Source organism: Loxodonta africana, chromosome 18, assembly GCF_030014295.1.
Source record: "Loxodonta africana isolate mLoxAfr1 chromosome 18, mLoxAfr1.hap2, whole genome shotgun sequence".
In the NCBI taxonomy this organism is placed as follows: Eukaryota; Metazoa; Chordata; class Mammalia; order Proboscidea; family Elephantidae; genus Loxodonta; species Loxodonta africana.
The window spans coordinates 76,922,442-77,066,620 of NC_087359.1; the positions used below are offsets into that span (position 1 = coordinate 76,922,442).

At 44.9% G+C, this 144,179-nt stretch overlaps 1 protein-coding gene and 2 pseudogenes across 1 annotated transcript; all 3 read left to right on the plus strand.

Moving 5' to 3' along the window:
* The first annotated feature begins 270 nt into the window (after window positions 1-270).
* On the plus strand, window positions 271-29,589 carry LOC111752523 (rho GTPase-activating protein 27-like; annotated as a pseudogene).
* A 4,721-nt stretch (window positions 29,590-34,310) lies between these two features.
* Window positions 34,311-86,914, plus strand: LOC111747840 (titin-like). Its single transcript, XM_064270364.1, has 14 exons — window positions 34,311-34,746; window positions 35,017-37,737; window positions 38,464-41,214; window positions 41,383-42,713; window positions 42,867-42,890; window positions 43,101-43,318; window positions 45,843-45,914; window positions 59,261-59,332; window positions 62,502-62,573; window positions 63,343-63,423; window positions 73,541-73,612; window positions 74,194-74,268; window positions 77,040-77,158; window positions 84,535-86,914. Exons 1-14 carry the CDS (start codon window positions 34,311-34,313, stop codon window positions 86,319-86,321), a joined length of 9,831 nt encoding a protein of 3,276 aa, XP_064126434.1. The 3' UTR covers window positions 86,322-86,914.
* Window positions 86,915-128,274: 41,360 nt separating this feature from the next.
* Window positions 128,275-135,589, plus strand: LOC135228029 (rho GTPase-activating protein 27-like; annotated as a pseudogene).
* Window positions 135,590-144,179: the final 8,590 nt, after the last annotated feature.

A 144,179-nucleotide genomic window follows, 5' to 3' on the forward strand; every position in this document is an offset into this window, starting at 1 on the left:
AGCGGGCAGCCCGCGGCTGTGGGAGGCAAAGTGATGGCTCCAAGGTGACACAGGTGGTGCCGAGGCCCAGCGAGCTCAGCAGCCCCGAAGCCACGCTCTGCGCAGACCCTGTGGGAGGCAGGGGCCCGGCGCCAGCCCTCGGGTCCCCAACAGCCACACTGGCCTTCTACTCGGCTGTCGGTAACTGTCAGCACGAGGGAGAGGCTGGCCCCGCCCCGCGCCCCTGCCGGGCTCCACGATTGGCTCTGCGTGCCGGAGGCGGGGCCGGGGCACCGAGCCAACGTGATGGCGTCAGTCCTCGCCGGAGCCGCTTCCTGTTGCCAGTGGCTGGGAGGCCGCAGCTTCCGGTGAGAGGCTGAGGGGCCGCGGCGGCCGTGAGCGAGCCTTCCGCTTAGAGGCTGAGGGGCCGCGGCGGCCGTGAGCGACCCTTCCGCTTAGAGGCTGAGGGGCCGCGGCGGCCGTGAGCGACCCTTCCGCTTAGAGGCTGAGGGGCCGCGGCGGCCGTGAGCGACCCTTCCGCTTAGAGGCTGAGGGGCCGCGGCGGCCGTGAGCGACCCTTCCGCTTAGAGGCTGAGGGGCCGCGGCGGCCGTGAGCGACCCTTCCGCTTAGAGGCTGAGGGGCGCCCGCGGCCGTGAGCGACCTTTCGGTTAGAGGCTGAGGGGCCGCGGCGGCCGTGAGCGACCCTTCCGCTTAGAGGCTGAGGGGCCGCAGCCGCTGTGAGTGACCCCCGCCCCGCCTCGCTCCCTTTCGGGGTCAGGGGTCAGGGGGTGAGGAGGGCAGCTTAGGGGCGGCGGGGCGGAGACGCGAGCGGGGTAGGGCGTCCCGCCCCCTCTGTGATCCCAAACCCTGGCTGCTCTGCGACTGTCTGACCTCAGAGCCCCCTACCTTTCCCAGCCCGCGCCCGGCGCCCCGCCCGGCTCCCTGTGCGCCCCACTCCGACCCCAGCCTCCGCCTGCTCTGCCACTGCAGCGCCGCCCCTCCATCTTCTCCCAGCCGTGGTCTGACCCCAGCTCTTCCCCCGACCCCTCACCATCTGCCTTGCAGGAATGCAGCCTCACCCGGGCCCCATTCTAGCGCAGTGCCGACCGCAGTCTCAGCCGCATTGCTCTGCCTCCCCGTAGCACATCTCCTGAGCCCTGAAGCCCTCTGGCCGTCCTCATTCACTAGGCGAACCTCCCCCAGCTCACTGTTCGGATTCTCCCTCTTTTGTGTCCAACTTTCTTATCCCAGTCTCTCACACACCCCTGCTCCGCTCCCTGAGGTCTGCTTTCATTGACGACCCACCACCAATGTAGGCGCCCTCTTGAGCTCACCCCTTTCTTCTGGATTACTCCGATCAATCATAGTCATATTCCGGGTTATATATCTTGTCCTCACAGACTTGGTCTCTAACTCCTTTGTTCACCATACACTTCTCCACTTGACAACTCCAGTCATTTTTCCGCCTCCTACCATCCTGCCTGGGTGAACCCCGGTGGCATAGTGGTTAAGGGCTACAGCTACTAACCAAAGGGTCAGCAGTTTGAATCCGCCAGGCACTCCTTGGAAACTCTGTGGGGCGGTTCTACCCTGTCCTATAGGGTCGCTATGACTCGGAATCCACTGGACGGCACTGGGTTTGGTTGGTTTTTGGTTACCATCCTGGGGCCACTCCATTCACTAATTCTTTGCCGAACTGCCCCCAACTCTCACTGCCCCAATTCCTGCTAACCCTCATCCAGTCTTCTCAACAACCAAGCCTCTATGTCCTTTCACCTCTGCTGTCCTCACCCCCGTACTTCATGTCCATTCTTCTCTGGACCCAGCCCCCATTCAGCTGCATCCCCTGCCAACCTCAGCAGCTGCCCCTTGGCAGCTGAATCTAGGTGTTTACTTAGAGCCAGGCAATTACAGACTGAACAGCTGGAATAGGTGTGTGCAGGGCCTCAGGTGGTAGACCTCTCTGGAGTCCACGTTTTCCCCAGTGCCTAATCCCCTGTACCTCTTCCCAGGGACATTGTTTCTAGCGTTCATATGAAATTACTGATGCTGACTGCTGGAGTAGTAGGCATCATCCAAATACTTGGAAGGTGAGGGACAGTTACTCATCCAGCTCATTAGGCCTGGAGCAACAGAAGCCATCACTTCCTTTCGGCTGGTATTCTGGCCTTGAGAACCTCGGAGTGTCACTGAGTGAGGTTGGCCATAGTCACAGAACCCGGTGTTTCTACCTCCCAGGGCTGGTCGTAAGTCAGTCCCAACACTGAACACAGGGACATGATAGGTACCAGGGGTGATGTTGCATGTTGTAAAGAGTATAAATGAGTGGGTCCAGGGGAGGCTGAGCCAGCACGGCTCCTTGTGTGGTCCGTGGAGATTGGTTTAGGTGTGAACATGCTGCTGCTTCTGGTCTGTCCAAGTTACTATGGTGGGGCTGGGCCAGCCAGCAACCGCCTCAGGCTCAGGCTCCCCCAACCACCCTGGGCGAGGAAGCCAGCTGCCCCGAGGTATTGCTTATCCTTGGTGGAGCTGGCCAGGAGCTGGGATCTGGCTCCCTATTGCTCTGCAAATGGGGCCTGACCCACCTCTTGCTTAAGCGACACTTGAGGGTTTCAACAACAGAAAAGAGAAAATCATTGTTTTTTAATTATACTTAAGGTGAAGGTTTACAGAACAAACCAGCTTCTCATTAAACAATTAGTACACACATTGTTTTGTGACATTGGTTACCAACCCCAGGACATGGCAACACTCTCCCCTTCTCAACCCTGGGTTCCCTATTACCAGCTTTTATGTCCTCTCCTGCTTTCTAGTCCTTGCCCCTGGGCTGGTGTGCCTTTTTAGTCTCATTTTGTTTTATGGGCCTGTCTAATCTTTGGGTAAAGGATGAACCTCAGGAGTGACTTCATTGCTGAGGTAAAACAGTGTCCGGGGGCCATACTCTCGGGACTTCTCCAGTCTCTGTCAGGTCAGTAGTTCTGGTCTTTCTTTGCAAATTAAAATTTCGTGCTATATCTTCTCCAGCTCTATTGTGATCCTTGTCAGAGCAGTCAGCTGTGGTAGCCGGTCACCATCTAGTTGTGCTAGATTCATTCTGGTGGAGGCTGTGGTAGTTGTGGTCCATTTAGTCATTTGGACTAATCTTTCCCTTGTGTCTTTGGTTTTCTTCATTCTCCCTTCCTCCAGACGGGATAAGACCAGTGGAATATCTTAGATGGCCTGTTTACAAGCTTTTAAGACCCCAGACGCTACTCACCAAAGTAGAATGTAGAACTTTATAAACTATGTTCTGCCAGTTGAGCTAGATGTGTCCAGAGACCATGGTCCCCACAGCCCTCAGCCCAATAATTGCATCCCTCAGGACATTTGGATGTGTCTATGGAGCTTCCGTGACCTTGCCTTGGACAAGTTGTGCCGGCTTCTCCAGTATTGTGTACTGTCTTACCCTTCACCAAAGTTACCACTTATCCATTGTCTGTTTAGTGTTTTTCCATCCCCACCCCTCATAACCATCAAAGTTTGTTTTTTTTGTGTGTGTAAACCTTTTCATGAGTTTTTGTCAAAGTGGTCTCATGCAGTATTTGTCCTTTTGTGATTGACTTATTTTACTCAGCATAATGCCCTCCAGATTGATCCATATTGTGAGATGCTTCATGGATTCATCATTGTTCTTTACCGTCTTGTAATACTCCATTGAGTGTATGTACCACAGTTCGTTGGCATATCCATTCAGCTGTTGATGGGCGTCTAGGTTGTTTCCATCTTATTGCTATTGTGAACAATACTGCAGCAAACATGGGTACGCATATGTCTATTCATGTGGGGGCTCTTATTACTCTAGGATATATTCCTAGGAGTGAGACTGCTGGATCATATGGTACTTCTATTTCTAGTTTACTGAGGAAGCACCGTATCATTTTCCAAAAGGTTGTATCATTTTTCCATTCCCACCAGTGGCGCGGAAGAGTTCCAATCTCCCCGCAGCTCCTCCAACATTTGTTATTTTCTGTTTTTTTTTGATTCGTGCCAGCAGCACCGGAGTGAGATGGCATCTCATTGTGGTTTTGATTTGTATTTCTCTAATGGCTAGTGATCGAGAGCATTCCCTCATGTGTCTGTTAGCCACTTAAATGTCTTTTTTGGTGAAGTGTCTGTTCATTTCCTTTGCCTATTTTTTAATTGGATTATTTGTCTTTTTGTTGTAGAGGTGTTGGATTTTCCTGTAGATTTTAGAGATTAGACCTTTGTTGGATTTGTCATAGCCAAATTCTTTTTCCCAGTCTGTAGGTTCTCTTTTTACTCCTTTGACGAAGTCTTTTGATGAGCGTGTTTAATTTTTAGAAGATCCCAGTTATCTAGCTTATCTTCTGGAGTTTGTGTAATGTTAGTTATGGATTGTATCTTCTTAATACCACGTATTAGGGCCTCTAGTGTTGATCCTATTTTTTCTTCTCTAATCTTTATGGTGTTTTGTTTTATATTTAGGTCTTTGATCCGTTTGGAATTAGTTTTTGAGTATGGTGTGAGGCATGGGTTCTGTTTCATTTTTTCTGTAGATGGACATCCGGTTTTGCCAGTACCACTTGTTAAAAACACTGTCTTTTCCCCATTTGATGGACTTTGGGCCCTTGTCGAAGATCAGGTGACCATATGTGGATGGATTTATATCTGGGTTCTCAATTCTGTTCCATTGGTCAATGTGTCTGTTGTTGTACCAGTAACAGGCTGTTTTGGCTACTGTAGCTGTATAGTAGGTTCTGAGGTCAGATAGTGCCAGTCCTCCTACTTTATTCTTCTTCAGTAGTGCTTTACTTATCTGGGTCCTCTTCCCTTTCCATGTAAAATTAATGATTAGTTTAAGAGAAAAAACTTTTCCATTAAAAAGGAGATTTCACTGTGTACTGACTTCAACTATCAACTATTTGTGCACATTTGTTTAGATACCATTTATATTGAGCACCTGGTATATATCAAGACCTGTGCTAAGCATTTTACACACCTTCCTAATCTCCATCAGAGGGGTCTGATACCCTCCCCAGGTATGCCCGGCTGGCTAGAGGCAAAACTGAGATTAGAACCCTTGTTGGCCCCGTTTAGACGTGTCCCAGTGCTGCTGAAGCCAGACCCTCATAGCCCAAAGGAAACGCAGAAGTGTAGCAGACATGTCCTCCCCTTTTGAAGCCATTTCAGTTATAATTTTTAGTGCTGAGCTGCAGTTACGGGCGTGGGGCAGGAGTCGGGGCAGCTGCAGGGCTCTGAATAAATTCTAAGCCCCAGCATCCTGGTCCCAGGGAGCACTTCCTGCTGCAGCATCCTCCTTGTACCCTCATCTTTATATCTAAATCAGCCTGTCATTCTCTGCCCTCCCCCCAAAAAAAACGCATGAACACTGGCACTTTGCCAGTGTTTGGTGTAAAGAGCCCTCGCTGCCCATTCCCTGGGGCAGATCGACGTGTGGCACACAGGGCTCTTCACCTCCTGAGGTCCGAGCCCTCTGACTTTTTTCCTTCCTTGTTTCCTTCCATAGAATTCACTCTCTGATTTTTATTTTTGTACTGAAAAGGCCCTTCAGTTGCAGTTTGAGTAAGATTCATTGACCTCTGGCTGCCTGCTGGGGACTCTGGCTGGGAAAGGGAGTGACTTGGGAGCTTGCTTATCTGGCCCTCATCTTCCCCTGCAGGTGTCTGTGATTCTCTGTGGAAGCTGCTGCACAAGTGGAAATGCTGTCAGTGGTGGGGAATGGACTGGACCCCCGGGCTGCCATCCCGGTAGGCGAGCCAGGGAGGGTCAGGGTGGGAAAGGAGAGACTGTATTTCATCAGCTTTTCTTACTTTCAAATGAATGGGCAGTATCCAGAATGAGGTCTCGGATTGAGAAAAGTTATAGTAGAAGCAGGGTCTGAGGAGATCCCACCCTTTCTTGATCATCTTATTGGTGATAAAATGGGAGTTTACAAAGAATGGATTTAAGATAGGTTGCCTGTGTGGCTGCATATGTATTTGCCAATAGGCAAAGAGTCCCATCCCCTGGAATGTTTCTCTAAAGGCCTGTGTTACGTTTGGCACTGCCTAGGTCATCAAGAAGAAGCTGGTGGGATCAGTGAAGGCGTTGCAGAAACAGTACGTGTCCTCAGACACAGTGTCATCAGTGAAGACAGAGATGCCAATAGCTTGTGCAGTGCCCTGGAGGCCGTGTTTCTCCATGGCCTGCACACCAAGCACATCCAAGCTGAGGCTGGAGGAAAGAGGAAGAAAAGCCCCCACCAGAAGGCTCTGTGTCAGTCTGTCTTCTGGCCCCTCCTGAACGGCATTCCCACAAGTGAGCTCAGCCTAGAGAGGCTTTGCTTTGGGGAGGAGTTTCTGAGTGTGGGACACGTGGCTCTTCCTCTCAAGCTGTGAAGAAAACTTAAAGCGCCTCTCTGTGTTCTAGTGTAGAGATAGTGGATGGAGACCATTGAAGGGTTTCTCCTTAGACCAAGCATCCCAGCCACTGTGCCATTAGGTTTTGAACCCCCCAGCCCTCAAAGGATGGTCTGGGACTCCTTTGCAGCCCAGGGCTGGCCTCCTGTAGCAGGAACAGTGTCTTCTGTTTACTTGAGGGTGCCAAACAAACATTATGCATGTTTGTCACAATCTGAAACCTTAGAGAAACGTTGCATTAGACGAGGGTTGGCAGGCTAAGGCTCATATGTCAAATCTGGTCCACCACCTATTTTTGTAAAAAAGTTTTACTGGAACACAGCCACACCCATTCCTGTACATACTGTCTATGATTGTTTTTCCCCGACCGTGGCAGTGTTGAGTAGTTCAACAGAGGCTGTATGGCCCACAAACCCTAAAATATTTACCATCTGGCCCTTTATAAAAAAAGTTTGCCAACCCTGCCTTAGAATGTTTGAATATCTATGTGCTAAATGTTATACATGTAACTAAGGGTAGGATTTTTGGAGGAGTAGAATCCAGGTAGAATATCTGAATATTCACCCAGGAGACATTTGTCTTTTTGGCCCTGCCCAGAAAATATCTGGCACTGTGCCTGTAATCAGAAACCAAACCCGTTGCTATTGAGTCAATTTCAAATCATTGCGACCCAGTAGGACAGAGCAGAACTGCCCCGTAGGGTTTCCAAGAAGCATCTGGTGGCTTCAAACTGCTGACCTTTTGGTTACCAGCCGAGCTGTTAACTACTGCACCGCCAGGGCTTCCCACTGCGCCACAGGGCTGCGCTGTGCCTCTGAGGGCTGTTAAATGCCACCTTCAGGATCGAAGTGCCTTTTCAGTCTCTGATCTTCTTTTTCATGCCTTACTACCATTGTCCTGTCTCAGGTTCTTATCTTACTCCTGGCTGACCGTTGGCTTTCTAATTGTCCCTCTTATCTCATTCTGTCTTCCATTGGGTCAGTCAGCAGGCCAAAAGTTACTGAGCTTAAGCAACTGGGGGCTCAGTTATTGAGCCCAGTAGAGTGTGGTCGGCCCCCAGTACAGAGTGGCCTCCCTGCCCACAGGGGAGACATGCACAGAGGGCTAGGGTAGCTCACAGGAGGGGCATTTACTTCAAACCTAGGGATTCAGACACTGAGTTTGGTAGACTTGGGGGTCTTATCTTTCTATTCAGAGAAGTCCACCCTGAAATCTGCATAGTTATGGCCAAGTCAAACCTGCCTGCACAAAAACCTGTAGCCCATAGGCTCCCAAATGCCATCCTGGGGATGCTGTCAGTCCCCTGGATTTCTGATTCACTAGGCTGGGGCCTTAGAATCTGTGACCTGATCAAGTTCCCTAGGTGACTCTGATGCACAGCCTGTCATGGGAACCATTGCCCCACTTTGCCTCATCACTTTGATACTCAAGTCCCTTTACTACCTGGCTTTGCAACTGAATTCCCTCCACGTGTTGTCATCGGAGTGCTCACCACTCCTGTTATATGTCTGTTGCTTCCCTATCCTTCTATGCCTTTTTTTCTGTCAGCCGCTTGTGCCTAGAGGATTCTCCTTCCATCTTTGTCTCTTGAAATCTCTCAGGGCTGCCTTTTCTATGGTATTTTACTCACTCTAACCCTGAAATGATACCAAAAATAGGGCTTGACTCACATGTGCCCTTGAAAGGCAGTTCGTTGCCGAAGGCAGAGACCATGTCTTTACCCTGTATCTTCACAGCTCCAAGGAGCTTGCACTTAGGGCCTCAACAAACACGTCTTAGATGAGTAGATCGCTGCCAGGGGCCCAAGGGGCAGTTGTAATAAACACAGAAATTCATGACAGCAACCTGGAAACTTTGGCGGTTATAGATTAGATATTTCTGAGTTCCCCTTGAAACACTATTATCCAGAATTTGTCATGCCTGTGTATATTTACAATCATTATGATTGATTTTTGCTACCTCATGGATAAAATGACGTCTCAGTGATTTGCGGTAGTTACTTAAAGCAAGTCTGTTTTCCCCCTTCTCAGACACGTCATTTCAGAATTAGAGCACCTGGTCTTCATCAACACGGATGTGGGCCGCTGCTGGGCATAGCTCCGACTGACCCTCAATGATGGACTGAGGGAGTGTTACCTGAAATTGCTCCTCCAGGAGCAGGCCCGGCTGTGTGAGTACTATCAGGCCACGGCCTTGCTTGGAGATACCGAGGAAGGCGAGTTTCTCCTTAGCTTCCTGCAGGGACTAACGTCTTTGTCCTTTGAACTCTCCTACAAATCTGCCATCTTAAACGAGTGGACACTCACCCCATTGGCCCTCTCTGGGCTTTGCCCATTCTCCGAGCTCGACCCTCTCACTACCTCGGGTGCGGAACTACAGCAGAAGGAGTCCCTGGATTCAGTTTCCCATTCCTCGGCCACAGAGTTACATCGAAGTCCAGCAATCAAGCCATAAGATCCAGCGTAAGAGGAAGCTCACTGCCTCCTCCCTCAGCCTGGACACGGCCAGTTCATCCCAGCTGTCCTGCAGCCTGAACTCTGATAGCTTCCTTCTCCATGAAAATGTCTCCAAGAGTCCAGACTGCTCTGAGGAGCCCATGTCCTACGACTCAGACCTGGGGACGCCAAATGCTGATGGTTCATATCAGTCTCCGCAAGAGTGAGTACCTGCCTCCCTCCCTCTCTCTTTCCTTCCTTCTTTCTCTTTCCCTCCTTCCTTGCTTTCCCGTGGGATTTGTGATTGTCTGTCACTGAACACTGAACTCTATTAGGGTATAAAGCCAGACAACGGAGACATCATTCCTCTTCTTCAGGGACTGGAGAAGCTGGGAGCTGTAACTTGAAACAACATGGAAGCAGTGGAAAGAAGGGACGTAGGACTCAGAGCAGATTCGAGGTCCAGCTCTGACCCTGAATAGCAAGTTACTTTGTCTTACTTAGTCTCTCTGAGGCTGAGTGTGAAATATTTCAGTGTAAAAAATTTTCATCTAGAAGGGAAGAAGCTAACAGTTCAGTCTGATATCTACAACCTCCAAAAAATCCAGTGAAGCATAATGCCTAAGAGTGTGATGTAGTGACACAGAAGATATGGAGAACATGAAGTTGAGTGGCCCGTGGAGGAGGTGGTAGACAACTGGGGAGAAGCAAGTGTGTGGAGGAGTGTATGGTGCAGACTAACTAGAGGGGGAGAGCCTCGGAAGGAGCCTTCCTCATACAGCCTTTGTTTTTAATTAATTTTTTGAATAGATAATCTATTTTTATGGTTAAAAAAAAAAAAATAGCCCTGGTGGAGCAGTGGTTAAGTGTTTGGTTAACTGAAAGGTCGGGAATCTGAACCCATCAGCCACTCCACAGGATAAAGTTGTGGCACTCTGCTTCCGGAAAGATTTACAGCCTTGGAAACCCTATGGGGCAGTTCTACTCTGTCCTGTCGGGTTGCTATGAGTTGGAACCAACTTGACGGCAACAGGTTTGGCTTTGGTTTTTTGTCCACTCCTGCCGCGCCTACCTTGGTTCAGGTCCTTACAAGTTCCCACCTGGTGTGAGTATAATGCTGGATTGGACTTGATTTCAATCCCTGTCCCACCATGTACAGGCTAGTAATATCAGGCAAATTGCAGATTCTGAGGTTCTGTATCTTCTTCTGTAAAATGGAGATGCCTTCATAGGGCTGTTTGAGAATCAACTCAGATGACTGTTAATGAGCTGAATATATGGGAATGTCTCATAGGTCCCATAAAGGACCTACAAAGCACTGGTGTGTTGGAATGCGGTTGCCATATGTGACTTGGGGGAATTTAGATCTGACATACTGGGGAGGAGCGTCTCTTTCTCCAGAAATGGCCGGACCCATGGCGTGACTTAGGCCGTCTTACCTGTTTAGCCCTTTGTGTGTCTCTGCCTCCTCCCACAGACCACCCAGCCTACTCTTGGCCATGTGCCTTGCCTTTATCTTTCATGAGTCTTGTGACTGGAAAATTACAGCTTAAGGTCGTTGAAGCGGTAACCATCCACCCTGTGTGGGAAATGTTGTCCTGGCTACTATGGGGAAACTTAGGGAAAGAATGTCAGGATATATAGATGAACACTGGACGGTGGTGGAGGAACCGGCAAACACTAAACACCCAGGTGCATAGACGCACATCCAGCACCGTCCTTCTTCTTCTTCTTATTTTTTTTTTTGACTTTAACAAAGAGAAATTTATTCCCTCCCAGTCTAGGAGGCTAGATGTCTGAATTCAGGGTGCCAGCTCCAGGGGAAGGCTTGCTTTCTGTGTTGGCTCTGGGGGAAGATCTTTGTCATCAATCTTCCCCTGGTCTAGGAGCTTCTCTGCACAAGAACCCCAGGTCCAATGGATGGCTCTGCTCCTGGCACAGCTTTCCTGGTAGTGTGAAGTCCTCATGTCTATCTGCTGGCTTCTTTTATATTTCAAAAGAGATTGAATTAAAACATAACCTAATCCTGTAGATTGAGTCCTGCCTCATTAACATAACTTCCTCTAATCCTGCCTCATTAACATCATGGAATCCGTATTTAGAACATATAGGAAAATCATACCAGATGACAAAATGGTGGACAATCACACAATAGTGGGAATCATGGCCTAGTCAAGTTGACACACATTTTTGGGGGATACAGTTCAATCCATAGCACACCCCGTGGGTGTCCAGCTGCAAAGCCCATTCTCTGTCCATTTCTTATTCTTTAGTTCTCAGCTGAGTGGTCACTATCCCAGGAAACTCCACTGGCTCTCTGGCTGGGTCAAGTACCCATTACGGGCTGTTGTGCAGCCTGCCTCTCTCCCTTGAACACACAGTGCAATGGCTTTGAGCAGTGTCCTAGTTACCTAGTACTGCTGTAACCAAAAATACCACAATAGGTGACTTTAAAGAACAGAAATTATTTTTTACAGTTCAGGAGGCTAGAAGTTCAAATTCAGGGCCTGACCCTAGGGGAGGGCCTTCCTTGTCGGTATTCCCTGGAGTTCCTTGGCGTACCTTGGTGTTCCTCGGCATTTGTCTGCCCCCGTGTGTGTCTCTGTGTCTATTCTGTTCTTTTTATAACTCAGAAGTGCTTAGGTTAGACCCACCGTAATCTTTTCCAAGTTATTCTACCACCATTAACAGAAACTCAGTGCCCCCTAAGCAATGATCCCTCCTTACCCCTGCCTCTCACCCCCTGATAATAAGCCTTGGTCTCTAAACATTTGCTTATTTCCCCAGGTCAGCGTGGTGTGTGCTGTGAGGGAGGACACCCGACCAGCCTGAACAGGGCCCAGGGGCCAACGAAGCTCCCAGAGCAGACGGCATCTGAGCTGAGGGTTTGCAGAGTCGTTTTTAAAAAAAGATTTTTCTTGTTTTCAAAGACGGTCCATGGTGGATGATGTCAGAATATTCAAACAGTACTTTTTTTTTTTTAATAACATAGAAAAAGGTAAATTCCAATCACCCCTTCTCAAATCCTACCACTATCATTATCGACAGAGCATTCTTTCAGACCTCATTCTGTCTATTCACACATGAGAACAGGTGCCTCTACACAAATGGCATCGTGTATATATGGAACTGGCATTCAGAAAAATAAATACAGAGAGAAAGGGGAGAAGAGGGCCAGGCTCTCCAAGGGAACCTGTAATGTGGAGGTGGGAGGGAACATGGCCCACAGGGACCTGCCAGGGGCCCAGGGCAGCTGGGCTGTGGTGCATGGGCCAGGCGTCCTCAGGAGCCAGACTTGAAAGTCCTGTGTGCCACACTGATGGCATTTGGGTTTTATTCTTCAGGCAGTGGGGAGCCACTGAGCAGTTTTGAGCAAGGGACTGTCATGTTCTATCAGGGCTTTAGAAAAGACTACTTTGGCTGCAGTGGGGTGCAGGGGCTTGGGGGGATGGGAGCTGGGCAGGTGACTGGTGTAGTAATTCATTAATCCAGGGAGATGAGAGGGCCTGGACCCAGTCGGCCAGAGTGGAAATGGAGAGGAAGAGGTGGATTGAAAAGGAGACTGAGCAGGTCTGGGGTGCAGGTGGTGAAGTCAGGGTGGTGTTCCCCTCCACTAGTAGCAGCACCCTGACTGGGTGCTCTGAGACAAAGGGGCAGGCCTGGGGCACGGACACATCTCCAAGAGGTAGGGAAGTCCAGGAGAACATCCTCTCAGGCCTTTGCGAAGCAGCCGTCACAGAAGTGCCCCACGGGGGAGCTTCCCCACCAGGCCTCAAGTGCTTCTCCCAAGAGCCTAGGGAAGAGTGGGCGGAAAAGGAACCCAGGGCTCAGAGGAGACAGGTAATACCCACGTCACCCACCACATCCCACCCCATCACTTTCTGGGTTGGGGGAGTTAAGATACAGCCATCTCCTCTCATCTTCTGCTTTCTTCCAGGGAGCCCAAAAGATTTCTCCTGTCCCTTCCCCAGGGAGTCGGCCTCAGGCCAGAGAACAACAAAGGAAGTCTCCTCATTGTATTGGGGAGAAACTAAGGCCTGAGTAGGCCTGGTGTGTGGGCATGCATGCAGATTTCTCTACCAGAGGTCAGGATGAGAGGTGTCCTCTTACCCCGGGCCAGTGCTCTCCCCCTGGCCTCAGCCGAGTCTTGTGGAGAGAAACCGGCTGCAAGGCCTTGGTGTTGCTGAGAATGTGACAGGCCAGGGTGTGGCGGCTCACAGGGAAGCCCTGGGCCTAGCTGGCACCTAGGGCTTCCAGGACAGTGACAGAGGGCAGATAACAAAAATAACTCTCCCTCCAGTCAGCCCTTCCCTTCCAGCCAGCTGAAGGCCAGCCTGTGTTCTCCCCCACCCCCGCATTTTCCTGGTGATAAATGGCAGCTTCCTATTCCCAGAAAGCTGGAAGTTGACTGGGGAAATCAGCATGGTGAACCCAGTGGCCTGTCGGCAGCATCCCCACCCCTTGTGGCACAGCGTGGCCCACTTGGCTACTCAGTGGGACCCACTGTCTCTGCCCCAGATTGGGCCCTCCCTGGATCGCAACTGAAGCCATGGGGTGGGGCACAGCTAAGCCCCCATTCCAGATGCCCCACAGCTCTGACACCATCCAGATTCCCCGTGTGAACCTCCATGTGCTAGGGCAGGCTCCCAAGCTTCCTCTGACTCAGAGCATTCTGTCCCCATCCCCAATACCCATAAAAACATACACACACAGCAAGGCTAGCCAGGTTTTTGTATCGGGAATTTCTGCAGGTGTTTCCTCTCCATCCTTCAGGATGTCACCCACAGGATCTCTCCCACTGGTGTGGTGGAATGGAGAGCCAGGCAGGCGGTGAGCCCTTGTCCTCCACACCCCTTCTCTGCTTCTGAAACGAGATCTGTAGAGCTTAGGGCATGTCTGGCTCCTCTCACATAGACTGAAACCAGGTGTTTGAATGTCTGTCCCTCCCTAGACTAGGGCTGCAGGAGGCCAGAGGGAACATCCTGTGCATTTCTGTCCTCAGCACTGTGCCTGCCACGTAGTGGCAGCAACGATTACCACAGCCAGCATCTGTAGGCACTCAGCAGGGCCGATAAGGGCACAGGCTCTGGAGCCCGACTCCTACATTCAAAGTCCAGCTTTGCCACTTACTAGCTATGCGACCTCAGACAGATTAATTAAACCTCTGTGCCTCTGTTTCCTCTTCTTTAAGATGAGAATTGGAAACCCTGGTGGTATAGTGGTTAAATGCTATCTATGGCTGCTAACCAAAAGGTTGGCAGTTCGAATCTACCTGGCGCTCCTTGGAAATCCTATGGGGCACTTGTACTCTGTCCTATAGGGTCACTATGAGTTGGAATCGACTCAATGGCAACAGGTTTGGGTTTTGGGTTTGATGCCTCTGTTTCCCCTTCTCTGAGATGAGGATTACATAGTACCAACCTCACAGGACTATGAGCCTAGAATGATACGTGAAGCTCTTAGCTCAGTACCGGCACCAAGCATTAGCTTTCATCTTCCTCATCCTCATCCGTCACTATGTGCTAGGTACTGCACCAGATTCCTTCAGTGAAGGATTTTCTCCTCAGAACAGCTCCATTTCTCACTTGAGGAAACCTGAGTCTCAGAGAGGCTGAGGAGCTTGACCAAGGTCAACAGCTAGTTACCTGGAAGACCAGGTCCCGAGCCTAGGCAGCTTATCGCTGCTCCTAACCACAACCCAGTATGAGGCAGGAGAGGGTTTAAGCTTGGAATGAAAACAAATAGAACACAGGTTGGCCCAGGTCTTGTTTTCTTTGAAGGCTCAACCACAGGGATTATCTCTTGGAGTTTCCCCACAAGTACAGCTTCGCCGACCTCCGACAGGTAAGACGAGGTACCCTCTCTCTACTCCCCAGCCTCTCTAGAAGGAGCTCGTTCCTGGAAGAAATCAGAAAGGGAAATAGCAAGGGGGTGCAGTCTTCAGCTTTTCCGTCCCCAGCATGGGTCTCCCTGTTGTCTGCCCCAAGCTTCCTGGGGCAGTGGTGAGGCCCCCAGGGCCCTGGAATAAGCAGGTCCTCAGCAAACCCCAGGACCACAGGGCTCTTCAGCCCTTTCCCTGCATCTGGACTCCTCCCCCGACCTGGAGGCTTAGGGGTGGAAGGGCCACAAGAATGACACTTTTTGACACTCCTTCCACAAGGGGGAGGGTACTGTGTATTTGGGTCTCATCTGTAAATCCCGGGTGCCTGCTCAACCCAATTTAGGGAAGTTTGTTGCCCAAGGGGGACCTTGGGATTGACGTTCTCCATGCAGGTTGCCGTGCGCAGCAGCAGGCCCTGTTTTGCAGACAGTGTCAGCACTGCAGCCTAAAAGGCCCGGTGGCCTGCGCTCACCCTCCACAGATCGCAGAGGGCGTTTAGGAAGGATTCCTCAAGGCCTGGTTGAGTTTGCCTCCCAGCACGTCTACCACCGCCCTTTGTGCACACAGCGCGGCTTCATTGGTCAGATCTGCCACCATCATGACGTCATCTTCCCGTTTGGGTTTGACACCACAGTCAGGTATGTGGGGCACCCCAACACAGCCAGAGCCTGGCGCAAGTGTCCCAGGGTGGCCTGCCTAGTTCCATTTTGCGGGAACATATTGAACGTTCACTCTGTCGGTGCTGAAGGGTGGTGGAGGTTGTCCAGAGCAGTCCACGCCCCTACATGGTTGGCTCTGGTCAAGCTCAGGGGACAAGATGAGCCCTCACAGGACTCTACTGAGCCATCCATTTGCTTACTCAGAGGTGGCCCCCACAGACCCTCTGAGAGGGGGCCTCCCTGGGCCTCAGTTTTGTCATCTCTGAATGGATTCAGGAAACATTAAGTGAGTTACTGCCCTGGAGTGTTGGCAGAGGCCTGGCACCTAGTGGGCACCTGGTGGATGGTACCTGCTGCTGCCTCTGCTGCTGTCATTATCATCTTGTCCACAGTTACTGCTCATGTATCTCAATGCTTTTAACAGCATAGCTCAGAAGGCTCTAAGTGGAAAAATTCATCCACCAAACCTTCATCCCAATCCAAGTGGGACTGGAAAACTGGAGTAGTGGAGCGTGGGTTCATTTTCAGTAGGCGTCCTCTGGCCAGGTGGATGGGCCTAAGGCTGAATTTTTTAAGCGGCAGAGTGTTTTAAGCATAGGCAAGAAATCAGTTTAATGAGTCTCAAACAGAAGTTTAAAAAGATGAACTAGGAAAGAGAATATCAGAATGCTCGCATCATTTGCAGGTAAACATTTTAAGATCTCTTGTTCTGGAGTGGAGGTGCTGCCTGCATGCACTGGCTTGCAGAGTGGAACACAGCCTTCCTGTGGGTACTGTGGGCAGCACTGGCCAGCCCCAGGCCACAGGGGAGGCCTCTGGCCCATTTGGCACAAGCAGCATTTGCTGCTCTCTCCCCCAGTGTGCCAAGTGCAAGACGGTCTTCCATCAGAGCTGCCAGGCCATGGTGAAGTAGGCCTGGCCCCACTGTGCCCTCCAGCACAAGTACCAAGAACAGAACATTCTCACCTAATCCCAGCCTCCTGTCCCCACCCTGAAGGCCACAGGGGCGAGGGTGCAGCTCAGCCATCCCAGCTGCGTATGCCATCAGTCAGGGCCACTCTGTCTCAAGGTGTTAGGGACCCCTCTCCTAGTCAGGGAGACTGTCAGATGTGACTGGAGCACAAGCCTCTCGGAGAAAGCCACAGAACTTCCAGTGGTGCCCTCTGCCTCCCTATCAGATGCGCCTTTCCTCGGGACCCTCTGCGCTCACCAGGCCCCGGCTTTCCTCTCTATCCCTGGCACCTCCATCCGGGCTGTGGAAACAAAACATAGGGAACATTTTCAATTTCACATTCTTGATGAAAATTTCTAGTTTTTGAAGGTGGGTTTCTCCCCGCGCCTTCGTATTTCAACAGAAAATATATATACTTTTTATTCTTGACTCTACACAAGTCACCAAGAAATCCAGGCCTTCTCATCCTGAGCGAGATGTGCAGTTACTGCTCAGGCCCTCCGTGATGGCTGGTGGGAAGCTGGCATGGGGGCCACTACTGGGACAGAGACTGTTGGTAGGACCCAGTGCCTTTCCTGTGCTCCTGCCGGGCACTGATAGCCAGCTAGAGTGCAAGGTGCCTAAGCGCCCATAGGGCAGGGTGGGTCAGCCCCATTGACCAGCCTCTTCCTCTATCTCTCTCTCCTTCCCCTGCCCCAGCCTTCTCACTGGAAAAGCCCCTCCCCTTTCTGTGTTGCACCTCCCCCGCCCCCACCAGCCTGGGGTCTTGGTCCCAGCAGGAGAACTGCCTCAAAACCAGCACTGTCAGCACTTTGAGCCTTCCTTGTTCCACGGAAGGGGCCTCATCTTGCCCACTCCTCACCCCCATGCCCTCCTCATCCCACCACACACAGACAGCCAGAGGGTGGGTGCTACTGCAGATGCTCCAGGCCCACCTCAGGTGGGCTCCTGGTACCCACCCCACCTGCCCGAATGCTGCCAGGGCAGGAGATGGGCTGGGCCCACAGAGAGGGCAGGGAACCCAGGCCAGGGGCTCACCTTGGGCACAGTGACCGCAGGGTTCTGCACTGTGAAGTGACCCTGTCGCTCTGTGAAGAGTGCCAGCCCCACTGCCAAGATGTGCAGTGACCTGCGGGAGAAGCTATGCTTGTGGAAGGACCCTTAGCTTTAGTTTTCTAAGCCATTATTCACAATGCTTCGCTGGACTTGCTCAGTAGGGGGTGCTGCCAGAGACTGGAAACTTTCCTGGCAAGACATTGCCTTGGAGGAAGTCTTGGGGTTAGGACAAGGCCTGAAATTGTTTTCAAAGCGGTGTTTGCACCCCTGGGGCTGCGAGGACATCTGAGTGTGATTTCTTTGCTGCCTTCCCCCACCTTTCCTGGACCCAGTGGGCCTCTCTCAGCCTTCGGGTCCTCTAACCATCTAACCTGCATTCAGCTTGGAATTGGAGGCCTGAGGTGGAGATCCCATGTGTCACTGTCAAAGGATGACCTTAACTCCACCTCTCCCTTGGGGTGATCCAGCCGCTGAGTCTCCTGTCCCTGGAGCCCTGTGGAGCTGGATACATTGTACAATAGGATAGAGCAGGTGTGGAGCAGGGAGGCTGCCACACAGCTTCTCCCTCTGTCATAGAAGATGGTGCACACCTGTGCCCAGCACACCACCTCCTCTAGAGCAGAAAGTGGGCCCTAACCCCAGCCCCTGTAGGCAGCATTCATGCCCCACCATAGGCACCACTTGGTCAGAGCCATAGCTGCTCCAGAAGCCTGAGTGGGCAGGAGCCCAGCCCGGGATAGGCAGTGCCGCCTGCCCCTGGCCCTGTTTTCTCAGGCCTTGTGAGTCTATCCCAGCAGGTGCCCTCAGGCAGCAGGAGTGAGACACTGGCAGAGCTCACCTTGGTTAGTGGGGCCTTCTACCACCCTGGGAATTACTAGCATTAGGGCTCACCCCCTCTCCATTAGCAGAAAGCTGCTAATGCTAATGACCTTTACGCAGTGGCCTCCAGTGGAAAGCTGGCGTGAACTTCAGTAGTGCCCACACTCTTTTAAAAGATGTTATTTTGTGCAATAAACTCCCTCCTGAGCAGGCTTCGGCCCTGAAAAGTGTTTAGCACTGCATTGAAGGCACTGCCTGCCGTGGGAGTTTTGAATGATTTTGCAGTAAAGACCTGATCTTTCTAATCTCTGGTTTTGCTTCTGGATCCTAGAGTTGCCACGGATTGCAGGAAGACCACAGGCCGTCTGCCACCCGTCACAGTCTGTGATAGGGCACGTCTGCCCCAATAGTCAGTCCCTGGGCACAGCGGAGCACTCGGAGGTCGGGAGCAAACACTTGAAGGCAGGGGCTTGTGTGCCAGGAAGGAATGAGGACAGAGGAGAAGGTAAGGGGCTTTGGGAGGTTTACTCACATAAGCTCGTAGGTAGCAACTGAAGCTGATACCCAAAATTTCACACTAAAACTGCGTTTTTCCTGGGCCTTAAATATGAGCACAGCCTCCTGGCACTGGGACACGAGAAGCTTCAGGACTGACTTTCTCACTGGATTATGAAGTAGAGAGAGGGCTTCAGAAGGGCCGGGCTGCTAGAGTAGGGCCCCTGGTTCAGGGCGCACGGCTTTAGGGCCCCAAGTGGCCTTTACTTGGCTATTGACCTTCCTCTGCAGTTCCAGGGGAAGCCCACCAGAGCCATCATTGTCACAGGAGAAGGAAGTTAGACTAACCCCAGGGAAATCAAGTTGCAGGCCCTGGTCAGTGTTTCCTGTCCTTGAGGGGTCCCCCCAGCTTGCTAGGGAGCACCCTCTGCCCATCCCAAGAGCCCAGCTTTGCCCCCCTTCAGGGGCAGTAGGTGGAGGGTCTGGAGAAGAGGAGATGGGTGTGAGGACTTGGGGGAAACAGGCCCAGCAGAGGGCCAGGGGCGTGTGTCCTGGGTGCTGCTTTCCATTTGGATCAGCCCCTCCGTCCCCCACAGTGTGCCTCTGGGGACACCTGTTTCCCTCTCCCCATAAAGAAGAATGGGAGGATTGAAGACCTCAGTCCAAACCCAGAGAGAGGTAAGGTTCATCTCTTGATGTGAGTAGTGATAATAATAACTAATATTTTGAATTTTCTATGTGTTAGGCATTGTGCTAATTAAGTTCCTCTCATCTTCCCAATAGGGATATAAAGTAGGTGTTACTACCCTCAGTTCACAAGAAAGAAAACTGAGATGCAGAGATAAGGCAAATCTCCCCAGGTCCCAAGGCCAGCAAGTGGTAGAGCTGGGCATGAGACCTGTCTGACCCTGGGCAAGGACCTTAACCACTATCAGCCAGTGCCACCCTGCCTGGCTTGCTGGGAAACTCTGGGACCAGTTGGGAGGCACCTCAAGGCGATTGACCCAGCCACTCTTTTCTAAGCATGCTGGGCACCAGGGATATGAATGCCGAATTCTGCTGGGTACCTGCCCTGGAGGAGCCCAGGATGCCACCAGGCCTCAGGCACACTGAAATAATTGGCCCAAAATGGAGTCACTTGTGAGCAAAGCCTAGCAGGAGCAAAGCCACGGAGGTAGAGTTCAGGGAAGCAGGTGGCTAGACTCAGGTGCCAGCTAAACCCTCAGCCCTCAGGAGGTGGAGGAGGTGGTGTCTGGAGGGGCCAAGTCCTGGGGCAATTAATCCTTCTATGACGGCCCTCAGAGTAAGGGACCACAGGGGCTGGGGCTTGCCAATGTCTGGAATGAGTGGAAGCTGGAGTCAGGGGGTACAGAGGCTGCCTTCCCCAGAGAGGCAGAAGATTCCGGAAGATAAGCCTCTGAGGTATGGGGCCCTAGGGCTGTGCTCAAGATCCTGGCCTCCAGGGATTGCTCTGAGCTTACACACAGGACAAATGAAAGGGCGGCCACCTCCCCCACAGGGAACAAGGACACCAGTCACAAAGGGAGTGAATCTGGTCAGGAAAAGTTGATGGGTAGACTCCCGCCCCCCTCATCTGCCATCCTGGCTCTGCTGCCTCCTCCTCCTGGGAGGCAGCCAGGTGTGGCCTAGGCTCCCTGGAGGTGCGGGGGAAGGGATGGCGTCTCTGCTCCTGGGGCGCTGGCCTGACCCAGAGGGGACTGAAAGCTGGGACACCGGGGACTGTCTCTCCCAGCCTCAGCCCAGCCCCAGCCTGGGAGGAAGTTCTGCCAGGTGCTCTCTGCTGGTGCCTCCCTCACTGTATTGTCCAACAGGAAACCTACCAGCATGGGCACCGGGCAGCCAAGGAAGGAGCGCTGGACGTGTGCCGGTGCCCCGAGATGAAGGGCCGGGCGGGGGTCGCAGAGCCTTGCCAACCGTTTGTAGGAGGGGGACAGGTGGCCGCCGGCCTCTTCTCTCCCCTGCGCACCACGCGGGGGTCCGCACTGCGTGGGCCCTGGAGTGGAGCCGCAGGACAGATCCGTGTGGGGAGCAGGGAGCCCAGGGCTGCCCGAGGGCTGGGGGCGGGAGGGGCACAGGCCCCGGGCCCCAGCGCCAACCCAGGCATTGGCGACGCTGCGACTCGCCTCACCCTGAGCAGTGGACATAGGGCACCTCCTGACAGGAGTCTGTCCTTGAGCTCCAGGAGGCTCCTCGCTCCCCCATCCCTCCTCTTAGCCCCCCAGAGTCGGGGAGGAAGCCGAGGTCCGGGTCCAGCCCTCGCCCACTGCAGGAACACGGCTCTCCGTGGACGTCCCTGCCGTGGGAACCCCGCTCCGAGTTTTTTCGAGGCCCGGCGCGGCTGCGCCAGGGAAGGGCCAGCGGAGAGAGGAGGTGGACCAGGGCGGGTGGTGCTGCAGTAGGCTGGAGAGGGCTTGGAGTTGGTGATTCACAGCACCGACAGCTTCACTGGGATCAGGGTGGAGCCCGACGGGGTCTGGGCGCTTCGTGCCCAGGGCGCAGGGACTCCAGAGGAGCAAATCCCTCAGGACACAGCCCCTCAAGCCTGTGCCTCCTCCCCCGCGTCTCTGTCTCGGTGCCCCTCCCCCAGAGTCCCCAGGCAGCAGCGTTCAGCCCCTCCTGGCCCCTCCCAGGCACAGCTACTTTAGAAATTGGGGGCAGCGGCGTCCCTCCTGAGCGTCCCTTTCCCTCTTTGTTCCCCTCCCCAGCTCCTGGTCCGTGTGCTCTCAGCCTTGCCCTTGGAAGCCCAGCCCAGGGAGATGATAGGGACCTAACCTGCATCCACCCGCCAGCTCCGCCCACCCAGCTCATGGGAGCCCTGAGGCCGGCCCTGTCCAAGTGAGTGCGCGCGCTGGGGTCCCCCGTGAGGTGGGGTGAGGGAATGCCCTCTCCCTTGGGACTTGTTGGCTCAGTTCTGGGCCCTTCACTGGTCCCACCTCCAGAGCCCAGTGTGCTCAGTGACTAGGTTTACACCCCTTCCCCGCATCAAGGAAAGCTTGAGAAAGAGTAAAGAGGGATCACTATACCCCTGACCCCGTTCCTGGGCTCCCTCAACTTCCGCAGGTGGCCTGACTTCCCGCTGCTGGTCCCTGACAACCTCTTGGGACAGGAGAAGGTGTGGTCAGTGGAAGAGCTTGAAGTGACTGCCACGTCTGGGGGAGGACATCAACTCCTCGCTCTAATGGGGACACAGGCAGATTTACAGTGAGGCTCTGTCCCCTCCCCGATCCACTAGGAGCAGAGCTGTGGCAGCCTGGGAGTGGGGGAGACTTGTGTTCACTGCAGGAGAACTTTGGAGGGCCCTGGGGGTCGCGATGAGTCAGAATTGACTGGACAGCAGTGGGTTTGATTTTTTTTTGGTGGGCGGGGAGAAGGTTGTCACCGCATGGGTAATCACTGTCACAAAGTCCATTTTCTAGGGGCCACTGTCATGGGGCATGTAGGCATCACCAGGCAGGTAGGGAGCCGGAGTGGGAGCTAGAGAGCAGGGGCGGCGGCACCATGTTCACCTATGCAGTTAGGCTGCTAGGTAGGGAAGGAGAAACCCAGAGAACCGGTTTCCCAGCCTTGGCAGACACGGCCCTGCCGCCCTGACCCGGGGACTAAGCGGGGCAGGGGTATCTCTGGGCAGAGCTGAGCGGGAGCCGCCCCCAGAGCCCGCGCCTAGGCCCTGACCCGGCACGTTGTGCCCTCTGACTCCTGGCGGCAGGGGGCGCTGCGGGCCGGCGCGGACTCCATACATACTGCCTGAGGTGGGACCCGGCGGGGAGGAGATCTGTAGGCAATGGGCAGCTCTTTCCATTTTACGGACGGGGACAGTGAGGCCCAGTTTGGCTTCTTTCTTTGAGTGGTGTCCATCACCCCCAACCATTTGAGCCAAAGCCTCTGGCAGTACAGCTGGAGCAGTATTACCCCAACCTTCCCACCACGGGACAGAAGCGAGGCTCGAATTTCATAACCTACTCCACCGAGTGAAGGGGTTGTTGTTAGTCCATCATGGAGTGTAAGAACGGGAACCTTAGCGATCTTCTTCTTTGAGGCCCTCAATTTGTTGTTGTTATGTGCCGTCGAGTCGGTTCCCACTCATAGCAACCCTACCCACAACAGAAGGAAACGCTGCCCGGTCCCGCGCCATCCTTACAATTATGCTTGAGCTCGTTGTTGCAGCCATTGTGTCAGTCCACCTCGTTGAGGGTCTTCCTCTTTTCCGCTGACCCCATACTCTGCCAAGCATGATGTCCTTCTCCAGGGACTGATCCCTCCTGACAACATGTCCAAAGTATGCAAGACGCAGTCTCGCCATCCTTGCCTCTAGGGAGCATTCTGGCCACACTTCTTCCGAGACATATTTGTTTGTTCTTTTGGCAGCCATTCAACATTCTTGGCCAACACCACAATTCAAAGGCGTCAACTCTTCTTCGATCTTCCTTATTCATTGTCCAGCTTTCGCATGCATATGATGTGATTGAAAATACCATGGCTTGGGTCAGGCGCACCTTAGTCTTCAGGGCGACGTCTTTGCTCTTCAACACTTGGAAGAGGTCCTTTGCAGCAGATTTACCCATTGCAATGTGTCTTTTGATTTCTTGACTGCTGCTTCCATGGCTGTTGATTGTGGATCCAAGTAAAATGAAATCCTTGGCAACTTCAATCTTTTCTCCGTTTATCATGATGTTGCTCATTGGTCCAGTTGTGAGGATTTTTGTTTTCTTTATGTTGAGGTGTAATCCACACTGAAGGCTGTGGTCTTTGATCTTCATTAGTAAGTGCTTCAAGTCCTCTTCACTTTCAGCAAGCAAGGCTGTGTCATCTGCGTAACGCAGGTTATTAATGAGTCTTCCTCCAATCCTGATGCCCTGATCTTCTTCATATAGTCCAGCTTCTCGGATTATTTGTTCAGCATACAGATTAAATAGGTATGGTGAAAGAATACAACCCTGACGCACACCTTTCCTGACTTTAAACTAATCAGTATGCCTCTTGATCTATGTAAAGGTTCCTCATGAGCACAATTAAGTGTTCTGGAATCCCCATTCTTTGTAGTGTTATCCATGGTTTGTTATGATCCACACAGTCGAATGCCTTTGCATAGTCAATAAAACACAGGTAAACATCCTTCTGGTATTCTCTGCTTTCAGCCAGGATCCATCTGACATCAGCAATGATATCCCTGGTTCCACCTCCTCTTCTGAAACCGGCCTGAATTTCTGGCAGTTCCCTGTCGGTATACTGCTGCAGCCGTTTTTGAATGATCTCCACCAAAATTTTGCTTGCGTGTGTTATTAATGATATTGTTCTATAATTTCCACATTCAGTTGGATCACCTTTCTTGGGAATAGGCATAAATATGGATCTCTTCCAGTCAGTTGGCCGGGAAGCTGTCTTCCATATTTCTTGGCATAGACGAGTGAGCACCTCCAGTGCTGCATCTGTTTGTTGAAACATCTGAATTGATATTCCATCAATTCCTGGAGCCTTGTTTTTCGCCAATGCCTTCAGAACAGCTTGGACTTCTTCCTTCAGTACCACCGCTTCCTGATCATATGCCACCTCTTGAAATGGTTATCGACTAATTCTTTTTGGTATAATGACTCTATGTATTCCTTCCATCTTCTTTTGATGCTTCCTGCATCGTTCAACATTTTCCCATTGAATCCTTCACTACTGCAACTGGAGGCTTGAATTTTTTCTTCACTTCTTTCAGCTTGAGAAACGCCGAGTGTGTTCTTCCCTTTCGGTTTTCCATTTCCAGCTCTTTGCACCTGTCATTATACTACTTTACTTTGTCTTCTCAAGAGGCCCTTTGGAGTCTTCTGTTCAGTTCTTTTACTTCATCAATTCTTCCTTTTGCTTTAGCTGCTCAATGCTCAAGAGCAAGTTTCAGAGTCTCCTCTGACATCCATCTTGGTCTTTTCTTTCTTTCCTGTCTTTTCAGTGACCTCTTGGTTTCTTCATGGATGATGTCCTTGATGTCATTCCACAAATCGTCTGGTCTTCGGTCACTAGTGTTCGATGCGTCAAATCTATTCTTGAGATGGTCTCTAAATTCAGGTGGAATACACTCAAGGTCATATTTTGGCTCTCGTGGACTCGCTCTGATTTTCTTCAGTTTCAGCTTGAACTTGCATATGAGCAATTGCTGGTCTGTTCCACAGTCGCCCCCTGGCCTTGTTCTGGTGATATTGAGCTTTTCCATCATGTCTTTCCACAGATGTAGTCAATTTGATTTCTGTGTGTTCCATCTGGCGAGGTCCATGTGTATAGTCACCGCTTATGTTGGTGAAAGAAGGTATTTGCAATGAAGAAGTTATTGGTCTTGCAAAATTCTATCATTCGATCTCCGGCATTGTTTCTATCACCAAGGCCATATTTTCCAACTATTGGTCCTTCTTCTTTGTTTCCAACTTTCGCATTCCAATCGCCAGTAATTATCAATGCATCTTGATTGCATGTTCCGTCAATTTCAGACTGCAACAGCTGATAAAAATCGTCTATTTCTTCCTCTTTGGCCATAGTGGTTGGTGCATAAATTTGAATAATAGTCGTATTAACTGGTCTTCCTTGTAGGCATATGGATATTATCCTATCACTGACAGCATTGTACTTCAGGATAGATCTTGAAACGTTCTTTTTGATAATGAATGCAACACCATTCCTCTTCGAGTTGTCATTCCCAGCATAGTAGACTATATGATTGTCCGATTCAAAATGGCCACTACCAGTCCATTTCAGCTCACTAATGCCTAGGATATCGATATTTATGTGTTCCATTTCATTTCATTTTTGACCATTTCCAGTTCTCCTAGATTCATACTTCGTACATTCCAGGTTCTGATTATTACTGGATGTTTGCTGCCATTTCTTCTCGTTTTGAGTCACGCCACATCAGCAAATGAAGGTCCCAAAAGCTTTACTGCACCCACGTCATTAAGGTTGACTTTACTTTGAGGAGGCAGCTCTTCCCCAGTCATCTTTTGAGTGTCTTCCAACTTGGGGGGCTCATCTTCCAGCACTATATCAGACAGTGTTCCGCTGCTATTCATAAGGTTTTCACTGGCTAATACTTTTCAGACGTAGACTGCTGGGTCCTTCTTCCTAGTCTCTCTTAGTCTGGAAGCTCAGCTGAAACCTTTCCTCCATGGGTGACCCTGCTGGTATCTGAATACCGGTGGCATAGCTTCCAGCATCACAGCAACACACAAGCCTCCACAGTAGGACAAACTGACAGACTTGTGGGGGGCCCTCAATTTAGAGATCGGAAAATGGAGCCGCTGGCCACAGGACAAGTCCAAGATCTGGATTCAAACCCAGGCCTTCTCTCACCTCCTGCAGGGCTCTTCCCTGCTCCGCAGCCTTGACCTCCCTGTCCACCCCCACCCAGCCCCACCTTGCTGCCCTCAGGGAAGCGCCCAGGCGGCGATGGCGGCAGACGTCGAGGGGGACGTGTACGTGTTGGTGGAGCACCCCTTTGAGTACACCGCCAAGGATGGGCGCCCAACGAGCGCTACCAGCTGCTGAGCCACAGTGCAGTCCACCTGCACACGCAGTTTCTGCCAGAGCTGACCGCGCTCGGCGGCACCGCGGCTGTCGCCCCTGCCAACTCACCACCTGGGCCCCACAGCCCCAGAGCCGCTCACCCAGGACTACCGGTTCCTGAGCACCCTAACGCCTTCGGGACCCGACGGCGCCCCCACCGAGCCACCGCGCCTCGAAAGCTTCCTGTGCCGCCCAGAGCGACAAACTTCCCAGGCCTGCCCGCCTGCCTGTACGTGGGGCTCGATGCGCAGGTGCGGCCCGCCCAGTCCCTGGACCACCTGGCTCCTGCCGCTGCGCCCCTGCCGGCCTCCTCGGGAGCACAGGCAGCTTCAGGGCCTGCAGCTTGAAGGGCTCCTGGGTGTGTCGCCGCCCTTGGGGCGCAATGGCTCAGAAAACGTCAGCAAGGCCATCCGGGACGTGCGTGTCTCGCCGCGGGAGGACCGCCCGGACCAGGTACTTTACCAGGCGAGGAGTAGGGGTGCAAGGAGACCCGCTTCGTGTACGGCTTGACACCCAGTGTCCCCTGGACCAGTTCCTTAAAACAGGGTACGGAGCCTCACGTTCCTCAGTCACAAAACCAGCATGGTACAGACTCACAATGCAGATCCCAAAACGCCAAAACTCTGGGAGGCCAAAGATTTTTTATAACTCGACGGGTGGCAAATTTTGACTTTAACTGTTGTGATGTCATTGATACCCACACCCGTTGCCATCGAGTCGATTTCGACTGATAGCGACCCTACAGGACAGCTAGAACTGGCCCCAAAGGGTTTTCTAGGCTGTAATCTGTACGAAAACAAACTGTCGCTTCTTTCCTCCGAAGAGCGCCTGGTAGGTTTGAACCACCGACGTTTTCCGTTAACAGTAGAGGGCTCAACCACTGGACCACCAGAGCCCCCTGCACGCCATGGATCATCTTTATCTATCTCACTTATTATGAATATTCCTGTTTTGCTGGGGAAATGCTGTTGTTAGCTTCCCGTGAGTCACCTCCAACTCAGGGAGACCCCATGCACAAACTGAACCGAGAGCTGCCTGGCCCTGTCACATTTTCACTACCGTTGGTATGCTTGGAGTCCATTGTAGCCCCCACTGTGTAGCTTTAGTGCTTTACAACCGAGGGGCTCATCTTCCATGAGGCTTGCATTGGTTAAAATTTGGACATAGATTACCAGGCCTTTCTTCCTAGTCTGTCTTAGTCTAGAGGCCCCACGGAAACCTGTCCACCATAGGTGACTCCACTGATATTTGAATAGCAGTGGCATAGCTTCCAGCATCATAGCAACACACAAGCCACCACTGTATGACAGACTGACAAATGAGTGGGGGTGCAGAAATGCAAATGAGCGCAATTACAGGATGCCGCCCCAAGTGCAGCCAGAGCATTACATAGCAGAGGGTAGGTATATGTGAGACAGAAAAGAAATCGGGCTGGCTGAATTAAATAAGGGCTACATTTCAAGGCCCTGTGTGCTTGACCAGCTGTAATTAAATAGTCTCTGAATCTAAGACTAAGTGCAGGCCGCCATATAACTTTTGCTGCTGGCACCCAAAAACTACTAGTGATTAACAAACTAGGTGCTTAGACAAGACCAGGGGCTACTTTTCAAGGCCCTGTGTGAGAGACCAGCTGTAAATTACTGATAATCCTCCTGAGTTGTTTTTCAAGGCCTCCCAGGTGCAGAGCGCGTGCAGCAAAGGTCAACGTGGCCTATGAATGACCTTCCACATGAGACAGACATGAACAGGGACCCCTCTCCGGGGCTCAAACCAAGATCCAGAGGCATCACGTATGCACAACATCCCAGAAGAAGTCCTCTTTGACATCCCAGTAGCCTTTGTGACAGACTCCATCTTAGTCCCAGCAACCTCCGTGAGGAAGTCCATCTTGAGTTCTAAGTGCACGCACACGTGATTTCCATAATCCCTCCCTTTCTCCCATAAATCTCCACCCATCTAATGAATAAAGATAATGCCTTTTTCGCACCTAAAAACATAAGCCCTAAGAAATCCTTTGTCCAGTGAGAGACTAGAGGCTAGCGTAGGTGGAAACCCTTCTCCCTCTCTCCCTCGCGAGCCTTTTACTTTCTTTCTGTCCCTAATAAACCTTTGTTCGTGTGGAACCTCTGAGCCTCTCCTGGTCATTCTTGGTCAGAAGAAGGTAAGAGCCTAGGCAGGGCTTAGTCCTGAGCTGGGAAGCCTTGCCCTGTAACAGAATTTGGCAACCCCGGCAGGACTGATTTTTTTCCTCAGAGCCAGGTGTAGGGGCAGATAAGGAGACTTACTAAACCCTGATGGGCGGAGAAGCAGCTGCCAGGACACCATCTGTCCTGTGTCCCTCTCTCTGGTGAGTAGATCTCCGTGCTTGCTCCTATCATCTGGATTTCCATAAGAACAAGGTATATTTCTCTCTGTCTTGACCTGACAGTTTTTCCTGAGCCTGAGAGTCCTGACCCGAAGTTTAAGGTGAGGGGCTTGGCCCCTAGATCTCGTAAACCTGATAAATCAGGTCTGCTTAATAGATACTCTTCCCAGACTGAGTTAAAAAGCAGCCTGCCCAGACCTGTGCAATCTGGCAAGCCTCAAGAGTGGAGTGATTCCTCTCGATGGAGACTTGGCTTCTGAGGTGAGGGAGTCACCCGAAGATCTGTTAGACCTGGTACAGTCTGTGGTGGGGGGGCACCACCCCAAGATCTGTTAGACTTGATATACTCTGCAGAACTGGTGATTGACTGTCGTCTTTCTCTCACTTTCCTCTCCATTTTATTTTCCTTTTGATTAAGTGCCACCTGGTGGGTGATATCCCTGGCCTTTTGCCCAGTTGGTGCGTTTCTACCAGTGCAGTCCCATTATTGCATCTGCGATCGCAAAGAGGGACACTTGGTGGCTCTAGACTTTAGGCAGGTGTAATAATGGCTGTCAGTTTTGTGTGTCTAGATGTTGTCTGTCTCTGGTTTGTGCACCCTGGTTCTGCGGAGTGGATGTAGACATCTCTATCTGTTTAGACTGAGAGATTGAAGCACCCCCATCTGGTATTGGGGATAAGAGGCATCTGGAAGATTGAAGTGGAGATTCAGATATTCCTAGTAATGTGTTGGACCTCACTAAAATCATCCTTGTTTCCCCTCTCCCTTTCTGGCTTGACTGGTCCAAGCGCTCTCTGTCCGTTCATCCTATGTGTGAATTTTATGTGTGACTGTCACCTCTGTGTCTTGTGTGTCATTTATGTGTAATGCATAGAAATTACTCACTGAAAAAAATTCAGGTTAAATGACTACATGCCTATAGAGACTCCTGAGAACTTATTATTTGGGCTCAAAAAAAAAAAAAAAAAAGAGGTTCTCTCCCAGAGCTGAGAAATTCTTGGCTGCAAGACAAGAGAAAAATTAATTCCTATGGACTAAAAGAAAAAGCTAGTGGTATCAACTACCCATAAAAATAAAAAGCTAGGTTCTTGGGAACAGTTAATTCGATACAATGAAAAATCAAGAGAACTTACCAGGAGATTCACACCTAGGGTGCGTTCTTAAACACTGACAATCCTTTTCTTATGATCAATTAAAGAAAAAGAAAGCATCAGAAACAGAAGGAAGTATAGGGTTAAAAGGTTTTTGGCTAATGAGACTGGCCTGCCAAGCATACTCTAACTGAGATAAGGAAAATGATTTACAGACCAAATTTCCAGGCAGCCTTCCTAATTGCTGCCTTGCAGGCTAAAGGCCTTCCCCCAAGAAAACAAAGAAAACGTGGGAGACCAAGGCCATAGGAGTGGAGAAACCCCCACACCCCTTTGGAAAGAAACGAGTGCAGCTGGTGTAGAAAATAGTAATAATAATTTTGTCTTAAAGTAAAAGTAGCAGTTCCAAAACTGTGAAAGGGAAAGAAATTAGTTATCTTTTGCCTTTCAAAAGTTTTATCTGTCTGACTAAAGTTTAAAGGTTTATGAGATTTTTAAGAGCTTTAATGTTAACTAGCATATAAAACAAAGAATTAGGTTTCTCACTGTTAAAATCACAAAATTTTCTTTGATTACTGAGTTAAAGAGTTAATCTCACCTGGATTAAAGGAGAATGAAGAACACCAAGGACACAAGGTAATTATGAGTCCAAGAGACAGAAAGGGCCACATAAACCAGAGACTACATCAGCCTGAGACCAGAAGAACTAGATGGTGCCCAGCCACAACCTATGACTGCCCTGACAGAGAACACAACAGAGAACCCCTGAGGGAGCAAGAGAGCAGTGGGGTGCAGACCCCAAATTCTCATAAAAAGACCAGACTGAATGGTCTGACAGACTAGAAGGACCCCAGTGGTCATGGCCCCCAGACCTTCTGTTGGCCCAGGACAGGAACCATTCCTAAAACCAACTCTTTAGACAGGGATTGGACTGGACGATGGGTTGGATAGGGATGGTGCTAAGGAGTGAGCTGCTTGGATCAGGTGGACGCTTGAGACTATGTTGGCATCTCGTGCCTGGAGGGTAGATGAGACGGTAGAGGGGTTTAGAAGCTGGCGAAATGGACACGAAAAGAGAGAGTGGAGGGAGAGAGTGGGCTGTCTCATTAGGGGGAGAGCAATTGGGAGTACGTAGCAAGGTGTACATAAGTTTTTGTGTGAGAGACTGACTTGATTTGTAAACTTTCTCTTAAAGCACAATAAAAATAATTTAAAAAAAAGAGTTAATCTCTTCTTTGTGTAATTTGCTTCAAAGACAAAGGCTCAGTCTGTTGCTGGAATAAGATTCCTGCATCTTGACTCTGGAAGTTGTGCATCTATTTTCTTCCAACCATTAGACGATAACAGAGGAATTTACCCTTTCAAGGGAGGCAGAAGGAAAGTAAATACCCCGAGAAACAGCCTCAGGCTGGAATGACATCTGAAACTGAAAGACAACATTTGAATTCGTGTCTACCATCTTTTAGGTTCAAAAAATCAATTGCATAGGTAGAAATGGAGCAGGCCCACTCTGACCATTATTTATCAAAAAAATAACTGGGGTCTTTTTGACCACTAATTCCCTATGAGCCAACGCTAGGTACAGCATTTGGCTGTATTAATAGAGGTAGGAGTTCAGATCTAGGGAGGTGATGCTGGGCCCGTTGGTAGCAGTGCTCTGGCCCCAGGTGGACTCCGAAACTCAGAACTGGGAGACACATATTGAGGAATGTTGACTTAGTGGAGTGTGTACAGCGGGGCCGAAGAAGGTATGGGAAGAAGAGGCCAGAACTGGGAGGTAACTGGGGGTAGCCGGGGTGGGGGAGAATAGGATGGCTGTCTACAACATCCGAAGGGCTCCATGCATCAAGGAAAGTCAATGCTCTGAGGGTCCCTGGTGGCGGTGAGGGGAGTTAATCAGGGAAAGGAAAGGAAAAAGCTTCCTCTCTGCCTGGGGTCTTCTGGCCTGGCTTGCTCGGAGGGCATTTCGGGTCCCTCTCCCACTCCGGAAGGACCCCCAGCTCTGAGGATGGATGATTTCAGTCCGTAGATTTGCCCCCTGAGGAGAAAGTGAGAGCTGCAGCGCTGACATCTGAGGGAGGGAGCGCCTGGGAAGCTGGCTGAGGAACCCTTTTGTGGACCTATGATATGAATGCCCCAACTTAGGCATTAAGCTGCCAAGCTAGTTTCTAAAACAACTTTACTACCTGTAAGATGTTTTCTTTAAAAACAGTGATAATAATAATAAAAAAGTGAGGAGCAGAAAGATGTGTCTCATCGACCTGGATCAATGGGAACTTAATTTGGGGGCTAGATGTTTGATTACTTAGCTCACCCTAAAGTTGCAAAGTGTTTTGAAGAGAAGAAGGTAGAGAAAGAGGAGGTCATTCCCGTCTGAAAAAGTATGTGAAGGTTTTTCCAAATAAAAGAATTATTTTAATGAATTTAAATAAATCCCAGTCAAGGGAACTACAGGTTTATCCAGGGTTGGGCTTTGCGAAGTCTAGCTTCCCAAATTGCATCGATTAAGGGTAGGGTTACACACCCGATTATCGTAACTGCTTTCAGTATGTTGTACGCCTGTAAAAAGTTGAATTGGCAAAAGTCGTGTTATGGATGTATTATAACAATGACCAAAAAAAGAAAAACCAGAAGGAGTAGCTGCTGATGCTGCTTATGTACAGCTAAAAACCTCAGGAATTTGGTTTCTTGGTTTGCAGGTTTAGGGTCATGTTTTCATGGGACATCCTAGTTAATTGGCCTAATACCATATTTAGTGCTCTGTTGTACCTCCTAGTTCACTGCATAGTGCCTGGGGCCTGAAAAGCTTGCAAGCAGCCATCCAAGGCCCGACAATTGGTCTCCATTCACCTGGAGCAACAAAGGAAGAAGGAGAGTCAGGAACAGGAGGATATGGAAAGTGTGGCTAACTGCCTCCATTATCTGCCTCCTTTGCTGGGACACCAGAAGAAGTGGATGGTGCCTGGCTACCATTACTGAATATTTTGATCGAAGATTCTGCAGAAGAATCCTGATCCAAAGGGGGAAGATGCAGAACAGAATTTCCAATTCTCATGGACTCTAGACTTTCTGGAGCCATGGAGGCTGGATGAACCCTGAAACTATCGCCCTGAGATAATCTTTAAATGTCGAACCAAAAATGTTCCCTGAGTCATCTTAAAACAGAACAATAGTTTAGTGTAAATAGTAAAAAAGGCCTGCCTTGAGCATTATGCTTGTATAAGAACTACCTATATGGGATGAAATTGACAACAGCAACTTAAAAGTTTAGATAGGAACCTCAGGGTGCAGGGAGTTGATGAGGAACAACTCAGAAAAGGAGGGCGAGAAGGGTTGTACAACTTGAAGAATGTAATCAGTGTCACTAAATGGTACGTGTAGAAACTGTTGGATTAGTGTATGCTTTGCTATTTATATTCTCAACAACAAAATAAATTTAGAAGGAAAAATGTCTAGCTTCCTGTTAAATATAAGAGGAAGGGATTCAACATTGGTGCTAAAGATTTCAGAAGCCTGAATAAAACAAAAGACCCATCCTTATGAGAACAATCTTGAAATCGGTTCAATTTTAAAACCATTCTATGTGCCAGGCCATATGCTAGGCACTGAGAATAACACGATAAAGCCTCCCTCTCTTGGGGTTTACATGCTAGGGTTTGTGCTAGCAAACAAACCAGTAAGAAAAAAGATTATAAGAAGGGCTATAAAGGACACAAACGGGTGTTGCTTACAGTATTTCAAGAAAAGCCTTTAACATGCTGACTTTCACATCCTTCCCCATGTACACAAAGGTGGACCTCTGAAAAGTGGGGTTGTTACTTTTACTTCTTCTGTATTAATTGCCATGTTGAGTCAAGGTGGGATTGGAAAGTTTTTCGATGTCAGTGTAAAGTGCTATGCACTCAGATTCAGTCCCTCACTCTCAGACCAAATTGGCCACTCCCTAAGACCTTCCTACAGAAAGTTTGGCTCCTCACTGATTAGTGGTACTCCCTACCTGATAGAGTGGTGAGTTAATAATCAAATATGGAACAAAGAGGATGTGGAGAGTTGAGGAAATAGCAGCCTTTTAGAGTAAAGTAGCTTTAATGTGTGTTGGTTCCCCTCTTGGCCACACTAAATAGCATTCATTTTGCAGGTCAGGTACTTTTCTTAGAAGCACTTTGGCCACAGAATGGAAGAATGTCTGGATTTCAGTTTGGAGGAGGAAGAAGTCTGGCTGCCAGAAGCTGACTAGCACTTTTGACTATGCAGTGGGGCTGGGGAAGCTCTCTGTCCCTGCAGCTGGAGGCTGATGGCAGGGAGCGGGGAGAGAGAGAGCCCTAATCCTCCCTTGCTTTGAGGGGGAGGGTAAGGGAGGGGTCCTGAAGTGCTGTCACCTCTGCGGGAGAAGGGAAGCCTGGGCCACGGTGATTCTAGGAAAGGAGCTCACCATAGTGGCTTGGGACTGGTCTCTGAGGCAACTCAATAAAGGTGGTACGTCAACAAAGGTGTCATAAATAAAGGGTGGGGCACGCGGTTGGTAACTGTGCGCGAGTGTCTCAGTCTCTCATAACGGATCGGCTCCCGCTAAGAGCGCGGTGCCCCGTATTCTCCTCGTGTCATGTTGCGGTTGCGCCTCTGGGCCCCAGGGCTCCTCCTCACGCTGCAACCACTGTGGCTGCTGGTCCAGGCGCCACCTATACCCGCATGGACATGGAATCTGGACCGGCTGAACTCTGACCCCCCCGGGCTGACCAAACCCTGGTCTTTGCCCTCGCCTGATCTCGCACCCCAATCGCCCCCTGCGCTTACAGCCCCGCCCGAGCCAGGGGGCTCTGACTACACGGAGTCCCCGGCTCCAGCCCAGATGTTGGCCGGGCCTCAGGAATTCTTTAAGATGTTGAACCCAGATTCGGCTCCACAGCTGCCCCCCAAGGGCAATCGGTTGGCTGGTCCACATTGGCGTCGGAGGTTCCCGAAGGTGATTCCGATGTATGATTGGAATGAGAATGAGGCCGTAACTCTGCCTCGACTCAAAAGAAAGACTGAAACTGAAGGTATGAATCAGGCTGCAGGTCACCAGTCATTTGAAATACATGTTCCACCTCTAGATAGTCATAGTTCAAAACCAACGAAGGTTATTGTTTCATCCCCAAATCTCATAAAGGATCTGGCTCAGCATGGACAGCTTGCTAAGGTTGTTGTTGGAACTTCAGGCCCATTTGCAAAACTACCTAACCGACTAGACCAACTTGTGGATGACTATGTTCTAGACCCAAGTTTAGATATAGTGTATCCTCCAGACAACCTACCTCCGGGATTCCTAGGGACCCCAGATCAGCCTCCAGAGCCCCCTGAATTTGATCCTACTCTACCTACGGTGGAACGCCCTGAGCTTCCTGAGGAGGAGGAACCTTCAGTTGAACAAGGGGCCCCAGCTCAGACTTCAGAGGCCCCTCAGTCAATGAAACCTTACCTAGCCCATCAGGAGGCCCCACATCTGCCTCTAGAGCCCCCTACGGAGATGGAACCATCTCGACTCCAGCAGGAAGCCCCTGCTGAGACTTTGCAGACCACTGAAGGGGTTAAACCTCCAGTCCAGCAGGAGGCCCCATCTCAGCCTCCAGAGTCCCCTCAGGAGGTAGAACCTTTTTCAGCCCAGCAAGAGACTTCAGCTGAGCCTCCAGAGCCTGCTGAGATTGGAGAACCTTCTCGAGTCCAGCAAGGGGCCCCAACAGAGCTTCCAGAGCCCTCTAAGGTAGAAAAGCCTTTTCCTATAGAGCAGGAGACCCCAGTTCAGAGTCCAGAGGCACCCGAGGAGCATGAACCTTCTCTAACCCAGCAGGAGGCTCAGACTCAGTCTCTAGAGCCACCTAAAGCAGTTATACCTCAGATTTCAGTGCATCATGAGGTGAGTCTTCAAACTCCAGGTCGGAATCAACCTCATCATTCAACCTTGCCCAATATCACAATGCAGCCAGTGGATGTGGAGCTTACCCTAACCCCAGAGCACAAGAAGGAGGTGCAATCATGTCCAACTCAGCAGAAAGCCCCAGCACAGCCCCCAAAGCCTCCCCAGGAGGTTAAACCATCTTCAAGCCAGCAGGGGGCCCCAGCTCAGCCTCCAACGACTCCCCAGGAAGTCGAACCTTCTCCAATCCAGCAGGAGGCTCCAGCTCAGCCTCCAGAGCGACCTGAGGAAGTTGAGCCTTCTTCAGTCCAGCAGGAGGCTCCAGCTCAGCCTCCAAAGCCCTCTGAAGGGGTCAAACCTTCTCCAGGCATTCAGGAAGCCCCTGCACAGCCTCCAAAGCCTCTAGAGGAAGTGAAACCTTCTCCAGTCCAGGCGGAAGCCCCAGCTAAGCCTCCAAAGCTCTCTGAGGAGGTCGAACATTCTCCAGGCCATGAGGAAGCCCCAGCACAGCCTCCAAAGCCCCCTGAGGAGGTTGAAGCTTCTCCAGTCTCACAGGAGGCTCCACTTCATCCTCCAAAGCCCTCTGAGGAAGGTGAACCTTCTCCAGTCCCACAGGAGGTGCCAGTTCAGCCTCCAAAGCCCTCTGAGGAGGTTGAACCTTCTCCAGGTCATCAGGAAGCCCCATCGCAGCCTTCGAATGCTACTGAAGAAGTTGAAGCTTCTCCCACCCAGCAGGAGACCCCAGGTCTGCTTCCACAGAGCCCAGAGGAGGTTGCGTCTTCTTCAGTCCAGCAGGAAGTTCCAGCACAGTCTCCAATGCTTCCACAGGAGGTTAAACCTTCTCCAGCTGAGCAGGAGGCTCCAGCTCAGACTCCAGAGCCCCCTGAGGAGGTTGAACCTTCCTCAGTCCAGCAGGAAGCTCCAGCAGTACCTCCAAAGCCTCTAGAGGAAGGTGGAACTTCTCCGGTCCAGCAGGAGTCCCCAGCTCTACATCCAGAGCCATCTCAGGAGGTTGAGCCTTCTCCAATGCAGCAGGAAGCCATAGCCCAGTCTCTGAATCCTCCCCAGAAGGTTAAACCTTCAATACAGGAGGAGACCCCAGGTCTGCCAGCAGAGCAAGCTGAGGAGTTTGAGGCTTCTCCAGTGCAGCAGGAAGCCCCAGCTCAGCATCCAAAGCCCTCTGAGGAGGCTGAACCTCCTCCAACCCAGCAGGAAGCCCCAGCACGGCCTCTAAAGCCCTCTGAGGAGGTTGAACCTCCTCCAGCCCAGGAGGAAGCCCCAGCTCAGCCTCCAAAGCCGTTGGAGGAGGTTGAATCTTCTCCAGTTCAGCTGGAGGCTCCAGCTCAGCCTCCAAAGCCCTCTGAGGAGGTTGAACTTCCTCCAGTTCAGCAGGAAGCTCCAGCTCAGCTTCTAAAGCCTCACCATGAGGTCAAACCTTCTCCAAGCCAGCAGGAGCCTCCATCTCAGCCACCACAGCCTCTCCAAGAGGTCCAACCTCCAACTGAGCAACAGTCCCCAGTTCAACCTCCAGAGCCTCCTGAGCAGATTGAACCTTCTCCAGTGCAGCAGGAAGTTCCAGCACATCCTCCAAAGCCCTTTGAATGTATTGAACCTTCTCCAAACCAGCAGGAATTTCCAGCTGAGTCACCAAGGCCCCCCGAAGAAATTCAACCTCCAACAGAACAGGAGACCCCAGCTCCACCTCCAGAGCTCCCTGAGAAGGATGAACCTTCTCCAGTGCCGCAGGAAGCCCCAGCACAGCCTCCAAAACCTCAACAAGAGGTTAAACCTTCTCCAGTTCAGCAGGAATCTCCACTTCAGCTTCCAAAGCCTCCCCATGAGGTTGAACCTTCTCCAGGCCAGCAGGAGGCTCCAGCTCAGCTTCCAAAGCCTCCCCATGAGGTTGAACCTTCTCCAGGCCAGCAGGAGGCTCCAGCTCAGCTTCCAAAGCCTCCCCATGAGGTTGAACCTTCTCCAGGCCAGCAGGAGGCTCCAGCTCAGCCTCCAGAGCCTCCTGAGGACGTTAAACCCTCTCCATTCCAGCATGAAACCCCAGCACAACCTCCAAAACCTCCCCAGAAGGTTAAACCTCCAGTATATCATGAAGCCCAGGCACAACCTCCAAAGCACTCTGAAGGTATTGCCCCTTTTCTAACCCAGCAGCAGTTTCCAGCTGTGCCTTCAAGACCCTCCGAAGAAATCAAACCTTCTTCAATCCAGGAGGCAGCTCCTGCTCAGGCTACAAAGCCCACTGAGGAAGCTGGACTTTCTCCAGTACCCCAGGGGGACACACATCAGCCTGCACAACTCCCTGAAGAGGTAGAAGCTTCTCCAGTCCAGCAGGAGGCACCAGCTAAACCTCTAGAGCCTCCTACAGAGGTTATAACTCAAGCTACCACAAATCATGAGGTTCTACCACCAGGTCAGAATCAGCCTTATCTTACAAACTTGCCACATGTTTCAGTTAAACCTGTTGATCTGCAGCTTACCGTAACTCCAGAACCCACTAAAGAGGTTCAGTCATGTCCAACCCAGCATGAGGTCCAAGATCAGCCTCCAGAGACACCTGAGAAGGTGAAACCTACCTCAGTTCAACCTCCTGAGGAAGTCAAACCTTATCCAAGCCAGCAGGAGTACCCAGCTAAGCCTCGAAAGCCCACCGAGGAGGTTGAACTTCCTCCAGTCCAAGTACAGGTCCCAGCTCACCCTCCAGAGCCCCCAAATGAGGTTTTAACCCTACCCTCATTGCATGATGGAGTGACAATTCAACCTCTAGGTCATCCTCAAGCTCACCATTCAGCCTTGCCGAAAGTATCAGTTAAACCTATGCTTGAGCATTCTCCAACACAACGGGATACCCCAGGTCAGCCTCCAGAGTCCCCTGAGGAGGTTGGACCCTTTTCAACCGAGGAACAAATCCTAGCTCAGCGTCCAGATCCACCTAAGGAGGTTGAACTTTCTTCCGTTCAGCAGGAGTACCCAGTTCAACTTCGAGATCTTCCTGACAATTCCCAACCTTCTCCAGTTGAGCAGAAGGACCCACCACAGCCCACAGAGCCCAAAAAGAAGGGTGAAACTCCTTCGGCACACCAGGAGGACCTAGCTCAGCCTCCAGAGCTCCTTGAGGAGGTTGAACGTTCACCCATTCAACTGGATGACCCAACACAACTCCCAGACCCTGTTAAAGAGGATGAGCCTTCTCTAACCCAGCAGGAAGATCCACCTCTACCTCCAGAGCCCCCTGAGGAGGCCGAACCTTCTCCAGTCCTGCAAGAGGGCCTAGCTCAACCTCCAGAGTTCCCTACAGAGGTTGTAACTCAACCAGAAGGGCATCATGAGGTGACGATTTCCCCTCCAGGTCAAGGTAAAACTCATCATCCAATGTTGGCCAAAGTCACAGTTAAATCTCTGTATCTGGAGTTTCCCATAATTACAGAAACCACTACAGAGGTTCAACTTTCCCCAGACCAGCAGGAGGCCACAACTCAATCTCCAGAGCCGCTTGTTGAGGCTGAACCTTCTCCAAGCCAGCTGGTGACCCCAACTCAGACTCTGGAGCATCCTACAGAGGATGTACCTTCTCCAGAGCAGCAAGAGGTCTCATCACAGTCTCCAGAGTCCACTGAGGAGGTTGAACCATCTCCAGCCCTGCAGGAGGCCTCCACTCAGCCTCCAGAGTCCACTGAGGAGGCTGAACCATCTCCAGCCCTGCAGGAGGCCTCCACTCAGCCTCCAGAGTCTCCTGCAGAGGTTGGACCTTCTCCAGCCCAGCAGGAAGACTCAACAGAGCCTGTGGATGCCACAGAAGAGGTCCAACTTCCTTCAGGTCAGCAGGAAGCCCCAGCTCAATCTCCAGAGCAACCTGAGGAATTTGAACCTCCTTCAAACTTACAGGAGACCCCAGCTGAGACTTCAGAGCCCCCTACAGAGGTTGTAACACAACATACAGGGCATCATGAGGTGACAGTTTCATCTACAGGTCAGAGTGAAGCTCAGCATCCACCGTTTCCCCATACCACATTTAAACCTCTAAACCTGGAGCTCACTATATCTTCACAACCCACTACAGAGACTGGACCTTTTCCAACCCAAGTAGAGGCTTCATCCCAAGCTCCAAATTCTCCTGAAAAGGCTGAACCTTCTTCAGTCGAGCAGGAAGCTCCAGTTCAGCTTCCAGAGCCCTTTGAGGGGATAGAACCATTTTCATCCCAGCAGGAGGCACCAGCTCAGTCCCCTGAGCCCCCTGAGGCCGTAGAATCTTCTCTGTTCCAGCAGGAGACTCCACTTCTGCCTCAGGAGCCTCATACACAGCTGGAAACTTCCCCAAACCAGCAGGAGGTCCTATTTCAGACTCCAGAGCCCCCCAAGGAGGTTGAGCCTTCTCCATCCCAGCAGGAAGCCCCAGTTCAGTCTCCTGAGCCCCCTATGCCAGCAGAACTTTCTCCATCCCAGCAGGAGGTCCCAGCTCTTACTCCAGAGCCCACTAAGGAAGTAGAATCCTCTCTGTTCCAGCAGGAGACTCTACCTCAACCTCTAGAGTCTACTGCACAGGTGGAAACTTCCCCAAACCATCACGAGATACCATTTCAGGCTCCAGAGCCCCCTGAGAAGGTTGAACCTTCTCCTGAGCCTCCTATGCAAGTAGAGCCTTCTCCAATCCACCAAGAGTCCTCATCTCAGCCTCCAGAGCCCTCTAAGGAAGGTGAACCTTCTCCAGCCCAGCAGGCGACTCCAACTCATTCTCTTGAGCCAACTATGAAGATAGAACCTTCTCCAATCCAGCAAGAGGCCCCATCTCAGCCTCCAGAGCCCCCTGAGGAAGTCCAACCTTCTCCAGTCCAGTATGAGGCTCCTGCTGCACCTCAAGAACCCCTTACAAATGTACAACCATCTTCAGTGCAGCAGGAGGTCCCAGCTGCAACTTCAGAACTACATAAGGAGGTAGGGTCTTCTCCAGTCAAGGAGGGGGCCCCAGCTCTAACTCCAGAGCCTTTTGAGAATGTCCAACCATTTGGAGTCCAGCATACAGCCTCTTCCCAACCTCCAGAACCCCCTAAAGAGGTTGAATCTTCTCCAAGCCAACAGGAAGCCCCAGACTCACCTCCAGAGCCCCCTAAGGAAGTGGAGCCTCCTCCATCCCTGCAGGAGGTCCCACCTCAGGCATCTGAGCCTTCTAAAGAGGCTGAACCTTCTCCAACTCAGCAGAAGGCTCCAGTTCATCCTCCGGAACCCCCTAAGGAGATAGAACCTTCTCCAGTCCAGCAGGGAGTTCCAGCACAGTCTTCGGAGCATCCTAAGGTGGAGGAATCTTTGACAACCCAACAGGTACCCCCAGCTCAACCTCTGGAGCCTCCTAAGGAGGGTTCAGCTCAACTTCCAGTGCTTCATGAGGTGATAGTTTCACCAACAGGTCAATATCAAGCTGAGCCTTTAAACTTTCCCAAGATTACAGCTCAGCCTTTGGACCTGGAGCTTACCGTAACTCCAGAACACACTATAGAGGCTGAACATTCTACAACCCGGCAGAAGACTACAGCTTCACCTCCAAATTGTTCTGAGGTGACCATTCCACATCCAGATCAGTTTCAGACTCAGCATCCAAATCTGACTGACAGTACAGTTCAACCTTTGGACCTGGAGCTTACCCTAACACCAGGACCCACGACACAGGTTGAACATTCTACAGCTCTGCAGAAGACTACAGCTCCTTCTCCAATGTGCCCTGTGGTGACACGTCTACATCTGAACCAGGTACAGGCTCCGAAGCCAAACCTGAGTGAAGTCACAGTTCAACCAGTGGACCTGGAAGTTACTATAACTCCAGAACCCAATATGGAGGTTGAACCTTCTCCAGTCAAACAGGAGACACCAATTCAGCCCCCAGAGCCTCTTAAGGAGGTTGTGACTCAACCTCTAGTGAATCACGAGGTGACAACTCCACTGTCAGGACAGGATCAAGCTCAGCATTCAAACTTGCCCAAAGTCACAGTTAAACCTGTAGACCTGGAGCTGACCATAACTCCAGTGCCCACTATGGAGGCTGAATATTCTACAACCCTGCAGAAGACCACAGTTCCTCCTACAAAGCAAGTCACCATTCAAACTTTGGACTTGGAACTTACCATATCAGCAGAAGACATTACAGAGGTTGAGTCTACTCCAACCAAGCAGGAGACTCCAACTCAGCCTCCAGAGCCTCCTCAGGGTGCTGTAGCTCAACATCCAGCACATCATGAGGTGACAGTTCCACCTCCAGGTCACGATGCAGTTCAGCATCCAAACTTGTCCAACGTCACAGTTCAACCTTTGGACCTGGAGCTTACCATATCTCCAGAACCCGAAGCAGAGGTTGAACCTTCTCCAACCAGGCAAGAGACCCCAACTCAGCTTCCAGAGCCACCTGAGGAGGTTGTAGCTCAATTTCCGGTGTATCACGAGGTGACAGTTTCACCTACTCTTCAGGATCAAGCTCAGCATTCAAACTTACCCAACGTCACGGTTAAACCTGTGGACCTGGAGCTGACCATAATTCCAGAACGCACTATGGAGGCTGAATATTCTACAGGCCTGCAGAAGACTATGACTTCTTCTCCAGAGCACCCTGAGGTGACATTACCACCTCCAGACCAGGTTCATGCTCAGCATCCAAACCTGACTGAAATCATAGTTCAACCTTTGGACCTGGAACTTACTGTAACCCCTGAATTGACTTCAAAGATTGAACGTTCTACAGCCCTGCAGAAGACCACACCTCCTCCAAAGCAAATCACGGTTCAGCCTTTGAATTTGGAGCCTACCGTATCTCCAGAACCCATTCCAGAAGTCCAACATACTACAGCCCTGCAGAAGACCACATCTCCTCCAAAGCAAGTTACAGTTAAACCTTTGGATCTAGAGCTTATGGTGTCTCCAGAACCCACTATGGAGGTCACACATTCTACGACCCTGCAGAAGACCACATCTCCTCCAAAGCAAGACACAGTTAAACCTTTGGATCTAGAGCTTACAGTATCTCCAGAACCCACTATGGAGGTCACACATTCTACGACCCTGCAGAAGACCACATCTCCTCCAAAGCAAGACACAGTTAAACCTTTGGATCTAGAGCTTACAGTATCTCCAGAGCCCACTATGGAGGTCACACATTCTACGACCCTGCAGAAGACCACATCTCCTCCAAAGCAAGACACAGTTAAACCTTTGGATCTAGAGCTTACAGTATCTCCAGAGCCCACTATGGAGGTCACACATTCTACGACCCTGCAGAAGACCACATCTCCTCCAAAGCAAGTTACAGTTAAACCTTTGGATCTAGGGCTTACAGTAACTCAGCCACCAGGGCCATCTGAGGCAGTTATTTTCCCCCCAGCGACTCAGCAATTATTGGTGCCTTCTGAAAATTACACCCCTGAAAGGGTTCAGAAAGCTCTAACTGAGCAACAGGAGCAGAATGCCACCACACATCACCCCCTAGAAAGGACAGAAATGGCTTTAAATGAGCTACAGGAACAGAATGCTGTTATACGTTACACCTCAAAAAGGGCACCGATGCCTTTAACTGTGCAGTGGGAACAGAATGCCACCAACGGAACGAACATATGTGAGCTCTGTGTCTGCCAGGATGAAACGCTGTCCTGTACTGGCCTCCGCCCAGAGAAGAGGCTCCACAGAGTGCCTGTGCCAGAGCTCAACGAGTACAATGGCACCTTCACTGTCTTGTAAGAATTGCCTTTCCTCATTTGTCCTGTGCACTCTGCTTAACATGACAGCCTTTTCCTTGAGGTCTTCCTGGGCTTCCTCATCTTCCCAACCCATGTCGAGCGACTTTCTTTTTGACCTTTTATTTGTCAACTTTTCCTTATCCTTGTTCTTCTCCTGACTATTGTGTCCACTTCTCCAGGCTCTTACTTGTGATTGTCCTTATTATCTTCCCTTACCCATTCTTCTTTAGCCCCATCATTTCATGCCTTTACCTCTGCTCTATTCCCAGTTTTGTTCTATCCTCTTTATAAGATCACGTTCCTTTTTCCATCCTGTTGGTGATGATACAACACAGTGGTTAAAGAGAGAGATTCTGGAGCCAAACTGCCTGGGTTTGAACCCAGCTCTGTGACTCAGTTTCCTCATTTGTAAAATTACTATCCCACAGGATTATTGTGAAATTTAAATAAATTCATAAATGTTAAGCATTTATATCAGCACCTAGCAATGTGAATGTTAGCTATTATTGTTTTATCCCTCTGGTCCAGATTTGATCTTTGTCCCTGGCTTTCCATATATAAACCCCAGGGCCGTTATAGCTCCTGTTGTATGCCCATTCCAGGGCTAGGCACTGTATGTAGGGGCCAGAGAAGTATAAGGCATTAGCTTGGGAAGATAACAACGATAGATGGGAGAAAAAGAGTATACATGAAAAGGGAAGTGGTGCATAATTAAGTACTAAAAGAGATGCAGACCATAGGTGCCATAATTCACCAGAATCCGTAACCACCTGCACGTGGAGGACAGAGAAAGCTGCATGGGCAAGATAAAACTTTAGCTTAAAAGAGTGACCGAAACCAAAACCCACTGCCGCTGAGTCGATTCCAACTCATAGAGACCCTATAGGACAGAGTAGAGCTGCCCCACAGGGTTTCCAAGGAGTGGCTGGTGGATTCAAACTGCTGGCCTTTTGGTTATCAGGCAAGCTCTTAACTACTGTGCCACCAGGGCTTCAAAGAGCAATTAGGATTTGCTAAATAGAGAAAATTAGCGATTACAGCCTAGGCAAAGGCACGGCTGCAGAAACGGTCAGAATTTAGTAGACCAGTCTGGCTACAAAGAATTGCGTTAGGAAGCAATGCAAGATGAGATTGTGAAAAACCTTGAATATCACCTATAGAAGTTTGGAAGTTACACTGTGAAATATGGAGAGCCACTGAAAGTTTTCAAACAAGAGGGACAAATGATTCAAACATGAGAATTGTTTTAGAATCCATGTGTAGGGCCGCCTGGAGAAGAAAGCTTGATTCAGAGAGACCAAATAGAAAGGTCTAGCAGAATCTATGAGCAAAGCAAAAAGGGGCTGAATCAGAGCAGTTGTGTTAGGAATGGAAAGAGAATCCTGGAAGCACTTCAAAAAAAGGACAGGATTTGATGATGGACTAAAGAGTTGCGGAAGCAGTGTACGGGAAAGAGAAAAACTCAAATACGACTCCAAAGTTTCTGTCCTGGACGATTAGCAAACTGATGGTGGTAGAGCACACAGATGGAGAGCCATCAGTCAGGAAGGATAGCCAGTTTGGGGAAGATGAGTTCAGTTTCAGGCATCTTTTGTTGGTGAGCATAAAGCAATCAGAAAGTTTCTGGTGGAGTGGAAATGTCCACCAGGCAGATGGGCAGGCGACTTGACTGTTTTGACTTAATTTCAAATGTCACCTATTTGACTTTATAAACTGAGTAGGTAAGTCATTGCTGAGGGAAAGGACAGAGTTAAAGGAAAGATTCAAAGTTATTTACAGAGTTAGTGGTTGAAACCGAGCCTTGGGAATTTAACAACTTATTTTCAACGCATGCCATTCGTGGATACATTTCCACAGTATAATAATTTTAAAAAGTGTCACGGAAGAATATAGCATAAAAAGTGAAAGTCCCCTCCCCGTCCCCTTCCCACCCTCCTCCCTATCACCAGCAAAATAACCCTGTCACCACTGAGTATGTGTCCTTCCTTCCAGTCTCTTCCCTTTGCATTTACGTACATGTACGTGTTTACGTACATATTCCTGTTTTTCCTAACGAGGTAATAGGGTACTTCTTGTTCAGCAGTGATTCACAGTTTTTCATTAAGCAGTATGCCTAAGAGATCTTTCCACTCCAGCCCATTGGTCCTTCTGGTTTCTAATGGCCTTTATCCTTTCACCCCCTGGAGAGGTTTCAACAGCGGGCCCTTCACCCGAGCTGTGGCACTGCCGGGCATGCGGTATCTGTGTACATATTTGCTGATAATGATAAAGGAGAAGAAGTGGACAGATAGGAAGTTCAGGTTCTGAAGAAAAAAAAAAAGTTGGCCTTACCATTTGTGCCACTGCCCCCACAGTCTGTCTTCCTGAATTGAACCAATTTGGCAGCTGACAGCCATAGAAGTTAGAAAGCTGATGTTTCCTGCATTTGAATATTTCCGCTAAGGTTGCCATGATTCTTTAGAGTTATTCTGTTCATTCTTATTCCTACGTATTCAAAGATATGAACTGTGTTTCTTCACAGAAATTTCCAAGGAAACTCTATTTCTTATATTGAGGAAAATATTTGGAAGGCATACCGTTGGACTGAGAAACTGTGAGTATATCCTCTCCAAATATGAATACAGAAAGCTAAGTGCATTGTAAGATCCTTCTGGGTCCAGAATTTTGACGTCAATACCTCTGAGAAAAGATATTTTTCTCTCTCCATATCCCAAACTGACCACTATTGATTATAATTCTATGGTAATTTTTAACATTGAATTTGGTGGATTCTCTTTAAAATAAGTAAGATATGATTTAAATTTATCTTTCATTTTATAAATAATACGTGATCCTACTCTCAGTGTATTACACCGAATTAACAGGTATCGTGAAAACCCTCCTTGTTCCCTAATCCCCACCCCTGAGGTAACCACTTCTCTGAGTTCTGCGTGTATCTTTCTGGATCATACTCCATGCATTTGCCTACATCCATATTGACATATAGCAGAGTAGGTTTATTGTGTGTGTGTGTTTTCTTTTTCTCTTTTTCTTTTAATAGACTTTTTTTTTAAGGGCAAGGATGTTTATTGGAGCACTTTTTAAAAAAAATTTTTATTGTGTTTTAAGTGGAAGTTTACAAATCAAGTCAGTCTCTCACACAAAAACTCATATATGCCTTGCTACATACTCCCAATTGCTCTCCCCCTAATGAGACATCCCGCTCCCTCCCTCCATTCTATTTGAGCACTTTTGAAGGAGGGGTTGGTTTTGATTTTTTTGAGCGTAGAAAGCAACTTTATCCTATACCTATAAAAATACAGTCTGACCACTTCCCAGTCCTGTGGCTGAAATCCCATGGATGAAGTCTGGGAAGCCTATAGCTTTTCCGGTTGCTGAGATAATAAAATTCCTCCGATCACTTTCAGTCACAAGAACAGTGCTAATTGCAGTCCAACGTCTCAGCCACATGAGTCTATACTCTCAATGAATTGAAAACTTCTCCCTTCCCGCAGCCTGAGCCTTTTTTTTTTCAATAATTTTTATTGTGCTTTAAGTGAAAGTTTACAAATCAAGTGAGTCTCTCACATATAAACTTATATACACCTTACTCCATACTCCCACTTACTCTCCCCCTAATGAGTCAGCCCACTCCCTCCTTCCAGTCTCTCCTTTCGTGACCGTTTTGCCAGTTTCTAACCCCCTCTACCCTCACATCTCCCCTCCAGACAGGAGATGCCAACATAGTCTCAAGTACCACCTGATGCAAGTAGCTCACTCCTCATCAGCATCCCTCTCCAACCCATTGTCCAGTCCAATCCATGTCTGCTGAGTTGGCTTCCAAAATGATTCCTGTCCTGGGCCAACAGAAGTTTTGGGGACCATTACCACTGGGATTCTTCTAGCCTTAGTCAGACCGTTAAGTCTGGTCTTTTTATGAGAATTTGGGGTCTGCATGCCACTGTTCTCCTGCTCCCTCAGGGGTTCTCAGTTGTGTTCCCTGTCAGGGCATTCACCAGTTGTGGCCGGGCCCCATCTAGTTCTTCTGGTGTCATGATGATGTAGTCTCTAGTTCATGTGGCCCTTTCTGTCTCTTGGGCTCATAATTACCTTGTGACCTTGGTGTTCTTCATTCTCCTTTGATCCAGGTGGGTTGAGACCAATTGATGCATCTTAGATGGCCGCTTGTTAGTGTTTAAGACCTCAGATGCCACACTTCAAAGTGGGATGCAGAATGTTTTCTTAATAGAATTTATTTTGCCAATTGACTTAGATGTCCCCTGAAGCCATAGTCCCCAAACCCCTACCCTTGCTCTGCTGACCTTCAAAGTATTCACTTTATTCAGGAAACTTCTTTGCTTTTGGTCCAGTTCAGTTGTGCTGACCTCCCCTGTATTGAGTGTTGTCCTTCCCTTCACCTTCTTATCTACTATCTAATTAGTGAATACCCCTCTCTTACCCTCCCTCCTTCCCCCCTCTCATAACCACAAAAGAATGTTTTCTTCTCAGTTTAAACTCTTTCTCAAGTTCTTATAATAATGGTCTTATACAATATTTGCCCTTTTGCATCTGACTAATTTCCCTCAGCATAATGCCTTCCAGGTTCCTCCATGTTATGAAATGTTTCACAGATTTGTCACTGTTCTTTATTGATGCGTAGTATTCCATTGTGTGAATATACCACAATTTATTTACCCATTCATCCGTTAATGGACACCTTGGTTGCTTCCAGCTTTTTGCTATTGTAAACAGTGCTGCAGTGAACATGGGTGTGCATATATCTGTTCGTGTAAAGGCTCTTATTTCTCTAGGATATATTCCAAGAAGTGGGATTTCTGGGTTGTATGGTAGTTCTATTTCTAGCTTTTTAAGGAAACACCAGATCGATTTCCAAAGTGGTTGTACCATTTTACATTTCCACCAGCAGTGTGTAAGTGTTCCAATCTCTTCACAGCCTCTCCAACATTTATTATTTTATGTTTTTTGGATGAATGCCAGCCTTGTTGGAGTGAGATGGAATCTCATTGTAGTTTTAGTTTGCATTTCTCTAATGGCTAATGATTGAGAGCATTTCCTCACGTATCTGTTAGCCGCCTGAATATCTTCTTTAGTGAAGTGCATGTTCATATCCTTTGTCCAGTTTTAATTGGTTGTTTGTCTTTTTGTGGTTGAGTTTTAACAGAATCATGTAGATTTTAGAGATCAGGAGCTAGTCAGAGATGTCATAGCTGAAAATTCTTTCCCAATCTGTAGGTGGTCTTTTTACACTTTTGGTGAAGTTTTTAGATGAGCATAGGTATTTGATTTTTAGGAGCTCCCAGTTATCTGGTTTCTCTTCGTCATTTTTGGTAACGTTTTGTATTCTGTTTATGCCTTGTATTAGGGCTTCTAACGGTGTCCCTATTTTTTCTTCCATGATCTTTATCATTTTAGTCTTTGTGTTTAGGTCTTTGATCCATTTGGAATTAGTTTTTGTGCATGGTGTGAGGTATGGGTCCTGTTTCATTTTTTTGCAGATGGATATCCAGTTATGCCAGCACCATTTGTTAAAAAGACTCTTTTCCTCAATTAGCTGACATTGAGCCTTCGTCAAATAGCAGCTGCTCATATGTGGATGGGTTTACATCTGGGTTCTCAATTCTGTTCCATTGGTCTGTGTGCCTGTTGTTGTACCAGTACCAGGCTGTTTTGACTACTGTGTGAGCCTTTTTTTAAACCTAGAAGTTTACAATGTGAAGAGGGGTCCTGGCTGGCTTCTTCTGTGTTTCCTTGCCCTGTATCTCTCATCCTCCATCCCTCCATTCAGCTGACTGCTTCTGGATTCTTAGAAGTTGTTGAGGAGAGTGGTGGAGAGGAAGGGACTGATGTCCTCTGGAAGTGGTGCCCTCTGGGTATGGCATTTCCCACGGTGGATTCTTCACTTCCTGGGTTTCTCAAAAATAGCACCCCTGGAGTTGTCCAGCTGTCACTCCCTTGCCCTGGTGGTGCTTCTTCTCCAGCTGGCTTCTCATGAAGACCCTTCAGCTTCCACATACAACTGTATGATGCCAGCTTCTTTCTGCCAAGGCTGTCCTTATTTCTAGCAGGAACCAACACCAACGGGGCCCTTTTTCAAAGTCCATCGGTGGAGTCCATTTCTGGCCCGTAGAACAGAAGGAGATTTGTCAACATTTTTATAAAATCATTTTATCATATCATAGGCTCTAAGTATATTTTAAATATATAACTCATTCAGCTTGTAGAAAATGTCATATAATCTAATCAGCAAAGCTAGTCTTCGCTGTCAAACAGATCAGCCAAATCAGATTTGCTTTCTTTTAGGAAAAAGTCCAATTTCATTTTTTTAAACAGACTTTTTTCTTTTTGGAGCAGTTTTAGGTTTACAGAAAAATTGTGCAGAAAGGACAGAGTTCCCAAACACCCCCTACCCCCTGGTCATTTTTTGTCCTGTTAACACCTTGCATTCCTGTAATATATTTGTTATAATTGATGAATCACTGTTGATGCATCCTTATTAACTAAAGTCCATATTTTACATTAGGGTTCACTCTTCCTGTTGTGCAGTCTTATAGTTTTGACAAAGGCATAATGCCTTCTATGCGTCATTATAGTATCATACTGAATAGCTTCATTGCCCTAAAAATGCCCTGTGGTCCACCTGTTCATCCTCTCACCCTCCCCCTGAACCCCTGAACCCCAGATCCTTTTATTGTCTCTCTAGTTTTTCTTTTCTAGAATGTCATATAGTTGAAATCATACAGCACGTAGCTTTTTCAGACTGGCTTCCTTCGCCTAGCAGAATGCAGTTAAGGTTCCTCCATGTCTTCTCATAACTTGGTAGCTCATTTCATCACTGAATAATACTCCATTGTACGGATGCACCACAGTTTATTTGTCTATTGAAGGAAATCTTGGTTGCTTTCAAGTTTTAGCAATTATTAATAAAGCTGCCATAAACATTCTTGTGCAGTTTTTTATGTGGACATAAGCTTTCAGTTTATTTGGGTAAATACCCAGAAGCATGTTTGCTGGGTTGTATGATAAGCCCATGTATAGCTTTGTAAGAAACTGCAGGCTGTCTTCCAAAGGGGGCATATCATTTCTCACTCCCACCAGCAATGACTGAGAGTTCCCATTGCTCCATATCCTCACCAGCATATGGTGTTATCAGTGTTCTGGATTTTAGCTATTCTTTCTGGGTTTTAATATGTGTATAGTGGTATCTCATTGTTTTAATTTGCAATTCCTTGGTGATATGATGTTGAGTTTTACCAGCTGTATGTCTTCTTTGGTGAGGTATCTGTTCAGATCTCCTGCTGGATTGTTTGTTGTCTTATTGTTGAGTTTTAAGAATTCTTTGTATGTTTTGGATACAAGTCCTTTATCAGATGTGTGTTTTGCAAATACTTTCTCCCAGTCTGTAGCTTGACTTTTCACTCTCTTAAGAGTGCCTTTTCAGAAGTGAAACTAGATAACTGGGAGATCCTAAAAATCAAACAGCTATACTCATCCAAAGAATTCACCAAAAGAGTAAAAAGGTTACCTACAGACCAGGAAAAAGTTTTAAGCTATGACATTTCCGATCAGCATCTGATCTCTAAAATCTACATGATACTGCAAAAACTCAACTACAGAAATACAAATAACCCAATTAAAAAATGGGCAAAGGATATGAACAGGATTCAGGTAGCTAACAGATACATGGGGAAATGCTCATGATCATTAGCCATTAGAGAAATGCAAATCAAAACTACAACAAGATTCCATTCACTCCAACAAGGCTGGTATTAATCCAAAAAACACAAAATAATTCATGTTGGAGAGGATGTGGAGAGACTGGAACACTTATACACTGCGGGTGGGAATGTTAAATGGTATACCCAGTTCGGAAATAGATTTGAAGCTTCCTCCAAAAGCTAGAAATAGAACTACCACACGATCCAGCAATCCCACCCCTCGGAATATATCCTAGCGAACTAAGAGCCTTTACATAAACAGATATATGCACACCCATGTTCATTGCAGCACTGTTTACAATAGCAAAAAGTTGGAAGCAACCAAGGTGTCCATCAACAGATGAATGGATAAATAAATTATGCTATATTCACACAATGGAATACTACGAATTGATAAAGAGCAATGATGAATCCGTGAAAAATTTCATAATATAGAGGAATCTGGAAGGCATTATGCTGAGTGAAATTAGTCACTTGCAAAAGGACAAATATTGTATGAGACCACTATTATATGAGCTTGCAAAATAGTTTAAACAGAGAAGAAAATATTCTTTGATGGTTTTGAGAGCGGAGAGGCCGGGGGGAAGAGGGGTTTTCACTAATTAGACAGTAGATAAGAACTATTTTAGGTGAAAGGAAAGACAGCACACAATACAGGAGAGGTCAGCACAACTGGACTAAAACAAAAACAAAGAAGTTTCCCGAATAAACAGAATGCTTCGAAGGCCAGCATAGTAGAGGCTGGTGTTTGGGGACTATGGTTTCAGGGGACATTTAAGTCAATTGGCATAATAAAATCTATTAAGAAAACATTCTGCATCCCACTTTGGAGAGTGGTGTCTGGGGTCTTCAATGCTAGCAAGCAGCCACCTAAGATGCGTCAATTGGTCTCAACCCACCTGGAGCAAAGGGAAATGAAGAACACCAAGGTCACAAGGTAATTACGAGCCCAAGAGACAGAGAGGGCCACACAAACCAGAGACTACATCAGCCTGAGACCAGGAGAACTAGATGGTGCCTGGCTACATCCAATGACTGCCCTGACAGGGAACACAACAGAGAACCCCTGAGGGAGCAGGAGAGAAATGGGATGCAGACCTCAAATTCTTGTAAAAACACCAGACTTAATGATCTGACTGAGACTAGAAGGACCCCCAAGGTTGTGGCCTCAGGCCTTCTGTTAGCCCAAGACAGAAACCATTCCCAAAGCCAACTCCTCAGACAGGGATTGGACTGGACTATGCTATAGAAAATGATACTGGTGAGGAGTGAGCTTCTTGGATCAGAAGACACATGAGATTATGTGGTCAGCTCCTGTCTGGAAGGGAGATGATAGGGCAGAGGGGTCAGAAGCTGGCCAAATGGACACGATAATAGAGAGTGGAGGGAAGGAGTGTGCTGCCTCATCAAGGGGAGAGCAACTAGGAGTATATAAAAAAAAAAAATGAGAGACTGACTTGATTTGTAAACTTTCACTTAAAGCACAATAAAAAAATTTTAATTAATTTTTATTGTATTTTAAGTGAAAGTTTACAAATCAGGTGAGTCTCTCATACAAATATTTACATACACCTTGCTATACACTCCTAACTGCTCTCCCTCTGATGAGACAGTACAGTACTTCAATCCACTCTCTCTCCTTTTGTCCATTCGGGTAGCTTCTGTCCACCTCTGCCCTCTCATCTACCCTCCAGACAGGAGAGGCCAACATAGTCTCATGTGTCGACTTGATCCAAGAAGCTTGTTCTTCACCAGTCTGATTTTCCATCCCCTATTCCAGTTCTTTTTTTTTTTTTTTTTTTTAATTCCAGTCCAATCCCTGTCTAAAGAGTTGGCTTTGGGAATGGTTCCTGCCCTGGGGTAACAGAAGGTCTGGGGTCCATGGCCTCCAGAGTCCCTTCAGGCCCAGTCTAACCCTTAAGTCTGGTCTTTTTACAAGAGTTTGGGGTCTGCACTCTACTGCTGTCTTGCTCCCTCAGGGTTTCTCTGTTGAGTTCCCTGTCAGGCAGTCATTGGTTGTGGCCAAGGAACCATCTAGCTCTTCTGGTCTCAGGCTGATGTAGTCTGTGGTTTATGTGGTCCTTTTTGTCTCTTAGGGTCATAATTATTTTGTGCCTTTGGTGTTTTTAATTCTCCCTTGTTCCAGGTGGGATGAGACCAATTGATGCATCTTAGATGGCTGTGTGTTAGCATTTAAAACCACAGACTGTGCTCTCCAAAGTGGGATGCAGAATGTTTTCTTAACAGATTTTTTTATGCCAATTGACTTAGATGTCCCCTGAAACCATGGTCCCCAAATACCCTCCTCTACTACGCTGGACTTCAAAGCCTTCAGTTTATTCAAGAAACTTCTTTGCTTTTACTTTAGTCCAGTTGTGCTGACCTCTCCTGTTTTGTGAGCTGTCTTTCCCTTCACTTAAAATAGTTCTTATCTACTGTCCAATAAGTGAAAACCCCTCTTCCTCCTGCCCTCTCTACTCTCAAAACCATCAAAGAATATTTTCTTCTCTGTTTAAACTATTTTGCAAGCTCATATAATAGTGGTCTCATACAATATTTGTCCTTTTGCAAGTGACTAATTTCACTCAGCATAATGCCTTCCAGATTCCTCCATATTATGAAATGTTTCACAGATTCATCATTGCTCTTTATCAATTCGTAGTATTCCATTGTGTGAATATAGCGTAATTTATTTATCCATTCATCCATTGATGGACACCTTGGTTGCTTCCAACTTTTTGTTATTGTAAACAGTGCTGCAGTGAACATGGGTGTGCATATATCTGTTTGTGTAAAGGCTCTTATTTCGCTAGGATATATTCCAAGGAGTGGGATTGCTGGATCATATGGTAGTTCTATTTCTGGCTTTTTAAGGAAGTGCCAAATTGATTTCCAAAGCTGTTGTACTATTTTACATTCTCACCAGTAGTGTATAAGTGTTCCAGTCTCTCCACATCCTCTCCAACATTAATTATTTTGTGTTTTTTGGATTAATGCCAACCTCCTTGGAGTGAGATGGAATCTCATTGTAGTTTTGATTTGCATTTCTCTAATGGCTAATGATCGAGAGCATTTCCTCATCTATCTGTTAGCTGCCTGAATGTCTTCTTTAGTGAAGTGCCTGTTCATATCCTTCGCCCACTTTTTAATTGGTTGTTTGTCTTTCTGTGGTTGAGTTTTAGCAGAATCATATAGATTTTAGAGATCAGGTGCTGGTCAGAGATGTCATAACTGAAAAAGTTTTTCCCAGTCTATAGGTGGTCTTTTTACTCTTTTGATGAAGTCTTTGCATGAGCATACCTGTTTGATTTTTAGGAGCTTCCAATTACCTGGTCTCTCTTCGGCATTTTTAGTAATGTTTTGTGCTGTGTTTATGCCTTGTATTAGGGCTCCTAACATTGTCCCTATGTTTTCTTCCATGATCTTTATCATTCTAGGCTTTACGTTTCGGTCTTTGATCCATTTTGAGTTAGTTTTTGTGCATGGTGTGAGGTATGGGTCTTGTTTCATTTTTTTGCAGATGGGCATCCAGTTATGCCAGTACCATTTGTTAAAAAGATCATCTTTCCCCCAATTAGCTGACACTGAGCCTTTGTCAAATAGCAGCTGCTCATATGTGGATGGATTTATGTCTGCATTCTCAATTCTGTCCCATTGGTCTATGTGTCTGGTGTTGTACCAGTACCAGGCTGTTTTGACTACTGTGGCAGTCTAATAGTTTCTAAAATCAGGTAGAGTGAGGCCTCCCACTTTGTTCTTCTTTTTCAGTAATGCTTTACTTATCCGGGGCTTCTTTCCCTTCCATATGAAGTTGGTGATTTGTTTCTCCATCACATTAAAAACTGTTATTGGAATTTGGATCAGAATTGCATTGTGCATATAGATGGCTTTTGGTGGAATAGACTTTTTTACAATGTTAAGTCTTCTATCCATGAGCAAGGCATGTTTTTGCACTTATGTAGGTCTCTTTTGTTTTCTTGAAGTAGTATCTTGTAGTTTCTTTGTATCGGCCTTTTACGTCTCTGGTTAGATTTATTCCTAAGTATTTTATCTTCTTGGGGGCTACTGTAAATGGTATTGATTTGAAGATGTCCTCTTCGATGTCCTTTTTGTTGGTGTAGAGGAATCCAACAGATTTTTGTATGTTTATCTTGTAACCTGATACTCTGCTGAGCTCTTCTATTAGTTTCAGTAGTTTTTTTGAGGATTCTTTAGGGTTTTCTGTGTATAAGATCATGGCATCTGCAAACAGAGATACATTTACTTCTTTCTTACCAATCTGGATGCCCTTTATTTCTTTATCTAGCCTAATTACTCTGGCTAGGACTTCCAGCACAATGTTGAATAAGAGTGGTGATACAGGGCATCCTTGACTCGTTCCCATTCTCAAGGGGAATGATTTCAGAATCTCTCCATTAAGGTGATGTTCGTTTTTGGCCCTCAAAGCTTTGAAAAGAATCCTCGGTTTTCTGAGACAATTTACACAGTGGCCCTGCCCTCTAGACTCTAGGTGTTGGCCACACTCTCCAGATTCTGAGTGGAGGCCCCTTGTGCCTGGGCTTCAGTTCTGCCTTCCAGGCCCACTGGGAGAGCAAACCTGATCCCTGGGCTTTAGGAGAAGGGTTCTCCTAGTCCATCTGAGTGGCAACTCTACCCTTAGAAACACCAGAGGCCATAGCTCCGCCTTTGAAACCCCTGAGGTCATGGCCATACCTTTTGAGTTGAGTCAGCTCAGCTTACTGTGTTGTCTCTTCAGTTTCTGCTTCCTGGTTTCTTAGCCCCTTGGCTCCTCCAGCCTCATTCCCACATCTGCCCTGCTGGAGCAAGTGTCCCAAAGCTCTGTAGCTCCACAGATAAGTGCCCGGAGGCACCCCACTCAGCCAGGAAGCATCCTGCGCACAGGCACTCAGCTCTCTTGCTCCACGGGTCGGCTCCAGTGCTGTCTGGCACTGGTCTACTCATTCTGCTGCTGCTGGTTCTCTGTCACTGTCGCAACTCCATCCTTTCACAGTTTCAAAACCGCTTCCACATTTTGCGTATCTGTTAGAGCAGCACCCACTCTGTCGGTACCAAATTCTGTCTTGGTCATCTAGTGCTGCCCTGAGAGAAATACCACAAGTGGATGGCTTTAACAAAGAGAAATTCATTTTTTCACATTCCAGTAGGTTACAAGTCCAAATTCCGGGCGTCAGCTCCAGGGGAAGGCTTTCTCTACCTGTCGGCTCTGGACGAAGGTCCTTGTCCTCAATCTTCCCAAGGAGCTTCTCAGGCTCAGGGACCCTGTGTCCAAAGGACGCGCTCTGCTCCTGGTTCTGCTTTCTTGGTGGTATGAAGTCTCCAGCTCTCTGCTTGCTTCCCTTTCCTTTTATCTCTTGAGAGATAAAAGGTGGTGCAAGCCACATCCCAGGGAAACTCCCTTTACCTTAGATCAGGGAGGTCACCTGGGTAAAGATGGTGTTACAATCCCACTCTAATCCTTTTAACATAAAATTACAATCACACGATGGAGGACAACCACAGAATACTGGGAATCATGGCCTAACCATGTTGATACACACATTTTTTGTGGGGGGGAAATAATTTAATCCATGACAGTTTCCAAAGATAAATCCAGTGGAATTCTTAATCTTTGTTTCCTTGTAGGTTGGATGTTTTTTTCCCTCTGGCTTCATTCAAGGTTTTATCTTTATCTGCAGTTTGAATATGATATGCCTAGGTGTAAATCTTTTGATATTTATCCTCCTTGGTGTTCTCTGAGCTTCCTGGGTCTGTGGTTTGGTGTCTGTCAGTAATTTCGGAAAATTCTCTGCCATTCTTACTTCAAATATTTCTTCCATTTATTTCTCTCTTTCCTCTCCTTCTAGTATTCCCATTAGCATATGCTATACCTTTTGTAATTGCCCTGTAATTCTTGAATATTCTGTTCTGTTTTTGTTTTGTTTTTTTTCAGTCTATTTTTTCTCTTTGCTTTTCAGTTTGGGAAATTTCTCTCGGTATATCTTCAAGGTCACTGATTCTTTCCTTGGCTGTGTCCAGTCTACCGAGGAGCTTCATCAAAGGCATTCTTCATTTCTGTAACCGTTTTTTTTTTTTTAATTTCTAGCATTTTTTTTTATTTTGTCTGCTTACATTACTCATCTTGCATGTCATCCACTTTTTCCACTTGAACCGTTAGCATATTAATCATAGTTATTTCAATTTTCAGGTTGATAATCCCAAATATCAGCTATATCTGAATGTGGCCCTGATGCTTGTACTGCTTCTTCCGACTGTGTTTTTTGCTTTTTAGCATGCCTTGCTATTTTTGCTGAAAGGTAGATATATCAGGTAAAAGGAATGGAGACTCTTTTTGCTGCAATTCCCTGTAAAACCCTGTTGATGTTGATGTGGTGGTAAGGTGTGAGGGAAGAGGAAGCATTCTCTAATTCTATGATTAGGTCTCAGTCTTTTAGTGAGCCAGTGCCCCTGGGTTGTGACCTTCACAAGCGCTTCTCAGCTTTTTTTTTTTCCTTCCCCCTTTAGATGAACCAAAAGGGCTAGAGGGGGCTACAGTTGGGTATTTTCCTTCCCCCATTTCAAAGGCTAGAAGGCAACCGGAGTTGGTAATCCCTTTCTCCCACATGGAAAAGGCTAGAGGGAGTTGGAGTTGAGTATTTCCCTTCCTCTACTTTGATTAACCAGAATCAGTTGTCATGAAGTCACTTCTGACTCACGGTGATCCCATGTGTGTTGGAGTAGAGCTATGCTCCGTTAGTTGTTTTTCAGTGGCTGATTCTATGTTTTGAAGTAGATCACCATGCCTTTCTTTTATGATGCCTCTGGGTGGACTAGGACCTCCAACATTTTAGTTAGCATTAAGCTTTTACACCCCCCACGGACCCCCCACTTTGGTTAGGCTCTGAGGGAACCCACAGTGGTTACGCTGTGGTAAAGTAATAGCCCTTGAGGGCAGGCTGTTGCTAGGAGGACAGGGCCCTATTTCATCATGGCAGCTTTTTGCCTCCTCTTTCGGGAATCATGAGGGGATTTTTCTGAGATTCACAGTGAGGACCTGGTAGGGATCCTGGAATTAAAACTCCCGAAAATGTGCCCCCCCTCCCCCTAAGGCTGGGCCTCCAGGAGTTTATCTTTCAAGCTAGTCCACACTACCCACCCAATCCAGTGCCCACTAAAAAAACTAGTGCCCACTAGTCTCCAGCAATTAGTCAATTACTCTTTAAGTATTTCTACCCGATGCTGGATTCAGCAGAAACTAGGACCCAGAATTGGGTAGAAAGTGATTCTCTCTATCAGCCTTTCTCTCCAGTTCTCTCTGCTGATCTAAGAAACTTATAAGTGCTCAGCAGTCACATGTGGCTAATGGCTCCCTTACTGGACATACAGCAGTAAGGCATTAAAATGAACCGAGCTCAGCTACATGCAACAACATAATGAATTTTACAAACATAGTGTTGAGTGAAAGAAACAAAATAGAAATATGTGTAATATGATTCCATTTAAAATTAAACCCTGTTGTTTGTGGTTGACATGTAATAGGTAAAACTATATTTAAAAAGCAAGGAAATTATTATCATAAAAGTCAGGATAGTGGTTACCTGTAGGGGTCAGAGAGATTGTTGCGATTGGAAAGGGACACACTGGGGGCTTATGGGATGCTGACGGTGTTCTTTCCTGACAAGAATGGTGTTACATGGTATTTGCTTTATAATCATTAAACTGAACATTTATGTTTTATGTACTTTATGCACATTTCAGTTCTCAAAAAAATGAATGGGGAAAGAGTCAAATGGCTTCACTTGCAGCCCTGACATAGCTCCATTTGGGACTTTCACAATGAGGTTTGGGAAGAGAGCAGGGGAAATGGCAGTTCTGCCAATCTTGGTGCCACCCAGAGGTGAATTCTAACATGGACTTTGTGATCTGAGGAGTAAGCGTTAAATATATGACTTGGTGTGAAGAGTGAATAGGGGCGTGTAGACTGGGCTTAGAGGAGGGAGAAACAGGGAGATGGACACAAAGGAGGACAGGAGAAGAAAGGTTTGAATGAAAACAAAAGAAATCACCCTCCCTAAATTAAATACAAATTAGAGTATTTAGGTGGACCATTACCTGGTTCTTCCCACATAGAATAGTCCTAGGTAGCAAAAAAAAAAAAAAAAAAAAAAGTAGCAAATAGTTGTAGCTAATTTGCATTAGATCCACAAATAACCTTTTTATTTTCCAGAATTCTCAGTGAAAACTCTTTGACCGAATTACGTAAGGATTCGTTTGAAGGCCTGCTATCCCTCCAGTATTTGTAAGTTAGTTAATCATATTTATTTCTGAGTTTTTAGTTATATGTAAAATGAATAAGGGGCTTGGATAAGATAATCTTTACATTTTTCTTCCAGCAATATAATTCTGCAATTCTGTATGTCTGTAGGGACCCAGCCCATCTCTAGCATTAAATATCTCCTGTCCATTTCCAATTTTAATTATAGAGACAAAAGACAGACTAAAAAAAAAATCTTTAGTTATAGAAGAAAATTGGCAATAAGGTCTGAGTAATTACAGACACCCATATGAACTTTGTTTTATAAGTGTCCATATACTATCTGTTTATATTTAGTCTATAGCCTGTGGTCTGTTTTATAGAGCCTATAAGCTAAGAATGATTTTTGTATTTTTAAAGGATTTTGAAGAAAAAAAAAAATTATGAGACAGAGGTTATCTGTGGCCAGCAAAGCCTGAAATGTTTACTCTCTGGCCTTACAGAAAATGTTTGAAAAAGTTGGTTTAATAGAACAAGAGGAATTAAGATTAACCTCTGTTTGTTGCCCAAACGACAAGAAAATAGAGGATGCCTGCATTAATTTGAAGGCCATTAACCCAAAATATTTTGATAATTGAATTAAGTTAGCATTTAAATATTAAATATGTAACTTAACTAAACAGTTGAATTATGTAAACAATACTAAAAGAACATATTTAGCTACCAAGGACTGGTGTTAAGGATTTCAGGGCAGAAATTGTTTTGCCATATGACAAATAAATGTTTCAAATGATGGTTAAGTAGTATATTTAGAAATGTTTACACTAAGTAAACATATCAGAAATGCCCCTAACCCTTTACTAAGTACAAAATAAAAATCTCTCCAGCCCTTTTGCCAAGGAGGGAATACTTGCATGGCATTTATATCTGTTTAGAGATAAGGAGATACTATGTCCTTTGCCATAAAAGCTTGATTTTTATCCTTTGTCCATGAAGCCTGGAGTTGTATGCATCATGAACTCTTATTAAGCTATTTTGATGATGCTCTTTAGCAAATGGATTCTTCTTACAAGTTTAGAAGGCTTAAGAGAATCGGGGATAAAAAGCCCGACATGATACTAAAAGTAGTCCCTTAAATTATCAAACCTTTAGGCCTTAGTGGGACAACCAGTTTTGCATTGATCTTCTTGGGCACCTCTGGCATCTGGGCTCCCAAACCTTATAAACACAATCTGGAGAAAAACAAATGAGATAACTGCTCTATGGAGCAGGCCCTTCCTTACTTCTACTTTGAAATGCTTTGTAAGCTAGTTACTTCCTGTTAGTGTATGTATTCTCATCCATTAAAAAAATGTGAATCAGTATAAAAGTTAAAAACATTATGTCAAGTACTGTGCCTAGGGTTGGTGGTACAAAGATGTGTAAGACAGCATTCCTAACCTTCTAGAAACTCTTGATGTGGCAGGGGAAGCAAAGGCATAAACTTGAACCATACCACAATAGGCTCTAAGTGGAGGGCTGAGTACTGCAGAGGCACAGAAGAGCCATGAAGTAATAAAAGTAAACTTCTGCGTAAATAGTCATTTTCCTTTCTCACTCCTTAGCTATTCATTCCTTTAATAAATAATTGAGTTTGCTTTATGTCCATCTATCAGTTTTAAACATTGTAGGCAATGCAGATAAGCAAGACCTAGTCCATGCTTTCAAGGAGGAAATGATATACAAAGATAACTATATTTAAAAAAAGCAATAGATGTGGGCACTGAGAGGTATAAATTGTTTCTGGAGCACAGAGGAGGGAGCGAAGATTTCCAATTGGACCAGGGAAGATGTTTCTAGAGAAATGCCATTTGAGCAGGGCCTTGAAGGGCCATTGAGTATCACCTAATAGACATGTTGGGAAGATTCTAAGATTGCAAAAGGAGGGTGGGGAAAAGGCAAAACATAGGAAGTAGAATGTGGGTTTGAAGAATGTCATGAGTACCTTTGGGTGAAAATAGGGAGAGTAGGGGATTGGAGCCAGATCTTCTAGGCTTTGAATGCCAAACTAAGGAGTCATCATGGAGCACCATATTATCACAGCAATGCTCTAGGATAAGTTGTTCTCAAACTTTAGTCTGCATCAGAATCGGGGCTTGTTAATGCACAGATTCTGGGCTTTACCCCCATAATGACGGATTCAGTGGTCTAGAGGAGGGCCAAGAATTTGCTTCTTCAGTAAGTTCGCAGGCAATGCTGGTCTTCGAAAACCACTGCTGGAGGATTAATCTGTGTGCAGGATGGATTAGAAAGGGAGAGACTAGAGTTGAGACACCAGTCAGAAGATAGTTATGCCCATCCAGTAGAAAGAGAGGGACTAATGTGGGCTAAATGGAAATAAGAAGGTTAACTATAGTCAAGAATGGGAGTTTTCAAATGAAAATCCACTTCTATGTTGTTTTTTTTTTTTTTTCTGAGTCACCACTGTACAATTGCAGCAATTGCACTCGTGGAAGATTTAAAAAAAAAAAAAACTGGTTGCCATGGAGTTGATCCCGACTCATAGCAACCCTTCCAGAGAGAGTAGAAGTGCCCCATAGGGTTTCCAAGGAGCAGCTGGTGGATTCAAACTGCTGGTCTTTTGGTTAGCAACCATAGCTTGCTGTAGCTCTTAACCACTGCGCCACCAGGGCTCCCATGGAACATGACGGCAATAGGAAACCAAACATAGATTTTTATTAATATGATAAAAGTATTATTCTAAATTAATTCAAAGTTCTGTATTTATTAGAGGAGTAAAGTAACTCCCTTTCAAATCATGTCAAATTACGTTATTTCTTCTGGTATTGAGCTGCCTAGAAAAAGAGAACTAAGCCAGGAAGGTGTAAATGTGAGAATATCCCTTTTAATATTATCATTTATAATTATACCAAGGAATAAAACTGTAAGTTCACTGAGTCTAATCAATTGTCCTACTCTCAGGAAAGAGTATCTCTAAAATCTATCGAGATCCATGGTTGTATGTTTTGTTTATGAAGGTGAGACTCTTAGGAGAGGTGAGGGCACAGTTAGGGGCCTTGAAGGTTTAAATAAGCCTTGCTAAGTTTTTTTTTTTTTTAAGGTTTAGAGTTTAGATAAAACCTTGTTCAATATTATTCTGAAGTCTGCAATTTATTCCTACTAATTTAATATCGAATAGCTAATTGAGGCAATATTTTTCTTTTACTTTTCCTAGAGATTTATCCTGCAATAAAATACAGTCTATTGAAAGACGTACATTTGAACCACTACCTTTTTTACAGTTTATGTAAGTTATAAAAAAGACTTAATTCTATTTAGAATCTTTATAAAACCTAATTGTAAATCTTTTTGCTGTTCATTTTGAAATCTTAAACTTGTATTAGTGGAAAGCTACTAAAGTTATGTAGCAAATCCTTCTCTACTCTGTCAAAGATTAGCGTGAGAATTATTACACAGGTAAGAGTGACTCATTCTAGAGCCCTGGTTCCCAACTGGGGCAGTTTTGCACCGAGGGGACATTTGACAATGTCTAGAGACATTTTTGGTTATGACAAGTGTGAGTGTGCTACTGGCACGCTAGTGGGAAGATGCCAGGAATGCTGCTAAACATCCTACAACACACAGGACAGCCCTCACAACAAAAAGTTTGTTGTTGTTATTTGTGAATTCCCGTTGAGATGGCCGTGATTCATGGCGACCCCATGTACAACAGAACAAAGTGTTGCCTGACGCCATGTTATCTTCATAATGATTGCAAGAAAAATTTACCTAGCCCAAAATGTCAATGGTGCTAAGGTTGAGAAACCCTGTTCCAGAGAAGTAAAGATCACTTAATCTAGGTATTTATTATTTACTGTTCTGCACCTAATATGTGTAAACAGGAAAGTATAAATCATAAGCAAATATCTTCCATAATGAGATTTCCTTAGTGTCTGGAGGGAGTATTGAAGTTACTTTTCACCATATATAAATTAGAATCATTGCCAAAGGAAGGGTGTTCTGAAAGAATATCTTTATTTATGTATTTATTTTCTCTTGCTTGTGTCTGTTTGTAGAAACCTTGGCTGCAACTTAATCACAGAACTTGGCTTTGGAACGTTTCAGGCCTGGCATGGAATGCAGTTTTTACACACGTTGTAAGTGAGATAGAAGATGGACACATGGGAAGAGATTATGTGTGAAAACATGTTACAGTATCAGTGAGCTGGGTGTATGAGCAAGTAGAAATTCTGAAACACGTATGTCTTAAGATCAATTTTTTCAAATGAGGAAACTAAGGTACAGAGAGGCCAAGAGACTTGTCTAACTCATATGTGGCACGTTCTGCTTGCCCTAGTACTGACCTTTGCATGGTCATTAAAAGTCGCCGAGCAAGTAACACACAAATGAGCATTGTCGTGGGAATCCCAGTGATGCTGCTCGGATGTGGGGTTGGTCCTAGGAATTCTACCTTTGAATTTCACTCTGATTCCAGCTCACATGTAAAGTTCCTCACTGCTTAAATGTATGCAATGTACAGCCACAGAGCACAAGGCTTAGCACAGAGTTCTCCAGAGAGCAAAGCGTTAGGGTGCTTTCCCAGCCATCAGCTTCTTTTAGATTGTAAAGTGAAAGATATCCCCGGAAACATGCCAGAGTGCACTTCTCTCCCTAGCCACCCAGAACATTATTTTTCAAAAAGTATATATCCTTTTCAAAAAGTTAGGAATTATCTGTGCATAGGAGGAACCTTTGAGGCATGAAGAAAAATGGTGTTTCTTAAGCTATAGTGTGGAAAATGTTAATAACGAAAATACATTGCTCTAGCCTAATTGCAGATGCCTTCTTTCCTGACTACTCTTCAGACAAGAAGTGTGGGTTTTATTCTTTTTCAGCTAGAAAATTTTGTGATTTCTCTTTGACACAAGCAAATTGTAGTGGGTATGTTCACTGGCCTAAAGGGAATTTTGGACGAAAGATGGAGGTTCTTCTCTAAATATGACTTTGGAAAAGACTGATGGTTCAGCAATCCATTTCACACAGTTCATTTCGGGTGTGTCTGGAGCCAGATTGACAGGCCCTGCAGATGCCAATCTGTAGCCACCTTCCCCCACCGTTAATTTGCTGATGCTGAACTTGGGAGAAGAAAACTTGAGGGTCCCTTTTTCTTTTGTCAGCACCAGAGACTCTTATGAAGAGTTCATGATAAAAGACCAGAGAACTGGATCGTTAGGTCCCACACCAAGAAACTTTGGTAAAAATTCAGTTTTCACTATAATTATGTTGGCAACATAGGGGGAAAAGTGGGTATCACACTTTAATTAATGAAACCAATGAAAAACGTTCACTGACCACTGTGTGTCAGACCCTGTACTAAGTGCTGGCTGTACAAAGAGGAATAGGACAGGACTTTCATCCCAAGAAACTTTCAGAATGGAAGAAGGAAGTGGAGGTTGATGAGAAAGCATAGAAGAGCCACGCTAGGATCCCTGCGCAGGGTAACAAGGTAGGGGGATGACAAAGGAGGGGAAACGGAACCCCTAAAACCAAACTCATTGCCGTCAAGTCGATTCCAACTCACGGCATGTAGGACAGAGTAGAACTGCCCCACAGAGTTTCCAAGGCTGTCGTCTTTATAGAAGCAGACCACCACATCCTCCTTCAGTGGAGTGGCTGGTGGGCTCGCAGTGCCGATCTTTCGGTTAGCGGCCAAATGCTCAACCGCTGTGCCGACACAGGGCTCCAGAGGAAGGATAGGGGATTTGAAAAAATTCATAGAAAAAGTGGATGGAGGAGAGACCAGCTTTCTTATCTCAAATTTCTGTGTTCATCTTAAAGAACAGAGAAGGGCATTTGCTAAATAGTAATGAAAGAATTAGAGCTAGCTAGTATTGGAAATAAGTGAATAAACATGTGATTCCAACAGAGGTATACCCCTAAAAAGGAGCCCTGGTGGCACAGGAGTTGAGTGCTCAGCTGGTAACTGAAAGCTTGGCCGTTCGAACCCACCGGCCACTCCAAGGGAGAAAGATGTAGCAGCCTGCTTCCATGCAGACTACAGCCCTGGAAACCCCACGGGGCAGTTGTGCTCTGTCCTGTACGGTCGCTGTGAGTTGGAATCAACTCGACAGCAACAGGTGTGCTCCTAAAACTAATTCACAGGTACGTTGAAAAGATTGGCACAATTGCCACAATACGGGTTGGAACCTGGGCTCCTTTATTGTTTTGGGTCAAATTTTTCTAACAGGTAATTTACCACAGGTGAAAAATAAGCTTTATTGCATCTCTTTCCAAAGGCAAATTGCCAAGAAAAGATGCCACCTCTAAAAAGCTAAGTAATTTTATGACCTGAATGGCATAGCACTGGAGTGTTTACAAGTTGAAACAGTATTTTTCCTGCATTAAAAAAGTTTTTTAAAAAGGTCCCAGCTGAGGTGGATTTATCATGAGTAGAACAAAGCTTAAGCCTCAGGGCCTCTTACTTGCATAGCCCCCTTTCAAGGTCCTGGGAGGGGCCCTAGCAATTTTTGTACTTATAATTTTGCACTTTTTTATTAGAGAGAATTTCCCAAATTAGATAAGCTTCAGGCTGAACAAAACCTAGGTTCCAGCTGATTATAACCCAGTAAGTCTCTTGAAAAAGAGCCCTGGTAGCTCAGCAGTTAAATGCTTAGATGCTAACGGAAAGGACAGAAGTTCAAACGCACTAGCACTCTGCGGGAGAAAGATGTGGCGGTCTGCTTCTGTGAAGGTGACAGCCTTGGAAACCCTATGGGGCAGTTCTACTCTGTCCTGTAGGGTCACTGCGAGTCGGAATCAACTGGACGGCAACGGTAGCAGCAGCAGCCGCAGATCTCCTGAATGAAGCCTCTGTGTTGTTACAAACACCAACTAAAGAACTTAGAAGTGTAAAGAGTCAGTCTTTTCTGAATCTTAAATCCACCTCAAAGACATGCCAAGACCTTATTAGTAAAGCAGTGCTCTTTGAATAGTAGTAGTAATGTTTCTCTTTTAGATGAAATCAGGAATGAAAGATATTGTGGAAAACAAGCAGGGGTTGATAATCCTAAATGTTAAGTCTACCTTTTATTTCTGACTTTAAAATGCTTCTCTTTTATTCACCTACACAGGTCCAGACTGGTGGCTAATTAAAAAAAAAAAAAAAAAAATTCTTTTAGTCAAGTTTATTGGTTCTAACAATACAAGCTCCATGATTTTAAAAACGGATGGAGTCTACAACACAGAGAGGCTATACCTTATTCAGATGGAGCACGTTCACATGCTGGTTTGTCTGTGGCACACCAAGGTTGTGCCAAACATAAGCACCAAGAGAGAATAAGATGGAAATTCAAGCCTTATCCCTATTGAATTATCTGCCCCACTATTGGCAATTATCAGTGAGGTAGCTGAGGCCACACTCTGAAGGCCAGTTGAGCTTCATCACAGAGATGCCCTACTGCTCCCCCAGTCAACTAGCATTGGTTCCCTTTAGATAAAGTTAGACACACAAAAGACAACACACTTCAGGATGTTGTCATCACTTTTGGGGATGTACTGGAATCCTGGCAGCTGCTTCTTAGAAAGGCATGAACATTAAAGATGAAAAGAAACAACTTGGGTCTGTTCTTCGGAGTAACTTAGGGTAGCTGTTTAATTTGTAATGGTTCAAAAGTGTTGAGACCATCACACCCAGCAACTATTATGCTTGTCTTCTCCCAACTTCATCTTATTCTTCCCACCCAAGCTATCTTCTTTTCTCTCTGAAGCTTAGTAATTCTTCCTCTGCCCCATGACATTTCTTTAAAATCTATATTTGTTAGGTATTTCGTATTATGTTCCATGCACTACACTAAGTAGTTTTACTTATTATACCAAGTAAGATAGCATCCATAACGCTCTTACCATGGTGCTTGGCCCACAGTAAATGCTCAGTGCATGTTAGCTCGTGATGTACCTCATTTTCGTTTTTCTCAGTGACTCTTGTGATATATAACTCTTGTGATATAGATATTATTATCCCCATTTTGCAGATGAGGAAATTGAAACTCAGAGATGTTGGGTAGCTTGCCTGGGTATACACTGTTAGTAAGTGGCAGAACCGCTTAAGAGATTTGCAGTAATTCTCTGTGCAGCTCTAATGCGAGTGTATGACAGCAGTTTGGCTTTTTGGCATTGTGTCTTGAAGTTGGTTTCTAACTTAGGTACGACTGTTCGAGCAGAGAACTTCATTTTCCTATGAAAACCCCATGGAGCTCCTCGCCATGCCATCCCGGGGTAGTCCTAGGATTTCTGCTCACTGGCCAGTGCAGATAGGACACCATTACCTCTGAGCACCTACTCTGTGCCCACCCCATGCTAGGTGCTTTACACATGTGCTTTCATTTAATCTTGAAACTACCTTGTGTGATAAATGGTGCTACATAAGGCTCAGAGGAGTGAATTACTCAAGTCCCTTCACCAGATGGAGCAGGGTCAGAATTCAGCCCAGCTCTGCCTGATTCCAGGGCCCTTGCTCCTTCCACTGTCCCTCTCTGCTTCTTTGTAGACCCAGTCAGAGAATCTTCTTCCAGGCTCTTCTCTGAACTTCGATTCAAAGATAGGCTAACCATTTCAGGTTCTTTAGGTTTTACCCCTGAGAAAGTTTCTGTGATGTAGTCGGAGGTCTCGTAGTAAGGAGCTTCCTGTGGGCAGTCATGTTCTCATGGCTCATGGATCTATGTAGATGAGTAAAGGAAAGGGGCCACTCCATCCCCAAATACTTTCATACGTATCAGAACAGAGTCCAGGTCACTGCTTATTTCTTTGATTACCTTCCTCCAAGGAACCACTTTTCCTCTGCCTGCCTTGAAATTCTAGAATAGATAGTTTGGGAGTTTTTCCTATTTTAAATTTATTTTCACTGCCTGCTTTGGACATTTTTTCAGCTAAAGCTGTTAGGATTTCAGGACACTCAGGACAGTGATGACAGACTTCAGTCCCCAATTCTTCTCTGTCTCTTCAGTTAATAGAGAGGAAACATAGCCCATCTGTCTGGACCTGTGTAGAAGAATTGGGAGAAAAAAATATAAGAGGCAAGAAATGTTCCCTTATGTTGTCAGCCACCTTTCATCTGTCTCATTGTCCTATAGCAAAAGGCTTATGCAGAATATTTCTGTTTTCTACCAGAGACACAAGGGAACGATTAGTCCAAATGACTAATGGACCACAAGTACTTCAGCCTCCACCAGACGGAGTCCAGCACAACTACATGGTGCCTGGCTACCACTAGCAACTGCTCTGACAGGGATCTCAATAGAGGGTTCCAGACAGGGCTGGAGGAAAATGTGGAAAAAAATTCTAACTCACAAAAAACAAAAAACCCAGACTTACTGGTCTGATATAGACTGAGAAAATCCCGAGAATATGGCCCCTGGACACACTTTTAGCTCAGTAATGAAGTCAGTCCTGAGGTTTACCCTTCAGCCAAAGAGTAGACAGGCCCATAAAGCAAAATGAGACTAAATGGGCACACTAGCCCAGGGCAAGGACAGAAGACAGGAGGGGACAAGAAAGCTGATAATAGAGAATCCAGGGTTGAGAAGGGGAGAGTGTTGATATGTCAGGGGATTGGTAACCAATATCACAAAACAATAAGTGTACTAATTCTTTAATAAGAAGCTAGTTTGTTCTGTTCGATAAAAATAAATGAATATTAAAAATTAATTAAAAAAATCTTTTCAGGCACACATATATATATGTAATGTTTGATAATTATTAAATATTAAAAGTAAATTTTATTGAAAATGTATCTTCTAAAAAGTATATTTGTATTTTCTCCTTCTAATAAGATACATTTAAAAAATAATTTAGAACAATATTTCTTAAACTTTGAATTTGGGACAGACTCTGAGCTAATAAAAAGTATTGCCACATCTTTCTCCCATAAAGATAAGCCCATGAATGTCAAATAGGCAATAGACTAGGAGTCAGGAGTTCTGGTCTCGAAACTCATTAACTAGCTAGCTGTGGGACCCTAAACCTATCCTACAACCCCACTGCACCTTAGTTCATCTGAAAAGTGAAGGGATTGAACCAGAAATGGAAATGATCTCAAATGCATTGTCTACTGTAATTCTGTAAAACCATTAGCATCATTTAGTTTGTCCAAAAGAGTTGCAGAGTCCCCCAGACTCGAGCTGGTAAGTCATTTCTCTCAACCACGCACAAGCTTGGTGTAGAAAAGAATGCTGGAAAGGCAGGGGAAGGAAATAGGGTAATAGAGAGGGTCCCCATATTTTGATTTCATTAGGGACAAATTTGAGGATACTAATGTCAGTTGGAGAAGGGCTCTTTAGTTAAGAGGAAACACTAAGCTGATGGCTGTGAGGTCATGGACGATCTGTTAAGAAAAATCAGAGGCTGAGCGGGACCACAATAGTAGGTTATGGACAGAGTGGGAGAGAAATGTAGAAAGAAATTCAAACTCATAAATAAGACCAGACTTACTGGTCTGACAGAGACTGGTGGATTCCCCGAGAATTTGGCCCTGAGACACCCTTCGGACTTGGAACTGAAATCACTCCCGAAGATCTCATTGTAGCCATACAGTAGACAGGCCTATAAAATAAACAATAACACCAGTGAGGAATGTACACCTCAGAACAATCAACTACATGTGACCTAAAGGGCAGCATTTGCCCAAAGGCAGAGTTCAGAAGGATGGTAGGGGCAGGAAAGCTGGGTGAACGAACATGGGGAACCCAGGAAAAAACGGAGAGAGTGCTGACACATTCAGAGGTTTGCAAACAATGGCACAAAACAAGCTGCGTATCAACTGTTGAATGAGAAACTACTTTCCTCTGTAAACTCTCAGCTGAACAAAAATAATGTGTTCAAAAAAAAAAAAAAGGAAAGAACGAGCAGAGGGTTGGAGAACTGAGGTAATTTGGGAGGAAGAATACAAAACTTTGCTACATTGTGTTGGCTGTATATTGCTTTAGGAATCCTGGTGATGCAGTGGTTGAGAAGTTGGCTGCTAACTGAAAGGTCAGTGGTTCAAAGCCACCAGCTGCTCCTTGGGAGAAAGATGTGACGGTCTTCTTCTGTAAAGAAGCAGAAGATCCAATACAGCCTTGGAAACCCTACTGGGCATTTCTACTCTGTCCTATAGGGTTGCTATGAGTCAGAATCTCCTCCAGGACAAAGTTTATATATATGTATGTATATATATATATATATATAGTCTAATTGTCATTCTTAATGGCTGGGGTAAAAGTAGGCAGGAAGAGATGCAGAGGTGGCTGGGCTTACTTGCGTAGAACCCATCAGTGAACCTAACGGCTTTAAAAAGAAAAGAAAAAGGAGCCCTTGTTTGAGGAACCATGCTCAACCAGACATGTGACACTCACGTTCTTTCCCCTCATAACTCCTTACTGAATATTAACTACTGTTTTAAATCAAACTCATTAATAGTACTAAAATAAATCTGGAAGAATGCACTAGGCTAGAAAGAATAGGGGAGATCACAAGGCAAGAACAAGCTCCGTGGCTCCCAGACACACCACTTACTAACTCTGACTTTGGGTGAAGAACAGTCTTCATTCCCCTTTTCTCCGTCTACCAACACATATGATCTCCGGCAACTGGTACTCTGAATATTGCAACATTGTTCTTTTTTTCAAGGAGATACGATTTGGCTACCATAAAATAAAATTCACCATTTTAAAGGGTACAATTCAGGGATATATTCACAAACTGTGTAACCATCACTACCATCTAATTCTGGAATATTTCATCACCCCGAAAAGAAATCCCATACTCTCCCTCCAACCTCTGGCAACCACTAATCTACTTTCTGTCTCTATAGATTTGCCTATTGTGAGCATTTGGTATAAATGGAATCATAAAATATGTGGCATTTTATGTCCAGCTTCTTTCACTTAGTACAATAGGACAAAGTAGAACTGCCCTATAGGGTTTCCCAAGAGTGGCTGATGGATGCAAACTGCCAACCTTTTGGTTAGCAGCCAAGCTCTTTACCACTGTGCCCCCAGGGCTCCATGTATCAGCACTGCTTTCCTTTTGATGGCCAAATAATGTTCTACTGTGTGGATATGCTACCTTTTGTTATTCCATTCATCAGTTAATAGTCATTTGGATTGTTTCCCCTTTTGGCTGTTATGAATAATGCTGCTATGAACATTTGTGGATAAGCTTCTGTGTGAACTAAAGCTTTTAATACCCTTGGGCACATACCAAGGAGTGGGATTGCCAAGTCACACCGTAACTCTGTGTTCACCCTTTTGAGGAACTGCCAACTTTTCCACAGTGATTGTGCCATTTGACATTTGTGTGAGGGTTCCAATTTCTCTACATCTTTACCAACCCTTGTTATTGTCTTTTTTTTTAAATAATTTATTTCATTTCTTGTTGTTGTTGATATTATCTGTCTTTACAGCCATCCTAGGAAATGTGAAGTGGTATCTCATTGTGGTTTTGATCTGGATTTCCTTGATGGCTAAATGATATTGAGCATCTTTTTGTCTGCTTATTGGCCATTTATATATCTCTTTGGAGAAATGTCTATTCACATCCTTTTCCCATATTTCAATTGTGTTATTTGTCTTTTTATTGTTGAGTTGTAATAGTTCTTTATATATTGTGGGTATAAAAACAAACAAACCAAACCAGTTGCCTTCAAATCAATTCCGACTCATAGCGACCCTATAGGACAGGGGAGAACTGCCCCATAGGGTTTCCAAGGAGCAGCTGGGGGATTCAAACTGCTGACCTTTTGGTTAGCAGCTGAGCTCCTAACCATTGTGCCACCAGGGCTCCGTACTGTGGACACTAGACCCTTATCCCCTGGATGGTGCCAATGGTTAATGCGCTTGGCTACAAACTAAAAGGCTGGAGGTTCAAGTCCACCCAAAGGCACTTGAAAGAAAGGCCTGATGATCTAGGTCTGAAAAATCAGTTATGGAAGACCCTTTGGAGCCCAGTTCTACCCTGACATACATGAACATAGACTAATTAAATATTTAGTCATGAGAGACAATTAGGCAAGAGAAATAAGAGAAAGTGTAGTTCTCGTGAGGCTCTTTCGGATGAGTAGATAAGATTCAAAAAGGTATATATCTATGTTTAATGCTCTCAAAATTAAGGTTAAAAATAACTGCTATTTTCAACCCCATTTTCTTTGTACAGGTTAAACATAGGTTTTGGAGTCAGACAGGACTGAGCTCAAATCCTAGATCTGCTTCTTACTAGTTTGGTGACCTAGGACAAGTTACATAATCTCTCTGTGCCTCAGTTTCCTCATCTGTAAAATGGGGTAATGATAATGTCGACCATATAAGGCAATTGTGAGGATCAAATGTGAAATGCTGATCATTGTACCTGGAACTTCAGTTGGTAATACATGCAATAATTATTATTTTATAATGTTCTGCAAAAGTACCCTAATGATTCTTGAATAGAGTTAACCTAAAGGCAGTTTCTTTTCTTTTTTTTTTTAAGAATTGAGAAAAAATTCTATTCTAGCATTTTGGTATAAAAATTTGTGTCAAAATGAATCTATTCATTTTATTGATATGTAAGCAAAATTTTATTTATTTATTCAACAATATTTACTAACTACCTAGTAAATATCATACACTATGTAAGGTACGGGGATGACATCGATGGCAGGTTGTGGTCCCTGCCCTCAGGAAGCTGGCAGTCCAGGAGACTGACGAGTAAATGTGATGACATCAATGTAACAAGGGCTATGATACATGAATGCACCTGGAGTGTGTGACAGAACTATGGCTTCCACAAGACCCCCTTCTCCTCTGGTTCCAAGGCCAAAGGATTGGTCCCATTTTTTTTTTTTTTAATTGGGTGAATTAAGCCATGGAATTTTTTGAAGTTCTAAAGACTGAAATGAAAGCACCTTGAATTGTGGGGGACACTAGAAATAGTATTTCCTATGGAGCAAAGGCTTCCTCCCAGCATGGTCACTTCCAGGGTTTTCTGGCCGAACGAGGTTACAGGTTTCTTCCTGAAGTTCTTTGGTGTATTTTCTCTTTGTCATCCACCTTTCTTCTCTCACTCTCTTTCTTTCCTTTCTCCACTTATCTTCTAATTCCCAAAGGAAGAGGGCTTTATGGATTCTAAGGGTGATTTATAGGTTAAAGCAGAAAATGATTTTTATTTTTTTACCTACAAGTTCCATACCACAAAAAAAAAAGAATATAAACGTTCATGGAAGTTATTGAAAATGCAGATAATTTTAATTCCATCTTATTTTTCCAGAGTTCTCAATCGTAATCCTCTGACAACCGTCGAAGATTCTTATCTTTTTAAATTGCCAGCATTAAAATATTTGTAAGTATTGCAACAATCTCATGGTTACGAGATGATTTCAATTCTTCATTTTTACTTTCATCCAAGATTAAGTATTTTCCATTTAGGCTAAAAAGTCATCATTTTAATTTGGTTATTGAAAAAAGTTATGCGCAAAGAAAAGGATTAAGAAAGGATGTATACTGGGCAAGGCACAGCAGGGGTCTTCCCCGAGCAGTGCTGAAGAACACATATGGATATGGTATATGCAGATAATGTAGCGATATCATTTATTCAAAAAAGTAAAGAGATTAAGGTGTACGTTATAAAAAGAACAAGGAATCAGGAGAGGTTAATATGACAGGGGAGTGAGAAGCGGGATAACGGTAAAAGACTACAGGTTCTACTGTTCTGTGCCGACATCACCCATCTGATGATGCAAATAAACTCGAATTTCTTCCGTAAGAGCTTTCTGGAGCTATCTTCTGTGGCAGATAAGCTCGAGCTAGCTTGTTTTACGGAGAAGCCAAAATTGAAGTAATTACCTGTCCTCCAGTATCTTTTTCAGTACAGAATTGTTGTCTTTGGGTTCATAACATGACCGTTTGGGCTTTCTCCTTCAGAGACATGGGAACAACACAAGTGTCACTTACAACAGTTGAAAACATCCTCATAATGACACTCCAGCTGGAAAAACTGTAAGTCATTTTTTTCCCTCAGATTTATTTTCACTTAAGTTTTTTTGTAGGTTTGTTTTATTATTTTAAAGTCAGTTTATTAAGGTCTAATTACATGTAATCCAATTCACCCTTTTTAAGTGTACACTTCAGCGAGTTTTGACAAATGTGAACAGTTGTGTAACCACCACCGCAATCAAGATTAGAATATTTCTGTCACCCCAAAAAGGCCCCTTGTGCCCCTTTGCTATCAATCCCTTCCTGCCACCACCAGCCCCTGGCAACCACCTATCTCGTTCCTATCCCTGTTGCTTTGCCTGTTGCAAAATGTCTTATAAATGAAATCATATAGTATGGAACCTCTAATGTTGGGCTTCTTTCACTTAGCGCAATCCTTCTGAGATTTGTCTGTGTTGTTGCATCTATCATAGTTCATTCCTGTGTATTGCTGAGTAGTATTCCAGTTGTATGGATGTACCACAGTTTGTTATCCATTCATCAGTTGACGGACACTTGGGTTGTTTCCACCTTTGGCTATTGTGAATAAAGCTGCTGAAAGCACGTACAGGTCTTTGTGTAAATACAGGTTTTCATTTCTTTGAAGTAAATACCGAGGAGGGAGATAGCTATATCACATGCTAAGTGCATATTAGCTTCATCAGACTGCTAAACTGTTTTCCAAAGTGGCTGACCATTTTGCATTCCCACCAGCAGTGTACGAGAGTTGCTATTGCTCCGTATTTTACCTGATATTTATGTTTCAGTCTTTGAAAGTTTTACCTTTTCTGTACATTTGCAAATAAAAAGTTATTTACTAATAAGATATAAAAAAAAGTAAAGGCAGCTCAGTACAAATACATCAATACTATCTATCAATACCTGTACGCTCGTGGTTGTGTGACAGTATCTCATTGTGGTTTGGATTTGCATTTCTGTAATAGTCGATGATGTTGAGTGTCTATTTATGTGCTTATTTGCCATTTGTATCTTCTTTAATGAAGTGCTCAAATCCGTTGGAATGTTGTATTGGATATTTTTCTTATATTACTGAGTTGTAAAAGTGCTTTCTATATTCTGGATTATATATCCCTTCTCTCAAATGTATGTTTTGTCAATATTTTCTCCCAGCCTGTGGCTGTCTTTTCATTCTCTTGAAAGTGTCTCTTAAGAGCAGAAGTTTTTAATTTTGATGAAGTCTAATTTAGCTTTTTTTTTTTTTTTTTTTTGGTGTATGGCTTGTGCTTCTTTCATGTCTTATCTAAGAAATGTTTGTATAGCCCAAAGTCACAAAGATTTTCTCCTGTGCTTTTTTTCCAGAAGTTGTATAGTTGTGTAGCTCTTCCAGTTAGGTCTATGATCCATTTTGAGTTAATTTTCATATATGGTATGAGGAAAGGGTCGAGTTTATATATTTTTTAAAAAATACATTTCTGTAGGGCCCTGCTATGACACCATATTACACAGTTTACTGAAGCTTCTTTGTGCCATCCCCCTGCACTGTGGCAGGCTACATAGAAATCTGCTGTTATGCTAAAGCTAGTTGAGCGGACTACCTGAGATGAGTACGGAAAGAGGCCCTGCATGTAGCCCTCTGCTCCGGCCACTTTTGTCAGGCCACCTCCTTGACTCTTCTTACCGCATCAAGTCCTACAGGTCACTGCTCTGGCCTCTTCTTCCTCAGCCTCCTGCAGCATCTGACACAGTTGATCCCTCGCTTGTCAGCAAGATGCCATCCTCTGCAGATATTCAAAGTTCCCACCCGCAAACCAGCTTTCTCGCTTAGTTGATACAAGGAAGGAGGGTTCAGTCTTCTCTTTCCATGACCATCAACAGAGGATGAAAAGTGCTATCATTCTCTGTAGCCATGTGCCACCAAGGCCATAAAGAGATTAGAGCAACTGCCATCCTTGAGTCCATTATTGGAATGCCTTAGTAGTTTAGGTTGGGAGGAGATACTTTTGAATTAAACTACAAATCTGTGTCAGCCAGTTCTAATCCCTATCCCCTTTATTCTGGGCATACTATACCTACTGCCATCCTTACCCTTCTGTTGGGCACCTCTATCCTCTCTTCTGTTTACTTACCATATTCAAGAGCAGCCGTTGGCCAACTGGTCCCCATCCAAGTGGCCAAGCCATATGTCCCAAGAACGTCATGGAACTGGACAGCAGGTCTTCCTGCTTCCATGTACTACTGCTCCCCTTGCCACGGGGCCAGAAGAACTGGGTGGTAACTGGCTACCATTACTGAACATTTTGATCAAGGAATCTGTAGGTGAATCATGATCAAAAGGGGAAAAACTTTGGAACAGAATTTTGAATTCTTACAGAATGCAAACCTGACTTGTTAAGACTGGAAGAACCCCAGAATCTATCACTCTCAAAAAATACCATGACCCAAACTTATTCCCTGAAGTTATCTTTAAACTAAACAATGGTTTAGCTACATCCGTAAAGAATGTTCAGCGTGAGTATTGCACTCTTTTAAAGAATTATCTATATGTGATCAAATTGACAACAGTAACTATAAAGCCTAGATAAGAAGCATGGGGGTGGTGAATCTAAGTCAGTGGTGGTGAAAACGGTGATGCACCTGCAGAATGTAACCAACGTTATTGGACTGGACATGTAGAAATCGTTGAATGGATGTGTGTTCTGCTATATAGATTTTCACCAAGATTAAAAAAAAAAAAAAAGAACTCCTTCTTACACAGCCCTGTGGCCTTGGCCTGCTTCTACCTACTTAAGTAACCCCATTAACATTAGTTTAATTCTCCTTATTTCCATTTACAGGATCTTACCTAGTCATATGGCATGCTGCCTGTGCCAGTTTAAAAGTACCATTGAAGTTGTCTGCAAGACACTGAAGCTGCATTGTGACAGTGAATGTCTGATAAACACCACACGTTGCAGTGAGTCCGAAATGCTTCATGATAAATTTTAGACTAGAAATGTAAATGCTTTATTTTATTCATTGATTCACTCAGAGTCCCAGTGTAACTAGCTGTAAGAACTACTCTGTTGCTCAAAGTCAGATTCTCAGTTTAGTCAGTCAGTTAATAATGCTACTGAAGCACACGCATAAAGGAACAAGAGAAAGGAATGCAAAGGGGAAGGGAATTACCTTAGTGGGCCGCGTGCTCTGTACCCTGCTCTGTGCTTGGGTGTTACCCCAAAATGGTAACTTATTCAGATAGCATATTGTGGCTTGTAAACTGATTTCATATGCATTATGTCTCAAGTACGCCCTGCCTTAGGACAGGTATAGATCCATTTTTGTTTGTTTTCTTTTTGCGTTTGCAATTTCATAAAAGAGTACAAGCAATAATGCTTTATAAAAGTTGTAATTGAAGCCTCAGAGTTTCTGGACCTATAACCAGAAGCTGCTACCCGGATCTTGTAATGGATGAGAGGGCGCTTCCCTTTGCGGACTGCCCAACTCTAAACTTGCTCTGAATCTCAAGCTTTTCTATTCCCAAAACAAAAAAGCAGATGCTTTGAATTTTTTTTTTTTCTGTATATTAGTTTATTGGCACTAACTTCATGATTTCCAGAATGTGATTACCTTCACATCCAGAGAGCCTGAATTTGGGCCTCTAACAGTGATTTGAAACTAATAATAAACAATAACACTTCGCTGTTATTCTTAGGTGCTGTTGAGTCGGTTCTGACTCATAGCAACTCTGTGTACAACAGAACGAACACTGCCCCGTCCTACACCATCGCCATAATCATTGTAGTGTCTGAGCGCATTATTGCTTTCGTTTTCTCAATCCATCTCATTGAGGGTCTTCCTCTTTTTTCCTGACCCTCTACTTTATGAAGTACGATGTCCTTCTTCAAGGACTGGTCCCTGCTGGTAACATCCAAAGCATATGGGATGAAGTCTCACAATCCTCCCTTCTAATAATCATTCTGGCTATGTTTCTTCCAAGACAGATTTGTTTGTTCTTCTGGCAGTCTAGTATATTCAATAGTTTTCACCAACACCGTAATTCAAAGGTGTTGATTCTTCTTCAGTCTTCCTTATTCATTGTCCAGCTTTTGCACACATATGAGGCAATTGAAAATACTGTGGCTTGGGTCAGGTGCACCTTAGTCCTCAAGGTGACATTTTGCTTTTGAACACTTCAAAGAGGTCGTTTGCAGCTTTTCTGGTTAGATATTTATAACTTTAAGTTTGTCAACAGGAGCTTTCAATTCAAGAATTACAATCTCTAAATTCACGAGTTAGTTAACTTTGGAGAAAAGAGGAATATGGTTTCTTATCTCCAAAAAGTAGGACCTTATAGTCTTGGTCTCTCTGGTGTTGCACAAGTGGTCAGTTTGGCTGCTACTCCAGGGCTGTAGTAACTGCCATTCAACTGGTGGCCTCTAAAAACCCAGCTCCAGCCTCTGCCTCACTGGCTCAACCTTGCCAGGCGAGAATACAGGTGAGGCGCCTGTGAAGTGGTACCCGCTCTTTGAGCCAGAGTTAGTTGCTCTAGGATCAGAAGGCTGTGCTTTGGGAATCTGAGTACGCAAAAATTATTTATATGGTCTGTAATTCCTTCTTTCTCCTTCTGTCTTCCTTTTTCATTATCCACCTATGCATATGAGGTGATTGAAAAGATCATAGCTTGAGTGAGTTGCGCCCTAGTCATCAAAGTGACTTCTTTGATGTTTAAAACGTTAAAGAGGTCTTTTGCAGCAGACAGAGAAGAATTGATGGGTTCACACTGTGGTCTTGGTGAGTAATACTGAATATATCATGGACTGCCAAAAGAACAAACAAATAGTCTTAGAAGTAATACAACCAGGATGTTGCTAAGAAGCAGGGATGGCAAAACTTCGACTCACTTAATTGTCATCAAGAAAGACCAATTGCTAGAAAGGGGCATCATGTTTGGTAAAGTAGAGGGCCAACAAAAATGAGGGAAACCCTCAGTTAGTGCATTGACACAATAGCCAAAAATGCCCTCAAAGATACCGATGATCATGAAGATGGCGTAGGGCCGGGCAATGCTTTGTTCTGTTACACATGATGTAGCCGTGCGTTGGAGCCAACCTGATGGCAGCTAACAGCAACAATTCCTCCCTTAGTGGTTCTTCAGGTTCTTTTTCAAAACGCCACCCTGACATTGCATGCTGAGGGCAACAAAGAAAGAGGATTTTTGTCTTCATTTGGGTGGGAGCATTAAGGAATGGAGCAACTCCTCATAGAAGCAGAACAGGGAGGTGGCAGGAGGAACCAGAAATGGCTCCCAGGGTGAAACTGAAGGGAAGAAATGAGGCCAGTGGCCCAAAGAAGAGGATTTCCAGCCACCAAGCCGATCAGTTAGCACCCTGCCGTGAGGTTCTCCCTTGGTGCTACCTGGTGCCTGTGCCAGGGGAGATCAGAGAAAGACAGCTAAGATCCCCCATGGCCCGGTCCAGGCAATTGAGCTCTATAGAAGATCTCAAAGCTTTACTTGGTGGATCTTAAAAGGAGTTGTTCTTACCATGTGGCACAGTTTTGGGGAATTTCAGGTTGAGGAGGAAGGCATGGCTCCTGCTTTAGAGCTCTGTGGACAGTGAACCTTCCTCTTCACCTGTAGACACTTCATGGTTATTCTTTCCCCCTCTGGCTAGGAGGAATTGATCAAATTAAAAACAACTTCTTCTCAGACCAGACTTGTTGGCCTGACATAGACTGGAGAAACTCTGAGTGTACGGCCTCTGAACACTCTTTCAGCTCAATAATGAAGTCAGTCTTGAGGTTCACCACTCAGCTAAAGATTGAACAGGCCCAAGGAATAAAACAAGACAAAAGGGGCGCACCAACCCTGGGGCGGGGACTGGAAGGCAGGACGGAACAGCAAAGCTGGTAATAGGGAACCCAGGGTTGAGAAGGGAGAGTGTTGACATGTCGTAGGGTTGTTAACCAATGTCATAGAACAATGTGGGTACTAACTGTTTAACGAGAAACTACTTTGTTCTGTAAACCTTCATCTAAAGTAAATTTTTTTTAAAAATTAAAAAGTAGGATCTTAAAGCATTTCTTATTTCTAGAAAGAGAGACCTTAAAACATCAGCAACATTCTCACATAAAACCCATAGTATCATTCTGTTTATTCAGCCTTATGTAGTTAACTTCAGTTCCATATGCTACAGGATCAGCTGCACTCTGTGAACCCACCAGTATCTGCGTAAGAGCTCTGGAAATTTTGATTGAGTCTAGTCACGGTTCCTTTTATAAGTCCAATGTAGTCCATCTTTTTGTTGAGATATTCTGGTCAAATGTTTTCAGGAAATCAGCAAAGTAAAAACTTATCTGCAGATGACAAAACTTAATAGGTCATGATTCATTTATAAACATAATTCTTAAAGGTGAAAGACGTGATAGAAATCAATTACAAGCACAGTGCAGAGGCCAAATAAAATCAGTTGAAAAAAAACTATAGAGAAAAATATTTTCCATAATAACCGTTAAGCATGTTTTTAAAGAACTTCAAATGTAACACATAATCATCTTGAGGCATAATGGAATATAGTTAGGACATACCAGAACATTCCAGAATTATCAAGTCTCTAAATACCTGAATAGTAATTCTTTAATTAATCCATTGTCTTTGACATTGCTAGATTCAAAAAATAAAGTTTGAACCAAGTTAGCAATCATTTGCTGCCTAATATTAGGCAAAAACAAAAGAGAAAATACTAACACATAAATTTTAACCCATAGAGAATCAGACCCCTCTCTTGATTTTAACATGTTCTATGTAATTTATGTCATGTTAAGTAAACCTTTTTAGCACTTTTTCTTTATAAGAAAATTTTCGTGGCTTTCAAACTTGTCAGAAATTTATCATAAGTTACCATGAAACAATACTTTAGTTATTTAACCAAAGATCTTAAAATAAAAACCTTAGTGTTTTTATTTATTTATTTATTTTTTATTTTTCCGTAAAACTATGTGCCTTGGTTTTTGACTCAGGAATCTTATTCTAGTGACAGACTGAACCTCTGTCTTTGAAACAAATTATACAAAGAAGAGATTAACTCCTTAACTCAGTAATCAAAGAAAATTTTGTTATTTTAACAGCGAGAAACCTAATTCTTTGTTTTTTATGTTAGTTAACATTGAAGCTCTTAAAAATGCCATAAATTAAACTTTAGTCAGATAGAGAAAACTTTTGAAAGGCGAATGGTAACTAATTTCTTTCCCTTTTACTGTCCTGGAACTGTTCCTTTTAATTTAAGACAAAGTTATTTGGGAAACCCTGGTGGCACAGTGGTTAAGTGCTACAGCTGTTAACCAAGAGGTCAGCAGTTTGAATCCACCATGTGCTCCTTGGAAACTCTATGGCGCAGTTCTACTATCTCCTTCAGGGTCACTATGAGTCGGAATTGCCTCAACAGCAGTGGGTTTTTTTTTTTTTTTTTGTATTATTATTTTCTACACCAGCTGCACTGGTCTCTTTCTGAAGGGGTGCAGGGCTTTCTCCGCTCCTATGACCTTGGTCTCCCTCTTTTTCTTTGTTTCTATGGGGGATGGTCTTTAGCCTGCAAGGCAGCAGTTAGGGAGGCTGCCTGGCAATTTGGTCTGTAAATCTTTTCCTTATCTCAGTTAGAATATACTTGGCAGGCCAGTCTCATTAGCTGAGAGATTTTTAACCCTATACTTTCTTCTTTTTCTGAAGCTTTCTTTTTCTTTAATTGATTATAAGAAAAGAATTGCCAGTGTTTAAGACTACGCCCTAGGGCTGAATCTCCTGGTTTCTTCTCTTGATCTCTCATTCTTTCCAATTAACTGTTCCCAAGAACCTAGCTTTTTATGTTTATGGGTAGCTGATACCATCCGCTTTTTCTTTTAGTCTATAGGAATTTATTTGTCTCTCATGCTGCAGCCAAGAGTTTTCTCAGCTCTGGGAGAGAGCCTCTTTTTTTAATCTTAACACCCTGTCTGGAGTGTTCTCTGTGTTGTGATCCAAATCCCAGTGTAGACTGAAAATCGCTTCTCCCCATGCATCTCTTTTTTAGCCCGATCAATAAGTTCTCAGGAGTCTCTATAAGTATTTTTTAATTTAGCTCAAATTTCTTTTCACAAATTAATTTCTATGCATCATACGTAAATGACACATAAGACACAGACAGAGGTGACGGAGATGATCTTGCAATCTCATCCTCTCAGACAGCCCCAGTCACACATAAAATTCACACATAAGATGAACAAACAGAGAGTGCTTGGACCAGACAAGCCAGAAAGGGAGAGGGGGAATGAGGATGATTTTAGTGAGGCCTAACACATTATCTGAATCTCCACTTCAATCTTCCATATAACTCTTATCCCCAATGCCAGATGGGGGTGTTACATCCACTCCCCAAAACCAGAGTACAAGAACCAGAGTCAGACAACACCCAGACACACAAAAATAATGGCTGTCACATACTCATATATCTGCCCAAAATCTAAAGTCACCAAGAGTCCCTCTTTGCGATCACAAATGTAATAATGGGACTGCAGTGGTAGAAACACACTAACTGGGCAAAACACCAGGGCTATCACCCACCAGCCAGCACTTAATCAAAAGGAAAATAAAATGGAGAGGAAAGTAAGATAGAGGAGAAGAGAGAGAAGAAAGTAAAAGGCAATTACCACGTCTGCAGACTACGCCCGTTTTCATGGGTCTCAGAGTCAAGCCCCTCACTGTAACAAAACAGTACCAAGTCTGAATTACCAGGTCTCAGGCTTGATTAGCAGGTCTTGGATTTGGGGGCTGGTGCCCCTTACCACAGACACCAAGTCTCAATTGAGGGGGAATACCAGGTCTAACAGGTCTTGGGGGTGACCCCCCTCAGTGCAGATACCAAGCAATCACTCCACTCATGAGACTCCCTGGATTGTGCAGGTCCAGGCAGACAAATTTTCAACTCAATCTGGAAAGAGTATCTATTAAACACACCTGATTTATCAGGTTTACCAGACCTTGAGGTCAAGCCTCTCACTATAAACATTGGGTCAGGACTCTCAGGCTCAGGAAAAACAGTCAGGTCAAGACAGAGAGCAATATCCTTTGTTCTTATGGAAATCCAATGAGAGGAGCAGGCACGGAGATCTACTCACAAGAGGGAGGGACACAGGACAGGTGGTGTCCTGGCAGGTGCCTGTCTGTCCATCAGGGTTTAGCAGGTCTCCTTATCTGCCCCTAGACCTGGATCTGAGGAAAAAAAAATCATTTCTGCCATGGTCACCGGATTCTGTTACAGGGCAAGGCTTCCCAGCTCGGGACTAAGCCCTGCCTAAGTTCTTACATTCTTCTGACCAAGAATGACCAGGAGAGGCTCAGAGGTTCCACTCCAACAAAGGTTTATCAGGGACAGAGAGAAAGTAAAAGGCTCACAAGGGAGAGAGGGAGAGGGGTTTCCACCTACACTAGCCTCCAGTCTTATTCTGGGATGTTGTGCATGTGTGAGGCCTCTAGATCTTGGTTTGAGCCCCGGCAAGTGGTCCCTGTTCATGTTTATCTCATGTGGAAGGTCATTCATAGGCCATGTTGATCTTTACTGCACAAACTCTGCACCTGGCGAGGCCTTGAAAAACAACTCAGGAGGATTATCGGTAATTTACAGCTGGTCCAACACACGGGGCCTTGAAAAGTAGCCCCTGATCTTGTCTAAGCACCTAGTTTGTTCATCACAAGTAGTTTTCGGGTGTCAGCAGGTAAAGTTATATGGTGGTCTGCACTTAGGTTTAGATTCAGAGACTATTTAGTTATAGCTGGTCCAGCACACAGGGCCTTGAAATGTAGCCCTCATTTAATTCAGCCAGCCCAGTCTCTTCCCTGTCTCATAACCTGTTGCTGTAGAGTCAGCTCCAACTTGCAGTGACTCTATAGGGCAGGGTAGAACTGCCCCACCGGGTTTCCAAGGCTGTAAACCTTTACAGAAGCAGACTGCCACATCTTTCTGCCGTGGACAGGCTGGTAGGTTTGAACTGCCGACCTTTTGGTTAGCAGCTGAGCGCTTAACCACTGTGTCACCAGAGCTCCATAATGTAAATATAGTTACTATGTTTCACAATATGGAATGTTCTCAGTAGGTAGCCACTTTTTCAAGAGAACCAGGGTGGACATAGTGGACTAATTCATAGCGGAACATTGTTGTTACTAGGCATAAACTTCAGTCTGGGTTTATTTTTCTCCTCTCTAAATGGCACTCAAATCTTTATTGAATTCTAATTTATTTGACTGGGATATATGGCTATGAATTGACAAAAAGCTGTCCCATCCGTCTTTCATTATCAAACATAGTCTTTCTGTTTTGGCAGGTGAAGAAGCATCTCTGGGGGCTGCAGAAGGAACGTTCATGAAGGCATTACAAGCCCGGAAGAAGAACACCAGCACTGAGCTCACTATTGAGCCAGAAGAAGCATCCTCAGACAAAAACGTCAATTTGTCAACTGTCCTGAATGAGCCTCTGGACTTCCATGATGAAAGTGATGTTATTAGTGCCCTAAATTACGTATTGCATTATTTCTCAGAGGGAAATCTAGAAGACATAGAATTGACATTATTACCCTTCATTAAACTGCTTTTTTCCAATGTACAAGATAGAGAAAAGGTCCTGAGTTATTTGCAAAACAACACAGGGAATCCCCCTCTTAAGCCTGGAAACAACAATGCAACTTACAGAAATAAATTGAGGAAACTCTATTTTCTGGGGAATTTGTTAGATTCAGAAATTCAAGAAAAAATTGACGCGGTTAAAAAGAAAGAGAAAACTGCTGTGCTTATGTATCCCAACTTTTTAGACGCCAAATTTAAACGCCAAACCTTTCAAAAGAAATTGGAAACTGCTCAACCCCAGGAAAACCACCTGGCAAAGACCCAGAGAACAGGTGTCGGGAAAAGGCTGCAAAGGGCAAACGGAGTCCTCAAGAGGCCAAGGGGCATAAAGAAAAGGCACTTCAAAGAAATGGAAGATCCGAGCATTAGGAGGAAACAAGGAGCCAAACCATTTATGGAGAACATGCCCAAAGCAAGAGGGCCTCTGAGGCCTCTCTCAAAGAAGGTGGACCGACTTCTCAAGGTGCGGAGGGAAAGGAAGTTAGGGGGAGTCTCCTTGGACACAGAGCCATTATCCATCAAGGAACATAAGGCAGAAGACTCTTCTTTCCTGAAACAATACTCCATGGGCAGGCCTTCTACCTCTCCTCCTTCAAAAGCCCCACCTGAGGCTAGAATTCTGTCAAAAGACTTGTCCTACACCATTTTTGTTTTAGAAGATGCAAGTGCGAGAGTCAAAAATATGGAGGCTCCTAAATCAGTATCACATTCCAGAAAAAATTACATCTATCATAAATCTCGCTCTCGTGTGGTTCACAGAAGACCAAAGGCCAAAACGAGTCGAAGGTTCAGAAAGGTCCATAGACTGATGCTTAAAAATAGACCTCCTTCCTCTGCAGTGAGGAGCCTGATAAATTCCCCTCCACGAGAGGCGTTTTCATCTTCAGGAGAACTGAGTTCTCCAGAAAACCCTTTTCAAGAATTGTTTCTTTTTCCAGAGCCATCTGCAAAAACCACTACTGTACACAATGCTACTATGCTAGATGAGACTGCCCCTGAAATCACTGCCCACAAGGATCCTTCCACTGCAGATTCTGCTGTGACTGCAGACAATGTAATGGCACCTGTTAAACAAACAATTGAAACACAATGGGAATACCACAACATGGGCCCTGACTTACCCTCCAAGCCCCATGGCTCCTCTCTCCCATTGCTCTCATCCCCGGGGGATCAATTTGAAACTCAGCTAAACCAGCAGCTAAGGTCCCTCATCCCCAACAATGATGTGAGAAGGCTCATTGCTCATGTTATGCGGACACTGAAACTGGACTGCTCAGAGCCCCAGGTACAAATGGCCTGTGCCAAGCTCATCTCCAGAACAGGCCTCCTAATGAAGCTTCTCAGTGAGCAGCAAGAATTTAAGGTGTCCAAGGCTGACTGGGATACAGACCAATGGAAAACTGACAACTATATCAACGAGAGCACAGAAGTCCAGAGTGAGCAAAAAGAGCAAGAGTCAAGTGAGGTGAGGACAACTGCAGAAACATGAGGCTCAGACTTTTCCATCAGAGTTCAGGACATGCCTTTAGAGTGCCAAAGCTCCTACTCCGTAGTTCATTGTGGCCAAGCAACTTTGGCCAAGAAAATCATCTCCCACTTTGTTCATTTAGAGAATGTTGCCACTATTCCTAGCGTAGAGGAGAAGACTTAACACACAATTTGTACAAGAAGAGTGCCTAATAGTAAGATTATTAGATTTGGTATGTTCTTTATGAACCTATATAGGCTGCTAACCAAGAGGTCAGCAGTTTGAATCTGCCAGGCACTCCTTGGAAACTCTATGGGGCAGTTCTACTCTGTCCTGAAGGGTCGCTATGAGTCGGAACCGACTCGACGGCAGTGGGTTTGGTTTTTGGTTTGAGTTTATGAACGTATGAGCTAGATTCACCTGGAAGAATTGGGTTTTGAAACTAATTAGTTAGCTCTTATCCTTTTCATCACTTTGCTCTACAAAAAAACAGAGTTTTTTTTTTCCTATTTTTTAGCTCACAAAAGAAGTTCCAGGATACGGCTATAACCACAAACTCATCCTGGCAATATCCCTAACTGTGGTAGTGATGATTTTGATTATACTTTTCTGCCTCATTGAGGTAAGGACAATTAATTCAAGTTTTCAGAATATATTTTGTTTTTATACTCAATTCAAAAGACACAAACTGAAAATTAAAGCCGCTTTCCCACCTGCTACTACTTGATATTCCTCTTCAGTCACTAGGACTGGGGTATGCTTGGTTCTTTTATTGCAAAGTGTATTCCAGGGATTTTGAAAGGAACCCTACTCCCAGGAGATCTTGGTGGAGTTGAAAGCAAGATTGCAAGCTATTAGACTATTTTGAGAAGTTAAATTTAAGAAGGCCAGGGTTGACATGATTGCAAAATTTCTTCAACCCAAAACTGTGGCAGTGATTTGATGTAGACACCGGTCACTTTCATTGTATCCCTGCTTTCTTTCCCTGTTGGTTGAAATGATAAGATAAAATGTCCACTCTTAGGGAGTAGTCAATCAACCTGGGGAGAAAGGACACAACGAAAAGATAAAAATGATACCTTGTAGATTCCTTAGATTTACTCAGCATCTTTTTTCTCTAGTGTGTATAAAACTAAAAAAAAAAAAAAAACCCTCGCCATTGAGTAGATTCCGAATCATAGAGACCGTATAGGCATTGTCTAAATCGGCTCAGTTAAAATATTGTAGTAAGCAGTTTGGTTCTGCTTGCTCTTTGTTCAATTATATAATGGTTTATTAATTTCCTGACAGACAGCTGATAACATATTTAACAAGGTGACAACTTAACCATACCCTGCCAATTCACCCTAATTTCCCTATTCACCTTTTCTACTGTTGGAGCAGCCTTACGTTCCAGCTCCTCACTCTACCCCAGTCACACCGTGCTCATTCCTACTTTTGTATGTGCCTTTACCCCTGAAAATTCCCTTAATATTCACTCTGCCTGTTGAAGTCCTATGAATCTGTCAAAAGCCAACCAAGTCTTTCTTCACAAAGCCTTTCCTGAACTCTTCAGTCCTCCTGGCCCTGGTTCATTTGTGATACGTGTTGCCATTCCTTGGGGGCCAAAGAGAGACAATTGCCCTCTCCAGAGAACTTAAAACTGTGGTAAACAATTTTTAAAAGATAGCCACCCAAGAGGGAAGGTTTAAGATCAACACACAATGGAGCAGAGCAGAGATCTGTAAAGACCAGATGGCCTCCTGATCTATCTGAAGAAAAATACGTCTGTCATCAGGAGGGTTGGTCAGTTCCTTGTAGAAAAGGCGAGGAACAGGTCAAGGTGGGCAGTACCCGTCCTAACATTGCACAAAAGTAGGGATGGAGCCCAGGGCAGCAGAAGTGAAGTGTCAGGGCCACCAGCAGGGCTGTGCCTGAGGGGGAGATGGATGGATGAGGTTCCCTCAGATCTTTCCACAAAACCCTGGATTCAGCTGATTCCTTACGTTCTATTCTGTTCTCACCAAGTAGCCTTCTGATTGTGCTTTAGTGCGCACACAAGCCTGTCTCCACAGAGACACAGCTCCCTCGTCCTGTAGGCACAGAAGTTCTGTCTGTGGAACAGATGTCTTTCTCACTGTCAAGTCATAATTCGGCATTCTGATTTTTGGTCAGTCCTGCAATATTGATAAGGTGAGACTGCCCCCAAAAGGAAGGAGGTGGTTCTCTTTTGGTGGTGACAGAGTCTGATTTCTAAGCCTGGGAGGCTGGGGACCAGCATGGGGTCATTTTGCCAAGACATCTGGGGAGACAGTCATTGGCCATTGCCCAGACAGTTTTCTCTGCCTTTGCAAGCAGCATGTGACTGTTTCCTTTTTTGACATTCCTGTAAAATCCTGTGCTGCTTTTAATTCCTATGTTCAGTTTAGCCTTACATTTGTATTCATTTTATGTTTTCCTTATATCCTCTCCCCCACTTAGATCATAAGATTTATGAGGACTGAAACTATGCAGTGTTTCACAAATAGTAGACAATAATGGTGCTCCATATATAGGCCATGCTTTGGCTCTCATGGAATTGCTCTGATTTTCTTCAGTTTCAGCTTGAACTTGCATATGAGCAATTAATGATCTGTTCTACAGTTGGCCCCTGGCCTTGTTCTGACTGATATTGAGCTTTTCCATCGTCTCTTTCCACAGATGTAGTCAATTTGATTTCTGTGTGTTCCATCTGGTGAGGTCCACGTGTATAGTCGCCATTTATGTTGGTGAAAGAAGGTATTTGGAATGAAGAAGTCGTTGGTCTTGCAAAACTCTATCATTCGATCTCCAGCATTGTTTCTATCACCAAGGTCATATTTTCCAACTACTGATCCTTCTTCTTTGTTTCCAACTTTCCTATTCCAATCCCCATTAATTACCAATGCATCTTGATTGAGTATTTAATCAATTTCAGACTGCAGTAGCTGATAAAAATCTTCTATTTCTTCATCTTTGGCCCTAGTGCTTGGTGTGTAAATTTGAATAATAGTTGTATTAACTGGTCTTCCTTGTAGGCATATGGATATCATCCTATCACTGATAGTGTTGTACTTCAGGATGGATCTTGAAACATTCTTTTTGACCATGAATGCAACACAATTTCTCTTCAAGTTTTCATTTCCAGCATAGTAAATTATATGACTGTCTGATTCAAAATGGCCAATGCCAGTCCATTTCAGCTCACTAATGCCTAGGATATCAATATTTCTGCGTTCCATTTCATTTTTGATGATTTCCAATTTTCCTAGATTCATACTTTGTACATTCCAGGTTCCAATTATTAATTGATGTTTCCAGAGATCATCTGAAGAATAAATTTGATGAATGGAACACTAGCAACTGAAGACCTGATGAGTTGTGGAATGACATCAAGGACATCATACATGAAGAAAGCAAAAGGTCATTGAAAAGACAGGAAAGAAAGAAACGACCAAGATGGATGTCAGAAGAGACCCTGAAACTTGCTCTCGAACATCGAGCAGCTAAAGCAAAAGGAAGAATTGATGAAGTAAACGAACTGAACAGAAAATTTCAAAGGGCCTCTCGAGAAGACAAAGTAAAGCATTATGACATGCGCAAAGAGCTGGAGATAGAAAAACAAAAGGGAAGAACACGCTCAGCATTTCTCGGGCTGAAAGAACTGAAGAAAAAATTCAAGCCTTGAGCTGCAATAGTGAAGGGTTCTATGGAGAAAATATTAAATGATGCAGGAAGCATCAAAAGAAGATGGAAGGAATACACAGAGTCATTATACCAAAAAGAATTAGTAGATGTTCAGGGATTTCAAGAGGTGGCATATGATCAGGAACCAATGGTACTGAAGGAAGAAGTCCAAGCTGCTCTGAAGGCATTGGTGAAAAACAAGGCTCCAGGAATTAATGGAATATCAACTGCGATGTTTCAACAAACACATGCAGCACTAGACGTGATCACTTGTCTATGCCAAGAAATATGGAAGACAGCTTCCTGGCCAACTGACTGGAAGAGATCCATATTTATGCCTATTCCCAAGAAAGGTGATCCAACTGAATGTGGAAATTATAGAACAATATCATTAATGTCACACTCAAGCAAAATATTTCTGAAGATCATTTAAAAATGGCTGCAGCAGTATATTGACAGGGAACTGCCAGAAATTCAGGCCGGTTTCAGGAGAGGACATGGAACCAGGGATACCATTCCTGAAGTTGGATGGATCCTGGCTGAAAGCAGAGAATACCAGAAGGATGTATACCTGTGTTTTGTTGACTGTGCAAAGACATTCGACTGTGTGGATCATAACAAACTATGGATAACACTGCGAAGAACGAGAATTCCAGAACACTTAATTGTGCTCATGAGGAACCTTTACATAGATCAAGAGGCAGTTGTTTGGACAGAACAAGGGGATACTGATTGGTTTAAAGTCAGGAAAGGTGTGTGTCAGGGTTGTATTCTTTCACCAGACATATTCAATCTGTATGCTGAGCAAATAATCCCAGAAGCTGGAATACATGAAGAAGAATGGGGCATCAGGATTGGAGGAAGACTCATTAACAACCTGTGTTATGCAGATGACACAACCTTGCTTGCTGAAAGTGAAGAGGACTTGAAGCACTTACTAATGAAGATCAAAGACCACAGCCTTCAGTATGGATTGCACCTCAACATAAAGAAAACAAAAATCCTCACAACTGGACCAATGAGCAACATCATGATAAATGGAGAAAATATTGAAGTTGTCCAGGATTTCATTTTTCTTGGATGCGCAGTTAACAGGCATGGAAACAGGAGTCAAGAAATCAAAAGACACATTGCATTGGGTAAATCTGCTGCAAAGGACCTCTTTCAAGTGTTGAAGAGCAAAGATGTTACCTTGAAGACTAAGGTGTGCCTGACCCAAGCCATGATATTTTCAATCGCATCTTATGCATGTGAAAGCTAGACAATGAATAAGGAAGACCAAAGAAGAATTGATGCCTTTGAACTGTGGTGTTGGTGAAGAATATTGAATATACCGTGGACTGCCAAAAGAACGAACAAATCTCTCTTGGAAGAAGTACAACCAGAATGCTCCTTAGAAGCAAGGATGGTGAGACTGCATCTTACATACTTTGGGCATGTTGTCAGGAGGGATCAGTCCCTGAAGAAGGACATCATGCTTGGCAGAGTACGGGGTCAGCGGAAAAGAGGAAGACCCTCAACGAGGTGGATTGACACAGTGGCTGCAACAATGAGCTGAAGCATAACAACGATTGTAAGGACGGCGCAGGACCGGGCAGTGTTTAGTTCTGATGTGTATAGGGTCACTATGAGTCAGAACCAACACGACGGCACCTAACAACAACAATGATGCTCCAGGGAAGAAAGCTAAAGTGTAATAGCAACTCCACAATGAGAAATAATACAACCTAATATTTATTTTGAAATAGCAGACAGAGCCCAGTAATAGACAGACCCATGTATCCTTAACACTTTTGAAATGTCAACTTTTAAAGTTCTAGCCAGTGGGGAGAAGTGGATACATGGTAGTAGAACAGTGGCCTAACTATTGGTGGGAGGGGGGATAACGGCAGATCCACGTTTCTCACCTTAAACAAACATATTTCAGTAAAAAAAAAAAAAAAAAGTAAATGTGAACGTATTAGAAGGAAATAGAAGCCATATTTTTTATTATCTTGTGGCGAGAAAAAGCTTTCTAAGCCTGATACCACAGGCAGAAAACTTTGATAGATTTGACTACTCTTAGCAAATTTAGGGAGTCCCTGGGTGGCACTGGACTATTAACTGAAAGGTTGGCAGGTCACACCCACCCAGGGGTGCCTTGGTAGTAGGGCCTGGTGGTCTGCTTCTGAAAGATCACAGCCTTGAAAAGCCCATGGAGCAGTTCTGTTCGGCACACATGGAGTCGTCATGAGTGGGAATCAATTTGAAGGCATCTAACAACAACAAAACAGCAAATTTAGCATTTATTTAAATGCCAAGCATTGGACTACATATATTGTCTGACAAAAGAACCCTTGGAGGAAGGTATTATTATCCCTCTTTTACAGATGAAGGAGATCAAATTAAGGCCCCAGGGGCAAAACCAAAAGCAGAACTGATAGTCACCTGACCAAAGCCTGTTCTGTTTTACCTCCTTAAAGACAAAAACAAGTGCCAAGTATTTGAAGCATCAAAATAGAATGGAAAGAGTAGAAAGGATTGATATGTTGAATATAAGAAGAGCTTTCAGAAATCAACAAGAAAAAGACAAACGATCCAGTGGAAAAGGGGGCAAGGGCTACGAAGAGGAAGAGGGGTTTGCACTCTGGGAATCACATCTGTCACCCCTTCTTGTGGCGTATGGGGTGTGGGTCTTGTTAGGGAGGCCATTGCCACCTTAGGGTATAAAGAGAGTGTCCTATATTTTCTTCTACTACTTATATAACGTTGTGATATATGTTATAAAGTCCATGTGGAATTTATTTTGTTTGGTTCGTGTTGGTATGGCTGAGGTTGAGAATCTTTTTTCTCCCTGTGTGAATATCCAGTTGTTTTACAATCTCCTATTGAATGGTTTCTTCCTTCCACACTGATCTAAAATACTGCCTTTGTCGGGACTCTATGCTGTTCCAATGATCCACTTGTCTTTTCCTGTACCAGTATCGCCTGCTTAGTTCCAGCTGCTTTACAACATAATTTGATATTTGGTAGGGCAAGCTCCTGCTCTTCGGTCTTCTTTTTCATCCTTTTCAAGCTGTTGTTGCATATTTTTTCTACCAAATGTCAGCTGGTCAGTTTTTGTAAAAAAAAAAAAAAAAACTGTGTAGACATTAGAATGGAATTGCATTGAATTTGTAGATTAATTTGAGAACTGGGATCTTTACAATGCTGAGACTTCCTTTCTAAGAACATGGTATCTCATTCCACGTAATCAGTTCTTCTTAATTCCTTAGAGAAGAATTTCACTGTTTTCTTCACAGAGGTCTTGCACATCTTTTGTTTATTGCTAGGTACTTTGTACATTTTTTACTGCTATTGTGAATGAAATCCTTCTTCCATTACATTTTCTAATTGGTTATTGGTGGTACATAGGAAAACTACTGAGGTTTGTGTGATTTTGTATCTAGCCACCTCACTAAATCCTAATATTAACTCTACCCTTTGCTATTGAGTCGATTCTGACTCATAGTGACCCTATAGTACACAGGAGAACTGCTCCATAGGGTTTCGAAGGCTGTGAATCTTTGTGGAAGTTGACTGCCACATCTTTCTCCCACGGAGTGGCTGGTGGGGTTGAACCACCAATCATTCAGTTAGCAGCCGAGTACTTAAGCACTGTACCATCAGGGTTCCTTCTGAATTGTCATATTACTTTCAAAAAATTTTAGTTGATCTCTTGAGCTTTTTAGGTTGTCCATCTGTTATGGATTGAATTGTGTCCCCCCAAAAAGTGTATCAGCTTGGCTAGGCCACGATTCCCAGTACTGTGTGATTGCCCACCGTTTTGTCATCTGATGTGATTTTCCCATGTGTTGTAAATGCTACCTGTATGATGTTAATGAGGTGGGATTAGAGGCAGTTATTTTAATGAAGGAGGACTCAAATCTACAGGACTAGATTGTATTTTAAGTCAATCACTTTTGAGATATGAAAGAGAGGAGTGAGCAAGTAGACAGACAGGAGAACCTCATACCACCAAGAAACAAGAGCCAGGAGAACAGAACATCCTTTGGACCCAGAGTCCCTGCGCTGAGAAGCTCCTAGACCAGGGAAGATTGAGGGCAAGGACCTTCCCTCAGAGCTGACAGAGAGAGAAAGCCTTACCCTGGAGCTGGCACCCTGAATTTGGACTTCTAGCCTCCTAGACTGTGAGATAATAAAATTCTCTTTGTTCAAAACTTCCATTTGTGGTATTTCTGTTACAGTGGCACTAGATAACTAAGACACCATTATTTCACTTGCAAGTAATGATAGTTTTGTCTTTATCTTTCCAATACTTACATCCCATTTATTTTTCTTATTGCCTTGATTAGTACCTTCAAGCAATGTTGAATAGTGGCAGTGGTAACAGTCATCCTTATTCCTAACTTTAAAGCAGTGCTGTTGTCTAAGTTTCTGGTGCATACTTTTACTAAGTTACAGATATTTCCTTCTTTTCCTACTTTTACATGTTTTTACTAGGAATTATACATTGAATATTACCTAAGACCGTCAATAAAATACATTAAAACATATGCAAGATCCTAAACTAGGTACTGTGGAAGAGTAAAGAGGGGTAAATGAGGATAGAATCCTTGTGTTCAAAAAGACCATCATCTAGCAGTGGAGATGAGGCTTCAAATAAATAAAAGGAAGGAATAAGGGTTTGAAGATACTGGTCATTGTGGTGGATACCCACGATCATGCTTTCTTTCAAAACAGATCTATGCTCATCGAGCAACGTCAGAGGAAGACAAAGAAGGATCCTCACGGTAAATATCAGTCTAGCAATTTTGTTTCAGTGTTTATTGTGGTTCAAATAGCTATAACAAAACATTCATAGACTGACAATTTTCAAAATAGAATTTCAGAACTAGAAGAGAACGTAGAGGGCCTCTACTTCAATCCCCTCAGTGTTCAGTAAGGAAACTACCAAAGGCAGGAAGAATATACTCACCTTAATACTTTGGCTCCAGCAAAATTAGCTCCCAGGCCAAGCTGAGCTTGATGGGACTAGCACAGAGGCACCTGCTGTTGCCAGTCCTTTCAGGGGAAGAGCTAGGCTATACTTGTTTCTTCCTGCTGTTGGTGGGCATAAAGCTGGGCCAGGGGCCTTCCTTGGAGGTTCTAGGGAAAGGGTAGGGAAGGCCGCATGGTCTTGGGTAAGGGGGCTGGTCTCATTGAAGACTGATGGAAGGTAGAATATATGTGTTTTTCCTCTAAAGTGGCAGGGAAACATCACTTCTCATCCTGCCAGTTGTTAAGCCCCCCACTCTGGATTCGCCTTATCCAAACCTCATAGAATTTTAACCACGAGGAGTTTTAGACAGTAGCTTGTCTCAAACAGAGAAAGAGAAAGGGAAAATATTTTGCTCCGTGGTCTCACCACTAGGGGGTGTCAGAAAGAGGACGACTCCTTCCCATGTGGGTACTTCTCCACTGATGACATTGTGCTTGGACTGTGAGCTACACCTTATGTCATGACTCAGTCCATGCAGACTTCATAGACGTGGCTGCTATTACAGGCATAGTTTCTAAGCATACTTGGGGTCCCTGGGTGGTGCATAGGGTTAACCCACTCAGTTCCTACCTGAAAGGTTGGAGGTTTGAGTCCACCTGGAGGCCTCAGAAGAAAGGCCTGGCTATCTAATTCCAAAAAAGCAGCCATTGAAAACCCTATGGAACACAGTTTTACTCTGACACATATGGGGTCATCACGAGTGGGAGTTGACCTGATGGCAACTTCTTGTTTTTTAACTTATTACCCACTATGCACTCTGATATTTTCTGTTCTGTTCAGGTTTTTGTTTTACTGCTAGTCATGACCTTTCAATTGAATTCACAATCAGTGACCACCTACAGTGACGACTCACTAATCAGTGGCCACCTACAGTATGAAAATCAGTGAGCTAGATAACCTGGCTACTTAGACTCAGGCATTTATTTGGTGCAATTTGACTTATAGAGTAAAGCAGCTAGAAAAATAGAAGCACCTTCTCCTCCACTTACCCCCACTCCCCAGAGAATGAAGCACGAGTCCAGATCTGAAGGGGACTGATGTAAATGTTTCGGGACAGGGCTGCTCAGTATGGTTGTGCAGCTGGTTCACTGCGCAAAGGTACTTGGCCAAGGAGGTAACTGGGGCTGAAAATTCTGCATAGCCTCCATACCAAGCCATGTACAGAGGTCTCCCCAGAGACACTGTGGGGCCCTGTGGACAGATACTGAGAGCTCCTAGAAGTCCAGTATGCATGGAGTTGTTCTCAAACCCCAAGTCTGTACTGATTTTGCTAGTTGTGCTTATGGGTGGAGGTAAACTTTGAGTCCTGCGGAGACAAGAGATAGGTGTTGTGAGGGACATGGAAAATGATATAGATCACTAATTGTCTCGTGTGTGTGTTTCCCCCCAAGGGGCTTTTTCCGAAGTCTGCTGCACAGGAGATGCACATCAGAAAGTGAAAGTCAGGTATATTTGGGGAAGAACCAGTGCTGTGGTGGGAGAAAGCAGGAGAGATTCAGAGTTAATAGTTCCCTTTCTCTTTTCCAGGGCGGCTTTTTCTGGAGAAGGAAACCATTTTGGCTCAGGGATATGTATAGACCTCTCAATGCCTCCCAGGAGAGAAACAGGGCACAGGAGCTACACGACAAGGATTCTTCTGATGAGAATGAGATTTTCAACAAAGATGCCAGGTGAATGATTGGGGACAATTTAAACTTCTTATGTAAACTGAGGAGATATCAAAAAGGCAGAAATGCAGAAGAGAATTTCAAATTCTCATGAACTCCATACTTTCTGGAGTCATGGAGCCTAGATGAACCCCAGAACTATTACCCTGAGATAATCTTTAAACCTTCAACCAAATATATCACCTAAAGCCTTCTTAAAACCAAGCAGTACTTTAGCTTAACAAGTAAAGAATGTCTGCCTTGAGCGTTGTGCTCTTTTAAGATCTACCTGTATGGGATCAAACTGACAACAACAACAGCGGCAGCCCCCGAAGGCTTAGGGGGCAATGAGTTTATATTAAAGGGGGATGGACAACTCAGGAAAGGAGGGTAAGAATGGTTGCATAACTCAAAGAAGGTAATCAATGCCAATTGTACAGGTAGGAAATTTTGATTTGGTATATGTTTTGCTGTGTATATTCTCAACAACAACAAAATAAAAAAAAAATTTTTAAATAATAAAATCAGGAGATAATGAAAAGTTTAATTGCTCCTTTCAAGAATAAGAGCCATTGGATTTGTTCTTCTTATCCCAGGGAGGCCACCGAAGTCACAACAGAGAAGGCCGAGCCTACAGAGACGACTACAGAGGCCGGTGAGGAAAGTGAACTGCTTGAAGTCAAGACCCCAGTGTGAAGCCCATCCTGCCTCAGGCTACCCACAAATTTTATTTTCTGACATTGGCTTCTCGGCATTGCTTGTAAAATACTCATTTTTCTCATATTAAAATATATAAATTCTATAACCAGGTCTAGCCATGTGGTAAGGAATTGAAATGTAAATAGTTAAATATTGACATAAAAGCAACAGGGTGTTGATCAAGGGCCATAGGCAAGAAAAGCAGGGCTGGAACTAGAATCCCTTCTGGTAGCCATTCCACAAGAGGCCATGTGGGCACAGAAGGACAAATGGGGGCTTCACTCTCCTATTTCCCCAATATAATCCATCCCAGGGAAATGGAAATCATATCAGCCACAAGGGGTGTAGATTATTAAATTAAGTACCAATTTCTTCTGGCTCTCTCTCCTCTGTGCCTCATTCAAGCCTGAATTCACCAACACACTTGAGCTCCTGTCCATAGGGGACCATCCACCTTCTGGACCCTCTCATATGTTCTTTGAAGTTGCTAGAAAATTTGGATCTCCGCTGTGCAGCCAAGTCCTTTTTTCCCAAGACCTCAAACTCATGCAAAAATGTGTGTCCTATTTTGGTAGGGGATCCTCTGCCCTTACAAGCTGGTGGAAAATTCATATATATCTTTTTAAACCATCCCAACCCTTGCTGTTATGGATTGAATTCTGTCCCCCCAAAATATATGTCAACTTGGCTAGGCTATGATTCCCAGTATTATGTGATTGTTCACCATTTTGTCACCTGATGTGATTTTCCTATATGTTGTAAATCCTACCTCTATAATGTTCACGAGGCAGGATTAGAGGGAATGGAACATAGTGACAGGTAATGCCTATCACTGTAAAGACCTAACCACTGTTAATGAGACAAGACTCAATGTACAAGATTAGGTTGTGTCTTAAGTCAATCTCTTTTGAGGCATAAAAGAGAAACGAGCAGAGAGTTGGGGGAACCTCATACCACCAAGAAAGAAGCACCAGGAGCATAGTGCATCCTTTGGACCTGGGCCCTCCACACTGAGAAGCTCCTCAGTCAGGCTGGTTGATGACAGGGACCTTCCCCCCAGAGCCAAAAGAGAAAGAAAGGCTTCCCCTGGAGCTGACCCCCTGAATTTGGACTTTTAGCCTCCTAGAGTGTGAGAGAATAAATTTCTCTTTGTTAAAGCCATCCATTTCTGTTATAGCAGCACTAAATAACTAAGACACTTGGGTAGCTCTCAGGGAGGTACAAGACTTCAGGGTAAAGGAAGAATATGTGAGAACAGTAATTGCCTAAGATTGCCCTCTTCAGGCCTGGGATGGTGCTGATTCAGAAAATATATTGGTGAGGTCATTTCTCTGCTCATGTGTACTGCCCTAGCCTCTCGAGAACCCCACCAGGATCAAGTGTATGCTGCTCAGCCCCCTCCAGCTCGGCCCAGCACCGGACCTACCTGCTTCCTTCTTCATCCACAAGCCTGCGTGATTCCAAGTGGTAACACAAGTAAAAACTGCAGAAAATGCAGGGGTTCCTGCAGTCCCTCTGCTCATCCATGCAGGAATCAGACGTGTTAAGAGTGCAAAGAGGGGATACCGATACCTACCCCTGTTTATGTATTTTACTAAAAGCAAAGAAAAAGTCATTAATTCACATTTGTAACTCAGTGAGAGCTAAACACATTAGTGAGTAAAAGCAATTCTGAGTGAGCAAGATTTGCTGTTCAACCTCCTTGACCGCAAATAAATTCTGGCAGCTCAGTATCTGAGATGAAGAATGATGCCAACCAAGGAACCACAGCACAGAGTCCCCAGAAGACCAATGCAATCGGGCAGTGGCCTCCTGGCATATTTTGCTGCTTAGGGTTCCAAGCAAAATGGACAGCCCATCTGTACCTCATTTGGTCCATCAGTTTGCCAATGCTGGTCAAGAGACACCTTTTCTCTTGGTACTGACCTGAGTCAGTTTCCTTCTCAGTGTTCCTTATTGAGGATGAAAAACAAGCGTTTGTCCCTGTGTGGTGACCTCTGTGAGCCAACAAATACTTACTGTGTTTAAAGCACAAGACTGAATAATAATAATAGGAAGCAGCTACAGGTACCATTTACACTGGCTTACTTGGTGGCAAGCTCTGGGTTAATCATTTTACAGTCTTATCTCATTTAGTCCAATCATCCCTGGAAGGATATTTTGTTATTTTCATCTGACAGATTAAGAAACAGGGCTCAACGAGTGTAAGCAACCAGCCCAGGTGCCCTAGGCCACACATCCAAAATGGGCAAGTTAGGGTTTCAAGTGTCCATAGGAAAATACAAGTTTCCAAAGTTCTGCCAACCTCTCTCCTCAAACATCAATGGGATGCTTATTTAAAAGGCTAATTCCTGGACATCTCCCCTCCAAACCTACCTGCTTGCCCCACTTGAATCCATCTGCAGGAGAGAGGCCCATTTTAGGAACCACTGAGCTATGACAAGAAGGATAGGGAGTTAGAGGAAGCAGAGGTTCTGTGGTTTCTTCTGGGCTGGAGGCAGCAGGAAGATGATTGTGGGGAGACAGGGCAGAGCAGCATGAGGTGAGAGAATTGGTGTCTGGTTAAGCCTGTGAGAATGGGAAGCATGACTGAATCTTACCTTGGACTGCCAACACAGATAACCCCGGGCTATTGCTCACCTCCACGGAGATTAGGGCCCCCTAAAAAGCACCAGACTCAATGAGCTCTGGCTCCCATTGTCCTGGTGGGAGTGAGATGTTATTGTTGAGGCCTGGACCTGCTGGGAGTGACATGCAGTTTTTGAGCACCAGTGGAGCAGAGAGAAGCACACATTCAAGAAGAAAAAAGTCCTGAGGCCTGAAGCAGAAGTGGGAAGTGGTTCAGGCTGAGAGTCTGTGTGTTAGAAGGTAGTTTGGTGTCATACTGTGGAGTGTCTTCACTTGCAGGGGCTAAAAGAAATTAAGAGTTAAACTGTAATCCTTATGAAGACTTCATGTGGATTAGGGCCATACCCCAAAGTTGGAGCAATAAGATAGAAGGAGCCTGGGCCCTGACAAGGTGGCCTCTAAACTAGCCCTGACTTCATGTAAACAGATTGTTACATGAAAGATTGAGAAACTTCCCTCTTATTTAACCCACTGTTCTTTGGTTCTCTATTGCAACAGCTGACCCTCTAGCCTAATAAAGGAGTCAGTGTGCGTATGGGTTAGCTATTACCACAATAATGCTGTGTAATAAACCATTCTGAAACTTGGTGAGTTGACACAACAGTTCCCACAGATCTGCAGGTTGGCTGGGGCACTGTGTTTTAACTCTGTGCCGGGTCACCTCTGCTTCTTACTCTAAGGCCGCAGATCAGCTGGGGTGGCTCTGTCCCAAGAGTTTTCATTCTGGGGTCCAGGCTGAAGGGTCAGCAGCGACCCAGAAGGAGCTCTTCTCATGGAGAAGGCAGAGGAATAAAAAGGCAAGCAGAAAAGTGTATGGTCTCTTAAAGCCTAGACTTAGAATGGGCACACTTTCATTTCTGCCCCATTCTATGAGTCAAAGCAAGTCACATGGTGTCGTGGATTGAATTATGTCCTCCCAAAAATGTGTGTATCAATGTAGTTAGGCCATGATTCCCAGTATTGTGTGTGTATCTTCCATTTTGTGATTGTAATTTTATGTTAAGAGGATTAGGGTGGGATTGTAACACCAACTTTACTCAGGTCACCTCCCTAATCCAAGGTAAAGGGAGTTTCCCTGGGGTGTGGCCTGCACCACCTTTTATCTCTCAAGAGATGACAGGAAAGGGAAGCAAGCAGAGAGTTGGAGACATCATACCACCAAGAAAGCAGCACCTGGAGCAGAGCACGTCCTTTGGACACGGGGCCCTGTGCCTGAGAAGCTCCTCGACCAGGGTAAGATTGAGGACGAGGACCTTCCTCCAGAGCGGACACAGAGAGAAGGACTTCCCCTGGAGCTGACTCTCTGAATTTGGACTTGTAACCTACTAGACTGTGAGAAAAAAGTTTCTCTGTTAAAGCCATCCATTTGTGGTATTTCTGTTATGGCAGCACTAGATGACTAAGACACATGGCCAAGGCCAAAGCCAGGAAACAAGAAAGTACACTCTGCTCACAAAGAGAAAAGAGTGTGTGGATGTAGGGAAGGGTGAAGAATCCGGGCCAATAGTTCTACATACCCTGGTATGTGAATGAGCCCTGGTTTGGTGGTTACACCTCCTGGTTCCACTCTTGTAGGAGTTTCCTTTAAATGGAACATAGTGACAGGTAATGCCTATCGCTGTAAAGACTTAACCACTGTTCTCTATTAGGTCAAGAACCCTGACAAGGCAAGAGTCAGATCTCCTTTATCTCTACAGCTCCCTCCTCCCTTCAGTGCCTAGCACAGGCTCTGACCTTAGTGATGACTCAAGGAACATTATTGAGTGAATTTTAGGTCATTCCTTCATTTTTCTCACGTGATTTTTTACAAAATACAAACTGACTTCTTAAAGGTCAGTCAGTGCATACTATGTATTTGCCCCATACACTGCAAAGGGACTGTGCCATTTGGAGCTGGAATCTGTACTCAGATCTGTCTGACACTAAATCCTGTACCTAATACTTCCCAGAGGAAACACCAGAAGAAAAGGTATATACAGGGTTAAACATCAAAGCAGGGCGATATGGATTCAATTAAAAACCAAAAAACTAAACCCAGTGCCGCAGAGTCAATTCAGGCTCCTAGCGACCCTATAGGACACAGTAAAACTGCCCCATAGAGTTTCCAAAGAGGGCCTGGTGGATTCAAACTGCCCACCCTTTGGTTAGCAGTCATGGCACTTAACCACTATGCCATGAGGGTTTCCTATGGATTGAATTATGTCCCACCAAAATGTGTTGTATATCCCAACCACTATGCCTGTGGTTATGATCCCATTTGGTTGTCTTTGTTACATTAAGGCAGGATTAGTGTAGGGTGTATCCTCAGTCCGCCTCTTTTGAGATATAAAAAGAGATTAAACAAACAAGCAGAGAGAGACAGAGAGAGATTGGGTAAGGCAGATGCTAAGACACAGGGAGATCTCCAAGGAGCCAGGAAGCAGCAGCTGAAGAGACCAGGACATTCCTCCAGAGCTGACACACAGAGAAAGCCTTCCCGTTGAGCCAGCGCTCTGAATTCAGACCTCTAGCCTCCTAAACTATGAGAAAATAAATTTCTGTCAGCCATCCACTCGTGGTATTTGTTACAGCAGCACTAGATAACTAAGACAGCAGGTTAGCACAGTTTCTTTCTCTAGAGCCCATTTAAAACTAGAAATATTTTTATAACCTGAAATACCCTAAAAGGAAGGGTGTCTAAAGGAAAAAACTAGTCAGCGATCCACATGGATTTAAGGACAACTTAAGAACAGTGAGATTCACCGTCAGAGCCTCCACTGTTCCATAAAGTCTGCTGGCCCCTCTCAGAAAGGCAAAAGCCAAATCGGCTCCAGATGCTTGACCATTGCTGCCTGTCCCAGGAGACTTTTCACTTTGAAGGAGAGCCGAGAGAGCCATGATTAAGCCTAAGGAATGGCATAGTCACCACTGAATATCAGGCACAGGGGGCACGTGGGTGGAAAGTCTATTCTAGGGCAGTAATTCATGGGAAATCGTTTTCCCATCTCCCAAGACAGGCTGTTCAATGTCGAGCTGTCTCAGGCTAAGGCTGATCAAGGTGGAGGGGTGGGGAAAGCAAAGTTGGTGCGAGGTCTTTTGGTTTTGCTATCTGTGGAAGACTTTAGAGCTTGTTATGAAAAGTCATGGCCCAGGGTTCTCCAGGCGGTTAATAAAGGGTTGCCTCAGTGGATTGCAAGAGAAGGATATTATGCAGCAGTTTCTTTGTGTTAATGAGGCAGACTGGAACAATCTCTCTCCGAGATACATAGGGGTTACTAAGTGAAGAAAAAGGATCCCGGGTATCCCAATGGTTAAGCACTCGGCTGCTAGCCAAAGATTGGCAGCTCAAACCCACCAGCAGCTGCACAGGAGAAAGATGTAGCAGTCTGTTTCCACAAAGATCACAGCCTTGGGAACCCTATGGGGTAGCTCTACCCTGTCCTATAGCGTTGCTAGGAATTCGAGTCAACTCAACGGCACACAACAAGTGAACAAAGGAAGATATAGTATGGTGTGTATAGTATGTGTGGTACAGTGAATTCCTTAATATGATCCTTCTAGCCATGCATGGTCTTGTGACTCCCACAATATGATTAGGTGGTATTATGCAAATAGGGTACTTGTGGCCCACCAAGGGGATTGGACAGCTTGCTAATAATGCAAACATGGTGCACAGAAGCCTTGGAGTGGGACTATGCAAATAAGGTATATGGAACTCTTGTAGGGGATTGGTCAGTTGTGCCATCCCACTAGACTTAAAAAGAGCCAACCTCAGGAGTGGGGGCAGCGGCAACCTCACTAATACCAAGAAGAAGAGCCAAGAATAGAGCATGTCCTTTAGGCCCAGGTTCCCTGCATTGAGCGCCTCCTAGACTCAGGAGACAGACAGAACTGTAACATCAGAGAAGGTGTGAGATGGTGAGAAGTGGCATTAGCAAGTGAAGTGATGGGACGGCAGCAGCAGAACCAGGAGACTGGCACTAGACAGTGCAGTGGGCTTCCCAGCCCACCAAGCAAGGCAGCTACAGTGGGTGTGCTGACCCACAGAGCCAGAGAGCACAGCACCTTTGGCAAGAGGCTTCCTGGCCAAGTGGGGTGCCTCTGGGCACATATTGGCAGAGCTAAAGAGCTTGTCCAAGCAGGGCAGACGCCCTCCTGAGGGGCCAAGGGGCTGAGAGCTGAGAGAGAAGCCTGCCTGCAGGCACGGCCCAGAAGCTGTCCTGACCAAAGAACTGTATCTTGAGTGCTTCCTGATCCTGAATTTTAACCTGTTACTACTCTAATAAATCCCATAACTATGAGCATGGTCTGTGAGTTCTGTGTGGCCATTGCAACGAATTATTGAACCCAGTAGAGTAGAGGATGCCGTGGGAGGGACGGCTGGTGTCAGAATAGGTAAAAGGGTTGGAGGATGGAGGTATGTTTGACCTCCGCCTCACAGGAATCAGCCTTGGGCTAATGCTGATGGTGACTCTCTCTCCCCTCACAAAGTTAGACTAGGTCTAATGCCACCACGCCATTTTGACAGTATGCTACTAGGTGTTGTGTGGCATTTGTATAAAACTGTGGCTATTTTAAATTTAAGTCAATACAAATAAAATTAAACAGCTGTTCTTAAGTCACACTAGTCACATTTCAAGTGCTCACTAGCTATTTCTAGTAATGGCTACCCAATGGGACAATGCACGTAGAAACTATTTCCATCTTTACAGAAAGTTCTAGTGGAAAACACTGGTGTAGAATAACTCTGGGAAGACACACAAGAAACTGGTAACGGTGGTTGCCTTCAGGGAGGGAAACTGGAAGACCGCAGCACCATATGCCCTTTTGTACCTTTGGAATTGGATACCAGGTGTTTGTACTATGCATTTAAAAATGTATCTTAATAAATTGGAACTTAGGAGTCCCCATGTGAGGTTACTGCATTCAGGCAGTCATAACCAGATTATTCTGCAATTTGCCTAAAACAGAACAAATTAGTAGATATTATGATTCGCATTATCACATCCTCAGTTCCCCTGGAATGCTCTGCCATAGCAGTTAGTCTGCGTTCTCCCCAGAGCTCTCTCTCCCAGAGATCTGCCCTCCAGTGTGCTCTAGTTCCTGCCTAGACCTGTCACACAGCTGTCACCCCCAACTTCCTCTAACTTTTTCCTGGCTTGAGACCTTCATTCCCTGCCTGCCTTTTCTTCTTTCTTGATTTACCCTTCTTCTGGAGCACAAACTCAGCTAAGAATCCCTTTCTAATGTTTAAAAAACACAAAACTGTGAACCTTCTCATGATAGTAATTGAACCATTAAAAAAAAATCCATTAAATGAAATAATACATATACGTAAGAATTACACTACTGATCTTTTTCATTGTCTCTTTCCACAGATGTTGTCTATTTAATTCCTCTGTTTTCTATCGAGCGAGGTCCAGATGGATAGGCACCATTTATATTGTTAAAGAAAGGTATTTTGCAACGAAGAAGTCGTTGGCCTTGTAAAATTCTATTATGTGATCTCTGATATCGTTTCTATCACCAAGGCCGTATTTTCCAACAACCAATCCTTCTTCTTTATTTCCAATTTTCTCATTCCAATCACTGGTAATTATCAATGCATCTTGATTGCATGTTTGATCAATTGCAGACTGCAGAAGCTGCTAAAAGCCATCAATTTCCTCGTCATTGGCCTTAGTGGTTGGTGCATAAATTTGAATAATAGTTGCATTAACTGGTCTTCCTTGTAGGTGTGTGGATATTATCCTATCACTGACAGTGTTATGCTTCAGGATAGATCTTGAAGTGTTCTTTTTGATAATGAATGCCATCTTATTCCTCTTCAATTTGTCCTTTCTAGCATAATAGGCCATATGATTGTCTCATTCAAAACGTCCAAAACCAGGCCATTTCAGCTCACTAATGCCTAGGACTTTATGCATTCCATTTAATTTTTGACAACTTCCAATTTTCCTAGATTCATGCTTCAGACATTCCACATTCTGATTATTGATGGATGTTTGCAGCTGTTTCTTCTCAGTTTGAATCATGGCACATCAGCAAAAGAAGGCCCTGAAAGCTTACTCCATCCTCATCATTAAGGTCAACTCTACTTTGAGGATGCAGCTCTTCCCCTGTCACATTTTGAGGGCCTTCCAACCTGAGGGGCTCATCTCCCAGCGCTATATCACACAATGTTCCTGTGCAGTTCATAATATTTTCACTGGTCAGGTTTTTAGAAGTAGACCACCAGGTCCTTCTTCCTAGTCTGTCTCAGTCTGGAAGCTCCACTGAAACCTGTCTACCATGGATGAACCTGCTGGTATTTGAAATACTGGTGGCATAGCTCCCAGCATCACAACAATGTGCAAGCCACCACATTATGACAAACTGACAGGTGCGTTGGCAAGAGATGATGGAAAAGCTCAATATCATTAGTCAGAACAAAGCCAGGGGCCAACTGTGGAACAGAGCATCAGTTGCTCATACGAATGTCCAAGATGAAGCTGAGGAAAACTAGACAAAGTCCAAGAGAACCCAAACATGATCTTGAGTATATCCCACCTGAATTTGGAGACCATCTCAAAGATAGATTTGACTAATTGAACACTAATGAATGAAGATCAGACGAGTTGTGGAATGACATCAGGAACATCAGACATAAAAAAAGCAAAAGGCCATTAAAAAGAAAAGAAAGAGAGAGGCGGGACCTAGATGGCTGACCAGGTAGAACCTTCCACTGATCCCTCTTGCAACAAAGACTCGAAAAAACAAGTGAATTGATTACCTACATGACAATCTAAGAACTCTGACCATCAAACACAGAGCTCAGAAGTTGACCTGAGTGACAGGGGAGTGAAAAGCTGCATGCTGAAGCAGCAACCGCTTCCAGAGCCAGGGTCCCATGCCACAGTCTTGAGCCCTCACGGTTCCCTGGTGCCAGAGTGGTGGGGCTTATCGCGGCATACTGAGATGGGGCAAGCACAAGACACAGCCCTAACTCCCTGGAGTAATTCAGCCAAGACCCAGCCATCGCACCCAGGCTGCACACCGACGTGGCTGACAGGAGAACGAGAAACCACGGGGAAGCAGAGACTGGTTTTGGAGCCTGGAGCCAGCGTCCCAGTCAGAAAACCTTGGTGCTGGGCTTTGGACTAAGCGTGGAGGAGCTGATCACGGTTTCCTGAGATGGCCAAAGCAAGGGATGCAGTCCTAACCTTTGGGGCCAATCTCGACCCAGCCAGTGCACACAGGCTACATGCCCCTCTGGAATCTCAGATAAAACAGTCTTCACCAAACAAGATAAGTAACTTTGTCTACATTGCCATGCTACTGTCTCCTATCTATCTGATCCCTCTGCTCCCTGCCCCAGCCGGCTTCATTAACACTGGGATTCCCTCGGCCAGGGAGTGAAGTGATCTGCAGGGTTTTTTTCTTCTAACCCATTCTGCTGGCCTGAGAGAAGCAGCAATTAACAATCAGGGGAAAAAATCCTTCCCTGACTTCCCTAAACTGGAACAGTAATACAGAACCAGCTCCAGCCAAGCATAAGAGACCCACCGCCTTTGACTTTCATCCCTACAGGGAACCAGGTGGCTATTATAATGCAAAGGCTATTCTGATAGAGATCTGACTGTAATTGTTTTAGCTGAGCAGTGGAAAGGCAAGTTTTGGAGGTGTGATACTGCTGTACCTATTAAACAGAGCCCTCACTGATCCACAGCAGGGAACTAAGGGTTCCCTAAGCTGAAGCTCCACCCACACCATCTCGCGACCTCTTAAAGGGGTCTGAGGATAGTGACACCTACCAATCTTTAGAGGTGCAAGCATTGGGTGCCTAAGGTACAGCTGTAGAGCCCACCCACCAGAGTGCTCTAGAGAATAGAGACACACCTACCTCACTGGCACATAGGTGAAGGCCGTCAGCATCCTGCCCTGCTCTGAGTGTGACCCCCTGCCACTACTAGAATCTGGTGCATACAACCATCACCACTACTCCTCTAAGTTAATAGGTGACAGCCTATATCACACACTACGTGACCCGCTATCTGGACACCTGAACTGATTCTGTTCAAGAATAGTGAATGGACTCATAGGCTCATGTATCTGGTAACAGCTCAGACCAGCTGTTAATAGGACACAAGTGATTCAAAGGCTACGACAATCAAGATAGAGCAATATAGTAGCCCATCTGGGTGTATTGAAAGAAAACAAAACAAGAAGATAAGACTCAGTGAGCAAATATAAAATAAATCATTACAATTTCTTATAGATGGCTTGGAGGCAGCAGTCGATATCAAATCACATAAAGAAGCAGACCATGATTGCTTCTACAAACCCCCAAATGAAAGAATCAAAATCTTTCCCAGATGAAGATACATTCCTGGAATTGCCAGATGTAGAATATAAAAAAACTAATATACAGAATGCTTCAAGACATCAGGGATGACCTCAGAAATGAAATAAGGCAATCTGCAGAAAAAGCCAAGGAACACGCTAATAAAGCAGTTGAAGAAATTAAAAAGATTATTCAAGAACATAGTGAAAAAATTAATAAGCTGCAAGAATCTATAGAGAGACAGCATTCAGAAATTCAAAAGATTAACAATAAAATTACAGAATTAGACAACTGAATAGGAAGTCAGAGGGGCAGAATCGAGCAACTGGAATGCAGAGTGGGGGAGATGGAGGATAAGGCAATTGGCACCAACACATTGAAGAAAATTAGATAAAAGAATTAAAAAAAAAGAAGAAGAAAACCTAAGAAGCACGTGGGACTCTATCGAGAAGAATAACTTGTGTGTGATTGGAGTTCCAGACCAGGGAGGGATAACAGAAAATACAGACAGAATAGTTGAAGATCTGTTGGCAGAAAACTTTCCTGGCATCGTGAAAGACGAAAGGATATCTATCTAAGATGCTCATCAAACCCCATAAAAGATAGATCCCAAAAGAAAATCACCAAGACATATTATCATCAAACATGCCAAAGACAAAGACAAAGAGAAAATTTTAAAAGCAGTCAGGGATAAACAAAAAGTCACCTACAAAGGAGAATCAATAAGTTTAGACTACTTGGCAGAAACCATGCAGGCAAGAAGGCAATGGGATGACACAAATAGAGCACTGAAGTAGAAGAACTGCCAGGCAAGGATCATATACCCAGCAAAACTCTCTCTCAAATATGAAGGTGAAATTAAGATATTTACAGATAAACACAAGCTTAGAGAATTTGCAAAAACCAAACCAAAGCTACAAGAATTACTAAAGGAAACTCTTTGGTCAGAAAATCAATAATATCAGATACCAACACAACACAACATCACAGAACAGAACATCCTGATATCAACTCAGATAGGGAAATCACAAAAAGAAAATAAGATTAATTTTTAAAAAATGCTCAAAACAGGGAATCATTGATGTCATTACGTAAAAGATTGCAATAATCAAAAAAGAGGGACTAAAAACAGGAGGCTTAGATCTTCCATATGGAGAGGAAAACAAGGCGGTATAGGACAACACAAGTTAGGTTTTTACTTAGAAAAATAGGGGTAAATATTAAGGTAACCACAAAAAGGTCTAACAATTCCATACTTCAAAATAAAAGTCAAGAAAAACATAAAGACTCAGCAAAAATAAATTCAACTACTATGAAAATGAGGAACACACAATTTACAAAGAAAAACATCTCAGCACAAAAAAGTAAGTGGAAAACGGAAACTGTCAACAACACATAAAAAAGGCATCAAAATGACAGCACAAAACTCATACTTATCTATAATTGCGCTGAATGTAAATGTACTAAATGCACCAATTAAGAGACAGTCGCAGACTGGATTAAAAAAACACCAATCGCCTATATGCTGCCTACAAGAGACACACCTTAGGCTTAAAACCCAGTGCTCCTGAGTCGATTCCGACTCATAGCAACCCTATAGAACAGAGTAGAACCGCCCCATAGAGTTTCCAAGGAGTGCCTGGCAGATTCGAACTGCCAACCCTTTGGTTAGCAGCTGTAGCACTTAACCACTACACCACCAGGGCTTCCAACCTTAGACTTAGAGACACAAATAAACAAAACTCAAAGGATGGAAAAAAATATATATCAAGCAAATAACAATCAAAAAAGAGCAGGAGTGGCAATATTAACTTCTGACAAAGTAGAATTTAAAGTTAAATCCACCACAAAGGATAAAAAAGGACACTACATACTGATTAAAGGGACAATTTACCAGGAAGATATAACCATATTAAATATTTATGCACACAATGACGGGGCTGCAAGATACATAAAACAAACTTTAACAGAATTGAAAAGTGAGATAGACAGCTCCACAATAATAGTAGGAGACTTCAACACACCACTTTCGGTGAAAGATAGGAAATCCAGTAAGAAGGTCAACGGAGACATGGAAGATCTAATTGCTACAATCCACCAATTTGACCTCACAGACTTATACAGAACACCCCAGACAACACCTACAAAGCTAGTGCACATGGAACATTCTCTAGAATAGATCGCATATTAGGTCATAAAACAAACCTATGCAGAATCCAAAACATCAAAATATTACAACGCATCTTCTCAGACCCTTAGGCCATAAAAGTAGAAATCAATAACAGAAAAATCAGGGAAAAGAAATCAAATACTTGGAAACTGAACTATGCCCTGCTCAAAAAAGACTGGGTTATAGAAGACATTAAGGAGGGAATAAAGAAATTCATAGAATGCAATGAGACTGAAAACACTTTCCATGAAAACCTCTGGAACACAGTGAAAGCAGTGCTCAGAGGTCAATTTATATCAATAAATGCACACATACATAAAGAAGGAAGAGCCAAAATCAGAGAACTGTCCCTACAACTTGAACAAATAGAAAAAAAAAAAAAATTTTTTTTTTTTTTTTTTGAAAGAGACCAACAAAAGAAACTGTCAGGCACCAGAAGAAAACAAATAATAAAAATTAGAGCAGAATTTAATGAATTAGAGAACAGAAAAACAATTGAAACAATTAACAAGGCCAAAACCTGGTTCTTTTAAAAAATGAACAAAATTAACAAACCATTGGCCAGACTGACTAAAGAAATACAGGAAAGGAAACAAATAACCCAAATAAGAAATGAGAGGGTCCATATCACAACGGATCCAACTGAAATTAAAAGAATCATAAAAGATTACTATGAAAAATTGTACTCTAGCAAATTTGAAAACCTAGAAGAAATGGATGAATTCCTAGAAACACACTACATACCTAAGCTAACACAAACAGAAGTAGAACAACTAAATAGACCCATAACAAAAGAAGAGATTGAAAAGGTAATCAAAAAACTCCCCACAAAAAAAAGCCCTGGCCTGGAGGGCTTCACTGCAGAGTTCTACCAAACTTTCAGGGAAGAGTTAACACCACTACTACTAAAGGTATTTCAAAGCATAGAAAGTGATGGAATACTACCTAACTCATTCTATGAAGCCAACATATCCCTGATACCAAAACCAGCTAAAGTCAGCACAAAAAAAGAAAATTGCAGGCCTATATCTCTCATAAACATAGATGCAAAAATCCTCAACAAAATTCTAGCCGACAGAATTCAACAACATATCCAAAATATAATCCACCGAGACCAAGTGGTATTCATACCAGGTATGCAAAGTTGGTTCAACATTAGAAAAACACTTAATGTAATTTACCATATAAATAGAACAAAAGACAAAAATCACATGATCTTATCAATTGATGCACAAAAGGCATTTGACAAAGTCCAACACTCATTCATGATAAAAACTCTCAGCAAAATAGGAATAGAAGGAAAATTCCTCAACAGAATAAAGGGCATCTATACAAAGCCAACAGCCAACATCATACTAAATGGAGAGAGCCTGAAATGAACGCATTTCCCTTGAGAACGGGAACCACACAAGGATGCCCTTTATCACCACTTTTATTCAACATTGTGCTGGAGGTCCTAGCCAGAGCAATTAGGCTAGACAAAGTAATAAAGGCATTCAGATTGGCAAGGAAGAACTAAAGTTATCTCTATTTGCAGATGACATGATCTTATACTCAGAAAACCCTAAGGAATTCTCCAGAAAACTACTGAAACTAATAGAAGAGTTCAGCAGAGTTTCAGGTTACAAGATAAACATACAAAAATCGGCTGGATTCCTCTACACCAACAAAAAGAACATCGAAGAGGAAATCACCAAATCAATACCATTCACAGTAACCCCCAAGAAGATAAAATACTTAGGAATAGGTCTTACCAAAGATGTAAAAGACCTATACAAAGAAAACTACAAGGTGCTACTGCAAGAAGCGAAAAGGGACCTACATAAGTAGAAAAACATACCTTGCTCACAGAGAGAAAGACTTAACATTGAAAAAATGTCTATTCTACCAAAAGCCATATATATATATATACAATGCACTTCCGATCCAAATTTCAATGACATTTTTTAATGTGATAGAGAAACAAATCACCAACTTCATATGGAAGGGAAAGAAGCCCCGGATAAGCAAAGCATTACTGAAAAAGAAGAACAAAGTGGGAGGCCTTACTCTACCTGATTTCAGAATCTATTATACTCCCATGGTAGTCAAAAGAGCCTGGTGCTGGTACAACAACAGACACATTGGCTAATGGAACAGAATTGAGAATCCAGACATAAATCCATCCACGTATGAGCAGTGGATGTTTGACAAAGGCCCAGTGTCAGCTAATTGGGGAAAAGATAATCGTTTTAACAAATGGTGCTGGCGAAACTCGATATCCATCTGCAAAAAAATGAAGCAGGGCCCATACCTCATACTATACACAAAAACTAACTCCAAATGGATCAGAGACCTAAACATAAAGTCTAAAACGATAAAGATTATGGATGAAAAAATAGGGACAATGTTAGGAGCCCTAATATGTGGAATAAACAGAATACAAAACATTACTAAAAATGCAGAAAAGAAACCAGAAAAGTGGGAGCTCCTAAAAATCAAGCACCTATGCTCATCCAAAGACTTCACCAAAAGAGTAAAAAGACCACCTACAGATTGGGAAAAAGTTTTCAGCTATGACATCTCTGATCAGCGCATAATCTCTACATGATTCTGCTAAAACTGAACCACAAAAAGATAAACAACCCAATTAAAAAATGGGTCATGGACATGAACAGGCACTTCACTAAAGAAGACATTCAGGAGGCTAACAGATACATGAGCAAATTCTCATGGTCATTAGCCATTAGAGAAATGCAAATCAAAATTACAATGAGATTCCATCTCACTCCAACAAGGCTGGCATTAATCAAAAAAACACAAAATAATTAATATTGGAGGGGTTGTGGAGAGATTGGAACACTTATACACTGCTGGTGGGAATGCAAAATGGTACAACCATTTTGGAAAGCGTTTTGGCACTGCCCGGTGCTGCGCCATCCTTACAATCGTTGTTATGCTTGACCTCATTGTCGCAGCCACTGTGTCAATCCACCTCGTTGAGGGTCTTCCTCTTTTCCGCTGACCCTGTACTCTGCCAAGCGTGATGTCCTTCTCCAGGGACTGATCCCTCCTGATAACATGTCCAAAGTACGTAAGATGCAGTCTCGCCATTCTTGCCTCTGAGGAGCATCCTGGCCGCACTTCTTCTAAGACAGATTTGTTCATTCTTTTGGCAGTCTGTGGTATATTCAATATTCTTCGCCTATACCACAATTCAAGGGCGTCAGCTCTTCTTTGGTCTTCCTTATTCATTGTCCAGCTTTCACATGCATACGATGTGATCGAAAATACCATGGCTTGGGTCAGGCGCACCTGAGTCTTCAAGGTGACATCTTTGCTCTTCAACACTTTAAAGAGGTCCTTTGCAGCAGATTTACCCAATGCAATGCATCTTTGGATTTCTTGACTGCTCCTTCCATGGCTGTTGATTGTGGATCCAAGTAAAATGAAATCCTTGACAACTTCAATCTTTTCTCCGTTTACCATTATGTTGCTCATTGGTCCAGTTGTGAGGCTTTTTGTTTTCTTTATGTTGAGGTGTAATCCATACTGAAGGCTGTGGTCTTTGATCTTCATTAGTAGGTGCTTCAAGTCCTCTTCACTTTCAGCAAGCAAGGTTGTGTCATCTGCATAATGCAGGTTGTTAATGAGTCTTCCTCCAATCCTGATGCCCCATTCTTCATATAATCCAGTTTCTCAGATTATTTGCTCAGCATACAGATTAAATAGATATGGTGAAAGAATACAACCCTGACGCACACCTTTCCTGACTTTAAACCAATCAGTATGCCCTTGTTCTGTCCGAACAACTGCCTCTTGATCTATGTAAAGGTTCCTCATGACCACAATTAAGTGTTCTGGAATTCCCATTCTTCGCAGTGTTATCCATAGTTTGTTATGACCCACACAGTCGAATGCCTTTGCATAGTCAATAAAACACAGGTAAACATCCTTCTGGTATTCTCTGCTTTCAGCCAGCAGTCGAAACACTGCTGCAGCCATTTTTGAATGATCTTCAGGAAAATTTTGCTTACGTGTGATATTAATGATATTTTTCTATAATTTCCACATTCAGTTGGATCATCTTTTTTGGGAATAGGCATAAATATGGATCTCTTCCAGTCAGTTGGCCAGGAAGCTGTCTTCCATATTTCTTGGCATTGACGAGTGAGCACGTCCAGCACCGCATCTGTTTGTTGGAACATCTGAATTGATATTCCATCAATTCCTGAAGCCTTGTTTTTCACCAATGCCTTCAGAGCAGCTTGGACTTCTTCCTTCAGTACCACCGGTTCCTGATCATATGCCACCTCTTGAAATGGTTGAATATCAACTAATTCTTTTTGGTATAATGACTCTGTGTATTCCTTCCATCTTCTTTTGATGCTTCCTGCATCATTTAATATTTTCCCCCATGGAATCCTTCACTGTTGCAACTCAAGGCTTGAATTTTTTCTTCAGTTCTTTCAGCTTGAGAAACGCCAAGCGTGTTCTTCCCTTTTGGTTTTCCATCTCCAGCTTTTTGCACATGTCATTATAATACTTTACTTTGTCTTCTCGAGAGACCCTTTGAAATCTTCTGCTCAGTTTTTACTTCATCAGTTCTTCCTTTTGCTTTAGCTGCTCAATGTTCTAGAACAAGTTTCAGGGTCTCCTCTGACATCCAACTTGGTCTTTTCTTTCTTTCCTGACTTTTCAGTGACCTCTTGTGTTCTTCATAGATGATGTCCTTGATGTCATTCCACAACTCATCTGTTTTTCAGTCATTAGTGTTCAATGGGTCAAATCTATACTTGAGATGGTCTCTAAATTCAGGTGGGATATACTCAAGGTCATATTTTGGCTCTCGTGGACTTGCTCTGATTTTCTTCAGTTTCAGCTTGAACTTGTATATGAGCAATTGATGGTCTGTTCCACAGTCGGCCCCTGGCCTTGTTCTGACTGATGATACTGAGCTTTTCCATCGTCTCTTTCCACAGATGTAGTCACTGATTTCTGTGTGTTCCATCTGGCGAGGTCCATGTGTATAGTTGCTGTTTGTGTTGGTAAAAGAAGGTATTTGCAATGAAGAAGTCATTGGTCTTGCAAAAATCTATCATTCGATCTCCGACATTGTTTCTATCACCAAGGCCATATTTTCCAACTACTGATCCTTCTTCTTTGTTTCCAACTTTTGCATTCCAATCGCCAGTAATTATCAATGCATCTTGATTGCATGTTCCATCAATTTCAGACTGCAACAGCCGATAAAAATCTTCTATTTCTTCGTCTTTGGCCCTAGTGGTTGGTGCATAAATTTGAATAATAGTCATATTAACTGGTCTTCCTTGTAGGTGTATGGATAGTATCCTATCACCGACAGCATTGTACTTCAGGATAGATCTTGAAACGTTCTTTTTGATGATGAATGCAACACCATTCCTCTTCAAGTTGTCATTCCCAGTGTAGTAGACTATGTGATTGTCCAATTCAAAATGTCCGATACCAGTCCATTTCAGCTCACTAATGCCTAGGATATTGATGTGTATGTGTTCCATTTCATTTTTGACCATTTCCAATGTTCCTAGATTCATACTTCATACATTCCAGGTTCCGATTATTAATGGATGTTTGCAGCTGTTTCTTCTCATTTTGAGTCATGCCACATCAGGAAATGAAGGTCCCGAAAGCTTTACTCCATCCATGTCATTAAGGTCGACTCTACTTTGAGGAGGCAGCTCTTCCCCAGGCATCTTTCGAGTGCCTTCCAACCTGGGGGGCTCATCTTCCAGCACTATATCAGACAATGTTCTGCTGCTATTCATAAGGTTTTCACTGGCTAATACTTTTCAGACGTAGACTGCTGGGTCCTTCTTCCTAGTCTGTCTTAGTCTGGAAGCTCAGCTGAAACCTGTCCTCTATGAGTGACCGTGCTGGTCCCCGAATACCGGTGCCATAGCTTCCAGCATCACAGCAACACACAAGGCCCCACAGTATGACAAACTGACAGACACATGGGGGAGGTTAACATTCATGTGTTAGTATTTCCTCTTGTGTTTTTGCCTAATATTAGGCCGCAAATGATTGCTAACTTGGTTGAAACTTTATTTATTTATTTTTGAATCTAACAACATCAAAGCCACTGGATTAATTGAAGAATTACTATTCAGGTATTTAGAGACTTGATAATCTTACAATGTTCTTGGTATGTCCTGACTATATGGCATTATGTCTCAAGATTATTTTGTGTATTATTATGTCTTACATTTGAGGTTCTTTTAAAATATGGTTAATGTTTATTATTGAAAATATTTTTATCTGAAGTTTTTTAAACTGATTTTATTTGGCCTTTGCATTGTGCTTGGATTGATTTCTATCAGATCTTTCACCAGTACAAATTATGTTTATAAAATTAATCGTGACCATATTAAGTTCCGTCATCTGCAGATAAGTTTTTGCTTCACTAATTTTCTGAAAACATTTGACCAGAATATCTCAACAAAAAGAATGGACTACATTAGACTATGAAAGAGGCTTTGATTAGACTCAATCGAAATTTCCAGAGCTCTCGTACAGATTTTAGTGGGTTCACAGACTGCAGCTGATCCCGTATCCCATGAAACAGAAGTTAACTACATAAGGCTGAGTAAACAGAATGATACTGTGGGTTTATGTGAGAATATTGCTGATGGTTTAAGGTCTTTCTTTCTAGAAATAAGAAACGCTTTAAGGTCCTACTTTCTGGAGATAAGAAACCACATTCCTCTTTTCTCCTAAATTATCTAACTAGCGTCTGGGTACTGGGTTAACTCTTGAGTTGAAAGTTCCTGTTGATGAACTCAAAGTTATAAATATCATAACCAGAAAAGTATCTGAATTTCGAGCTATGATTTTACAAATTAGAATAATATTAGAATTCCTATTCTCTGAAAGAATAGTTTGTGGCTTAATAAATAAATGTCGCTGTATTTATATTACTGTGCAACCTGGGGTTTACACAATGTAGTTGCTGCTAAAGCACATGAAAAGACTAAGATCCTGACTAAGGCTAAAAAACAGGCAGATGCTGTTAACCACCCACAACCAAAACATGTTATTATCAGACTAGGAGGGGAAGCAGTCCCCGACATGGAACCAAACTGGATTACAACGGAGATGATAAAGAAAGGGCCAGACATTTAGTTGCATGTCTTATAAGCACGATTCACAAGTGTGTAACCAAGCCAGTTAATGATGACAGCGTGAAAGAAATTACTCAGACAGCAGAAGAGAACCCAGCAGTCTTTCTCACCAGGCTAACTGAGGCTTTTAAGAAGTATACTAACATTGACCCTGAGAGCCCAGAAGAAAAGACTTTGCTAGCCATGCATTTTATTACCCAGTCTGCAACACATATTGGAAGAAAACTGCAAAAGATAGAGGCAGGACCCCAGACTCCACTCTCACAACTGGCTGAAGAACCTTTAAGGTCTTTAATAACAGAGATCTGGCAACAGAGGATAAAATGAAGGAAAAAGCCCCGATTGTTGGCAGTAGTGCTTCAGAGCCCACCTCGAGGTAACCCTACAAAATCCTGAAGACCAAAATCTCCACGAGAATTTCTTCATCTGCCGCTGAGTATCGAGCCAGACCAATGTGAGCAATACAAAAAGAGAGGCAACTAGAAGGCGGAGGGTCCTGAGCTTCCTAAAACAGGGTGGCCACTTGACTTCCCCCGGAGGCCAGTTCAGGCAGGCCCACAGTGCCTGATGTCCCTCTCAGAGGAAGAGGAAGAGCGGCCATATTGACAAGGCCCAGAAGTCTCCTCAGCTCCCGGCCAGAAGACCATCACTATTTTCGGTGCGAAGCCTCGGGTTACTCTCAACATGGGATGTAAGGGAATTAAATTTTAACTAGATATGGGAGTTGCCTTCTCTGTTCTGACCCAAAATCCAGGCCCACTCTCTGGTCATGACTGCACGGTCATTGGGGTAGATGGAAAGCTTATGGTAAGGAATTTTATTTTCCCCCTTTCTGTGAAATGGTCCAGGGAAGTCTATTCCACTCTTTCTTGTATGTCCCCGACTGCCTGGTTCCCTTACTAGAAAGAGATATATTAACTAAGCTGGGCGCAACAGTATATTTAGAAAAGGGGGAACTCACTATACCTGTAGAGGAAAGTCAGAGCTTGGGGCTACCCCCTCATGTTAACTAAAGAGAAGACTCCTGAACTTGGGAACCCATCTCCCAAAGAATTTTTTTTTTTTTACTTTTTATTGTGCTTTATGTGAAAGTTCACAATTAAGGTTGGACTCTTGTACAAAAATTTTTAAACACGTTGCTATATAGTTGTAATTGCTCTCCCCCCCACCCCCCCGCCATGAGACGGCACACTCCTTCCCTCCGCTCTATTTTTCTGTCCATTCGACCAGCGTCTGATCCCTCTACCTTCTCATCTCCTCTTCAGACAGGAGACGCCAACATAGTCTCATGTGTCTACTTGATCCAAGAAGCTGATTCTGTCCGAGTATCATTTTCTATCCCATAGTCCACTCCAATCCCCGTCTGAAGAGTTGCTTTGGGAATGGTTCCTGTCTTGGGCTAATAAAAGCCCTGGGGACTGTGACCTCCAGGGTCCTTCTAGTCTCAGTCAGACCATTAAGTCTGGTCTTTTTATGAGAATTTGGGGTCTGCATCCCACTGCTCTCCTGCTCCCTCAGGGGTTCTCTGTCGTGTTCCTTGTCAGGGCAGTCATCAGTTGTAGGCGGGCACCATCTAGTTCTTCTGGTCTCAGGCTAATTTAGTGTCTGTTTTATGTGGCCCTTTCTGCCTCTTGGGCTCATAATTACCTTGTGTCTTTGTTGTTTTTCATTCTCCTTTGCTCCAGGTAGGTTGAGACCAATTGATGCATCTTAGATGGCCACTTCCTAGCGTTTAAGACTACAGACACCACTCTCCCAAACTGGGATGTAGAATATTTTCTTAGTAGATTTTATTATGCCAATTGACTTAGATGTCCCCCAAAACCATGGTCCCCAAACCCCTGCCCCTGCTACGCTGGCGTTCGAAGTGTTCCGTTTATTCAGGAAACTTCTTTACTTTTGGTTTAGTCCAGTTGTGCTGACCTCTCCTGTATCGCATGTTGTCTTTCCTGTCACCTAAAATAGTTCTTATCTACTATCTGATAAGTGAAAGCCCTCTCCCTCCCTACCTCCATCCCCTCTCTCATAACCATCAGAGAATACTCTTTTTTCTGTTTAATCTGTTTCTCGAGATCTTGTAATAGTGGTCATATACGATATTTGTCCTTTTGCAACCGACTAATCTCACTCAGCATAATGCCTTCCAAGTTCCTCCATGTTATGAAATGTTTCACGGATTCATCATTGCTCTTTATCGATGCATAATATTCCATTGTGTGAATATACCATAAATTATTTATCCATTCATCTGTTGATGGGGACTTTGGTTGCTTCCATCTTTTTGCTATTGTAAAAAGTGCTGAAAGGAACATGGGTGTGCATATATCTGTTCAAGTAAAGGCTCTTATTTCTCTAGGATCTATTCCAAGGAGTGGGATTGCTGGATAGTATGGTAGTTCTATTTCTAGTTTTAAGGAGGCGCTAAATCGATTTCCAAAGTGGTTATACCATTTGACATTCCCACCAGCAGGGTATAAGTGTTCCAATCTCTCCACAGCCTCTCCAACATTTAGTCTTTTGTGTTTTTTGGATTAATGCCAGCCTTGTTGGAGTGAGATGAAATCTCCTTGTAGTTTTGATCTGCATTTCTCCAATGGCTAATGATCACGAACATTTCCTCATATATCTGTTAGCTACCTGAATGTCTTCTTTACTGAAGTGTCTATTCATATCTTTTGCCCATTTTTTAATAGGGTTATTTATCTTTTTGCAGTTGAGTTTTTGCAGTATTATGTAGATTTTAGAGATCCGGCGCTGATCAGAAATGTCATAGCTAAAAACTTTTTCCCAGTCTGTAGGTAATCTTTTTACTCTTTTGGTGAAGTGTTTGGATGAACAGAAGTGTTTGATTTTTAGGAGCTCCCAGTTATCTAGTTTTTCTTCTATGTTCCTTATAATGTTTTCTATACTGTTTATGCCATGTATTAGGGCTCCTAACATTGTCCCTATTTTTTCTTCCATGATCTTTATCGTTTTAGATTTTATATTTAGGTCTTTGATCCATTTTGAGTTAGTTTTTGTGCACAGAGGGAGGTATGGGTCTTGTTTCATTTTTTTGCAGATGGATATCCAGTTATGCCAGCACCATTTGTTAAAAAGACTGTCTTTTCCCCATTTAGCTGTTTTGGGGCCTTTGTCAAATATCAGCTGCTTATATGTGGATGGATTTATGTCTGGATTCTCAATTCTGTTCCATTGGTCCATGTATCTGTTGTTGTACCAGTACCAGGCTGTTTTGACTACCGTGGTGGTATAATAGGTTCTAAAATCAAGTAAAGTAAGACCTCCTACTTTATTCTTCTTTTTCAGTAATGCCTTATTTATCCGAGGCCTTTTTCCGTTCCACATGAAATTGGTGATTTGTTTCTCCATCTCATTAAAGAATGTCATTGGGATTTGGACTGGAATTGCATTAAATGTATAGATGGCTTTTGGTAGAATAGACATTTTCATAATGTTAAGTTTTCCTATCCATGAGCAAGGTATGTTCTTCCACTTATGTAAGTCTCTTTTGGTTTCTTGCAGACGTGTACTGTAGTTTTCTTTGTATAAGTCTTTCACATCTCTGGTAAGATTTATTCCTAAGTATTTTGTCTTCTTGGGGGCTACTGTAAATGGCATTGATTTGGTGATTTCCTCTTCGATGTTCTTTTTGTTGGTGTAGAGGAATCCAACTGATTCTTGTATGATTATCTTGTATCCTGATACTCTGCTGAACTCTTGTATTAGTTTCAGTAGTTTTCTGGAGGATTCCTTAGGGTTTCCTGTGTTGAAGATCATGTCATCTGCAAACAGAGATACTTTTACTTCTTTCTTGCCAATATGGATACCCTTTATTTCTTTATCTAGCCTAATTGCTCTGGCTAGGACTTCCAGCACAATGTTGAAGAAGAGTGGTGATAAAGGGCATCCTTGTCTGGTTCCCAATCTCAGTGGGAATGTTTTCAGGCTCTCTCCATTTATGGTGGTGTTGGCTGTTGGCTTTGTACAAACGCCCTTTATTATGTTGAGAAATTTTCCTTCTATTCCTATTTTGCTGAGTTTTTTTATCATGAATGGGTGTTGAACTTAGTCAAATGCCTTTTCTGCATCAATTGATAAAATCGTGTGATTCTTGTCTTTTGTTTTATTTATGTGGTGGATTACATTAATTGTTTTTCTAATATTGAACCATCCCTGCATACCTGGTATGAATCCCACTTGGTCATGGTGAATTATTTTTTTGATATGTTGTTGAATTCTATTGGCTAGAATTTTGTTGAGGATTTTTGCATCTACATTCATGAGGGATATAGGTCTATAATTTTCTTTTCTTGTGGGGTCTTCACCTGGTTTTGGTATCAGAGATATGGTGGCTTCATAGAATGAGTTTGGTAGTATTCCATCCTTTTCTATGCTCTGAAATACCTTTAGTAGTAGTGGTGTTAACTCTTCTCTGAAAGTTTAGTAGAACTCTGCAGCGAAGCCGTCCAGATCGGGGCTTTTTTTTTTGTTGGGAGTGTTTTGATTACCTTTTCGATCTCTTCTTTTGTCATGCGTCTATTTAGTTATTCTACCTCTGTTTGTGCTGGTTCAGGTAGGTAGTGTGTTTCTAGGAATTCATCTATTTCTACTAGGTTTTCAAATTTGAGTATAGTTTTTCATAGTAATCTGATATGATTCTTTTAATTTCAGTTAGGTCTGTTGTAATATCGCCCATCTCATTTCTCACTCGGGTTATTTGCTTCCTCTCCTGTTTTTCTTTTTTCAGTTTGGCCAGTGGTTTATCAATTTTGTTGAATTTTTCAAAAAACCAGCTTTTGGTCTTGTTAATTCTTTCAATTGTTTTTCTGTTTTCTATTTCATTTAGTTCAGCTCTAATTTTTATTATTTGTTTTCTTCTGCTGCCTGTGGGTTTCTTTTGTTGCTCTCTTTCTATTTGTTCAAGTTGAAGGGATAGTTCTTTGATTTTGGCCCTTTCTTCTTTTTGGATGTGTGCATTTATTGATATAAATTGGCCTCTGAGCACTGCTTTTGCTGTGTCCCAAAGGTTCTGATAGGAAGTGTTTTCATTCTCATTGGATTCTATGAATTTCTTTATTCCATCCTTAATGTCTTCGATAACACAGTCTTTTTTGAGCACCGTATTGTTCAGTTTCCAAGTGTTTGATTTCTTTTCCCTGCTTTTCCTGTTATTGATTTCCACTTTTATGTCCTTATGGTCAGAGAAGATGCTTTGTAACATTTCAGTGTTTTGGATTCTGCTAAGGCTTGCTTTAGGACCTAATATGTGGTCTATTCTAGAGAATGTTCCACGTGCACTAGAGAAGAAAGTATACTTGGTTGCTGTTGGGTGGAGTATTCTGTATATGTCTACGAGGTCAAGTTGGTTGATTGTGGCATTTAGATCATCCGTGTCTTTTCTGAGCTCCTTTCTGGGTGTCCTGTCCTTCACCGAAAGTGGTGTGTTGCAGTCTCCTACAATTATTGTGGAGCTGTCTATCTCACTTTTCAATGTTGATGGAGTTTGTTTTATGTATCTTGCAGCCCTGTCATTGGGTGCATAAATATTTAATATGGTTACATCTTCTTGGTGTATTGTCCCTTTAATCATTATATAGTGTCCTTCCTTATCCTTTCTGATGGATTTAACTTTAAAGTCTATTTTGTCAGAAATTAATATTGCCACTCCTGCTCTTTTTTGATTGTTGTTTGCTTGATATATTTTTTTCCATCCTTTGAGTTTTAGTTTGTTTGTGTCTCTGAGTCTAAGGTCTGTCTCTTCTAGGCAGCATATAGATGGATTTTGTTTTTTTAATCCATTCTGCCATTCTCTGTCTCTTTATCGGTACATTTAGTCCATTTACCTTCAGGGTAATTATGGATAGGTGTGAATTTAGTGCTATCATTTTGATGTCTTTTTTCGTGTGTTGACAGCTTCTTTTTCCCACTTAATTTCATGTGCTAATTAGATTTTCTTTATATATTGTCCTTTCCTCATATTTGTTGTTGTTGATTTTGTTTCTGCTAAGTCTGTATTTTTCCCTTGTATTTTATTTTGATGAGTAGGATAGTTTGTCTCCTTTGTGGTTACCGCATTATTTACCCTTATTTTTCTAAATTTATAACTAACTTTTATTTCTTTGTATCACCGTATCTTCCTCTCCATATGGGAGGTGTATGATCACATTTCTTGGTCCCTCTTTATTGTTTTAATGTTGTCTTCTTTTATATAATAACATCGCCATTACCCTGTGTTGGGCTTTTTTTTTAATCTTGCCTTTTTTTTTTTTGGATTTCCCTGTCTGGGTTGACTTCTGGTTGCTCTGCCCACTGTTTTAGTCTTGGGTCAATACCTGATATTGATTTTCTGACCAAAGAACTCCCTTTAGTATTTCTTGTAGTTTTGATTTGGTTTTTACGAATTCCCTCAACTTGTGTTTATATGGAAATGTCTTAATTTCAGCTTCATATTTAAGAGACAGTTTTGATGGATATATGATTCTTGGCAGGCAATTTTTTCCTTCAATTTTTTAAATATGTCATCCCATTGCCTTCTTGCCTGCATGGTTTCTGCCGAGTAGTCTGAGTTTATTCTTATTGGCTCTCCCTTGTAGGTGACTTTTCTTTTATCCCTTGCTGCTCTTATAATTGTCTCCTTATCTTTGGTTTTGGCAAGCTTCATTATAATATGTCTTGGTGGCTTTCTTTTAAGATCTACCTTATATGGAGTCCGATGAGCACCTTGGGGAGATATCTTCTCATCTTTCACAATATCAGGGAAGTTTTCTGCTAACAAATCTTGAACAATTTTCTCTATTTTCTGTTATCCCTCCCTGTTCTGGTACTCCAGTCACTTGTAGGTTATTTCTCTTGATAGAGTCCCACATGATTCTTAAGGTTTCTTCATTTTTTAAAATTCTTTTACCTGATTTTTCTTCAAATATATTAGTGCCAAGTGATTTATCTTTGACTTCAGAAATTCTAGCTCCTACTTGCTCAGTTCTGCTCCTCTGACTTTCTATTGAGTTATATAATTTTGTAATTTTATTGTTAATCTTCTGAATTTCTGATTGCTGTCTGTCTATGGATTTTTCCAGCTTATTAAACTTTTCATTATGTTCCTGAATAATCTTTCTGAGTTCTTCAGTTGCTTTATCTGTGTGTTCCTTGGCTTGTTCTGCATATTGCTTCATTTCCTTCCTGATGTCTTGAAGGGTTCTGTATATTAAACTTTTGTATTCTGCATCTGGTCATTCCTGGAATGCACTTTCATCTAAAAGATGTCTGGATTCTTTGTTTTGAGAGCCTGTTGAGGTGATGATGGCCTGTTTCTTTATGGAACTTGATATTGACTGTTGTCTCCGGGCCATCTATAAGCTATTGTATTAGTTTATGCTTGCTTACTGTGTCATAGCTGCTTTCTTTTTTTTGTTTTGGTATACCCCTATGGGTTGCTTGAGTGAGCTAGCTTGATTATTTTCACCTTTGCAGCTCTGGTGTCCTGTCCCCAGCTGGCTAGAGCTGTTATCAGGTATATCAGTCTAGGAGTCCATTTAGTTTTCTTGTATGAATTCAGCTCAGGTTTCCAGGTAGCTGATATGAAGTGTGTGGTACAGCCTCTGTCCTACAGTCTCAGAAGGGCAGGGGTGATTGGCGTATGTACCCATATCTGATTGCAGCAGGGGGTCACACTCTGAACAAGGCAGGGGGCTGAGACCCAACCCCCAAGTGTCTCTGAGGAAAACACGTCTCTGTTCCCTAGAGTGTGCTGGTGGGTGGGCTCTGCAGAGGAACCATGGGCACCCAAAGATTTTGTTATAAGGACTGGGAGGTACCAGGTATCCCTGGGCCCCTGTCTCTTGTGGCTGGGTGACCCAAGTGGAGACACCAGTCCTTAGGTTCCTGTTGTGGATAGGTGAGGATCTTGCTTACTAGGCAAAGCAATGTCAAACATCAAACACCCACCTCTCCACCACACAGCTGAAATGGTTGGAGTTTGCCAACAAGGGCCTATTCTCCCGAAATAGGCCCACACAGTTCCATTCAGAAGCGAAAGTTGCTCAAGGTTCATGGAAGGTTTATGCCTGGACAGGAGCCACATCTGTCCTGAGCCCCCTGAGTTAATGGAGCTAGCAAATTATCTTTTCCCCCCAGTTAGAGATTTTTTTCCTTCCCCAAGGCCGGGACGATGGCTCCAGGTGCTCACCAGGGTCTATCTCAGGCCTAGGGATTCAGCCGCTTAACCTGGGTTGGGGGGGGCACTGTAAAATGTACTGAAGTACTTAGCTTTTGCCTAGAGCGCCGTTCTCCTCAGGTTCTGGAGGTGTGAGTGGGCTGTGTGGCTGCTGCTTCTCCCTGAGGAAACTGCGGCCAAAGGCTAGGACCAGCCTGCCGCCGCCGCCGCTCCGGGAATGGTGCCTGAGGGCTCCCTGCAATTCGGGTCCGGCAACTCCTCTCTGCTTCTGAACGGTCTCTTCCTTCCCCTGTCCCTCAGTTTGTTGTCTAAGCTTGCCTTTGATGCTCAGGGCTCCCAGCTTGTCACATATACACTCGTTTCACTTGTTGTTTCGGGTCTTTGTTGTGAAGAGGGCTCCACGGAAGCGTCTGTCTATTCCGCCATCTTGGCTCCGCCTCTATGTTATTTCTTATTGGGGTTATTTGCTTCCTCACCTGTTTTTCTTTTGTTAGTTCGGCCAATGGGTTATCAATTTTGTTAAGTTTTTCAAAGAGCCATCTCTTGGTCTTGTTAACTCTATCAATTGTTTTTCTGTTTTCTATTTCATTTTGTCCTGTTCCAGTTTTTACTATTTCCTTTCTTCTAGTGCCAGAGGGTTTCTTTTGTTGCTCTCTTTCTACTTGTTCAAGTTGTAGGGATAATTCTTTGATTTTGGCCCTTTCTTCTTTTTGGATGTGTGCATTTATTGATATAAATTGACCTCTGAGCACTGCTTACATACACTGTGTTCCAAAAAGGTTCTTATAGAAAGTGTTTTCATTCTCACTGGATTCTGTGAATTTCTTTATTCCATCCTTAATGTCTTCTATAATCCAGTCTTTTTTGAGCAGGGTATTGTTCGGTTTCCAAGTGTTTGATTTCTTTTCCCTGCTTTTTCTGTTATTGATTTCTACTTTTATGGCCTTATGATCAGAGAAAATGCTTTGCAATATTTCAATGTTTTGGATTCTGCTAAGGCTTGCTTTATGATCTAATATATGGTCTGTTCTAGAGAATGTTCCATGTGCACTAGAAAAGAAAGCATACTTGGCTGCTGTTGGGTAGAGTATTCTGTATCTGTCTATAAAGTCAAGTTGGTTTATTGTGGCATTTAGATCATCTGTGTCTTTTCTGAGCTTCTTTCTGGATGTCCTGTCCTTCATTGAAAGTGGTGTGTTGAAGTCTCCTACAGTTATCATGGAGCTGTCTATCTCACTTTTCAATGTTGATAGAGTTTGTTTTATGTATCTTGTAGCCCTGTCATTGGATGCAGAAATATTTAATATGGTTAGGTCCTCCTGGTATAATGTCCTTTTAATCGTTATATTGTGTCCTTCCTTGTCCTCTGGGTTGGTTTAACTTTAAAGTTTATTTTGTCAGAAATTAATATTGCCACTCCTGCTCTTTTTTGATTGTTGTTTGCTTGATATATTTTTTCCTATTCTTTGAGTTTTAGTCTGTGTCTCTAAGTCTAAGGTGTGTCTCTTGTAGGCAGCATATAGATGGATCATGTTTTTTGTTTTTATACATGCTGCCACTCTCTGTCTCTTTATCAGTGCATTTAGTCCATTAACATTCAGTGTAATTATGGATATGTATGAGTTTAGTGCTGTCATTTTGATGTCTTTTTTGTGTGTTGTTGACAGTTTCTTTTTCTCACTTAATTTTTTGTGCTGAGTAGTTTATATATTGACTTTTCCTCTTTTTTGTTGTTGTTGATTTTGTTTCTGCTCAATCTCTATTTTTTTCTTGTATTTTATTTTGATGAATAGGATAGTTAGTTGAGACAACTTCTTGTTTCCCTTTTGAACTCTGCCAGCCCTAAGGCTGTGCCCCTTGGCTCCACCCCAGCAGACCTTCCCCAGGCTCGGTCCCAACACAGAGGGAACAGGTTGGTAGATATGATTGCTAAGCTGACCAGAAGGCAGAGTCGGGCCCTTTGGGGGCAGGTGGGGGACCCTAGCATTAGAAGGCGAGTTCAGCATCTGTTGGGGGTGGCCATGGGGCCCATAGGGACAAGGGGACGCCTCTGGGCCTCCATCCTCTGGCCCTAGGGTGAGCTGGGGTCTGGGGCAGGGGCCTTATGGAGTCGGGACTTCTAACCTCTCGTCTGAGGCCCTGCCTGTCTGAGAGGAAAGACAGGGCAATGCTAAAAGGGGGTGGGCAGCTGAGGGAGGAGAGGCGGGGCTGCCACCTGCTTGTGGACAGGGGGAGGAAAATTGGAGATGAGGGGACTGCTGCTGTCAGGAATTGCTGGGGGGTTGGTAGCTGGGGGTGATGAGAGCCAGACCCCTCTTGACTGGGTCCTTTAGCTTGAGGTGGGGGGCCACTTCCTCTTTCCCACTCATTGTCCCTTTCGTCTCGTGGATACAACTCAAGTCTGAGCACCAGGAACCCTTGGTACTCTAGTCAGGCCCCTGCTGCTGGTCTGTGTCTGGGTTTTGCCTGGGCCTCCGGGATTTGAGGGCAGAGGCCCTGCTATAGCCATGGTGAGCATCCCCTCCAAGCCAAAGGTATGGGAGGGCCTGGCCTTATCTGTCCCCAGGAGCTGGTCAGGTCCAGCCTAGGCTCTGCCTGAGAGGAAAATGCCTCTGTCTTAGCACTGTGGGGTCTCAGCAGAGAGTTCTCGGTCTGAAGGGGCCTCAGGGATTTGGTAGTCTGGCTACCTCCACACAGCTGCTCTTCTTGAGTCATCCCTAGCAGGTGGTTAGACCCTGCTTACTCATCTCCAATGATGTCCACCCTCACTATCTCTTGAACCTGGCTGTGACTCTGGGGCAGCCCCAATCTTTACATAGTGTTTCCTTCAAAGGGCACTTCCCTGCCCCCATTTGATCTGCACTGTGGAGCCCCACAGTGTGACTCTGCATCTTTTCCTTGTGACAGCCCTGTCACCCTGGGGGCCCACTCTTCTACCTCCAGGATCTCCTCTGTACCTGCTTGGGGTGTTCCGTGTGCGAGATCCCTGTCAGCTCCACCAGCCTAGGACTCCCTGTGGACTCAGAGCCACGGCCAGCAGCCTGGCTCCAAAGAGCCTGGCTCCTCTGCTGGTTCATACAGGCCCCCATGGGCCCTTTGAATCCCACCCCAGGGATGGGCATGGCCACTGCCTCAGTGAGTCCAGCTGGGGTGGGTAGAGGTTGTGTGGTTTATCTGCCTTCCTCCACCCCCTGCCTCCACCCTGTCCTCCCAAGGAATCTCCTGGTTTCTGTGGCTGAAACCTTCATGCTCAGGAAGTTCTTACTCAAATCTAACCTTAGTCTCTCCCCAGCATCAGGTCTGTTTGTATGTTTGTTTGCTGCTGCAGTTTACCATAGGATTGACATGGGTACAGCAAGCGTTTTGGTGGATCTGCTATGTGCTATGGGGCATTGGAGCACCTGCTGGGGGTGACAGGGATCACTTAGTCAATGTGGGTCTTGCTCTCCAGTAACTCCTGCCTTTTGGGGCAGAGAAAGTAAGCAAATGGATGGACAACTCACCAACTACCTAATGGCAACAAGCAGAGGGCCAGAGGGTTTGGCCTCTCTTAGGAGGGGGAAGGCCTTACGCAGGAGAGGCTTGGGAGCAGAAAGCCAGTGGATGGGCAAGGTTTGGGTAGGCAGGGACCCAGATAAGGGCATTCCAGGTTTCAGGAAGCACAGGAGCAAAGGCACAGGAGGTAGGCAGGTGCCTTTTGTGTTTGCGGGAGGGTGAGCTGTCTGGTGAGTTGGAATGCTGGATCCCACATGAGGGCTACAGTGGGAAAAGAGAACAGAGAAGTGGAGGGGAGCGTCCTGTCTCCACCACACGGAAGCGTGAGTAGGGGTGTGTCCCCAGGTCTCTCTGAGCCTGTGCCAGGGGAGCTGCCCTTTCACAGGCTCCCTGTCTAAAACAGCAACGCCCCCTTTTCTGACTGCGGTTTGGTTTTCCTCCTTAGCAGTGATAACCAACTCATCATTGATGTGCCTGCCGTAGACACACACATGCACTAGAGTGTTGGCCCTCCCAGGGCAGGGATTTGTGTCCGCTTGTTGCTTTCCCAGTGCCTAGAACAGTGCCTGGCACACGGCGGCAAATTTTCTTGGACGGATGATTTCTCAGGTGCCTGCCTAAGGCCCTTGAGTGGGACGGGCTTCCCCTCTCAAAGAGGTTATAGCTTAGTGAAGGAGTCACAGTCAATGCAGAAACTTCTATGATTTTTTTTTTTTTTAAGGTTTATTTTACGAATGTTTAAGATTGCAGGAAAGTTTAAAGAAACAAAAAACAAATTCAACCACTATAATATAACTACCACAAATGACCTCTGTTAGCATTTTGGAGGGTTTTTTTCTTTCCTTTTTTTTTCAGTTGTGCTTTAAGTGAAAGTTTACAATGCAAGTCAGTTTCTCATACAAAAACTTACACATTGTTATGTGACCCTAGTTGCTCTCCCTACAATGTGACAGCACACTTGTTCTGTCCACCCTGTATTTCCCATGTCCATTCAACCAGCTCCTGTTCCCCTCTGCCTTCTCATCTCACCTCCAGACCGGAGCTGCCCACATAGCCTCACGTGTCTACCTGAGCTAAGAAGCACAGCCCTCGCCAGCATCATTTTATGTTTTAGAGTCCAGTCTAACCTTTGCCTGAAGAGTTGGCTTCGGGAATGGTTTTAGTTTCTGTTACATAGAGTCTGGGTTACAGAGAGTCCTTGACCTCTGGTGTCCTTCCAGTCTCAGTCAGACCATTAAGTCTGGTCTTTTTACTAGAATTTGAGGTCTGCATCCCACTTTTCTCCTGCTCCATCAGGGATTCTCTGTTTTGTTCCCTGTCAGGGCAGTCATTTGTGGTAGCCGGGTACCATCTAGTTCTTCCAGTCTCAGGCTAATGGAGTCTCTGGTTTATGTGGCCCTTTCTGTCTCTAGGGCTCATATTTTCCTTGTGTCTTTGATGTTCTTTATTCTCCTTCGCTCCAGGTGGATTGAGACCAGTTGATGCATCTTAGATGGCTACTTGCTAGCTTTTAAGACCCCAGCTGCCACTCACCACAGTGGGATGCAGAACATTTTCTTAATCAACTTTGTTATGCCAATTGACCTAGGTGTCCCCTGAAACCATGGTCCCCAGACCCCTGCCCCTGCTACTCTGTCCCTTGAAGTGTTTGGCTGTGTTCAGGAAACTTCTCAGCTTTTGGTTTAGTCCAGTTGTGCTGCCTTCCCCTGCATTGTGTGTTGTCCTTCCCTTCACCTAAAATAATTCTTGTCTACTATCTAGTTAGTAAATACTCCTCTCCCTCTCTCCCCACCCTTGTAACCATCTCAAAATGCTTTCCTCTGTGTTTAAACCTTTTCTTGAGTTCTTTATAATAGCAGTCTCATGCAATATTTGTCCTTTTGCAACTAATTTCACTCAGCATGATGCCTTCCAGATTCCTCCATGTTATGAGATGTTTTGGAGATTCGTCATTGTTCTTTATGGTTGCATAGTATTCCATTGTGTGAATATACTATAACTTGTTTATCCATTCACCCATTGATGGGCACCTCGGTTATTTCCATCAGTACTGCAGTGAACATGGGTGTGCATATATCTATTCATGTGAGGGCTATTATTTCTCTAAGATATATTCCAAGGAGTGGGATTGCTGGATCCAATGGTAGTTCTATTTCTAGCTTTCTAAGGAAGTGCCAAATCGATTTCCAAAGTGGTTATACCATTTTATATTCCCACCAGCAGTGTATAAGTTTCCAGTCTCTCCACAACCTCTCCAACATTTATTGTTTTGTTTTTTTTTGGATTAATGCCAGCCTTGTTGGAGTGAGATGGTATCTCATTGTAGTTTTGATTTGCATTTCTCTAGTGGATAATGATCGTGAGCATTTCCTAATGTCTGTTAGCCGCCTGAATTTCTTCTTTGGTGAAGTGCCTGTTCATATCCTTTGCCCATTTTTTAACTGGGTCATTTGTCTTGGTGTTGAGGTTTTTTTTTTTTGTAGATTTTAGAGATTAGATGCTGATCGGATTTGTCGTAGCCAAAAATTTGTTCCCAGTCTGTAGGTTGTCTTTTTACTCTTTTGGTGAAGTCTTTGAATGAGATAGGTGTTTGATTTTAGGAGCTCCCTGTTATGTAGTTTCTCTTCTGGTGCTTGTGCATTGTTAGTAATGTTTTTGTATACTGTTTATGCCATATATTAGGGCACCTAGCATTGTCCCCATTTTTTCTTCCATGGTCTTTATTGTTTTAGATTTTATATTTAGGTCTTTAATCCATTTTGAGTTAGTTTTTGTGCATTGTGTGAGGTATGGATCTTGTTTTTCTTTTTTTTGCAGATGGATATCCAGTTACGCTAGCACCATTTGTTAAAGAGACTGTCTTTTCCCCATTTAACAGACTTGGGGCCTTTGTCAAACATCAGCTGCTCGTAGGTGGATGAATTCATGTTTGGATTCTTAATTCTGTCCCATTGGTCTATGTATCTGTTGTTGCACCAGTACCAGGCTGTTTTGACTACTGTGGCAGTATAATAGGTTCTAAAATCAGGTAGTATGAGGCCTCCCATTTTGTTCTTCTTTTTCAGTAATGCTGTACTTATCTGGGACCTCTTTGGAGGGTTTTTTCTTTTTTTAAAAAAAAGAAAAGATTGGAACAAAGCTAAGTTTATCATTTTGAAATTTGCTTTTTTCCTTGGAAGTATTATTATTCTTGGAATATAAAATTTCCAAGAATAAAATTGCTATTCTGTTGTCTGGGTTATGATAATGTAGTTTTCTATCCGTCCGGTGAGGGTGCTGAACTCAGTGTGGTGGGCACACGGAAGAACAGACCCAGTCACCTCCCTTGGTCATGGAAGGAATTCCCAGGAAAGGTCTTGAACCTGGCACCTGAGCTGAGTCCTGGAGGAGGAGTTGGAATCAGCCAGGTGAGAAAGGGGTGGGGTAGGGCCTGGCAGGCCTTGAAAGAGTTGAGGCCTGGAGCAGTCACAGCTACTGGAGCTTCAAGTTCAAGGCAAGGGGTAAGGAGTGGCAGGAAATAAGGTGGGAAGCACAGGCAGGTGATGGAACCCTATGGTGCCTGATAGGGCTTCTACTTTGCCCTCCTGGCAACTGGGAGCCTTGAGGGTGTTAAGTGGGAGAGCACCACAATGAGGCTTATATTCTGTGCAGCTGAACCTGCCAGCTCCCCCTCCTTGCCATCTTTTCTGAGGAGAGGGGTGCTCTTCTTTTTTTGCCCCTCATTCCTCGCTGCCCTGACTTTCATCTCTCCTTCTCTCTCTCCTTGTCTGGGATTGAGTTTGAAGCCTGCAAACTTCACGTCAGGGAAGTTCCAGCCAAGGGTTTCTGAGCCCACAGAAAAAGATGGGTGGGGCTCTCAATGGGGGCCCCAAAATGGGTACTTGGCTCTAGAATGGCAGAGCCCTGCCACCACGTGACTTGAATGAGGTCCACAGGAAGGAGTGGGTCCCAGGGTATTTCTCTGTTCTCTGAGTGCACAGCTGTGAGAGCTCCATCATCTATATTTTATTATTGTTAATAAATCATGAATGCAGTTTTCCCACACATCTGGGCACTTCATACTTTACAAACTACTTCAAGAACATTCCTCTCTGTCTCTTCACTACAACTTCCAGAGGTGGGTAGGACAGAATTTTGACAGCTGGGGCACTGAGGTCATATGACTGGCTGAAGGTGGCACAAGGGGGGCAAGTGGCCGACTGGGTGCCAGAAGTCCCGGGCCTGTGTGACCCCGGAGCTCTCCCGAAAATCCTGTCTCCTTCCTCCTCCCGCAGGTGAACAAGCCCTCGGAGCCTGTGTGCGAGAACATGAAACAGCAGCCTGGGGCCACCTCCCCAGCGCCGCCGGGCCCCGCACCCCAGCTCCGTGTGGGAGACGCTCACAGGCGCGGGCTCCGGGCGCCCCTTCTACTACGACCCAGACAGGGATGTGAGGACCTGGGAGTCGTCCTTTGAGGCTGCAGAGGGCCCCGCTAGGCCGGCCACCTCCGGGGCCTCGGTGGGCAACTGCGAGAGTGTCGAGGCCAAGTGGGGCCAGTACTGGGATGAGGAGAGCTTCTGGGTGTTCTACCCACTGACAGGCTGGAGGAGCCCGAGGATGAGCTGGAGGGCGAGATGGAGATGCAGCCGGGCCTGACCCCCCACAGCCCCTGGGACCAGAGGTTGAGGGGTGGGGCCTGGTGTGAAAGGGTCGGACCTGGCCAGGGTGGGCGGGGCTGGCTCTGGAGGTCTCTGATCCCGCCTCTACTCCCCACAGCCCCAGGGAACAGATGGTCGGGGCGGGGCCTGGTGTGAAAGGGCGGGGCCTGACCAGGGTGGGTGGGACTGGCTCTCCCAGCCTCTGGCCCAGCCTCTGCTCCCAAAGGCCCCAGGGAACAGAGGATGAGGGGTGGAGCTGGGCCTGGTGTGAAGGGGCGAGACCAGGCCAGGTATGGGCAGGGCTGGCTCCCAGACCCTCTAACTCTACCTGCTGCTTCCTGCAGCTTCCCACCCCTGAGACTGACTACCCAGAATCGCTGACCAGTTACTCGGGGGAAGCCTATCCCCCATGGGCTCCTTCAGTGAGGCTGGCCTCGCCTCTGCCTTAGCCAGGCCCCCCGGCTGGTCTTGTCACCTAGGCCAGACCAGCAGACCCTGTACAGCAACCACTTCATCCAAGAGCAAGTAGGGGCATGTGGGCAGATGGGCCCAGCTCCCACGGCCCTGTCTGCTTTTTAGACCTCTGCACAGGGAACCTTCTCCCCAGCTCTTCCTCACTCATCGCTGCCCCTCATCAGGCTTTGTGTATTGTCCTTCCCTTTCCTTAACACTCTAAACTGCAGCTCCCCTACAGCCCCAGCCATGCCAAGACACTGCAGCCACCAACACTGCCCCTCCAAACTCGCTGGCACTATTTTGGATTCTGGTTGGAGGAAACCCTTTCCTCCCCTCTCATGAAGTGGCCAGGGGCCCTGACCATCTCTCTCCGCACAGTGGGTGAAGCTGGAGGACCAGCACGGGAAGCAATATTTCTACAACCCAGATGACTCTGTTCAGTGGGAGATGCCCCAGGTAACCCACTGGGGAAGGGAGAGTGCCAGGGAGAGAGGAGAAGGTTATAAATGACAGTGTCTTTCTCCCCTGGAGCCCCTGGGTGGTGCAAGCGGTAACACGCTCTGCGGCTAAACAAAAGGTTGGAGATTTGAATCCACCCAGAGGTGCCTCAGAATCAGACTGTGGAGCACAGTTCTGCTCTGACACATGGGGTCCCCATGAGTCGGAATTCACTCGACAGCACCTGCTTGTTTTCGTTTTCTCTCCTAGGTCCCCGTCCCTGCCCCTCAAAACATCCACAACTCCAGCCCAGGCCAGCCTCGCTGAGGAGAAGGTGAGGGGGCCATGTAGGCTCTGGCAGGGACTCCCACAAAAGAAGTGGGGGGTTTCTGGAGGCCCTGGGGGGCAGGAACTGGGTCTGGTGTGTCTGTCTCCCCCACAAGCCCCACTATTAGGCTGGGCTGAGTGAACTCAGGAGTCTAGGTCTGCCCAGCCCCAGAGCTGGGTGAGCTTGACAGCTGGGTAGACATGTCTCCTGCTGCTGCTACTGATACTGAAGCAAACAAGCCACCCTCTACCACCAGTCAGGTGGCTGGCTGGGGTGAGGGGGTTTCAGTGGAGACTCTGCTTCAGCCTGCTTGGAGTTGCTGGCTGAGCAGAGAACAGCCTCTGCCTCCTGTGGTGCACCTCTTAACTGTCTCCTTTTTCCCCTTCTCTCTCTAAGATGAAGACCCTGGACAAGGCAGGCATGCTCCATAGTACTAAGACAGCGGACGAGGGAAAGTGGCTCTGGTGAGAGCCTGTCTGCACCCAGGGCAGAGTGGGCCTTAATGATGGTACTCACTGAGCACTTCGTATGTGCTAGGCTCTTATTTATCCTCAAAGGGACTTCATAGAAGTCCTGTGAAGAAACTGAGATAAAATGACCTGCCAAAGGTCCCTTGGCTACCAGGTGTTAGAGTTGGGAGTCCAGCTCTCACTGTCGGGTGCCCCAGGCTGAGCTCTCAAGCTCTGTGCCCTGCTCCTGGGGGTGGTTCATGCTGGGAGAGGACCTCAGCCCAGGGTCACCTCCAAGCCCTGCCTGACCCCCAGCCACCTAGGAAGAAGCACTGGAGTGCCTCCTGGATGGTACTGGAGGGCGATATCCTGACATTTTTCAAGGACTCAAAGACCTCAGCTCCAAACAGCCTGGTGAGCCCCAGCCCCCAGGACAGTGACCGCCCCATCTGCTCCTGATCCCAGTCGGTCTTTATCTAATCAGGCTTGTCAAGGACTAGGTCTGGGACAACAGAGCTTGAGTGTCAATGAGTTGGGCCTTGCAGGGAGGGGGCAAGAACAGCAGAGTCAGCCCAGGACAAGCAGGTCCAGCCACCTTCTGGCTAGAGAGCAGTCCTTGAGGGTGGATCTCTCCAGCTCACAGGGTCGGGGGCTGCAGTCCTTCCTCCCTTTCCTCTCCTGGGTGGGCAAGCAGCAATGGACAAGCCAGCTGATAGGCTTCATGGTTAAGAAGCTCCAAGATCTATAGGTTTCAGGAGCTCCTGGGCCCCCTCCCCCAGAGCCACCAGTGACCACATCTTGTCCTTGGAGCCAGAGGGAGACTGGTGGGTCAGAGCCAGGGTGCTGGGGCAGGTCTGTCTAAGCAGAAGGGTCTCTGTACTGGTTCTCCCCACCCTTCCTCCCGCTTCTACAGAAGCAACCTTCCAAGCTCTCCACCCCTGAGTACACAGTGGAGCTGAAGGGGGCCTCTCTCGCCTGGGCACCCAAAGACAAATCCAGCAAGAAGAATGTGCCGGAGGAAAGTGGTGGAAGTAGGGAGAAAGACAGAAGGGGTTTACTGGTGGCCTGGGACCCTCATTACTAGGGAAGCCCCATTGGAAGAAAGGGGACCTGGGAGAGTTGGGGTTGGAATTCCCAGGGCTCAAGGCCAAAGCTGCCCCCACCTCAGGGATCCACACTGGTTTCTGGTGTCACAAATTCTGCACTTCCCTCTCCAGGAGCTGACTTTGTCTGTTCTTGGCCCCGAGAGTGGTGAGGAGTAGGGGTCTCTGGGAGATGAACCTCTGTCATGCCTAGGAGGGCAGCCCTTACCCCAGCCACTCTGGCCTGAGAGAAACAGGAGACTCCTCGACCCTGGTCACTCACTCTGGTAGGCTGGGGCAGGAAACCTGTTCTGGATGCTCAGAGCCTAGCTTCCAACTGGCCTGGGTCCCCAGTAAATAAACCAAGGCAGTGGACATGCTTCTCGGGCTCCCCTAGAAGGAAGAGGGGCCAGTGAGGCCCAGGCAAGGGTCCCTGCCCTGCCACAGACTTCATGGTTCAAGTTTGTATTTTTTTTTTTTATTGTGCTTTAAGTGAAAGTTTACAAATCAAGTCAGTCTCTCATACAAAAATTTGTATACACCTTGCTGTATACTCCTAATTGCTCTCCCCCTAGTGAGACAGCACACTCCTTTCCTCCACTCTCTATTTTCATGTCCATTCAGCCAGCTTCTGACCCCCTCTACCTTCTCATCTCCCCTTCAGACAGGAGATGCGAACATAGTCTTATGTGTCTACTTTATCTAAGAAGCTCATTCTTCAGCAATATCATCTTCTATTCCATTCCAATCCCTTTCTGAAGGGTTGGCTTTGGGAATGGTTCCTGTCTTGGGCTAACAGAAGGTCTGGGGACCATGACCTCCGGGGTCCTCCTAGTCTCAGTCAGACCATTAAGTCTGGTCTTTTTATGAGAATTTGGGGTCTGCATCCCACTGCTCTCCTGCTCCCTCAGGGGTTCTCTGTTGTGTTCCCTGTCAGGGCAGTCATCGGTTGTAGCCAGGCACCATCTAGTTCTTCTGGTCTCAAGCTGATGTAGTCTCTGGTTTCTGTGGTCCTTTCTGTTTCTTGGGCTCATAATTACATTGTGTCTTTGCTATTCTTCATTCTCCTTTGCTCGAGGTGGGTTGAGACCAATTCATGCATCTTAGATGGCCGCTTCTTAGCATTTAAGAACCCAGATGCCACTCTCCAAAGCAGGGTGCAGAATGTTTTCTTAATAGATTTTATTATGCCAATTGACTTAGATGTCCCCCGAAACCATGGTCCCCAAACCCCTGCCCCTGCTGTGCTGGCCTTCAAAGCGTTCAGTTTATTTGGGAAACTTCTTTCCTTTTGGTTTAGTCCAGTTGTGCTGACCTCTTCTGTATTGTCTGTTGTCTTTCCCTTCAACTAAAATAGTTCTTATCTACTATCTAATTAGTTACACCCCCTCTCCCTTTCTCCCTCCCTCCCTCTTCTTGTTACCTTCAAAGAATATTTCCTTCTCTGTTTAAAGTATTTCTCCAGTTATTACAATAGTGGTCTTATACAATAAGTCCTTTTGCAACTGACTAATTTCACTCAGCATAATGTCTTCCAAGATTCCTCCACGTTATGAAATGTTTCATGGATGCATCGTTGTTCTTTCTCGATGCGTAGTATTCCATTGTGTGAATATACCATATTTATCCATTCATCTGTCGATGGGCACCTTGATTGCTTCCATCTTTTTGCTGTTGTAAACAGTGCTGCAGTGAACGTGGGTGTACATATATCTGTTCCAGTAAAGGCTCTTAATTCTCTAGGCTATATTCCAAGGAGTGGGATTGTACTAGAAAAGAATGTATACTTGGCTGCTGTTGGTGAAGTGTTCTGCACATGTGTATAAGGTCAAATTGGTTGACCATGGCATTTAGATCTTGTGTCTTTATTGAGCTTCTTTCTGAATGTCCTGTCCTTCACCGAAAGTAGTGTGTTGAAGTCTCCTACTATAATTGTGGAGCTGTTGATCTCATTTTTCAATGCTGTTACAGTTTGTTTTATGTATCTTGCTGCCCTGTCATTGGGTACATAAATATTTAATATGGTTATATCCTCCTTGTAATTATCCCTTTAATCATTATATAGTGTCCTTCCTTATCCTTTGTGGTGGATTTAACTTTAAAGTCTCTTTTGTCAGAAATTAATATTGCCACTCCTGCTCTTTTTTGGTTGTTGTTTGCTTGATATATTTTTTTCCATCCTTTGAGTTTTAGTTTGTTTGTATCTCTAAGTCTAAGGTGTGTCTCTTGTGGGCGCATACAGATGGATCATGTTTTTTCATCCATTCTGCCGCTCTCTGTCTCCTTATCGGTGCATTTAGTCCATTTACATTCATCGCAATTATGGATAGGTATGAGTTTAGTGCTGTCATTTTGATGTCTTTTTTGTGTGTTGTTGACAGTTTCTTTTTCCCACTTAATTTTTTGTGCTGAGTAGTTTATATATAGTCTTTTCCTCTCATTTGTTGTTGATTTTTTTTTCTGCTGAGTCTCTGTTTTTTTCTTGTATTTTATTTTGATGAGTAGGATAGTTACTCTCCTTTTTGGTTACCTTAATATTTACCCAATTTTTCTAAGTTTAAGCCTAACTTTTATGTCTTTATATCACCTTGTCTTCCTCTCCATATGAACCATCTGTAACCGCATTTCTTAATCCCTCTTTATTATTGTAATGTTGTCTTCTTTTACATAATGACATTGCTGTTTCCCTGTTTTGAGTGTTTTTTTATCTTGATTAATTTTTGTGATTTCCCTTTATGGGTTAACATCTGTTTTTTGCTCTGTTCAGTGTTCTATTCTTGGATTGATACCTGATGTTACTGATTTTCTAGTCAAAGAATTCCTGTTAGTATTTTTTGTAGTTTTGGTTTGGTTTTTATGAATTCCCTAAACTTCTGTTTATCTGGAAATTCCTAATTTCACCTTCATATTTGAGAGACAGTTTTGCTGGATATGATTCTTGGCTGGCATTTTTTTCCTTCAATGCTTTATATAAGTCATCCCATTGCCTTCTTGCCTGCATGTTTTCTGCCAAGTAGTCTGAGCTTATTCTTATTGACTGTCCTTTGTAGGTGACTTTTCATTTTTCCCTAGCTGCTCTTAAAATTCTCTCTTTATCTTTGGTTTTGTCAAGTTTCATTATAATATGTCTTGGTGACTTTCTTTCAAGATCTACCTTATATGAAGTTTGATGAGTTTCCTGGATAGATATCTTCTCATCTTTCACGATATCAGGGACATTTGCTGCCAACAAATCTTCAACAATTCTCTCTGTATTTTCTATTATCCCTCCTATTCTGGTACTCCAATCACTTTTAGGTTATTTCTCTTGATAGAGTTCCATACAATTCTTAAGGTTTCTTGTTTTTTTAAAATTCTTTTATCTGATTTTTCTTCAATTTATATTGGTTTTAAGTACTTTATCTTTAAGGTCACCAATTCTGCCTTCTACTTACTTGATTCTGCTCCTCTGACATTCTATTGAGTTGTCTAATTCTGTAATTTTATGGTTAATCTTCTGAATTTCTGATTGCTGTCTATGGACTCTTGCAGCTTATTGAGTATTTCATTATGTTCTTGAAGAACCTTTTCGGTTTCTTCAGTTGTTTTATCTGTGTGTTCCTTGGCTTGTTCTGCGTATTGCCTGATCTCCTTCCTGATGTCTTGAAGAGTTCTGTATATTAATCTTTTGTATTCCACATCCAATAATTCCAGGAAGACACCCTCATCCAGAAGATCTTTTGATTCTTCATTTTGAGAGCTTGTTGAAGCGATCATGGTCTGTTTCTTTATGTGGTTCAGTATCAACTGTTGGCTCCGAGCTATCTATAAGTTATGTATTAGTTTATGTTTGCTTACTGTATCCTAGTTTCTTGATTTGTATTGTTTTGATATGCCTTAATGGATTGCTTGAGTGAGCTAGCTTGATTATTTTCACCTTTGGAGCTCTGACATCCTGTCCCCAGATGGCTAGAGTTATTATCAGTTATACGAGGTTATGAGTCCATTCACTTTTCTTGTGTGGATTCAGCTCAGGTGTCCAGGTAGCTGGTCATCAAGTGTGTGGTACAGGCTCTGTCCTACAGTCTTAGAGGGGCAGGAGTGTTTGGTGTAGGTACCGCTATCTGGTTGCAGAAGGAGGTTACGCTCTGAACAAGGCAGGGAGCTGAGAACCGTTCCCCAAGTGTCTCTAAGGAAAGCATGTCCCAGTTCCCTAGAGCACACAGGTGGGTTGGTTCTGCAGACGGACCATGGGCACCCAATGTTCTTGGATGTAAGGACTGGGAGTTACCAGTTATGCTTGGACCTCCGTCACGGGTGGCTGGGTGACCTCAGTGGAGCCACCAGTCCTTAGGCTCCTGATGTGGGTAGGCGAGGACCCTATTTATATGCAAATCAGTGTCAAGTATCAAACACCCACCTCTCCACCGCACAGCTGAAACAGTTGCAGTCTGCCAACAAGGCCCTATTCTCCCAAAATAGGTCCACAAGGGTCCATGCAGGGGGGAAAGGTATTCAAAGTCCATGGACCATTTACCCCTGGACAGGAGCTGCTTCTGTCCTAAGCTCCCCCAGTTAGTGGCACTGGCAAATTATCTTTTCCCACAGTTGTGAATTTATTCCTTCTCCAAGGCCAAGAGCATGGCTCAGTGTGCTCAGATGGGCCTATCTCAGGCCCAGGGAAATCAACATCCACTAAAGCCGTCTTGGGGATGGGGAGCGTGGTAAAATATAGGCAAGTTCTTAGCTTTTGCCAAGAGTGCCGTTCTTCTCTGGTTCCGGAGGTGTGAGTAGGCTATGTAGCTGTCTGCTTCTCCCTGAGAAAACTGAGGCCAAATGCTACCACCAGCCCGCTGCAGCCACTGCCAGGAACGGTGCCTGATGGATCCTGGCGATTCAGGTCTGATAACTCCTCTCCATTGCTGAACCGTCTCTCTCTTACCCTGCTGCTCGGTCCGTTTTGTAACTTTGCCTTTGATGTTCAGGGCTCCTAGCTTGTCATAAATATAATCATTTCACTTGATTTTTAAGGTCTTTGTTGTAAGAGGAATCGCCAGAAGCATCTGGCTATTCTGCCATCTTGACCCCACCCCCGTCTTTTGATTTCTCAACTGCTGCTTCCATGGGTGTTGATTGTGGATCAAAGTAAAATTATTTGTGTCATGTATTGCTCCGTAATTCTACAGTTCTGCCTTCTGTATAAAGCTTTCAAATATGAACTATGTTTTTAGAGAAAGCAGCCAAAAATGATTGTTGATTCAGAACCACTGTTGTTAGGCTATTCTCTGGGCTAACAGACAGCAGGTCTCTTGTCTCTTACATTAAAGTGAGTCTGTATCATTTTTCTGTTGAAGGTTCTCTAGTCTTTGCAGTGGGAGGAGGTATTGTTAGGTGCCATCAAGTCAATTTCAACTCATATCGACCCTGTGTGACCGAGTAGAATTGCCCCATCGGTTTTCTTGGCTGGAATCCTTATCCCACAGAGCTTCTGGATGGGTTCGAACAGCCAACTTTTTGGTTAGCAGCAAGCACCTAACTGTTGCGCCACCAGTAGAACATGAAATTTTTCCTTTTTTGATATTTGAAAGCATTTAAATAATACTCAAGTATAAGATTCAAAGGAAGGCAGTCAAAAGACAGTGTTCTCTGATTCTGAAAATTGTTTGCTGTTCTTTGAGATAGTTTCTGCTGACTCTGACGCTTACTGGACACAGAGGGCAGAATCAGTGTGAGCTGCCACACCAGACATCCACATTAAACTCCAACAGTTGGTCCTTAGAGCCAGAGGATGAGGAGGGAGTAATCTAACTGGCCACCTCATTCTCCAGAGACTCTGTAAAGGAATATGGGCACTCAACAACAGTTGGAGAAGAGCAGTCTAGGCTGTTGACATCTGCTTATTCCTCAACAGTGTAAAAGAATGGCTGGAAACCTAGCCTTTGGGCTTCTTAAGAATATGGCATATGGTCTGGATGAAACATCCAACAGACTTACAGGGCTGTGCTACTTCCTCCAGCTTACACCCCTGCGGGCCCTCCAGACCACACATGCATTTCCTTGGAGTGAGGGCAAATGGCTTGGCCACCCCAGGCTGCTAGTCTGAAAGGGTTTGGCTTTGAGTAGGCAGTCCCGTGGCAGAGAGTTTCTCCCTGGTGGTTGATTGCATTGAAGCTTCTTGATGAAGTGAGCGGTCAGAGGATGCTGTGCCCAGGCTGGAATGGCGGAGAGGTTGGGACTCCTGGCTGCAAAGGGTGGGGCAGCATTGCTAGGTCCTCAGGGCATATAGGCGGTGAGCCCTTGTTTTCTCCAAAATCAGCCACAATCTGCTCTCAAAGCCTCTGTCCCTGCATTTCCTTCACTGTTAGTTCTAGCATCCAGGCCTAGGGCCTCCCACAGGAGTTTCTTTCACTTAGTGTTTTGCAGGCCAGGGCCCTGGGTGAGGCCACTCATGGGGAGGCAGGATGGGGCAGGGGAAAGTGAGGCAGACACTGAGCCATGCAGACCTGCACTCGGATCCTTGCTCCATTGCTCACTAGCTCTTGCCCATGAGGAAGTAGCTTAGACTCTCTGAGCCTCAGTTTGTTCATCTGTAAACCAGAAATGCTTTCACCTACTGCTCTAAGTGAGGTGGATACCTAGGCCTGGGGTGAGGCCCTTTCTCCGTTAGGCTCTGGGTTCCTGGTAGCAGGGACAGGTCACCTTCCTCTCTGGAACCCCCACGGGGCCTAGCCCTGGGGCAGGCCTAGAGAACCACAGATGACCAAATGCCTTGTGTCCCTCCAGCTGTGGAGTCTTGATGGCTCAGAGTACCTGATCCAGCACGACTCGGAGACCATCAGCAGCACTTGGTGCAAGGCCATTGCCCAGGGTGTCCAGGAGCTGGTAGGCAGAGGCCCAGGGCCTCCGGGGCTGGTGGAGAGGGGGTGGCCAGCCATCATGCAAGGCAGCCGTGCCTACTAGGGGTGGCTGGCAGGGTGTGGGGGTGTGGGGAAGCTCTATGGCCTCGATCGGGAAGTGCCCCTTCCTGCAGACACAGTTCCCCATGTTGCCGGGATGCCAGGACAGGCTGCTGAAGAAACAGCCTTCCTTCAGTATGTGAGTCCAGCCCCTGAGCTTTGGCCTTATAGGAGGACTCTCCAGATGGAGGTGGGGGACCACCTAAGCAGTCTCATGCCGTTCTCACTGGTTGTGCCTCCCTCTTGGGGTATGTCCCTGATTTCCACTGCCTGTGACTTCCACTCAAGCCCTTTGGCCCACTGTTTTCTCCCCTTTGGTGAGCACAGCCCCTTCCCTTTAGCTCCCCAGAAGAGCAGAGAGACTGGAACTGTGGGAGAGACTCTGCGTGAGCCTAAAGCAGGACAAAAGGGAAATGAGCCCCAGAGCACAATGGGCAGGGTACCTCCAGTCAGTGCCAGGAGAGAGTCCTCCTCCGAGACCCCCAGGCCTTGATGGTGGCCTGAGTGACCGGCACACTCAGGTGACCTCCCATACCTCGCCATACAGGCCGGGGGTGCCAGGACAGCAAGCTGACCCTGCACTCCCCCCCAC

Excerpts from the sequence above, each read along its gene's own strand:
- LOC111747840 (XM_064270364.1), top strand. The coding sequence starts at position 34,311 with ATGTTGCGGTTGCGCCTCTGGGCCCCAGGGCTCCTCCTCACGCTGCAA. Across the intron at positions 43,319-45,842 it reads AATGGCACCTTCACTGTCTT|AAATTTCCAAGGAAACTCTA; the intron begins GTAAGAATTGCC and ends GTTTCTTCACAG. Across the intron at positions 74,269-77,039 it reads ACACTCCAGCTGGAAAAACT|GATCTTACCTAGTCATATGG; the intron begins GTAAGTCATTTT and ends TTCCATTTACAG.